The sequence below is a fragment of the Tachyglossus aculeatus genome, unplaced genomic scaffold (assembly GCF_015852505.1).
Source record: "Tachyglossus aculeatus isolate mTacAcu1 unplaced genomic scaffold, mTacAcu1.pri scaffold_116_arrow_ctg1, whole genome shotgun sequence".
In the NCBI taxonomy this organism is placed as follows: domain Eukaryota; kingdom Metazoa; phylum Chordata; class Mammalia; order Monotremata; family Tachyglossidae; genus Tachyglossus; species Tachyglossus aculeatus.
Window position 1 is genome coordinate 853,169 of NW_024044848.1, and position 144,179 is coordinate 997,347.

General features: G+C 49.5%; 3 protein-coding genes, 1 non-coding gene and 1 pseudogene across 4 annotated transcripts; 4 read left to right on the forward strand and 1 right to left on the reverse strand.

The window, feature by feature from the left end:
- The first annotated feature begins 17,944 nt into the window (after positions 1-17,944).
- LOC119922653 (olfactory receptor 14J1-like) lies at positions 17,945-23,585 on the forward strand. The gene is made up of 2 exons (XM_038742358.1): positions 17,945-18,418; positions 23,553-23,585. Exons 1-2 carry the CDS (start codon positions 17,945-17,947, stop codon positions 23,583-23,585), a joined length of 507 nt encoding a protein of 168 aa, XP_038598286.1.
- Positions 23,586-26,363: 2,778 nt separating this feature from the next.
- LOC119922654 lies at positions 26,364-53,962 on the forward strand (annotated as a pseudogene).
- A 14,947-nt stretch (positions 53,963-68,909) lies between these two features.
- On the forward strand, positions 68,910-87,427 carry LOC119922655 (olfactory receptor 14A2-like). Its single transcript, XM_038742359.1, has 5 exons — positions 68,910-69,689; positions 75,109-75,237; positions 81,473-81,568; positions 84,893-84,988; positions 87,380-87,427. The coding sequence occupies exons 1-5, from the start codon at positions 68,910-68,912 to the stop codon at positions 87,425-87,427; spliced, it is 1,149 nt and encodes a 382-aa protein (XP_038598287.1).
- Positions 87,428-101,192: 13,765 nt separating this feature from the next.
- Positions 101,193-115,497, reverse strand: LOC119922656 (olfactory receptor 14A16-like; the record flags this gene model as incomplete). The annotated part of the gene is made up of 3 exons (XM_038742361.1): positions 115,219-115,497; positions 107,696-108,302; positions 101,193-101,500 (listed from the first exon to the last, which is right to left on the reverse strand). Coding segments are annotated over exons 1-3 (1,194 nt in total), but the record flags the coding sequence as incomplete, so codon positions are not given.
- A 24,002-nt stretch (positions 115,498-139,499) lies between these two features.
- Positions 139,500-139,637, forward strand: LOC119922667. The gene has a single exon (XR_005448682.1). It is a non-coding gene; the product is annotated as a small nucleolar RNA SNORA7 (small nucleolar RNA).
- The last annotated feature ends 4,542 nt before the right edge of the window (positions 139,638-144,179 follow it).

Sequence of the window (144,179 nt, forward strand, 5' to 3'; positions counted from 1 at the left end):
ATATTCTTATGATATCCCCCTCATATCCCCCTCCCCATCTCCCCGCCCTACCTCCTTCCCCTCCCCACAGCATCTGTATATATGTTTGCACAGATTTATTACTCTATTTATTTTACTTGTACATACATATTTACTATTCTATTTTTTTTGTCAATGATGTGCTTTACTTCCATTTATTCTGATGACTTGACACCTGACCACATGTTTTGTTTTCTTGTCCGTCTCCCCCTTCTAGACTGTGAGCCCGTTGTTGGGTAGGGGCCTTCCCTATATATTGCCAAATTGGACTTCCCAAGCGCTTAGTCCAGTGCTCTGCACACAGTAAGCGCTCAATAAATACGATTGAATGAATGAATGAATGAATGAATGAATGAATGAATATTCTTCCAGTTCCTTAATTCGGTGTTCTTCACACAAGCGCTCAATAAATAGCACTGATTGATTGACAAATGCCTGCCTCTCCATGTACAGTGTAAGTTCACTGGGGCAGCGATCACGTCCACCAACTCTATTAAATTGGACTCCTCCAATCGCTCATTCAGTGCTCTGTGCACAGTGAGCGCTGGCTAACACCACTGATCTTTTGACTAATTCTAGACGGTAAGCTCGTTCATTCCTTCATTCAGTCGTATTTACTGAGCGCTTACCTTGTGCAGGGCACTGGACTAAATGCTTGGAACGTCCAATTCGGCCACAGGTAGAGACAATCCCTACCCAACAACGGGCTCACAGTCTTGAAGAGGGAGACGGACAACGAAACAAAACAAGTAGCCAGTCAGTGGGGATCCAACGTGTCTACTCACTCTGACCTAGTGTGGTCTGCCAAGCGCTTAGTGCAGTGCTCTGCACCCCGCTGATTGATGGATTCCCTCCTTAGCCCTCACAAGGTCTCAGCCACGGCACTTACGATCGCCACAACGTGCCCTAGATCTCTGATAGTTTTCCCATCTGAGCCCAGAACCGGTGGCAAATATTCCCAGAACAACGTGCCGCAGAAAAAGAGGAGCCGGTTTTATGAACTCCTGAAAAAAGTACGACTCTCATCTTCTCCCATCCCCCGGGGATCCCGCCTGCTCGCAGAAGTTAGGATTTCCAGTGGGCCCTTACCTTCAACCTCTAGAAAAATGGCAAAACTGAAGGGAGAGATTGGTCCACCTAGATTTATCCCCCTAGGTTTACAATAATTACAAATATTATCATCATTGCTGTTGCATTTGTTGAGCACTCACTAGATTATTATAATATTTAGCACTCACTCATCTATTATTATGGTATAAATTAAGCACTCACTATATTATTATTATGGTATTTGTTTAGCACTCACTCTGCTATTATTATGGTATAAATTAGGCACTCACTATATTATTATTATGGCATTTGTTAAGCACTTACTCTATTCTTATTATAGTATTGGTTAAGTCCTTACTATATTATTATTATGGCCTTTATTAAGCATGCACTATATTATTATGGCATATGTTCAGCACTTACAATATTATTATTATTGTGGTATTTGTTAAGCACTCATATTATTATTATGGCATTTGTTAAGCACTTATTACATTCTTATTATGGCATTTGTTAAGCACTTACTATATTATTATTATGGCATTTGTTAATCAATCAATCAATCAATCGTATTTATTGAGCGCTTACTGTGTGCAGAGCACTGTACTAAGCTCTTGGGAAGTACAAGTTGGCAACATATAGAGACAGTCCCTACCCAACAGTGGGCTCACAGTCTAAAAGGGGGAGACAGAGAACAAAACCGAACATGCTAACAAAATAAAATAAATAGAATAGATATGTACAAGTAAAATGAATAAATAAATAAATAGAGTAATAAATATGTACAAACATATATACATATATACAGGTGCTGTGGGGAAGAGAAGGAGGCAAAATGGAGGGGATGGAGAGGGGGACGAGGGGGAGAGGAAGGAAGGGGCTCAGTCTGGGAAGTCCTCCTGGAGGAGGTGACCTCTCAGTAGGGCCTTGAAGGGAGGAAGAGAGCTAGCTTGGCGGATTGGCAGAGGGAGGGCATTCCAGGCACGGAGGATGACGTGGGCCAGGGGTCGATGGCGGGACAGGCGAGAACGAGGTACGGTGAGAAGATAAGCGGCAGAGGAGCGGAGGGTGCGGGGTGGGCTGTAGAAGGAGAGAAGGGAGGTGAGGTAGGAGGGGGCGAGGTGATGGAGAGCCTTGAAGCCCAGGGTGAGGAGTTTCTGCCTGATGCCCGGATTGATTAGTAGCCACTGGAGATTTTTGAGGAGGGGAGTAACATGCCCAGAGCGTTTCTGGACAAAGATAATCCGGGCAGCAGCATGAAGTATGGATTGAAGTGGGGAGAGACAAGAGGATGGGAGATCAGAGAGAAGGCTGACGCAGTAGTCCAGACGGGATAGGATGAGAGCTTGAATGAGCAGGGTAGTGGTATGGATGGAGAGGAAAGGGCGGATCTTGGCAATGTTGCGAAGCTGAGACCGGCAGGTTTTGGTAACGGCTTGGATTTGAGGGGTGAATGAGAGAGCGGATTCGAGGATGACACCAAGGTTGCAGGCTTGTGAGACGGGAAGGATGGTAGTGCCGTCAACAGAGATGGGAAAGTCAGGGAGAGGGCAGGGTTTGGGAGGGAATACAAGGAGTTCAGTCTTCGACATGTTGAGCTTTAGGTGGCAGGCAGACATCCAGATGGAGATGTCCTGAAGGCAGGAGGAGTTGCGAGCCTGGAGAGAGGGGGAGAGAGCAGGGGCAGAGATGTAGATCTGGGTGTCATCAGCGTAGAGATGATAGGTGAAGCCGTGGGAGCAAATGAGGTCACCAAGGGAGTGCGTGTAGATCGAGATCAGAAGGGGACCAAGCACTGAACCTTGGGGAACCCCCACAGTAAGGGGATGGGAGGGGGAGGAGGAGCCTGCAAAAGAGACTGAGAATGAACGACCGGAGAGATAATAGTAGAACCAGGAGAAGATGGAGTCTGTGAAGCCAAGGTCAGATAGCGTGTTGAGGAGAAGGGGGTTGTCCACAGTGTCGAAGGCAGCTGAGAGGTCGAGGAGGATTAGGACAGAGTATGAGCCATTGGAGTTGGCAAGAAGGAGGACATTGGTGACCTTTGAGAGGGCAGTTTCCGTGAAATGTAGGGGACGGAAGCCAGACTGGAGGGGGTCGAGGAGAGAGTTGGTGTTGAGGAATTCGAGGCAGCGCGTGTAGACGACTCGTTCAAGGAGTTTGGAAAGGAATGGTAGGAGGGATATGGGGCGATAACTAGAAGGTGAGGTGGGGTCAAGAGAGGGTTTTTTTAGGATGGGAGAGACATGGGCATGTTTGAAGGCAGAGGGGAAGGAACCAGTGGAGAGTGAGCGGTTGAAGATGGAAGTTAAGGAGGGGAGAAGGGATGGAGCGAGAGATTTCATGAGATGAGAGGGAATGGGGTCAGAAGCACAGGTGGCCGGAGTAGCACTTGAGAGGAGGGAGGAGAACTCCTCTGAGGATACTGCTGGGAAGGATGGGAGAGTAGCAGAGAGTGTTGAGAACCGGGGGTTGGAGAAGGGGGGAAAGTGTCTTTGGGGAGGTCGGACCTGATGGATTTAATTTTGTTAATGAAGTAGGAGGCCAGATCGTTGGGGGTGAGGGAAGGAGGAGGGGGAGGAACCGGGGGCCTGAGAAGGGAGTTGAATGTACGGAAGAGCTGGAGGGGGTGATGGGCATGGGTGTCAATAAGGGAGGAGAAATAGTTTTGTCTGGCAGAAGAGAGGGCTGAGTTAAGGCAGGAAAGGATAAACTTGAAGTGAACGAGGTTGGCATGGTGTTTAGACTTTCGCCAGCAGCGTTCGGAAGCTCGAGCATAAGAGCGAAGGAGGCGGACAGTGGCAGTGATCCAGGGTTGTGGGTTAGTGGTACGAGAGCGGCGAAGGGAAAGGGGAGCGAGTGAGTCTAGCTGAGTAGAAAGGGTAGGGTTCAGAGCAGTAATCTGATCATCAAGACTGGGTAGACAGGAGAGGGCGGCGAGGTGGGGTGTGAGGCGCTCCGAAAGATGGGTGGGGTCCAGAGAGCGGAGATCTCTGTGACAGAGTAATATGGATTTACAGGGGAAAGGAGTGTGAGTGAGGAGGCAGGTGAGAAGATTATGATCAGAGAGAGGGATTTCAGAGTTGGTGAGGGTGGACACAGTGCAGCGATAGGAGATGATGAGGTCGAAGGTATGACCAAGTTGGTGAGTGGGTGAGGTGGGGTGGAGGAAGAGGTTGGCAGCGTCAAAGATAGAAGGTGGGCGGCAGAGGAGTCACCAGGGATATCCATGTGGATGTTGAAGTCTCTGAGGATTAGAGTGGGCATGGAAAAGGAGGGAAGGAAGGTGAGGAAGGGGTCAAAGTCGTTAAAGAAGTTGGAAGTGGGGCCGGGAGGGCGGTAGATGACCACTACAAGAATCTGGAGGGGGTGGTAGAGGCGAATAATGTGGGCTTCAAAGGAAGGGAAGGGAAGGGAAGGGAAGGGAAGGGAAGGGAAGGGAAGGGAAGGGGGAGGAGGGATAGTGCGAAAGCGACATTGAGGGGCGAGAAGGAAACCGACACCTCCTCCTTTTCCGGTGAGTCTGGGGGAGTGGGAGAAGAAAAGGCCTCCGCTGTAGAGAGCAGCAGAAGAGACCGTGTCGTCTGGAGACAGCCATGTTTCAGTTAGGGCGAGTAGGAGTAGAGATCTGGAAAGGAAAAGGTCCAGGATGAAAGGGATCTTACTTAAAACGGAGTGGGGGTAGGCGATGGCATCACAGGGTGTAGTTAAACAATTAATGTGCTATGGCAATAATGAAATTGGCAGAAAATGATGTCACAGAGAGCAGATCCAAACTATTATGTGCTGGAGCAGTGTGGGCCTGTTAAGGGGGTTCAGGGAGCAGAGATACCTGGGGAGAGGAGCGAACAGCCAACTAGCATGGGAGGGCTGAGTAGGTGCCAATGAGGTTTTCGTTAATGTAACTTGGTGCTAACAAGGAGCTATTTCCTGGGGTGATGGGGTGGGGGATAGTCAGTCAGGACCGGACTGGGGAGGGGGAGGGGGGGCACTTTAAGGAAGGTCGCTTAAATTGGGGGGGGGTGGAAGCAGGGGGCGTCTATGGGGGCGCTCTGAGGAGGGGAGCCTTCCGGAGCAGCTGGGGCCACGCGGTGTGATGGCGGGCGGGCGGGCTTCTCGGGGACGGAGTCCTGGGAGTCTGTGGCGGCGCGTTGATGAGAGGATCCTTCCGGGAGCAGCAAGGCCGTGCGGTGTGATGGCAGGCGGGTGGGCGGGCCTTTCGGGAACGGAGTCCCGGGCGTCTATATAATCACTTATTATATTCTTATTATGGCATTTGTTAAGTACTTACTATATTATTATTATGGTATTTGTTAAGCACTGGCTATCTTATGGTATTTGTTAAGCACTCACTATATTATTATTATTATGGGATTTGTTAAGAAATTATTATTATTATGGCATTTGTTAAGTACTTATATTATTATTATGGTATTTGTTAAGCACTCACTATATTATTATTATGGCATTTGTTAAGTATTCACTGTATTATTATTATGGTATTTGTTAAGCCCTCACTACATTATTATTATAGTATTTATTAAGCACTCACTATATTATTATTGTGGCATTTGTTAAGCATTTACTATATTATTATTATGGTATTTGTTAACCATGCATTATATTATTATTAGAGAAGCAGCGTGGCTCAGTGGAAAGAGCCCGGGATTTGGAGTCAGAGGTCATGGGTTCAAATCCCGGCTCTGCCAATTGTCAGCTGTGTGACTTTGGGCAAGTCACTTCACTTTTCTAGGCCTCAGTTACCTCATCTGTAAAATGGGTATGAAGACTGTGAGCCCCACAGTCTGATCACTTTGTAACCTCTCCAGTGCTTAGAACAGTGCTTGGCACATAGTAAGCACTTAATAAATACTATCATTATTATTATTATTATCATTATTATTATGGCATATGTTAAGCACTACTATATTCTTATTATTATTGTGGTATTTGTTAAGCACTAACTGCATTGTTATTAAGGCATTTGTTAAGCACTTACTATATTCTTATGGCATTTGTTAAGCACTCACTATATTATTATTGCGGCATTTGTCAAGCATTTACTATATTATTATTACGGTATTTGTTAAGCACGCACTATATTATTATTATGGCATATGTTAAGCCCTTACCACATTATTATTATTGTGGTATGTGTTAGGCACTCACTATATTATTATTATGACATTTGTTATATTATTATGGCATTTGTTAAGCACTTACTATATTATTATTGTGGTATGTGTTAAGCACTCACTATATTATTATTATGGCATTTGTTAAGCACTTATTATATTCTTATGGCATTTGTTAAGCAGTTACTATAGTATTATTGTGGTATTTGTTAAACACGCATTATGTTATTATTATGGTATTTGTTAAGCACTCACTATTATTATTATTATGGCAATTGTTAAGCAATTATTATTACTATGGCATTTGTTAAGAACTCACTATGCCATTACTATTGCATTTGTTAAGCACTTACTATATTCTTATTATTCTTGTTCTTATATTTTTATTATTGTTGTGAAATCTTCTTCGAGGATGAAGGACAACTATTAATCAATCAATGGTATCTACTAAGGAATTCAGTGCTTAGTACAGTGCTCTGCACACGGTAAACACTCAACAAATACCATTGATGATGATGATGATGATGCAGAGCACTGTACTAAGCGCTAGGGAACATTCGATACAACAGAGTTGGTATATGTGATGTCTGTCCACTTTTAGATTGTAATCTGCATGAGGGATAGGGACTGTGTTTAATTCCCCACCCGGGGACTTTCTCCTATCATTTATGATAATAATAATAATGATGGCATTTGTTAAGCGCTTACTATGTGCCAAGCACTGTTCTAAGCGCTGAGGGGGGATACAAGGTGATCAGGTTGTCCCCCGTGGGGCTCTCAGTCTTCCTCCTCATTTTCCAGATGAGGGAACTGAGGTCCAGAGAAGTGAGGTGACTCGCCCAAAGTCACACCGCTGACAAGTGGTGGAGGCGGGATTAGAACCCACGACCTCTGACTCCCAAGCTCGGGCTCTTTCCACTGAGCCACGCTGCTTCTCTTATCATCATCATCATCATCATCATCATCAATCGTATTTATTGAGAGCTTACTATGTGCATAGCACTGTACTAAGCGCTTGGGAAGTACAAATTGGCAACATATAGAGACAGTCCCTACCCAACAGTGGGCTCACAGTCTAAAAGGGGGAGACAGAGAACAAACCAAACATACTAAAAAATAAAATAAATAGAATAGATATGTACAAATGAAATAAATGAATAAATAAATAGAGTAATAAATATGTACAAACATATATACATATATACAGGTGCTGTGGGGAAGGGAATGAGGTAAGATGGGGGGATGGAGAGAGGGACGAGGGGGAGAGGAAGGAAGGGGCTCAGTCTGGGAAGGACTCCTGGAGGAGGTGAGCTCTCAGCAGGGCCTTGAAGGGAGGAAGAGAGCTAGCTTGGCGGATGGGCAGAGGGAGGGCATTCCAGGCGCGGGGGATGACGTGGGCCGGGGGTCGATGGCGAGACAGGCGAGAGCGAGGTACAGTGAGGAGATTAGCGGCGGAGGAGCGGAGGGTGCGGGGTGGGCTGTAGAAGGAGAGAAGGGAGGTGAGGTAGGAGGGGGCGAGGTGATGGAGAGCCTTGAAGCCCAGGGTGAGGAGTTTCTGCCTGATGCGTAGATTGATTGGTAGCCACTGGAGATTTTTGAGGAGGGGAGTAATATGCCCAGAGCGTTTCTGGACAAAGATAATCCGGACAGCAGCATGAAGTATGGATTGAAGTGGAGAGAGACACGAGGATGGGAGATCAGAGAGAAGGCTGGTGCAGTAGTCCAGACGGGATAGGATGAGAGCTTGAATGAGCAGGGTAGCGGTTGGGATGGAGAGGAAAGTGCGGATCTTTGCAATGTTGTGGAGCTGAGACCGGCAGGTTTTGGTCACGGCTCGGATGTGAGGGGTGAATGAGAGAGCGGAGTCGAGGATGACACCAAGGTTGCGGGTTTGTGAGACGGGAAGGATGGTAGTGCCGTCAACAGAGATGGGAAAGTCAGGGAGAGGGCAGGGTTTGGGAGGGAAGACAAGGAGTTCAGTTTTGGACATGTTGAGTTTTAGGTGGCAGGCAGACATCCAGATGGAGATGTCCTGAAGGCAGGAGGAGATGCGAGCCTGGAGAGAGGGGGAGAGAGCAGGGGCAGAGATGGAGATTCATTCATTCATTCAATCAATCGTATTTATTGAGTGCTTACCGTGTGCACAGCACTGTACTAAGCGCTTGGGAAGTACAAGTCTTCATTCAGTCATATTAATTAATTAATTAATTAATTCAATCGTAGTTATTGAGCAGTTACGGTGTGCCGAGCACTCTATTAAGCGCTTGGGAGAGGACAATAGAACAACAGAATATTCATTCATTCATTCATTCATTCAATTGTATTTATTGAGCATTTACTGTGTGCAGAGCACTGTACTAAGCGCTTGGGAGGTACAAGTTGGCAACATCTAGAGACGGTCCCTACCCAACAGCGGGCTCACAGTCTAGAAGGGGGAGACAGACAATAAAACAAAACATACGAACAAAATAAAATGAATAGAATAAATATGTACAAGTAAAATAAATAATAAATAAATTGAGCTCTTACTATGTGCAGAGCACTCCACTAAGCGCTTAGTACAGAGATATTCATTTGATTTGTTGTCTTTCTCCCCCTTTTAGACTGTGAGTCAGTTGTTGGGTAGGGACTGTCTCTATATGTCGCCGATTTGTACTTCCCAAGTTCTTAGTACAGTGCTGTGCAGACAGTAAGCGCTCAATAAATACGACTGATTGAATGAATGAATGAATGCTTTGCACCCAGCAAGCACTTAATTATTACAATTACGACTTCTACTATGTACCTATGAGGAGAACAGTGCTTTGCACATAGTAAGCGCTTAATAAAGGCCATCATTATTATTATTAAGTACATAGTACTTATGTACCATGCAAAGCAGCGTAGCTCAGTGGAAAGAGCCCGGGCTTGCGAGTCAGAGGTCATGGGTTCAAATCCCGGCTCTGCCAATTTTCAGCCGTGTGACTTTGGGAAGTCACTTCACTTCTCTGGACCTCAGTTCCCTCATCTGTGAAATGGGGATGAAGACTGGGAGCCCCACGTGGGACAACCTGATCACCTTGTATCCCCCCAGTGCTTCGTACATAGTAAGCACTTTACAAATGCCATTATTATTATTACTATTATTACCTGAACGTGAATTCCTGGACCATAGGTTAAGTGGATTGTCCAAACAGCGGTAGTAAGCGCTCAACAAATGCCATCAAAACAAACAAACAACAAAACACCTCGTGTGCCAGGAGATTAGCAAAGGCCTAGCAGGAAATGCAGTGTCTCAGGTGGTTTCACTGTGTCTCTGAGCCCCTCGGCCCACCTCGGTACCCCGACTAGTATGTTCTACACACAGTAAGCGCTCAATAAATGTGATTGAATGAATGAATAAAAGCGGCGCCGGGGGTGGACACGGTGATACAAAGATGCCCCGCAACAGGAGAGGGATCAAATATCCCACCCCGTCCGCGGCTCGGCTCGCTCCGGCCTCTCGTCGAAGGGAGAGGAGGTGACCATGAATCAATCAGTCAATCAATTAATCAATCATATTTATTGAGCGCTTACTGTGTGCAAAGCACTGTACTAAGCGCTTGAGAAGTACAAGTTGGCAACATATAGAGACGGTCCCTACCCAACAGTGGGTAGGGACCGTCTCCGTTCCTGAGAGGCCCGCCATCACACCGCGAGACGCCCGGGACTCCGTTCCCGAGAGGCCCGCCCGCCATCACACCGCGAGGCCTTGCTGCTCCCGGAAGGATCCTCTCCTCAGAGCGCCGCCATAGACTCCCGGGACTCCGTTCCCGAGGGGCCCGCCCGCCATCACACCGCGAGGCCTTGCTGCTCCCGGAAGGATCCTCTCCTCTGAGCGCCGCCATAGACGCCCGGGACTCCGTTCCCGAGAGGCCCGCCCGCCCGCCCACCCGCCATCACACCGCGAGACGCCCGGGACTCCGTTCCCGAGAGGCCCGCCCGCCATCACACCGCGCGGCCTTGCTGCTCCCGGAAGGTTCCTCTCCTCAAAGCGCGCCGCCATAGACGCCCGGGACTCCGTTCCCGAGAGGCCCGCCCGCCCCCATCACACCGCGCGGCCTTGCCGCTCCCGGAAGGCTCCTCTCCTCAGAGCGCCACCATTGACGCCCGGGACTCCGTTCCCGAGAGGCCCGGCCGCCCGCCCTCCCGCCATCTCAGCGCCCCCACGGACGCCCCCCCTGCTTCCACACCCCCAATTCGGAGGCCTTCCGTAAAGTGCCCCTCATCCCCCCCACCCTTCCCGGTCCGGTCCTGACTGACTCTCCCCCCGCCCCCAGGTAAAAAGCCCTTGTTAGCACCTTGTTAGCACCATGTTAGCACCATGTTACATGTTACATTAACGACAACCTCATTCACACCTCCTCAGCCCTCCCATGCTAGTTGACTGTTCGCTCCCCTCCCCAGGTATCTCTGCTCCCTGACCCCCCTTAACTGGCCCACCCTACTCCAGCTCTTAATAGTTTGTATCTGCTCTCTGTGGCATCATTGTCTGCCAATTCTATTATTGCCATAGCATATTGATTGCTCAACTACACCCTGTGATGCCATCGCCTACTTTTATCATTGCTACTGTTTTATTGCTTCTGCATCTCAATTGTTAACCCCCCGCGGTACTGTCACTTGCCCTGCTGACCTCACCATGAACTTTCAGTTCCCTTGCTCCCAACTGCCATTCCCATTCCTCACCTTCCCCTTCCCCTCTCCCACCCAGCTGTTTCCCTCCCTCTCACCCACCAAGACCGCTCCCCCTCAACCCCTACCAAGGATTCCTCTGTACCAGCGCAGGTCCTCCGCTTCTCCCTCCCGGCCCCCCTCCTCCCCTTCTCCCCGCCCCCACCCCATCCCAGTTCTCCTTTCCCATCGCCACGCCCCTTCCCACTCTCCCCGCCCAGGCCCCCGCCAACTCATCCCAATCCAAACCCTCCCCACCCCTCGCACCCTTCCCCCTCCCTCCCCTCCCTCGACAGCTGATGCCAAGTGTGGCCTCTGGAACCCCCGCTCCGTTTTAAGTAAGATCCCTTTCATCCTGGACCTTTTCCTTTCCAGTTCTCTACTCCTCCTCGCCCTAACTGAAACATGGCTGTCGCCGGACGACACGGTCTCTTCTGCTGCTCTCTGCAGTGCAGGCCTCTTCTTCTCCCACTCCCCCAGACTCACCGGAAAAGGAGGAGGTGTCGGTTTCCTTCTCGCCCCCCAATGTCGCTTTCGCACTATCCCTCCTCCCCCTTCCCTTTCCTTCCCTTCCTTTGAAGCCCACATTATTCGCCTCTACCACCCCCTCCAGATTCTTGTAGCCGTCATCTACCGCCCTCCGGGCCCCACTTCCAACTTCTTTAACGACTTTGACCCCTTCCTCACATTCCTTCTCTCCTTCTCCATGCCCACTCTGATCCTCGGAGACTTCAATATCCACATGGATATCCCTAACGACTCCTCTGCCTCCCGCCTTCTATCTCTACTTGACGCTTCCAACCTCTTCCTCCACCCCACCTCACCCACTCACCAACTTGGTCATACCCTCGACCTCATCATCTCCTACCGCTGCACTGTGTCCACCCTCACCAACTCTGTGATCCCTCTCTCTGATCATAATCTTCTCACCTGCCTCCTCACTCACACACCTTTCCCCCGTAAATCCGTATTACTCCCTCACAGAGATCTCCGCTCTCTGGACCCCACCCATCTTTCGGAGCGCCTCACACCCCACCTCGCCGCCCTCTCCTCTCTACCCAGTCTTGATGATCAGATTACTGCTCTCAACTCTACCCTTTCTACTCAGGTAGACTCGCTCGCTCCCCTTTCCCTTCGCCGCTCTCGCACCACTAACCCACAGCCCTGGATCACTGCCACTGTCCGCCTCCTTCGCTCTTATGCTCGAGCTGCCGAACGCTGCTGGCGAAAGTCTAAACACCATGCCAACCTCGTTCACTTCAAGTTTATCCTTTCCTGCCTTAACTCAGCCCTCTCTTCTGCCAGACAAAACCTATTTCTCCTCCCTTATTGACACCCATGCCCATCACCCCCGCCAGCTCTTCCGTACATTCAACTCCCTTCTCAGGCCCCCGGTTCCTCCCCCTCCTCCTTCCCTCACCCCCAACGATCTGGCCTCCTACTTCATTAACAAAATTAAATCCATCAGGTCCGACCTCCCCAAAGTCTCTTCCCCCCTTTCTCCAACCCCCCGGCTCTCAACACTCTCTGCTACTCTCCCATCCTTCCCAGCGGTATCCTCAGAGGAACTCTCCTCCCTCCACTCAAGTGCTACTCCGGCCACCTGTGCTTCTGACCCCATTCCCTCTCATCTTATGAAATCTCTCGCTCCATCCCTTCTCCCCTCCTTAACTTCCATCTTCAACCGCTCACTCTCCACTGGTTCCTTCCCCTCTGCCTTCAAACATGCCCATGTCTCTCCCATCCTAAAAAAAACCCTCTCTTGACCCCACCTCACCTTCTAGTTATCGTCCCATATCCCTCCTACCATTCCTTTCCAAACTCCTTGAACGAGTTGTCTACACGCGCTGCCTAGAATTCCTCAACAACAACTCTCTCCTCGACCCCCCTCCAGTCTGGCTTCCGTCCCCTTCATTCCACGGAAACTGCCCTCTCAAAGGTCACCAATGACCTCCTGCTTGCCAAATCCAACGGCTCATACTCTGTCCTAATCCTCCTCGACCTCTCAGCTGCCTTTGACACTGTGGACCACCCCCTTCTCCTCAGCACGTTATCTGACCTTGGCTTCACAGACTCCGTCCTCTCCTGGTTCTCCTCTTATCTCTCCGGTCGTTCTTTCTCAGTCTCTTTTGCAGGCTCCTCCTCCCCCTCCCATCCTCTTACGGTGGGGGTTCCCCAAGGTTCAGTGCTTGGTCCCCTTCTGTTCTCAATATACACTCACTCCCTTGGTGACCTCATTCGCTCCCACGGCTTCAACTATCATCTCTACGCTGATGACACCCAGATCTACATCTCTGCCCCTGCTCTCTCCCCCTCCCTCCAGGCTCGCATCTCCTCCTGCCTTCAGGAAATCTCCATCTGGATGTCCGCCCGCCACCTAAAGCTCAACATGTCGAAGACTGAGCTCCTTGTCTTCCCTCCCAAACCTTGTCCTCTCCCTGACTTTCCCATCTCTGTTGACGGCACTACCATCCTTCCCGTCTCACAAGCCCGCAACCTTGGTGTCATCCTCGACTCTGCTCTCTCATTCACCCCTCACATCCAAGCCGTCACCAAAACCTGCCGGTCTCAGCTCCGCAACATTGCCAAGATCCGCCCTTTCCTCTCCATCCAAACTGCTACCCTGCTCATTCAAGCTCTCATCCTATCCCGTCTGGACTACTGCACTAGCCTTCTCTCTGATCTCCCATCCTCGTGTCTCTCTCCACTTCAATCCATACTTCATGCTGCTGCCCGGATTATCTTTGTCCAGAAACGCTCTGGACATATTACTCCCCTCCTCAAAAACCTCCAATGGCTACCGATCAATCTGCGCATCAGGCAGAAACTCCTCACCCTGGGCTTCAAGGCTGTCCATCACCTCGCCCCCTCCTACCTCACCTCCCTTCTCTCCTTCTACTGCCCAGCCCGCACCCTCCGCTCCTCCACCACTAATCTCCTCACTGTACCTCGCTCTCGCCTGTCCCGCCATCGACCCCCGGCCCACGTCATCCCCCGGGCCTGGAATGCCCTCCCTCTGCCCATCCGCCAAGCTAGCTCTCTTCCTCCCTTCAAGGCCCTGCTGAGAGCTCACCTCCTCCAGGAGGCCTTCCCAGACTGATTCCCTTCTTTCCTCTCCCTCTCGTCCCCCTCTCCATCCCCCCGTCTTACCTCCTTCCCTTCCCCACAGCACCTGTATATATGTATATATGGTTGTACATATTTATTACTCTATTTATTTATTTATTTATTTATTTTACTTGTACATTTCTATCCTACTTATTTTATTTTGTTGGTATGTTTGGTTCTGTTCTCTGTCTCCCCCTTTTAGACTGTGAGCCCACTGTTGGGTAGGGACTGTCTCTATGTGATGCCAATTTGTACTTCCCAAGCGCTTAGTACAGTGCTCTGCACATAGTAAGCGCTCAATAAATACGATTGATTGATTGATTGATTGATTGATTGGGCTCACAGTCACAGATTTGCTCTTGGGATTCCGGCGTTCAGAGAAGAGGAGGCGGACGAGATTGGTCGACTCAATCCCTCCCTTCTCAGCACGTGACAACTCTGTGAGCCATTTTATCCGTTGTCAGGAAACGTGCTGGCTGTGGGATTTAGCGGCTGCAGCGGAGAAGCAGTGTGGCTTATCGGAAAGTGCCCGGGCCTGGGAGCTAGAAGGATCTGGGTTCTAATCCCAGCTCTGACGCTTCTCTGCTGAAGTCACTTGGCTTCTCTGGCTCAGTGGAAAGAGCCGAGGCTTTGGAGTCAGAGGTCATGGGTTCAAATCCCAGCTCCACAACTTGTCAGCTGTGTGACTTTAGGCAAGTCGCTTCACTTCTCTGGGCCTCAGTTACCACATCTGTTAAATGGGGATTAAGACTGTGAGTCCCCCCATGGGACAACCTGATCACCTTGTAACCTCCCCCAGCACTTAGTACAGAGCATTGCACATCGTAAGCACTTAATAAATGCCATCGTACATTCATTCATTCATTCAATCATATTTATTGAGCGCTTACTGTGTGCAGAGCACTGTACTAAGTGCTTGGGAAGTCCAAGTTGGCAACACATAGAGATGGTCCCTACCCAACAGTAGGCTCACAGTCTAGAAGAAGGAGACAGAGAACAAAACAAAATATATTAACAAAATAAAATAAATGGAATTAATATGTACAAATAAATAAATAAATAAATAAATAGAGTAATAATTGTTATTATTATTAGAACAGTGCTTTTCACATAGTAAGCGCTTAATAAATGTTATTATTATTGTTATTATTATTATTATTATCATTGTAGCACCTGGCACATAGTAAGTGCTAAACATATACCATAAAAAATATATTTTTCCTGAAAGGATCCAGGCAGTCTCCATGCATCTCTAGACTGCATGCTCGTCTATTTATTTATTCTTATTTATTACACACTCCCCATGTGTCAAGTACTGTTCTAAGCACTGGGGTAATAATAATAATAATAATAATAATAATAATAATAATAATAATGGCATTTATTAAGCGCTTACTATGTGCAAAGCACTGTTCTAAGTGCTGGGGAGGCTACAAGGTGATCCGGTTGTCCCACGGGGCCTCACAGTCAATCCCCGTTTTACAGATGAGGCAACTGAGGCACAGAGAAGTGACTTGCCCAAAGTCACACAGCTGAGAGCAGGTGGAGCCAGGATCTGAACCCATGACCACTGACTCCTAAGCCCGGGCTCTTTCCACTGAGCCACGCTGCTTCTTGTGGCTCTTGTGTCTTTTCATAGGTACAAGTTAATCTGTTTGGATGCAGTTCTTATTTATTTATTTATTTTATCATTTTTATTTTTTAATTATTTATTAAGCACTCCCCACGTGTCGACCACTGTTCCAAGCACTGGGGTAGATACAGGTTAATCTCTTTGGATGCAGTTCCAGTCCCACGTAGAGCTCACAGTTTAAGTAGGAGGGAAGACAAGCTCAGTAAGGTCAGGGAATGTGTCTATCAGTTCTGTTGTACTCTCCAAGTGCTTAGTATAGCACACAGTGAGCGCTCAATAAATACCACTGGATGATCGATATTGATGTGGCGATAAAGGGTGTATAATAATGGAAAGAGCAGAGGGCTGGGGGTCACTTTCTTGCTGTGTGATCTTGGACGAATCATTTAAATTCTCTATGACTCAGTTTCCTCGTCCATGAGATGGTCATTAAAATATCTGTTTTCCTTCCTCTTAGACTATGAGCCCCGTGTGGGACAGTAACTGCATCTGATCTAATAATGATAATAATAATAATGATGGCATTTGTTAAGCATTTACTATGTGCGAAGCACTGGTCTAAGCACTGGGGTAGATACAAGGTAATCAGGTTGTCCCATGTGGGGCTCCCGGTCTTAATCCCCATTTTACAGAGGAGGTAACTGAGGTGCAGAGAAATGAAGTGACTCGGCCAAAGTCACACAGCTGATTAGTGGCAGAGCCGGGATTAGAACCCACGACCTTTGACTCCCAAGCCCGGGCTATTTCCACTAAGCCACGATTGGACTTTATCCATTCCACCGCTTGGAACATAGTATGTGCTCAACAAATACCGCAAGTACTATTCAAATCCGGTGAATCGAACATATTATTATTATTCTGGTATATTTACAGTCTAATAGAAAATGGGTAACCTCAAACCAGCTATGTGTCATCAATCAATCGATCAATCAATGGTATTTATGGAGCGCTATCAATTAATCGTATTTATTGAGCCCTTACTATGTACAGAGCACTGTACTAAGCACCAGGGAGAGTACAGTATAACAGAGTTGGTTGACATGTTCCTTGTCCACAAGGAGTTTATAGTCTAGGAGGGGAAGCAGCCATTGATTAATTCGGCCATCAATCAATGACATGTATTCATTCATTCATTCAATCGTATTTATTGAGCGCTTATGTATTGAGCACTGACCATGCACAGAGAACTGTACTAAGCACTTGGGAGAGTCAAATATGTGTCCCCATGATCTTGCCCACCAGAAGAAAGTAGGAATAGTATTCTTTCATTCAACTGTATTTATTGAGCGCTTACTGTGTGTAGAGCAATGTATTAAGCGCTTAGTAGTAAATAATAATAATAACAATAGTGGCATTTATTAAGCACTTACTATGTGCCAAGCACTGTTCTAAGCGCTGGGGAGTTTACAAGGTGATCGGGTTGTCCCACGGGGGGCTCACAGTCTTAATCCCCATTTTACAGATGAGGTCACTGAGGCCCAGAGAAGTTTAGTGACTTGACCAAAGTCACCCAGCTGACAAGTGGCGGAGCCGGGTTGTGAACCCATGACTTCTGACTCCAACTTGTACTTCCCAAGAGCTTAGTATAGTGCTCTGCACACAGTAAGCGCTCAATAAATAAGATTGATTGATTGATTGACTCCAAAGCCCGGGCTTTTTCCACTGAGCCACGCTGCTTCTCATCAGTAGTAAAAGTATTCACAAAGTAAAAGTATTTACAAAGAGTTACTGTGAGATGATGTGACACATATTTTGTTTCGTCCTCTGTCTCCCCCTTCTCGACTGTGAGCCCATTGTTGGGTAGGGACCGTCTCTAGATGTTGCCGACTTGTACTTCACAAGCGCTTAGTACAGTGTTCTGCACACAGGAAGCGCGTAATAAATACGATTGAATGAGTGAATTTGTAATGGTTCAAAGCGGTCTTCTCTTCCACAGCTAGGACATCTTATCTCTGGGAAGGAAATGGCCAATGGCACGGCGGTGACGGGATTCCTCTTGCTGGGATTCACGGAGATCCGGGAGCCGCAGCTGGTCCAGGCCGCGCTGTTCCTCCTGGTCTACCTGGCGGCCCTGACTGGGAATCTCCTCATCGTCGCCGTCACCGCCCTCGACCGGCGCCTTCGCACCCCCATGTACTTCTTACTCAAGCACCTGTCCGTCCTGGATCTCTGCTACATCTCCGTCACCGTCCCCAAATCCATCCACGAATCCCTGACCGGCCGGGGAGAAATCTCTATCCCGGGTTGCATCTCTCAAGTTTTCTTAGTAATCAGCCTTGCGGGCGTCGAAGCAGCCCTGCTCACGGCGATGTCCTACGACCGCTACAACATCATCATGGACGGAGGGGCCTGCGGGAAGATGGTGGCCGCCTCCTGGCTGGGTGGTCCCATGAACGCCGCCACGCACGCGGCCGCCACCTTCTCCGTTGGCTTCGGCGGGTCCAACGTGATCCGCCACTTCTTTTGTGACGCTCCCCAGATGATGGAACCAGATCATGGCCCCAGTGGGAGCGTCCGGGAGATCGGAGTCACAATCTTCTCTGCCATCCTGAACGTCTCGTGTCTCGTCTCCATCGTTGTCTCGTACGTGCGCATCTTCCGGGCCGTGCTGAGGATGCCGTCGTCCGAGGGCCGGACCAAAGCCTTCTCCACTTGCTTGCCCCACTTCGCCGTGGTGATTTTATTCATCTCCACGGGAACTGTCGTCCACCTCGAGCCGCCCTCAGACTCCTCCTCCACGCTGGACCTGCTGGTGTCCGTGTCCTACGCCATGGTGCCCCCCGCCCTCAACCCCCTCACCTACAGCCTGAGGAACCGGGATGTGAAGGCCGCCCTGAGGAGAGTGCTGGAAGTGAGAGGATGGCTCTGAGAAACAGGGACACATAAAGTTCGTCCTGGGGACGGCTAACTTTGGGGGAAAAATCCTGTCGGAAACACGTCACCTTCTTATGTTCATATTTGTTAAGCGCTTACTATGTGCCAAGCACTGTTCTAAGCACTGGGGTAGATACAAGGTCGTCAGGTTGTCCCACGTGGGGCTTGCACTCTTATTCCCCATTTTACAGATGAGGGAATTGAGGTCCAGTGAAGTGAAGTGATTTGCCCAAAGTCACACAGGTGACATGTGGTGGATCCGGGATTAGAACCCACAACCTCGGACTCTTTTCACTAAGCCACGTTGCTTCTCTTCTCAATAATAATAATGATGGTATTTGTTAAGCACTTACTATGTGCCAAGCACTGTTCTAAGCACTGGGGTAGATACAAGGTCTTCAGGTTGTCCCACGTGGGGCTCACACTCTTCTTCCCCATTTTACAGATGAGGGAATTGAGGTCCAGCGAAGTGAAGTGACTTGCCCAAAGTCACACAGATGACAAGTGGTGGAGCCGTGATTTGAACCCATGACCTTTGACTCCAAAGCTCGGGCCCTTTCCACTGAGCCGCGCTGCTGCTTCTCTTCTTCTAGGGAAGGCTCAGGCAATCAATCACTCAATTAAACTACCATTTTTTTTTAATGGCAGTTGTTGAGCACTTACTGTGTGCCAGGCGCTGTACTAAGCGCCGGAGAAGATGCAAACTCATCAGGGTGGACACAGTCCTTGTCCCGCATGGTAATCAGTCCCAGTTCAGTAGTGGAACCCTGAAACAAGCTCTAATAATAATAATAATAATAATAATAATAATAATAATAATAATAATTTTCGTATTAAGCGCTTACTATGTGCAAAGCACTGTTCTAAGCACTGGGGAGGATACAAGGTGATCAGGTTGTCCTACGTGGGGCTCACAATCTTAATCCCCATTTTCCAGATGAGGGAACTGAGGCCTAGAGAAGTGAAGTGACTTGCCCAAAGTCACACAGCTGACAATTGGCGGAGTCGGGATTTGAACCCATGACCTCTGACTCCTAAGCCCGCGCTCTTTCCACTGAGCCACGCTGCTTGGATCAATGGTATTTAGTGAGCACTTACTGTGCAGAACACTGTACTAAACACTCGGGACACTACAACCCTGTTGGTAGGAACGTTCCCTGCCCACATCGAGTTATTAATAATAATGATAATAATAATAATAACAACAATAATAATAATGGCATTTATTAAGCACTTACTATGTGCAAAGCACTGTTCCAAGCGCTGGGAGGATACAAGGTGATAAGGTTATCCCATGGGGGGCTCACAGTCAATCCCCATTTTACAGATGAGGTAACTGAGGCACAGAGAAGTGAAGTGACTTGCACAAGGTCACCCAGCTGACAGTTGGCAGAGTCGGGATTTGAACCCATGACCGTGGACACCAAAGCCCGGCCTCTTTCACAAACCATGGAAGCAGAACTCCTGAACTAAATCACCCAGAATTGTAATTCTAGAGCAAAGCATACAAGCCTGAGTAATAATAATAATAATGATGTGATGGTATTTATCAGGCGCTTACTATGTGCAAAGCACTGTTCTAAGCTCTGGGGAGAATACAAGGTGATCAGGCTGTCCCATGGTGGGCTCACAGTTTTAATCCCCATTTTACAGCTGAGGTCACTGAGGCACAGAGAAGTGAAGTGACTTGCTCAAAGTCACACGGCTGACAGTTGGCGGAGCCGGGATTTGAACCTATGACCTCTGACTCCAAAGCCCAGGCTCTTTCTGAGTAGCAGTGTGAAGAGTGGAGAGCACGCAGGGCATGGTGTCAGAAGGCCCTGAGTTCTAAATCTGCCTCCACTGTGTGACCTTGGGCAAGTCGCTTCATTTCCCCGTGCATCAGTTACCTCATCTGAAAAATGGGGATTAAGACTGTGAACCCAACGTGGGACGGGGGCTGCGTCCAACCCGATTATTTTACTTGTACATATGCTATTTATTTATTTTATTTTGTTAATATGTTTTGCTTTGTTCTCTGTCTCCCCCTTCTAGAGTGTGAGCCCACTGTTGGGTAGGGACCGTCTCTATATGTTGCCAACTTGTACTTCCCAAGCGCTTAGTACAGTGCTCTGCACACAGTAAGCGCTCAATAAATACGATTGAATGAATGAATGAATCGACCCCAGCCCTTAGTACGACGTCTTCTAGACTGTGATAACGCTGTTGGGTAGGGACCATCTCTATATGTTGCCAACCTGGATTTTCCAAGCGCTTAGTACAGTGCTCTGCACGCAGTAAGCGCTCAATAAATACTATTGAATGAATGAATGAATGTCTGGCACATGGTAAGGGCTTAGTAACAAGAAGAAGAAGCAGAAGAAAGAATCAGAAGCAGTCCAGGGTGTGTCTGTAGACAGACTGGCCTTTGCCTCAGCAGGAACTAAAGTCCTAAATGGAAATGAGAGACTCTGAACTCATTGCCCCTAGAACAAGAAGAAGAAGCAGGAGAAAGAATCAGAAGCAGTTCAGGGTGTGTCTGTAAACAGACTGGCCTTTGTCTCAGCAGAAACTAAAGTCCTAAATGGAAATGAAAGACTCTGAACTCTACACATTGCACTGAGAACAAGAAGAAGAAGAAGCAGGAGAAAGAATCAGAAACAGTCCAGGGTGTGTCTGTAAACAGACTGGCCTTTGTTTCAACAGAAACTAAAGTCCTAAATGGAAATGAGAGACTCTGAACTCTTCACACTGCACCCAGAACTCCAAACATCCAGCACAGTTCTGCCAATGCCAGGTGAAACAAGAGCCAAGGAGGGATAGCGAGCCTGCAGCCATAAAAATTGGGATAATAATAATAATGATGGCATTTATTAAGTGCTTACTAAGCCTCAGCGCTTAGAACAGTGCTTTGCACATAGTAAATGCTTAACAAATACCATCATTATTATTATTACTATGTGCAAAGCACCGTTCTAAGCACTAATCTGGTGGGAGCAGTGAGAGGAACAATTCAGAAAGATGGAGGTCCAGCAAAAAGATGCAGATGAACAATAATAATAATAATAATTTAATAATTCTCTAGACTATGAAGAACAATTCAGAAAGATGGAGGTCCAGCAAAAAGATGCAGATGCATAATAATTATAATAATAATAATTCAATAATTCTCTAGACTATGAGCCCGTCTCTAGACTGTGAGCCCATTGTTGGGTAGGGACCGTCTCCATATGTTGCCAACTTGTACTTCCTAAGTGCTTAGTACAGTGTTCTGCACACAGTAAGCGCTCAATAAATACGATTGAATGAATGAATGAATTTTGGTATTTCTTAAGCACTTACTACGTGCCAAGCACTGTTCTAAACGCTCGGTAGATACAAGGTGATCAGGTTGTCCCACATGGGGCTCACAGTCTTTATCCCCATTTTCCAGATGAGGTAACTGAGGCCCAGAGAAGTTAAGTGGCTTGCCCAAAGTCACACAGCATACAAGTGGCGGAGGCGGGATTAGAACCCATGACCTCTGATTCCCAAACCCGGGTTCTTGCCATTGAGCCACGCTGCTTCTTTGGGTTGATCCCCCAAACATACCCGGGGGAGGGGCTTAGGATGGATTTAAGAGTAATTTCTCATTCTCTCTAGATTCGCAATCAGAGGACGTCAGAAAATACTACAGATTAAATGACCGACTGATCGTTTGAGCTAATGACCAAGATGAAGCGGAGTGGCTCAGTCGAAAGAGCCCAGGCTTTGGAGTCCGAGGTCATGGGTTCAAATCCCGGCTCCACCACTTGTCAGCTGTGGGACTTTTGGCAGGTCCCTTCACTTCTCTGCGCCTCAGTTCACTCATCTGGAAAATGCGGATTAAGACTCTGAGCCCCTCGTGGGACAACCTGATCACCTTGTAACTTCCCCAGCGCTTAGAACAGTGCTTTGCACATAGTAAGCGCTTAATAAATGCTATCATAAATGCTCCGCCACATGTCTGCTGTGTGACCTTGGGCAAGTCACTTCACTTCTCTGAGCCTCAGTTCCCTCATCTGTAAAATAGGGATTAAGACTGTGAGCCCCACGTGGGACAACCTGATCACTTTGTATCCTCCCCAGCGCTTAGAACAGTGCTTTGCACTTAGTAAGTGCTTAAAAATGCCATTATTATTATTATTATTATTATTATTATTATTATCATCATTATTATTATTATGAAACTCAGAGAAGCAGCATGGACTAGTTGATAGAGCGTGAACCCGGGAGTCACAATGACCTGGGTTCTATTCTCGCCTCTGCTATCTTTCTGCCGTGGGACCTTGGGTGAGTCTCTTCACTTCTCTGGGCTTCAGTTCCCTCATTTGGAAAATGGGGATTGAGACTGTTCTTTGGGCTTCTGTTCCCTCTGTTCTCCCTGACTGCGAGCCCCATGTGGGATAGGGACTGTGTCCAACCTGATCAGCTTGTATCGCATCCCGACACTTAGTCCAGTGCCTGGACCATAGTAAGTGCTAACAGGTACCACTGAAGAAAAAAAAAAGCTGAAGCCCCCAACTGTTGACCCAGATGGTCACTAACAGAGGGAACTGTTAGGATACCGTTGCCACGGGAACGCCATGCCATCACCAGATCCTCATCTCTGTGGGGAATCAAGGATTGTGGGGACGGGTCGCTGGGATCCGGTCCTCCGGGGACCCCCCTCGGGGCAGCGGTGGCTTTATCTAAGGGGACGGGGGCCCTGTCTGGAAAGCGTGCCTCAGTTCCCGCGGGAGAGCAGTACGGGGCTGACGGCTCCTCTCCATCCCTCCGTGGCCACTGCATCCAGGAGTCCGAGGAGAGAGGGGGGACCGGACTGGCCCACAGCGGGTCAGCGCTCCACCAGCCCCACGCTGGCCCGGTGAGAGGGTGGAGAGGGACGGGGAGGGACAAGCAGGCTAACCGCCATGAGTGTGAGGGTCACTCAGGGAAGACGTTCGTACCCGGGGACCTGGGTGGAGCTGGAACCAGGACTGCGTACGCAAGCAGAGAGAAAATATTTGCCCCTACGGTAGCCCCCTGGCCCCCTCCATCCACAGCCCAAACCCCGGCTACCGTGGCTTCCGGGCTAGAGCGTTCAAGCGCTTGGTACAGAGGAGCAGCGTGGCTCAGTGGAAAGGGCACAGCCTTTGGAGTCAGAGGTCATGGATTCAAATCCCGGCTCCGCCAATTTTCAGCTGTGTGACTTTGGGCAAGTCACTTAACTCCTCTGCGCCTCAGTTACCTCATCTGCAAAATGGGGATGAAGACTGTGAGCCGCCCGTGGGACAACCTGATCACCTTGTAACCTCCCCAGCGCTTAGACTAGTAAGCGCTTAATAAATGCCATTATTATCATTATTATTATTATCACAGTGCTCTGCACACAGTAAGCGCTCAATAAATATAATTGACTGAATGAATGGCATGCCTTCAGCCGCAGGCCGTGGTGACTTCCACCTTCCGGGCAGGGACAAGTCAGTATGACTGAGATTCTACTGGCCAGATTTTTCATCACCTATACCCCCTCACGGGTCTTCCCCCAACAAATCTTGGGCGGACGCAAGAGAGAAGCAGTGCAGCCTAGCAGATAGAGCATGGGCTGGAAGTTAGAGGCCTTGGGTTCTAATCACGGCTACCCGTCTTTTTCATTTTTTTAACGGTATTAGTGAGGCGCTTACTATGCGTCAAACATCGTTCCAAGCCCTGGGCACAGTCCCTGCATTTCCTGGGGCTCATAGACTGAGCAGGAGGGAGAACAGGAGAAGTGAGGCACAGTGAAGGTAAGTGACTTGCCCAAGGTCACATAGCAAGCAATTGGCAGAGCTGGAAATAGAGCCCAGGCGCGTGCTCTTTCCAATGGGCCAGGCTACTTCTCTTCTGGGTGATTTGGGGCAGGTAGATTCACTTCTCTGGGCCTCAGTTCCCTCATCTGTAAGATGGAGACTGAGACTGTGAGCCCTGTGTGGGACGGCGACTGTGACCCACCCAATTTTCTTGTATTCACACCAGATCTTAGTACGGTGCCCGGCACATAATGTGAGCTTAAGAAATACCATAAAAAGAGAGATAAAAGGCCTGATCCTCGCCTTCAAAGACTTCCCTGTCTAATAGGCTGGATAGGCAAAATGTCATTGACAGATGGAAGGAGAAAAGAATGGAACAGTGGATATGTGGATGACAAGCAGTGTGGCTCAGTGGAAATAGCCCGGGCTTTGGAGTCGGAGGTCGTGGGTTCAAATACCGGCCGCACCAACTGTCAGCTGTGTGACTTTGGGCAAGTCGTTTAACTTCTCTGTGCCTCAGTTACCTCACCTGTAAAATGGGGATTAAAATGTGAGCCCTCCGTGGCACAACCTGATCACCTTGTAACCTCCCCAGTGCTTAGAACAGTGCTTTGCACATAGTAAGTGCTTAACAAGTACCATCATCATTATTATTATTATTAAAGGGGGCAGGCGTGGGTGTCAGAGGTCGTGGTTGCTAAACCCGGCTCTGCCACTTGTCAGCTGTGTGACTTCGGGCCAGTCATTTAACCTCTTTGTGCCTCCGTTACCTCATCTGTAAAATGGGGATGAAGACTGTGAGCCCCACGTGGGACAATCTGATTACCTTCTATCCCCCCACAACGCTTATAACAGTGCTTGGCACATAGTAAGCGCTTAACAAACACTATCGTTATTATTCTTAGTGGTTGATAATCATATTTTTAGTGCTTAACTTGTGCAGAGCACTAAACTGAGTGCTGAAGAGCGCAACCTATAAAAGAGTTGGGAGACATGTCCCTGCCCGCAAGGAGCTCACCGTCTACGGGGGAAACATAGATTAATCAGTCATCCGATCGGAGACATTTATTGAGCGCTTACTGTGTGCAGAGCACTGTACCAAATGCTTGGAGGACCACAATATGAAAGAGTTGGTAGACATGTTTCCTCAAGGAGCTTACAGTCTAGAATAATGAACGTTACCTTCAGCATAAATATCCCGAGGGTCTGCGGATGCATTAAGTCTGGAGCTGGTCACTGACAGGTGGTTGGAAGAAGTGAATTAGCTAAATCCTCCTCGAGAAGGTGGAATTCCAGAGGGTTTTGGACGGTGGGATATCTTCGGCCTGGGGAATTGAAAAGGGTGAATTTCCAAGCCAAAGGGAGGCTGGGAGCCAGAGGTGGAAGGAGGAAGCGTTGAAAGCGAATCATGGTAAGAAGGTTCTTTTTGGAAGGTTGGTTGAAGAGAGCGGATAATGAGAAGAGTTAGAACAGGTGGATGTAACTGAAGCCAGTGAAATCAAACCAACTACAATCCGTTATTCCTCTAGACTGTATGCTCGTTGTGGGCAGGGACTGTGACTGGTTATTATTCTATTGTACTCTCCCCACCATTTAGTACAGTGCTCTGCACACAGTAAGCACTTCATAAATATTACTGAACGAATTCATTTTCCACTTTACGGGAGCTGCTGTAATCAGGTTCCCTGTGCTATAAGCGGGTGTGTGTGTGTTGTGTGTGTGTTGTGTGTTTGGGTGTGTGAATACAAAGTATTGGGGAGTGGAAGCAGCGAACAAGTTCAGGCAGCGGGGAGGATTGAAGACAAAGATAGAAAAAGATCTCTCTCCAGACTGTAAACTCGGTGTGGGTAGGGAACGTGTCTGAGGCGGGGACGATCTCAGGGATTCCCTTTAAATAATGTGAAAATCTGGATCTTTCCTTATCCCTGCTGGATATGAAACTCCAAGATCATTTTGAATTCAATAACTGCCTCCTTTCCATAGAGAATCCCCAACAAATATCTTGTCAGTTTCTTCACTCTTTAATGGACTGTGACTTTCGCTCTTCCCTCATCCACTGCAGAAAGTCCATGCTGCTTTCCAAAAATGCCCAACATCTCCACGGTGACGGAATTCCTCCTGCTGGGATTCTCGGAGGTCCGGGAGCTGCAGCTGGTCCACGCCGCGCTGTTCCTCCTGGTCTACCTGGCGGCCCTGACGGGGAATCTCCTCATCGTCGCCGTCACCGCCCTCGACCGGCGCCTCCACACCCCCATGTACTTCTTCCTCAGGAACCTGTCCGTCCTCGACCTCTGCTACATCTCCGTCACCGTCCCCAAATCCATCCACAACTCCCTCACCGACCGTAGTTCCATCTCCTTCCTGGGCTGTGCCACCCAGCTCTTCCCGGTGGTCCTGTTTGCCGCCTCAGAGGTGTTCATCCTCACGGCCATGTCCTACGACCGCTACGCCGCCATCTGCCTTCCCCTGCGCTACGAAGTCGTCATGAACGGACGGGCCTGTGGGACGATGGCGGCCGCCTCGTGACTCACTGGGGGCCTTTTGGCAGTAATGTGTTCAGCTGCGACGTTCTTCCTGTCCTTCTGTGGGTCCAACATCGTCCCGCAGTTTTTCTGTGACATCCCCTCCCTGCTGAAGATCTCCTGCTCCACGGACCATGTCGCCGTCGACGTGAGCGTCACCGTTGGGGCAGTGTTAGGCTTCCCCGGTTTCATTCTCGTCATCTTCTCGTACGTGCGCATCTTCCGGGCCGTGCTGAGGATGCCGGCCGCCGAGGGCCGGACCAAAGCCTTCTCCACCTGCCTGCCCCACCTCGCCGTCGTCACTATTTTCATCTCGGCGGCGGCATTTGTCTATCTCAAGCCGTCCTCGGAATCCTCCTCAATCGTGGATCTGCTGGTGTCCGTGTTCTGCTCCGTGGTGCCCCCCGTCCTGAATCCCCTTATCTACAGCTTGAGGAACCGGGACATGAAGGCCGCCATGGACAGGATCCTGAAAGGGTCACTCGCCCGGCCTCTGCTCTGGGACAAAATGTCTCCTTCCTTGTGCAAATCATCTCACCCCACCATTTAACCAAGGAATTGCTCTTGGACCTAGCCAGATATTTAGCTGTCCTTCAGGGTTCACAGATAACGCGGGACGTCGATGAATTGTCAAAGTCTGGGAGGGAGGCGGCTAAGACGGAAGCAGGACTGACAATCCGGTTTCGGGGAGGCACCGTGGCCGAAATGAAGGGGAGGCCCTGGAGACTGTTAGCTCACTGTGGGAAGGGAATGAGCTTAACAACTCTGGTAAACTGACCTCTCCCATGTGCTTGATACTTCCTCAGACAGTAAATCATGTTTGGGGGCGGTTCGAAGCCCTGCTCTGCCACTTGTCTTCTGGGTGACCTCGGGTCAGCCACTTCACTTCTCCGTGCCTCAGTGACCCCATCTGTAAAATGGGGATTAAGACTGTGAACCCCACGTGGGACAACCCGATGACCTCCTATCTACCCCACTGGCCTTAGAACAGCGCATGCCTCATAGCAAGTGCTTAACAAATACCATCTTTTTTTAAACTTTTATCGTGGCCTGAAGGAACGGGAATCGCTCTAGACTGTACGATCATCGTGGGCAGGGAATGTGTCTACCAACTCCGTTAATTGAACTTTTCCATGTGCTTAGTACAGCGCTGGGCCTAGAAAAAGTGCTCAATAAATATGACATTGATTGATTGAGACGAGTTCTTATTCTATCTCTGCTACTGGCTTGCTTTGTGACCTAGGGTCAGTGAAATAACATCCCTAGGATCTCTCTTCCTCTTACACTCTGAGCCCCTGTCTGAACTGATTCTTTGGTTTCTACTCCAGCAAGTGGAACAATTTAGTCACACAACGTCTGAATAAATACGATAATGATATCATTATTAGTAGTGACTATGAAAATATAGCGATATGCTCTTTAGCATGACTCTGGGGTTGGGAATGAAAGTTGGAAAATGGGAGGTGGTAAGGGAGAAGGGAAGAAAGGTTGAGTGCAGCTCCATCTGTCTTGTCAAATCCATCCTCTCTATAATAATAATGATGGCATTTATTAAGTGCTTACTATGTGCAAAGCACTGTTCTAAGCGCTGGAGAGTTTACAAGGTGATCAGGTTGTCCCACGGGGGGCTCACACTCTTAATCCCCATTTTACAGATGAGGGAACTGAGGCCCAGAGTAGTGAAGTGACTTGCCCAAAGTCACACAGTTGACAAGTGGCAGAGCCGGAATTTGAACCAATGACCTCTTACTCCAAAGCCCCAAAGCTCCAAAGCTGCTTCTCTCATCAATCCATCTTTCCTTCCTTCCATCCATCTATCCTTCCAACCATTCATCTATCCATCCATCCAGAGCACAGGCTTGGGAGTCTGAGGTCAGGGGTTCTAATCCCAGTTCTGCTACTTGTCTGCCGTGTGACCTTGGGCAAGTCTCTTCACTTCTCTGGGCCTCAGTTCCCTCGGCTGTAAAATGGGGGTTGAGACTGTGAGCCCATGTGGGACAGGGACTTGTCTGACCCAATTGGCTTGTATCCACTCCGGCACATAATAAACCCTTATCAAATACCACGGTTATTATAATTGTTATCATTATTATTAAGGATGGGGAGGGGGGCTTTTTACACAGGCCCAGACCGAGACAATTAAGCACCCTGAGACAGGGAAGTGCAAGGAAGCAGCATAGCCCAGTTGATAGAGCATGGACCTTGCCGTCAGAGGGCCTGGGTTCTAATTCCACCTCCACCGCTTGTCTGCCATGTGACCTTGGGCAAGTCATTTCAATTCTTGCCTCAACTACGTCACCTGTAAAATGGGGATTAAGACTGGAAGTTCTATGCGCGACAGGGACTGGTCCAACCTAACTCGTGGGAACTTCAGCGCTTAGAATGGTCCATGGAAAATAGTCAACACTTACCACGTACCATTATGAAAAAAACTAATCAGGGAAGGCCCCGTGGATTTTACAGAGTTTCAGGAAGGAGTGCGGAAGATGGGAAGCCCTGAGGGCTGGTGCATATGAAGGGAGAGGAAATTGCAAGCCAGGGAAAGGTGGTGAGGTAGGGGTCTGAGTCGGGGGAGTTGGGAACGAGGCACAGTGAGAGGGTGAGCTTGGGAGGAATGGAGACTGCAGATGGGAATTCAGTAGGGGAAAATAATGCACATCAATCAATAGTCATATTTACTGAGCGCTTTCTATGTGCAGACCTTGGTAGTGAAGCGCCTGGGAGAGTATGATATAATGATATAACAGGGTTGGTAGCCACATTTCCTGCCCATAATGAGCTTCCAGGCTAGAAGGGAATGTCTAAGGTGGATTGTTGCAGATTTCAGATGGTCCCAAGCCCTGGCATGGCATGAAACTCCAAACCTCATAGCTTAATCAGAATGCTATTATTAATCGCAGAAAGGGAATGATGATTAGTCTGTTGATGTCCCAGGAAAGAGTACCGGAGTGGGAAACACATGGGAATGGGCAGTTACTTAGGTCGTGGGGGCCGGGACCGCGGGGAGCCCACGATCCCGGCCTTCCGAGATTCCCGGATGGTTTGCCGTCTCAGCGGAATCCCGGGCCCATCGCCCCATGGGGAGTCACCTCAGAAAATAACCCGGCCGCCATCTGAGGGGACAGCGCAGCCAGCCGGGGAGCCGAGAGGGAGAGGGAGGATCCTGACAGCCCTCACCCCTCGCCCAGACCTTCCTGTCACTACTGCCAGGGTCCAGGACCGACGAGACGGAGTGAGCATCTCTCTCAGCAGAGTTCGACGCTCCCCAGCTCAGGACAGGCCCGGTGGGTCCGGAGAGGAGCAGGGGAAAGCTGCGGGAAATTTCAATAGGTAACTGGGATGACCAGGGTGTTGCGGAGAGGAGGGGTCCACAGTGTCGAAGGCAGCTGAGAGGTCGAGGAGGAATAGGATAGAGTAGGAGCCGTTGGATTTGGCAAGAAGGAGGTCATTGGTGACCTTTGAGAGGGCAGTTTCGGTGGAGTGGAGGGGACGGAAGCCAGATTGGAGGGGGCAAAGGAGAGAGTTGGAGTTGAGGAATTCGAGGCAGCGAGTGCTGATGACTCGCTTTGGGAGTTTGGAAAGGAAGGGTAGGAAGGAGATAGGGCGATAACTGGAAGGGGCAGTGGGGTCAAGAGAGGATCTTTTTAGGATGGGGGAGACGTGGGCATGTTGGAAGGCAGAGCGGAAGTGCTCTATCAACTTTATCACACCATAACAGACACATTCCCTGCCCCTTCTAGAAGAAAAGAAATGAATGGAAAGATGAAGATGCAATTATTGCATGTAATTCTACAGATGAGGAAGCTGAGGCCCAGAGAAGTGAAGCGACTTGCCCAAGGTCCCACAGAGGGAGGAATAGGACCCAAGTCCTCTGATTCTCACTAAGCTATGCTTGGGAGAGTACAATGGAACAGAACTGGGAGATGTTGTATGCTCCCGTCAAGGAGCTCAGAGTCAAGAACAGAACTCCTGGGCCCATTCCTTTTCCACTAAATGAGGATGGACTTGAGTTGATTCGCGCTTGAGTTAAGGGAAGTGGGTTTAGAGGGCTGGGAAATGAACTGGGGAAGCTGGTTGGAGGCGGGGGGGATTTTAACAGTAAAGAATTCAGAAAGAACAGTGCTCTCTCTGATTTTGCGCTGATAAGAGAGGGAGTTCCAGGCTAGGATGGAAACGGGAAAGTCGATCGTGAGTAAAAACAAGACTGTATGCTCACTGTGGGCAGGGACTGTGTCTGTTTATTATTCTAGTGTACTCTCCCCAGCATTCAGCACAGTGCTTTGCACACAGTAAGCGCTTAATAAATATTACTGAACGAATTCATTTTCCACTTTACGGGAGCTGCTGCCATCAGGTGCCCTGCGCTAGAGAAGGGGTGTGAGTGTGTATGTGTGCGTACACAAAGTATCGGGGAGTGAAAGCAGCAAACAAGTTCAGGCAGCGGGGAGGGTTGAAGACGAAGATAGAAAATGATCTTCCTCCAGACTGTGAACTCGATGTGGGTAGGGAACGTGTCTGCCGACGGTGTTGGGGTGGCTGAGGTGGGGGACGATCTCAGGGATTCCCTTTCAATCGACCAAAGTACTGTGAAAATCTGGATCTTTCCTTATCCCTGCTGGATATGAAACTCCAAGATCATTTTGAAGTCAATAACTTTCTCCTTTCCATAGAGAATCACCAACAAGTGTCTTGTCAGTTTCTTCACTCTTCTCATCAATGGACTGTGACTTTGGCTCTTCCCTCATCCACTGCAGAAAGTCCATGCCGCTTTCCAAAAATGCCCAACATCTCCACGATGAAGAAATTCCTCCTGCTGGAATTCTCGGAGGTCTGGGAGCTGCAACTGGTCTACGCCACGCTGTTCCTCCTGGTCTACCTGGCAGCCCTGACGGAGAACCTCCTCATCGTCGCCGTCACCACCCTCGACCGACGCCTCCACACCCCCATGTACCTCTTCCTCAGGAACCTGTCCGCCCTCGACCTCTGCCACATCTCCGTCACCGTCCCCAAATCCATCTACGACTCCCTGACCGAACGTAGATCCATCTACTTCCTGGGATGTGCCACCCAGCTCTTCTCGGTGGTCCTGTTTGGTGGTTCAGAGATGTTACTTCTCACGGGGATGTCCTACGACCGGTACACTGCCATCTGCCTCCCCCCGCGCTACGAGGTTATCATGAACGGACAGGCCTGTGGGACGATGGCGTCCTCCTCGTGGCTCACTGGGGGCCTGTTGGCAGCAATGTGTTCAGCTAGGACGTTCTCCCTGTCCTTCTGTGGGTTCAACATCGTCCCGCAGTTTTTCTGTGACATCCCCTCCATGCTGAAGATCTCCTGCTCCAAGGACCACGTCGCCGTCAACTTGAGTGCCACCACTGGGGTAGTGTTAGGCGTCCCTAGCTTCATTCCCATCATCTTCTCGTACGTGCGCATCTTCCGGGCCGTGCTGACGATGCCGGCCGCCGAGGGCCGGGCCAAAGCCTTCTCCACCTGCCTGTCCCACCTCGCCATCGTCAACATTTTCGTCTCAGCGACGCTATTTGTCTACCTCAAGCCACCTTCGGACTCCTACTCGATCACGGATCTACTGGCGTCCATGTTCTACTCCATGGTGCCCCCCGCCCTCAAACCCCTCATCTACAGCCTGAGGAACCGGGACCTGAAGGCCGCCATGGGCAGGATCCTAAAAGGGTCACTCGCCCGGCCTCCGCTCTGGGACAAAATATCTCCTTCCTTGTGCAAATCATTTCACCCCACCACTTAACCAAGGAATTGCCCTTGGACCTAGCCAGATACTTAGCTGTCTGACAGGGTTCACAGAAAAAGCTGGACGTCGATGAATTGTCAAAGTCTGGGAGGGAGGCGGCTAAGACGGACGCAAGACTGACAATCCGGTTTCAGGGAGGCATCGTGGCTGAAATGTTGGAGAGGCCCTGGAGACTGTTGGCTCACTGTGGGCAGGGAATGAATTTAACAACTCTGGTAAACTGAACTCTCCCCATATAACTATACGCTCTTTAGCATGACTCTTAGGGTGGGAATGAAAGCTGGAAAGTAGGAGGTGGTATGAGAGAAGGGAAGAAAGGTTGACTGCAGCTCCATCTGTCTTAAATCCATCCTCTCTCATCAATCCATCTTTCCTTGCTTCCGTCCATCCATCCTTCTAACCATTCATCTATCCATCCATTCATCCATCCATCCATCCCTCCATTCATCCATCCATCCATCCATCCCTCCATCCAGAGCACGGGCTTGGGAGTCGGAGGTCGCGGGTTCTAATACCAGTTCTGCTACCTGTCTGCCGTGTGACCTTGGGCAAGTTTCTTCACTTGTCTGGGCCTCAGTTCCCTCAGCGGTAAAATGGGGGTTGAGACTGTGAGTCCATGTGGGACAGGGACTTGTCTGACCCAATTTGCTTGTTTCCACTCCAGCACATAATAAATGCTTATCAAATACCACGATTATTATTATTGTTATCGTTATTATTAAGGATGGGGAGGGGGGCTTTTTACACAGGCCCAGGCCGAGACAGTTAAGCACCTGAGACAGGGAAGCACAGGGAAGCAGCATAGCCAAGTTGATAGAGCATGGACCTCGGCGTCAGAGGGCCTGGGTTCTAATTCCGCCTTCACCGCTTGTCTGCCATGTGACCTTGGGCAAGTCATTTCACTTCTTGCCTCAACTACGACACCTTTAAAATGGGGATTAAGACTGGAAGTCCTATGCGGGACAGGGACTGGTCCAACCTGACTAGCTTGAGGGGTCTTCAGCGCTTAGAACGGTCCCCGGAAAATAGGAAACACTTACCCCGTACCGTTATGAAAAAAATAATCGGGGAAGGTCCGGTGGATTTCATAGAGTTTCGGGAAGGGGTGTGGAAAATGGAAAGCCCTGAGGGATGGTGGATATGAAGGGAGAGGGAATTCCAAGCGGGGGAAAGGTGGTGAGGTAGTGGTCTGAGTCGGACGAATTGGGAACGAGGCACAGTGAGAGGGTGTGCTTGGGAGGGATGGAGGATGCAGATAGAAATTCAGTAGGGGAAGATAATGCGCATCCATCATTCGATCTTATTTACTGAGTGCTTACTATGTGCAGACCTTGGTAGTAAGCGCTTGGGAGAGTACGATAGAACAACGTAACAGGGTTGGTAGCCACATTTCCTGCCCATGATGAGCTTACAGTCTAGAGGGGAATGTCTAAGTTGGATTTCTGCAGATTTCAGATGGTCCCAAGCACTGACATGGGATGTAACTCCACAGAGCATAACCAGAAAGCTATTATTAATCTATTTACTTTATTAATGAAGTGTATATATCTATAATTCTATTTATCTATTTAGATGGCATTGACGCCTGTCTCCTTGTTTTCTTTTGTGATCTGGCTCCCCTTCTAGACCGTGAGCCCGTTGTTGTGTAGGGATTGTCCCTCTCTGTTGCCGAATTGTAATTTCCCGGCGCTTAGTACAGTGCTCTGAACACAATAAGCACTCAATAAATATGATTGAATGAATGAAAGAATGAATCACAGAAAGGGAATGATGATTAGTCTGTTGAAGGAGTCCCAGAGTGGGAACCGCACGGGAATGGGTAGTTATTTAGGTTGTGAGGGCCGGGACCACAGGGAGAGCACGATCCCGGCCTTCTGAGATTCCCGGACAGACAGCCGTCTCAGCGGAGCCCCGGGCTCCTCCTCCCACTGGGAATCTCCCAGGAAATAACCCACTGTCGTCTGAGGGGACGGCACAGCCAGCCAGAGAGCCAAGAGGGAGAGGGAGGATCCTGACAGTCCTCACCCCTCTCCCAGACCTTCCTGTCATCCCCACCCGTGACCAGGACCGACGAGATGGAGTGAGCCCCTCTCTCAGCAGAGGACGAGGTTCCCCAGCCCAGGACGGGCCCGGTGAGTCCTGAGAGGAGCGAGGTAAAGCTGAGGGAAATTTCAATAGGGAACTGGGATGACCAGGGTCAGAGTCGCAATTTCTCTAAATTAGAAGCAGTGTCGCTTAGTGGAAAGAGCACGGGCCCGGGAGTCAAGAGGACCTGGGTTCTAATTCATTCATTTCAATCGTATTTATTGAGTAGTTTCTGTGTGCAGAGCACTGTACCAAGCGATTGGAAAGTACAATTCGACAACAGATGGAGACAATCCCTACTCAAAAACGGGCTCACGGTCTAGAAGGGGGAGACAGACCACAAAACACAACAGGTAGACAGGCATCAATAACATCAAAACAGATAAATAGAATTATAGATATATATACGCATCATTAATAAAATAAATCGAGTAATAAATATGTACAAATATACACAAGTGCTATGGGGAAGGGAAGGGGGTGGAGCAGAGGGAGGGGAGGAAGGGAAGAAGAAAAGGGGGGCTCGTTTCTGCACAGAGACGATCCAGGCAGCGGCGTGAAGTATGGATTGAAGTGGGGAGAGACAGGAGGATGGGAGATCGGAGAGGAGGCCGATGCAGTAATCCAGTCGGGATAGGATGAGAGATTGAACGAACAGGGTAGCGGTTTGGATGGAGAGGAAAGGGCGGATCTTGGCAATGTTGCAGAGGTGAGACCGACAGGTTGTGGTGAGGGATTGGATGTGAGGGGTGAACCAGAGAGCGGAGTCGAGGATGACACCAAGGTTGCGGGCTCGTGAGACCGGGAGGATGTTAGTGCCATCCGCAGTGATGGGAAAGTCAGGGAGATGGCAGGGTTTGGGAGGGAAGATAAGGAGCTCAGTCTTGGACATGTTCAGTTTTAGATGGAGGGCAGACATCCAGATGGAAATGTCCTGAAGGCAGGATGAGATGCGAGCCTGAAGGGAGGGAGAGAGGGCAGGGGCAGAGATGTATATTTGGGTGTCATCAGCATAGAGATGATAGTTGAAGCCGTGGGAGTGAATGGGTTCACCGAAGGAGTGAGTGTAGACAGAGAACAAAAGGGGACCGAGAACCGACCCTTGAGGAACCACTACAGTTAGGGGATGGGATGGGGAGGAGGAGCCCGCAAAGGAGAGCGAGAATGAAGGGCCAGAGAGATAAGAGGAGAACCGGGAGAGGACGGAGTCTGTGAAGCCAAGGTCGGATAGCGTGTTGCGGAGAAGGGGCGGGGGGGGGGGGGTCCACAGTGTCGAAGGCAGCTGAGAGGTCGAGGAGGATTAGGATAGAGTAGGAGCCGTTAGATTTGGCAAGAAGGAGGTCATTGGTGACCTTTGAGAGGGCAGTTTCGGTGGAGTGGAGGGGACGGAAGCCAGATTGGAGGGGGGCCAGGAGAGATTTGGAGTTGAGGAATTCGAGGCAGCGAGTGCTGAAGACTTGCTTTGGAATTTTGGAAAGGAAGGGTAGGAGGGAGATAGGGTGATAACTGGAAGGGACAGTGGGGTCAAGAGAGGATCTTTTTGGATGGGAGAGACGTGGGCATGTTTGAAGGCAGAGGGGAAGTGTTCTGTCCACTTTATCACACCGTACCAGACACATTCTCTGCCCCTTCTAGAAGAAAAGAAATGAATGGAAAGATGAAGATGCAATTATTCCATGCCATTTTACAGATGAGGAAGCTGAGGCCCAGAGAAGTGAAGCGACATGCCCAAGGTCCCACAGCAGCAAAGGGACAGAGGGAGAATTAGGACCCAAGTCCTCTGACTCCCATTAAGCTATGCTTGGGAGAGTACAATGGAACAGAGCTGGGAGATGCGTATGCTCTCGTCAAGGAGCTCAGATTCAAGAACAGAACTCCTGGTCCCATCCTTTTTCCACTAAATGAGGATGTACTGGAGTTGATTCACGCTTGAGTTAGGTGACGTGAGTTTAGAGGGCTGGGAAATAGTTGGAGGAAGGGGAGATTTTAGCAGTAAAGAATTCAGAAAGAACTGTGCTCTCTCTGATTTTGAGCCAGAAAGGGAGGGAGGTCCAAGCTAGGATGGAAACGGGAGAGTCTGTCATGAGTGACAACAAGACTGTACGCTCGTTGTGGGCAGGGACTGTGTCTGTTTATTTTTCTAGTGTACTCTCCCCAGCATTCAGTACAGTGCTCTGCACACAGTAAGCGCTTCATAAATATTACTGAACGAATTCATTTTCCACTTTACGGGAGCTGCTGCAATCAGGTTCCCTGTGCTACAAGAGGGGTGTGAGTGTGTGTGTGTGTGCGTACACAAAGTATTGGGAAGTGAAAGCAGCGAACAAGTTCAGGCAGCGGGGAGGGTTGAATACGAAGATAGAAAAAGATTTCCCTTCAGACTGTGAACTCGATGTGGGTAGGTAACGTGTCTGCCGACTCTGTTGGGGTGGCTGGTGGGGACGATCTCAGGGATTCCCTTTCAATTGACGAAAATAATGTGAAAATCTGGACTTTTCCTTATCCCTGCTGGATATGAAACTCCAAGATCATTTTGAATTCAATAACTGTCTACTTTCCATGGAGAATCACCAACAAATGTCTTGTCAGTTTCTTCACTCTTTAATGGACTGTGACTTTGGCTTTTCCCTCATCCACTGCAGAAAGTCCATGCCGCTTTCCAAAAATGCCCAACATCTCCACGGTGAGGGAATTCCTACTGCTGTGATTCTCGGAGGTCCGCGAGCTGCAGCTGGTCCATGCCGCGCTGTTCCTCCTGGTCTACCTGGCAGCCCTGATGGGGAACCTCCTTATCGTCGCCGTCACTGCCCTCGAGTGACGCCTCCACACCCCCATGTACTTCTTCCTCAGGAACCTGTTCGTGGCCGATCTCTGCTACATCCCCCCCTCGTCCCCCTCTCCATGCCCCCCATCTTACCTCCTTCCCTTCCCCACAACACCTGTATATATGTATATATGTTTGTACATATTTATTACTCTATTTATTTATTTATTTATTTATTTTACTTGTACATATCTATTCTATTTATTTTATTTTGTTAGTATGTTTGGTTTTGTTCTCTGTCTCCCCCTTTTAGACTGTGAGCCCACTGTTCGGTAGGGACTGTCTCTATATGTTGCCAATTTGTACTTCCTAAGCGCTTAGTACAGTGCTCTGCACATAGTAAGCGCTCAATAAATACGATTGATGATGATGATCTCCGTCTCCGTCCCCCAATCCATTCACAACTCCCTGACCGACCTTAGAGAAATCTCCTTCTTATATTGTAGAGCATAGGTCTGTCTGGTGATTTTCTTTGCAGGTACAAAATATTTTATCCTCACGGCAATGTCCTACGACCTGTATGCCGCCATCTGCCTCCCCCTGAGCTACGAGGCCGTCATGAACAGAGGGGCCTATGGGAAGATGGCGGCCGTCTCGTGGCTCACCTCTGGCCTGTTTGCAGTAATGTGTTCAGCCGGGATGTGCTCCCTGTCCTTCTGCGGGTCCAACATCGTCCGTTAGTTTTTCTGTGACGTCCCCTCCGTGCTGAAGATCTCCTGCTCCAAGGACCATGTCGCCATCGACGTGACCGTCGCCGCTGGGGTAGTGTTAGGCGTCACCTGCTACATTCTCATCGTCGTCTCGTACGTGCGCATCTTCAGGGCCGTCCTGAAGATGCCGGCTGCCGAGGGCCGGGCCAAAGCCTTCTCCACCTACCTCCCCCACCTCATCGTCGTCACTGTTTTTGTCTCGGCGGCGGTATTTGCCAGCCTCAAGCCGCCCTCTTACTCCTTCTCGATCATGGATCTGCTGATGTCCGTTTTCTACTCCATGGTACCTCCCGCCCTGAATCCCCTCATCTACAATCTGAGGAACCGGGACATGAAGGCTGCCATGAGCAGGATCCTAAAAGGGTCACTCACCCGGCCTCCGCTCTGGGAGAAAATGTCTCCTTCCTTGTACAAATCATCTCACCTCACCACTTAACCCAGAAATTGCCCTTGCACCTAGCCAGATGCTTAGCTGCCCTACGGGGTTCACAGAAAACACGGGACGTCGATGAATTGTCAAAGTCTGGGAGGGAGGCGGCTAAAACAGAAGTAGGACTGACAATCCAGGTTCGGGGAGGCATTGTGGCCGAAAGGAAGGGGAGGTCCTGGAGACTGTGGGCAGGGAATGCGTTTAAAAGCTCTGGTAAACTTAACTCTCCCCATATAACGTTATGCTCTTTAGCATGACTCTGGGGGTGGGAATGAAAGTTGGCAAATGGTAGGTGGTATGGGAGAAGGGAAGAAAGGTTGACTGCAGCTCCATCTGTCTTCTTAAATCCACCCTCTCTCTTCAATCCATCTTTCCTTCCGACAATCCATCTATCCTTCCAAGCATTCATCTATCCATCCATCCATCCATTCATCCATCCATCCATCCATCCATCCATCCAGAGCACGGACCTGGGAGTCAGAGGTCACGGGTTCTAATCCCAGTTTTGCTACTTGTCTGCCGTATGACCTCGGGCAAGTCTCTCCACTTCGCTGGGCCTCAGTTCCCTCAGCGGTAAAATAGGGGTTGAGACTGTGAGCCTGTGTGGGACAAGCACTTGTCTGACCCAATTGACTTGTATTCACTCCAGCACATAATAAACGTTTATCAAATACCACGATTATGATTATTGTTATCATTATTATTAAGGATGGGGAGGGGGACTTTTTACACAGGCCCAGGCCGAGATAATTAAGCACCCTGAGACAAGGAAGCACAGGGAAACAGCATAGCCCAGTTGATACAGCATGGACCTGGGCATCAGAGGGCCTGGGTTCTAATTCTGCCTCCACCGCTTGTCTGCCATGTCACCTTGGGCAAGTCATTTTACTTCTTGCCTCACCTACCTCATCTGTAAAATGGGGATTAAGACTGGAAATCCTATGCGGGACAGGGACTGGTCCAAACTGACTAGCTTGGGGGGACGTTAGTGCTTAGAGCGGTCCCTAGAAAATAGGAAACATTTACCATGTACCATTATGAAAAAATTAATCAGGGAAGGTCCCATGGATTTCATAGAGTTTCGGGAAGGAGTGCGGAAGATGGGAAGCCCCGAGGGCTGGTGGATAGAAGGGAGAGGGAATCCCAAGCGAGGGAAAGGTGGTGAGGTAGGGGTCTGAGTCGGGGAAGTTGGGAACGAGGCACAGTGAGAGGGGGAGCTTGGGAGGGATGGAGAATGCAGATAGAAATTCAGTAGGGGAAGATAATGCACATCCTTGAATCGATCTTATTTATTGAGTGCTTACTATGTGCAGACCTTGGTAGTAAGAGCTTGGGAGAGTACGATATAACAATGTAACAGGGTTGATAGCCACATTTCCTGCCTATGATGAGCTTACAGTTTAGAGGGGAATGTCAAAGTTGGATTGCTGCAGATTTCAGATTCATTCATTCATTCAATCGTATTTATTCTTTCATTCATTCAATTGTATTTATTGAGCGATTACTGCGTGCAGAGCACTGTACTAAGAGCTTGGGAAGTACAAGTTGGCAACATAGAGAGAGGGTCCCTACCCAACGATGGGCTCACAGTCTAGAAGGGGTCCCAAGCCCTGGCGTGGGATGACACTGCAAACCTCAGAACATAACCAGAACGTTATTATTAATCTATTTACTTTATTAATGATTTGTATACATCTATAGTTCAATTTATCTATTTAGATGGTATTGATGCCTGTCCACTTGCTTTGTTTCATTGTCTAGCTCCCCCTTCTCTACTGTGAGCCCGTTGTTGTGTAGGGATTGTCTCTGTTACCGAATTGTACTCTTCCAGTGCTTAGTACAGTGCTCTGCAAACAGTAAGCATTCAATACATATAATTGAATGAATGAATCACAGAAAGGGAATGATGATTAGTCTGTTGAAGGAGTAACAGAGTGGGAACCACACGGGAATGGGTAGTTATTAAGGTTGTGAGGGCCAGCACCGCAGGGAGCCCACGATCCCGGCCTTCAGAGATTCCCGGCCGGCCGACCGTCTCAGCGGAGCTCCGGGCCCGTCCTCCCACGGGGAATCTCTCAGGAAAAAATCCGCTATCATCTGAGGGGACGGCGCAGCCAGGCAGAGAGCCGAGACGGGGAGGGAGGATCCTGCCAGCCCCCATCCCTAGCCCAGACCTTCCTGTCACCCCCATCTGCGTCCAGGACCGATGGGATGGAGGGAGCCTCTCTCTCAGCAGAGGTCGACGCTCCCCAACCCAAGACGGGCCCGGTGAGTCCGGAGAGGTGCGGGGGAAAATTGACGGAAATTTCAATAGGGAACTGGGGTGACCAGGATCAGAATCGCAATTTCTCTAAATCAGAAGCAGTGCCGCTTAGAGGAGAGAGCACTGGCCCGGGAATCAAGAGGACCTCGGTTGTAATTCATTCATTCAATCATATTTATTGAGCGCTTACTATGTGTAGAGCACTGTACTAAGGGCTTGGAAAGTACAATTCGGCAACAGATAGAGACAATCCCTATCCAACAACGGGCTCACAGTCTAGAAGGGGGAGACAGTCCACAAAAAAAAACCAGTATACAGGTGTCAGGGCTATGAACAGGGGAAGAGAGCTAGTTTGGGGAGGACGTGGGCATGTTTGAAGGAAGAGGGGAAGTGCACTATCCACTTTATCACACCACAACAGGCACATTCCCTGGCCCTCCTAGAAGAAAAAAAGTGAATGGAAAAATGAATATGCAATTATTGCATGCCATCGTACTGATGAGGAAACTGAGACCAGAGAAGTGAAGCGCCTTGCCCAAGGTCCCACAGCAGCAAAGGGACAAAGGCAGGATTAAAACCCAAGTCCTCTGACTCCCACTAAACTATGCTTGGGTGAGTACAATGGAACAGAGCTGGGAGATGTGTATGCTCCCTTCCAGGAGCTCGCGGTCAAGAAGAAAACTCCTGGGCCCATCTTTTTTCCACTAAATGAGGATGGACGTGAGTTGATTCACACTTGAGTTAAGTGAAGTGGGTTTAGAGGGCTGGGAAATGAATCGGGGAAGCTGGTTGGAGGCGGGGGGGATTTTAGCAGTAAAGAATTCAGAAAGAACTGTGCTCGCTCTGATTTTGAGCTGATAAGAGAGGGAGTTCCAGCCCAGGATGGAAACGGGAGAGCCGATTGTAACAACTAGAAAGTTGCTTTGAGAGCTTAGAAAACGAGTTGAACGATGGAAAGGGGGTGAAGTGCAGTCGTAGGGCGGAGAAACCTCAAGTCGATTAAGAGTTTATTTTCCTTGTGAAAAGACACAATTTGTCATGAGAGGAGGATGAGGAGAGGTGAAATGTAGGCTGAGTGATGCTATAGGAAAGGACTCGATGAATGATGAGGTATACTTGTGTTTGTGTGTGTACAAGTGTGAATGCAGATATGTGAGCAAATGGGATTGGTTTGGAGTACACGTGGTTTTTGTTGTTGTTGTTTGTTTGTTTTATGGTGTTTTTAAGTGCTCATTATGTGCCTGGTACTGTACCACGCACTGGGGTGGATACAAGCTGATCAGGTTGGACACAGTCCACGCCCCATAGGATGCTCACAATTGTAACGCCCATTTTTCAGATGAGGTAACCGAGGCACAGAGACGGTAAGCGACGGGCACCAGTTCACACAGCAGACAAGGAGCGAAAACAGGATTAGAATCCAGGTATTACTCTCTACCAGGCCCATTCTTTCTCCACTAAATGGATGAATTTATGTGTGAAGGCACTTCTCGTTTGACTCTTAAACCACCGAGAACAATTCACAACAGTCACGAACATATCTTTATATTCTCTGACATCTGCTATCTGCTATTCATTTCAGTTTTGGTCTCCTCAACCAAAAATAATACTCTTGATCCTCATTAAGAGCATACTACATTCCAAGTCACCTTCCCATGGCTATGCAGCAGAGAACTGGTAGAGGTGGGATTAGAACCCAGGTCCTCTGATTCCCAGGTCTGTGTTCTTCCCAATAGCCCCCTGCTTCTACACAGTTCAAAGTTTTGTGTCTCCAATGGAATGGAAGCTCCCTGGGGGCAGTGATTATATGTATTAATACCACGTTCTCTGTAGGTCCTCAATAAATAGAACTGATTGACTTAGTCCTATTCCTTCACCCCCAACATGAATGTCTCTGAATTGAAGTCTTCCCTCATCCTGTGCAGGGAGCAGACATCATTCCCCAGAAACGTTCCGTGCCTCCACCGTGAACTCAGAGATCATTTTGAATTGAATAACTCCCTCCTCTCCATGGAGAATCACCAGCGAGTGTCCTGTCAATTCCTTCACTCATCCCATCAATGAACTCTAACTTTGGCTCTTCTCTCATCACATGCAGAAAGTCAGTGCTGCCTCCCCAAAATGCCCAACGTCTCCACGGTGAAGGAATTCCTCCTGCTGGGTTTCTCGGAGGTCCGGGAGCTGCAGCTGGTCCACTCCGCGTTGTTCCTCCCGGTCTACCTGGCGGCCCTGACGGGGAATCTCCTCATCGTCACCGTCACCGCCCTCGACCGGCACCTCCGCACCCCCATGTACTTCTTCCTCAGGAACCTGTCTGTCCTCGACCTCTGCTACATCTCCGTCACCGTCCCCAAGTCTATCGTCATCTCCCTGACCGATCGTAGAGCCATCTCCCTCCTGGGCTGTGCCGCCCAGGTCTTCTTGGTGGTCCTGTTTGGTAGATCAGAGATGTTCCTCCTCACGGCGATGTCCTACGACCGCTACTCCGCCATCCGCCTCCCCCTGCGTTATGATCTCATCATGACCAACACGACCTTTGGAAAGATGGCGGCCGCCTCCTGGCTCACTGGGGTGATGGTTGCGGTCTTGTATTCAGCTTCGACTTTCTCCCTGAGCTTCTGCGAGTCCAACATCATCCAGCAGTTCTTCTGTGACATCCTCTGCGTGCTGAAGATCTCCTGCTCCGAGGACCACGTCGTCATTGACGTGAGTGTCACCAGTGGGGTAGCTTTAGTTGTCGTCTGCTTGGTTTCCATCGTAGTCTCGTACGTGCACATCTTCCGGGCCGTGCTGAGGATGCCGGCTGAAGAGAGCCGGGCCAAAGCCTTCTCCACCAGCCTGCCTCACCTCGCCGTCGTCATCATCTTCCTCTTGACCGGAACCTTCACCCAAGTCAAGCCCATGTCAGACTCCCCCTCGACCCTGGACCTCCTGTTGTCCATGTCCTACACTGTGGTGGTCCCCGCACTGAATCCCCTCATCTATAGCCTGAGGAACCGGGACATGAAGGCCGCCCTGGGGAGAGTCCTAAAGGGGAGACTCCTCCTCCCTTTTCTAAGGGACAAAACGTCTCTTTCCTTTTGCTGACTCCCGTTCCTCATAAGGGTTCCCGACCGCAAGGGTAGCCATATAAAGAGCTGTCCAAAGAGGAAGTCCAGCACCTGAGGATTTGCCAACGTCTGGGACGGAGGCTGATACGATGGGTGTGACTGTAAGCCCGGTGTTGGCAGGGATTGTCTCTCTTTATTCTGAGTGGTACTTTCCAACAAGTTAGTACGGTGCTCTGCTCGAGGTAAGCACTCCATAAATATGATTGATGAATGAATGAATGAGTGACAAGTGATTGTTTGGGCGACACCATGGTTTAGTGGAATGAGCGTGTGGATGGGCGTCATGAGATTAGAAATATCAGCCCGGTTCTGCCACGGGCCTACTGTATCACCTTGATTCATCTACGGAACCCCTCTGGGTCTCACTGTAAAATCGGCACTCAATATGCGCTCTCTCTTTGTCTTTCAGTCTGAGCCCCTGCGGGTCAGGAAACGTCTCCGATATGATTCGTTTGTTTCTACTCTGACACTTGGCAGTCTTTTTGTATGGAAATTCTTAATAAATTCAATAATGATAATGTCGATACTACTATTGATGATCACGGTGATTCTAGGAATTTTAAGATCCCTCTTGGCGGTTATGAATCAGAAAATCGGAGGGTCGCAAGGGAGAAGGGACATAGGGTCAGTGACGTAACATCCCTACGATCTCTCTTCTTCTTACACTCTGAGCCCCTGTGGGACAGAAATTGTGTCTGAACTGATTCTTTTGTTTCTACTCCAGCAAGCAGACCAATTTAGGCACACGACTTCTTAATAAATATGATAATGATATCATTATTAGTAGTGACTATGAAAATGTAACGATACGCTCTTTAGCATGACTCTGGGGGTGGGAATGAAAGTTGGAAAATGGGAGATGGCATGTGAGAAGGGACGAAAGGACGACTGCAGCTCCAACTGTCTTGTCAAATCCATCCTCTCTCAGCAGTCCATCTTTCCTTCCTTCCATCCAGCCATCCTTCCAACCATTCATCTATCCATCCATCAATCCATTCATCCATCCAGAGCCCGGGCTTGGGAGTCAGAGGTCGCAGGTTCTAATCCCAGTTCTTCTACTTGTCTGCCGTGTGACCTCGGGCAAGTCTCTTCACATCTCTGGGCCTCAGTTCCCTCGGCTGTAAAATGGGGGTTGAGACTGTGAGACCGTGTGGGACAGGGACACATCTGACCCAATTGGCTTCTATTCACTCCAGCACATAATAAACGCTTATGAAATACCATGATTATTATTATTGTTATTATTCTTATTAAGGATGGGGAGGGGGGCTTTTTACACAGGCCCAGATGGAGACAATTAAGCACCCCGAGAAAAGGAAGCACGGGGAAGCAGCATAGCCCAGTTAATAGAGCATGGACCTGGGCGTCAGAGGGCCTGGGTTCGAATTCCACCTCCACCGCTTGTCTGCCATGTGACCTTGGGCAAGTCATTTCACTTCTTACCTCAACTACCTCATCTGTAAAAGGGGGATTAAGACTGGAAGTCCTATGCGGAATGCGGACTGGTCCAACCTGACTAGCTTGTAGGGACCTTAGCGCTTAGAGCGGTCCCTAGAAAATAGGAAACATTTACCATGTACCATTATGAAAAAATTAATCGGGGAAGGTCCCGTGGATTTCATAGAGTTTCGGGAAGGAGTGAGGAAGATGGGAAGCCCCGAGGGCTGGTGGATATGAAGGGAGAAGGAATTCCAAGCGGGAGAAAGGTGGTGAGGGAGGGGTCTGAATCGGGGGAGTTGGGAACGAGGCACAGTAAGAGGGTGAGCTTGGAAGGGATGGAGAATGCAGATAGAAATTCAGTAGGGGAAGATAATGCACATCCATCAATCGATCTTATTTATTGAGTGCTTACTATGTGCAGACCTTGGTAGTAAGCGCTTGGGAGAGTACGATACAACAATGTAACAGGGTTGGTTGCCACATTTCCTGCCCATGAGGAACTTACAGTCTAGAGGGGACTGTCAAAGTTGGATTGCTGCAGATTTCAGATTCATTAATTCATTCTATCGTATTTATTCATTCAATCAATCATATTTATTGAGCGCTTACTGCGTGCAGAGCACTGTACTACTAAACGCTTGGGAAGTACAAGTTGGCAACACATAGAGGCGGTCCCGCCCAACAATGGGCTCACAGTCTAGAAGGGATCCCAAGCCCTGGCATAGGATGAAACTACAAACCTCAGAGCATAACCAGAATGCTATCATTAATCTATTTAGTTTGTTAATGATATGTATACATCTGTAATTCAATTCATCTATTTAGATGGTATTGACGCCTGTCTACTCGTTTTGTTTTGTTGTCTGGCTCCCCCTTCTACACTGTGAGCCCGTTGTTGTGTAGGGATTGTCTCTGTTGCCTAATTGTACTTTTCCAGCGCTTAGTACAGTGCTCTGCACACAGTAAGCATGCAATACATATGATTGAATGAATGAATGAATGAATGAATCACGAAAGGGAATGATGATTAGTCTGTTGAAGGAGTCACAGAGTCACAGAGTGGGAACCACATGGGAAAGCATAGTTATTTAGGTTGTGAGGGCCGGGACCGCAGGGAGAGCACAATCCCGGCCTTCTCAGATTCCCGGGCAGCCAGCCGTCTCAGCGGAGCCCCGGGTCTTTCCTCCCACGAGGAATCTCTCAGGAAATAACCCACCGTCGTCTGAGGGGACGGCGCAGCCAGCCAGAGAGCCTAGTCGGGGAGGGAGGATCCTGACAGCCCCCATCCCTCGCCCAAACCTTCCTGTCATCCCCATCCACGTCCAGGACCGACGAGATGGAGTGAGCCTCTCTCTCAGCAGAGTTCGACGCTCCACAGCCCAGGGTGGGCCCGGTGAGTCCGGAGAGGAGCAGGGGAAAGCTGAGGGAAATTTTAGTAGGGAACTGGGATGATCAGGGTCAGAGTCGTAATTTCTCTAAATTAGAAGCAATGTCACTTAATGGAAAGAGCACGGGCCCGGGAGTCAAGAGGATCTGGGTTCTAATTCATTCATTCAATTGTATTTATAGAGCACTGTACTAAGAGCTTGGAAAGTACAATTCGGCAACAGATAGAGACAATCCCTATCCAACAACGGGCTCACAGTCTAGAAGGGGGAGAGAGTCCACATAAAAAAACAAATAGACAGGTGTCAGGGCTTTGGACAGGGGAAGAGATCTAGTTTGGGGGAGACATGGGCATGTTTAAAGGCAGAGGGGAAGTGCACTATCCACTTTATCACACCACAGCAGACACAGTCCCTACCCTTCCTAGAAGAAAAAAAAATAAATGGAAAGATAAATATGCAATTTTTGCGTGCCATTTTACCGATGAGGAAACTGAGGCCTAGAGAAGTGAAGCGACTTGCCCAAGGTCCCACAGCAGCAAAGGGACAGAGGCAGGATTAGAACCCAAGTCCTCTGACTCCCACTAAGCTGTGCTTGGGTGAGTACAATGGAACAGAGCTGGGAGATGTGTATGCTCCCTTCCAGGAGCTCGCGGTCAAGAAGAAAACTCCTGGGCCCATCCTTTTTCCACTAAACGAGGATGGACTTGAGTTGATTCACACTTGAGTTAAGTGAAGTGGGTTTAGAGGGCTGGGAAATGAATCGGGGAAGCTGGTTGGAGGTGGGGGGAATTTTAACAGCAAAGAATTCAGAAAGAACTGTGCTCGCTCTGATTTTGAGCTGATAAGAGAGGGAGTTCCAGCCTAGGATGGAAACGGGAGAGTCGATCTTGAGTAACAACTAGAAAGTTGCTCTGAGAGCTGAGAAGATGAGTTGAACGATTGAAAGGGGGTGAAGTGCAGTCATAGGGCAGGGAGCCCTCAGGCCGATCGTGAGTCTTTGTTGCTTGTGAAAAGACACAATTTGTCATGAGAGGAGGATGAGGAGAGGAGAGATGTAGGCTGAGCGATGCTGTAGGAAAGGACTCGATGAATGATGAGGTACACTTGTGTTTGTGTGTGTAGAAGTGTGAATGCAGATATGTGAGCAAATGGGATCGGTTTGGAGTTATACGTGGTTTTTGTTGTTGTTGTTTGTTTGTTTTATGGTGTTTCAAAGTGCTCACTATGTGCCAGGTACTGTACTAAGCGCTGGGGTGGATACAAGCTGATCAGGTTGGACACAGTCCACACCCCATAGGGTGCTCACAGTTGTAACCCCCGTTTTTCAGATGAGGTAACCGAGGCACAGAGACTGTAATCGACAGGCCCCAGGTCACACAGCAGACAAGGAGTGAAAAGAGGATTTGAATCCAGGTACTACTCTCTACCAGGCCCATTCTTTTGCCACTAAATGGATGAATTTAGGTGTGAAGGCACTTCTCATTTGACTCTAAAACCACCGAGAACATTTCACAACAGTCATGAACATATCTTTATTTTCTCTGACCTCTGCTATCCGCTATTCATTTCAGCTTTGGTCCCCTCAACTAAAAAAAAAAAACTCCTGATCCTCATTAAGAGCGTACTACATTCCAAGTAAAGTATTAAGTGCTGGGGGAGATTCAGGATTATCTGGTAGAACACAGTCTGTGTCTCACGACGGATTCACAGACTAAGTAGGGGGGAAAACTGATATCGAATCCTCTTTTTACTATTGAGAAAACTGAGGCGTAGAGAAATTAAGCCACTTTCTCATGGCTTTGCAGCAGAGAACTGGTAGAGGTGGGATTAGAAGCCAGGTCCTCTGATTCCCAGGCCTGTGTTCTTCCCAATAGCCCCCTGCCTCTACACAGTTTGAAGCTTGGTGCCCCCAGTATAATGGAAGCTCCCTGAGGGCAGTGATTATATGTATTAATACCACATCCACTGTGGGTCCTCAATAAATAGAACCAATCGACTTAGTCCTATTCCTTCATCATCATCATCATCATCAATCGTATTTATTGAGTGCTTACTGTGTACAGAGCACTGTACTAAGCGCTTGGGAAGTACAAGTTGGCAACATATAGAGACAGTCCCTACCCAACAGTGGGCTCAGTGACAGTCATTCCCCAGAAACGTTCAGTGCCTCCACCGTGAACTCAGAGATAATTTTGAATTCAATACCTCCCTCCTCTCCATGGAGAATCACCAGCGAGTGTCCTGTCAATTCCTTCACTCATCCCATCAATGGACTCTATCTTTGGTTCTTCTCTCATCACATGCAGAAAGTCAGTGCTGCCTCCCGAGAATGCCCAACGTCTCCAGGGTGAAGGAATTCCTCCTGCTGGGTTTCTCGGAGGTCCGGGAGCTGCAGCTGGTCCACGCCGTGCTGTTCCTCCTGGCCTACCTTGTGGCGCTGACGGGCAATCTCCTCATCGTCGCCGTAACCGCCCTCGACCGGCGCCTCCGCACCCCCATGTACTTCTTCCTCAGGAACCTGTCCCTCATCGACCTCTGCTACATCTCCGTCACCGTCCCCAAGTCTGCCGTCATCTCCCTGACCGATCGTAGAGCCATCTCCCTCCTGGGTTGTGCCACCCAGGTGTTCTCGGTAGTCCTGTTTGGTGGTTCAGAGATATTACTCCTCACGGCGATGTCCTACGACCGCTACGCCGCCATCTGCCTCCCCCTGCGTTATGAGCTCATCATGACCGACACCTCCTGTGGAATGATGGTGGCCGCCTCCTGGCTCACCGGGGTGATGTTTGGGGTGTTGTATTCAGCTTCGACTTTCTCCCTGAGCTTCTGCGGGTCCAACATCATCCAGCAGTTCTTCTGTGACATCCCCACCCTGCTGAAGATCTCCTGCTCCGAGGACCACGTTGTCGTCGACGTGACCGTCACCTGTGGGGTAGCTGTAGTTGTCATCTGCTTGGTCTCCATCATCGTCTCGTACATGCACATTTTCCGGGCCGTGCTGAGAATGCCGGCCGAAGAGAGCCGGGCCAAAGCCATCTCCACCTGCGTGCCTCACCTAGCCGTCGTCATCGTCTTCCTCTTGACCGGAACTTTCACCAACGTCAAGCCCGTGTCAGACTCCCCCTCGACCCTGGACCTCTTGTTATCCATATCCTACACCGTGATGCCCCCCGCCCTGAACCCCCTCATCTACAGCCTGAGGAACCGGGACATGAAGGCCGCCCTGGGGAGAGTCCTAAAGGGGAGACTCCTCCTCCCTCTTCTAAAGGACAAAACATCTGTTTCCTTTTGCTGACTATTCCGTTCTGCATCAGGATTTTGACCGTGGGGGTAGCCATATAAAGATCTTTCCAAAGACAAAGTCCGGCGTCTGAGGATTTGACAATGTCTGGGTTGGAAGCTGACAAGCCGGGTGTGACTGTAAGCCTGATGTGGGCACGGATTGTCTCTCTTTATTCTGAATAGTACTTTCCAAATGCTTAGTACGGTGCTCTGCTCATGGTAAGCACTCGATAAATATGATTGATGAATGAATGAATGACTGTCAAGTGATTGTTTGGGCGACACCATGGTTGAGTGGAATGAGCATTTGGTGGGCGTCATGAGATTAGAACTGTCTGCCCGGTTCTGCCACGGACATGCTGTATCACCTTGGTTCAGCTCCGTAACCCCTCTGGGTCTCGCTGTAAAATCGGCATGCAATATGCGCTCTCTCTTTGTCTTTCAATCTGAGCCCCCGCAGGTCAGGAAACCTCTCCAATATGATTCATTTGTTTCTACTCTGACACTTGGCAGTCTTTTTGTAAGGAAATTCTTAATAAATTCAATAATGATAATGTCGATACTACTATTGATGATCACAGTAATTCTATGAATTTTAAGATCCCTCTTGGCGGTTATGAATCAGAAAATCGGAGGGTCACAAGGGAGAAGGGACCTAGGGTCAGTGATGTAACATCCCTACGATCTCTCTTCCTGTTACACCCTGAGCCCCTGTGGGACAGAAATTGTGTCCGTACCGATTCTTTTGTTTCTACTCCAGCAAGCGGACCGATTTAGGCACAAGACTTCTTAATAAATATGATAATGATATCATTATTAGTAATGACTATGAAAATGTAACGATACCCTCTTTAGAATGACTCTGGGGGTGGGAATGAAAGTTGGAAAATGGGAGATGGTACGGGAGAAGGGAAGAAAGGACGACTGCAGCTCCAGCTGTCTTGTCAAATCCATCCTCTCTCAGCAATCCATCTTTCCTTCCTTCCATCCATCCATCATTCCAACCATTCATCTATCCATCCATTCATCCATCCATCCATCCATCAATCCATTCATCCATCCAGAGCCCGGGCTTGGGAGTCAGAGGTCGTGGGTTCTAATCCCGGTTCTGCTACTTGTCTGCCGTGTGACCTTGGGCAAGTCTCTTCACATCTCTGGGCCTCAGTTCCCTCAGCTGTAAAATGGGGGTTGAGACTGTGTGCCCGTGTGGGACAGGGACATGTCTGACCCAATTGGCTTGTATCCACTCCAGCACATAATAAACGCTTATCAAATACCACGATTATTATTATTGTTATCATTCTTATTAAGGATGGGGTGGGGGGCTTTTTACACAGTCCCAGGCGGAGACAATTAAGCACCCTGAGACAAGGAAGCACAGGGCAGCAGCATAGCCCAGTTGATAGAGCATGGACCTGGGCATCAGAGGGCCTACGTTCTAATTCTGCTTCCACCGCTTGTCTGCCATGTGACTTTGGGCAAGTCATTTCACTTCTTACCTCAACTTCCTCATCTGTAAAAGGGGGATTAAGACTGGAAGTCCTATGCGGGATAGGGACTGGTCCACCTTGACTAGATTGTGGGGACATTAATGCTTAGAGTGGTCCCTAGAAAATGGGAAACATTTACCATGTACCATTATGAAAAAATGAATCGGGGAAGGTCCCATGGATTTCACAGCGTTTCGGGAAGGAGTGTGGAAGATGGGAAGCTCCGAGGGCTCATGGGTATGAAGGGAGAGGGAATTCCAAGCAGGGGAAATGTGGTGAGGTGGGGGTCTGAGTCGGGGAAGTTGGGAACGAGGCACAGTGAGAGGGTGAGCTTGGGAGGAATGGAGACTGCAGATGAGAATTCAGTAGGGGAAAATAATGTGCATCAATCAATCAGTCATACTTATTGAGCGCTTACTATGTGCAGACCTAAGTAGTGAAGCGCCTGGGAGAGTACGATATGACGGTACAACATCATCATCATCATCATCATCAATCGTATTTATTGAGCGCTTACTATGTGCAGAGCACTGTACTAAGCGCTTGGGAAGTACAAATTGGCAACATATAGAGACAGTCCCTACCCAACAGTGGGCTCACAGTCTAAAAGGGGGAGACAGAGAACAAAACCAAGCATACTAACAAAATAAAATAGAATAGATATGTAGAAATAAATTAAATAAATAAATAAATAGAGTAAAAAAAATATGTACAACCATATATACATATATACAGGTGCTGTGGGGAAGGGAGGGAAGTAAGATGGGGGGATGGAGAGGGGGGCGAGGGGGAGAGGAAGGAAGGGGCTCAGTCTGGGAAGGCCTCCTGGAGGAGGTGAGCTCTCAGCCGGGCCTTGTAGGGAGGAAGAGAGATAGCTTGGCGGATGGGCAGAGGGAGGGCATTCCAGGCCCGGGGGATGACGTGAGCCGGGGGTCGATGGCGGGACAGGCGAGAGCGAGGTGCGGTGAGGAGATCAGCGGTGGAGGAGCGGAGGGTGCGGACTGGGCTGTAGAAGGAGAGAAGGGAGGTGAGGTAGGAGGGGGCGAGGTGATGGAGAGCCTTGAAGCCCAGGGTGAGGAGTTTCTGCCTGATGCGCAGATTGATTGGTAGCCACTGGAGATTTTTGAGGAGGGGAGTAACATGCCCAGAGCGTTTCTGCACAAAGATGATCCGGGCAGCAGTATGAAGTATGGATTGAAGTGGAGAGAGACACGAGGATGGGAGATCAGAGAGAAGGCTGGTGCAGTAGTCCAGATGGGATAGGATGAGAGCTTGAATAAGCAGGGTAGCGGTATGGATGGAGAGGAAAGGGGGGATCTTGGCAATGTTGTAGAGCTGAGACCGGCAGGCTTTAGTCACGGCTTGGATGTGAGGGGTGAATGAGAGAGCAGAGTCGAGGATGACACCAAGGTTGCGGGCTTGTGAGACGGGAAGGATGGTAGTGCCGTCAACAGAGATGGGAAAGTCAGGGAGAGGGCAAGGTTTGGGAGGGAAGACAAGGAGTTCAGTCTTCGACATGTTGAGCTTTAGGTGGCGGGCAGACATCCAAATGGAGATGTCCTGAAGGCAGGCGAAGATGCGAGCCTGGAGAGAGGGGGAGAGAGCAGGGGCAGAGTTGTAGATCTGGGTGTCATCAGCGTAGAGATGATAGTTGAAGCCGTGGGAGCGAATGAGGTCACCAAGGGAGTGCGTGTAGATCGAGAACAGAAGGGGACCAAGCACTGAACCTTGGGGAACCCCCACAGTGAGAGAATGGGAGGGGGAGGAGGAGCCTGCAAAAGAGACTGAGAAAGAACGACCAGAGAGGTAAGAGGAGAACCAGGAGAGGACGGAGTCTGTGAAGCCAAGGTCAGATAGCGTGTTGAGAAGAAGGGGGTGGTCCAGGGTTGGTAGCCACATTTCCTGCCCATGATGAGCTTCCAGGCTAGAAGGGAATGTCTAAGTTGGATTGCTGCAGATTTCAGATGGTCCCAAGCCCTGGCATGGCATGAAGCTCCAAACCTCATAGCTTAACCAGAATGCTATTATTAATCACAGAAAGGGAATGATGATTAGTCTGTTGATGTACCAGGAAAGAGTACCAGAGTGCGAACCACATGGGAATGGGCAGTTATTTAGGTCGTGGGGGCCGGGACCGCGGGGAACCCACGATCCCGGCCTTCCGAGGTTCCTGGATGGTTTGCCGTCTCAGCGGAGTCCCGGGCCCGTCGCCCCATGGGGAATCCCCCCAGAAAATAACCCAGCCGCCGTCTGAGGGGACGGCGCAGCCAGCCGGGGAGCTGGGAGGGGGAGGGAGGATCCTGACAGCCCTCACCCCTCGCCCAGACCTTCCTGTCACTAATGCCAGGGTCCAGGACCGACGAGATGGAGTGAGCCTCTCTCTCAGCAGAGTTCGACGCTCCCCAGCCCGGGACGGGCCCGGTGAGTCCGGAGAGGAGGAGGGGAAAGCTGAGGGAAATTGCAATAGGGAACTGGGATAACCAGGGTCAGAGTCACAATTTCACTAAGTTGGAAGCAGTGTCGCTTAATGGAAAGAGAACGGACCCGGGAGTCAAGAGGACCTGGGTTCTAATTCATTCATTCAATCATATTTATTGAGTACTTACTGTGTGCAGAGCACTGTACCGAGCGATCGGAAAGTACAATTCGACAACAGATAGAGACAATCCCTACTCAAAAACGGGCTCACGGTCTAGAAGGGGGAGACAGACCACAAAACAAAACAAGTAGACAAGCATCAATAGCATCAAAAAAGATAAATAGAATTATATATATATATATATATATATATATACGCATCATTAAGAAAATAAATCGAGTAATAAATATGTACAAATATACACAAGTGCTATGGGAAAGGGAAGGGGGTAGAGCAGAGGGAGGGGAGGAGGGGCAGAGGAAAAGGGGAGACTCAGGCTGGGAAGGCCTCCTGGAGGAGGTGAGCTCTCAGTAGGTCTTTGAACAGGGGAAGAGAGCTTGTTTGGCATATGCGAGGTGTGGGGGGCTTTCCAGGTCAGAGGTAGGATGTGGGCCGGGGGTCGACGGCGGGACAGGCAAGAACGAGGTCCAGTGAGGAGGTTAGCGGCAGAGGAGCAGAGGGTGCGGGCTGGCCTGGAGAAGGAGAGAAGGGAGGTGAGGCAGGAGGGGGCGAGGTGATGGACAGCCTTGAAGCCGAGGGTGAGGAATTTCTGCCTGATGCGTAGGTTCATTGGTAGCCACTGGAGATTTTTGAGGAGGGTAGTAAGATGTCCAGAGCGTTTCTGCATAAAGATGATCCGGGCAGCGGTGTGAAGTATGGATTGAAGTGAGGAGAGTCAGGAGGATGGGAGATCGGAGAGGAGGCCGATGCAGTCATCCAGTCAGGATAGGATGAGAGACTGAACGAACAGGGTAGCAGTTTGGATGGAGAGGAAAGGGCGGATCTTGGCGATGTTGCAGAGGTGAGACCGGCAGGTTGTGGTGAGGGATTGGATGAGAGGGGTGAACGAGAGAGCAGAGTCGAGGATGACACCCAGGTTGCAGACGTGTGAGACGGGAAGGATGGTAGTGCCATGAATAGTGAAGGGAAAGTCAGGGAAAAGACAGGGATTGGGAGGGAAGATAAGGAGCTCAGTCTTGGACATGTTGAGTTTTAGATGGAGGGCAGACATCCAGATGGAGATGTCTTGAAGGCAGGAGGGAGATGCGAGCCTGAAGGGAGGGAGAGAGAGCAGGGGTGGAGATGTAGATTTGGGTAACATCTGCGTAGGGATGATAGTTGAAGCCATGGGAGCAAATGAGTTCACTGAGGGAGTGAGTATAGATGGAGAACAGAAGGGGACCGAGAACTGACCCTGGAGGAACCCCTACAGTTAGGGGGTGGGAGGGGGAGGAGGAGGAGCCCGCGAAGGAGAGTGAGAATAAATGGCCAGAGAGATAAGAGGAGAACCAGGAGAGGATGGAGTCTGTGAAGCCAAGGTCGGATAGCGTGTTGAGGAGAAGGGGGTGGGCCACAGTGTCGAAGGCAGCTGAGGGGTCGAGGAGGATTAGGAAAGAGTAGGAGCCGTTGGATATGGCAAGAAGGAGGTCATTGGTGACCTTTGAGAGGGCAGTTTCGGTGGAGTGGAGGGGACAGAAGCCAGATTGGAGGGGGCCCAGGAGAGAGTTGGAGTTGAGGAATTCGAGGCAGCGAGTGCTGATGACTCGCTTTGGGAGTTTGGAAAGGAAGGGTAGGAAGGAGATAGGGCGATAACTGGAAGGGGCAGCGGGGTCAAGAGAGGATCTTTTTAGGATGAGGGAGACGTAGGCACGTTGGAAGGCAGAGCGGAAATGCTCTATCAACTTCATCGCACCATAACAGACACATTTCCTGCCCCTTCTAGAAGAAAAGAAATGAATGGAAAGATGAAGATGCAATTATTGCATGCAATTCTACAGATGAGGAAGCTGAGGCCCAAAGAAGTGAAGCGACTTGCCCAAGGTCTCACAGAGGGAGGATTAGGGCCCAAGTCCTCTGATTCTCACTAAGCTACGCTTGGGAGAGTACAATGGAACAAAGCTGGGAGATGTGAATGCTCCCGTCAAGGAGCTCAGAGCCAAGAAGAGAACTCCTGGGCCCATCCTTTTTCCACTAAATGAAGATGGACTTGAGTCGATTCTCTCTTGAGTTAAGGGAAGTGGGTTTAGAGGGCTTGGAAATGAACTGGGGAAGCTGGTTGGAGGCGGGGGGCGGATTTTAGCAGTAAAGAATTCAGAAAGAACTGTGCTCGCTCTGATTTTGAGCTGATAAGAGAGGGAGTTCCAGGCTAGGGTGGAAACGGGAATGTTGATCGTGAGTAAAAACAAGACTGTATGCTCACTGTGGGCAGGGACTGTGTCTGTTAATTATTCTAGAGTACTCTCCCTAGCATTCAGTACAGTGCTCTGCACACAGTAAGCGCTTCATAAATATTACTGAACGCATTCATTTTCCACTTTACGGGAGTTGCCGCAATCAGGTTCCCTGCGCTAGAAGAGGGGTGTGAGTGTGTGTGTGTGCGTACACAAAGTATCGGGGAGTGTAAGCAGCAAACAAGTTCAGGCAGCGGGGAGGGTTGAAGACGAAGATAGAAAAAGATCTTCCTCCAGACTGTGAACTCGATGTGGGTAGGGAACGTGTCTGCCCACTCTGTTGGGGTGGCTGAGGTGGGGGACGATCTCAGGGATTCCCTTTCAATCGACCAAAGTACTGTGAAAATCTGGATCTTTCCTTATCCCTGCTGGATATGAAACTCCAAGATCATTTTGAATTCAATAACTGTCTCCTTTCCATAGAGAATCACCAACAAATGTCTTGTCAGTTTCTTCACTCTTCCCATCGATGGACTGTGACTTTGACTCTTCCCTCATCCACTGCAGAAAGTCCATGCCAATTTCCAAAAATGCCCAACGTCTCCACGGTGATGAGGGAATTCCTCCTGCTGGGATTCTCGGAGGTCCGGGAGCTGCAGCTGGTCCACGCCGCGCTGTTCTTCCTGGTCTACCTGGCGGCCCTGACGGGGAACCTCCTCATCGTCCTTGCCACCGCCCTCGACCGGCGCCTCCACACCCCCATGTACTTCTTCCTCGGGCACCTGTCCGTGGCTGACCTCTGCTACATCTCCGTCACCGTCCCCCAATCCATTCACGACTCCCTGACGGACCGTCGAGAAATCTCCTTCCTATGCTGTGGAGTACAGGTCTGTCTGGTGATTTTATTTGCAGGTGCGGAATATTTTATCCTCACGGCGATGTCCTACGACCGCTACGCCGCCATCTGCCTCCCCCTGAGCTACGAGGTCGTCATGAACACAGCGGCCTGTGGGAAGATGGCGGCTGCCTCCTGGCTCAGTGGGGGCCTGTTGGCAGTAATGTGTTCAGCTGGGACGTTCTCCCTGTCCTTCTGTGGGTCCAACATCGTCCCGCAGTTTTTCTGTGACATCCCCTCCCTGCTGAAGCTCTCCTGCTCCAAGGACCACGTCGCCATCGACGTGAGCATCACCACTGGGGTATCGTTAGGCATCGCCTGCTTCATTCTCATCATCGTCTCGTACGTGCGCATCTTCTGGGCTGTGCTGAGGATGCCGGCCTCCGAGGGCCAGGCCAAAGCCTTCTCCACTTGCATGCCCCACCTCATCGTCGTCACAGTTTTCATCTCGACGGCGCTATTTACCCACCTCAAACCGCCCTCGGACTCCTTCTCGATCATGGATCTGCTGGAGTCCGTGTTCTACTCCGTGGTGCCCACCGTCCTGAACCCCCTCATCTACAGCCTGAGGAACCGGGACATGAAGGCCGCCATGGGCAGGATCCTAAAAGGGTCACTCTCCCGGCCTTCTGCTCTGGGACAAAATGTCTCCTTTCTTGTACAAATCATCTCATCCCACCACTTAACCAAGGAATTGCCCTTGGACCTAGCCAGATACTTAGCTGTACGACAAGGTTCACAGAAAAAGCTGGACTTCGATGAATTGTCAAAGTCTGGGAGGGAGGCGGCTAAGATGGAAGTAGGACTGACGATGCTGTTTCGGGGAGGCATTGTGGCCGAAAGGTAGGGGAGGCCCTGGAAACTGTTAGCTCACTGTGGGCAGGGAATGCGTTTAAAAACTCTGGCAAACTGAACTCTCCCAATATAACGATACGCTCTTTAGCGTGACTCTGGTGGTGGAAGTGAAAGCTGTAATATGGGAGGTGGTAGGGGAGAAGGGAAGAAAGGTTGACTGCACCTCCATCTGTCTTGTTAAATCCATCCTCTCTCATCAATCCATCTTTCCTTCCTTCCATGCATCCACCCATCCATCCATCCAACCATCCATCCATCTATTCATCCCTCCATCCAGAGAACGGGCTTGGGAGTCGGAGGTCGTGGATTCTAATCCCAGTTCTGCTACTTGTCTGCCGTGTGACCTTGGGCAAGTCTCTTCACTTCTCTGGGCCTCAGTTCCCTCAGCTGTAAAATGGGGGTTGAGACTGTGAGCCCGTGTGGTACAGGGACTTGTCTGACCCAATTGGCTTGTATTCACTCCAACACATAATAAACGCTTATCAAATACCACGATTATGATTATTGTTATCGTTATTATTAAGGATGGGGAGGGGAGCTTTTTACAAAGGCCCAGGCCGAGACAGTTAAGCACCCTGAGACAAGGAAGCACAGGGAAGCAGCATAGCCCAGTTGATAGAGCATGGACCTGGGCGTCAGAGGGTCTGAGTTCTAATTCCGCCTCCACCACTTGTCTGCCATGTGACCTTGGGCAAGTCATTTCACTTCTTGCCTCAACTACCTCATCTGTAAAAGGGGGATTAAGACTGGAAGTCCTATGCGGGACAGGGACTGGTCCAACCTGACTAGCTTGTAGGGATTTTAGCGCTTAGAGTGGTCCCTAGAAAATAGGAAACATTTACCATGTACCATTATGAAAAAATTAATCGGGGAAGGTCCCATGGATTTCATAGAGTTTCGGGAAGGAGTGTGGAATATGGGAAGCCCCGAGGGCTGGTGGATATGAAGGGAGAGGGAATTCCAAGCAGGGGAAAGGTGGTGAGGTAGGGGTCTGAATCGGGGGAGTTGGGAACGAGGCACAGTAAGAAGGTGAGCTTGGAAGGGATGGAGAATGCAGATAGAAATTCAGTAGGGGAAGATAATGCACATCAATCAATCGATTATTTACTGAGTGCTTACTATGTGCAGACGTTGGTAGTAAGCACTTGGGAGAGTACGATAGAACAATGTAACAGGGTTGGTAGCCACATTTCCTGCCCATGATGAGCTTCCAGTCTAGAGGGGAATGTCGAAGTTGAATTGCGGCAGATTTCAGATTCATTCATTCATTCAATCGTATTTATTCATTCATTCAATCGTATTTATTGAGCGCTTACTGCGTGCAGAGCACTGTACTAAGCACCTGGGAAGTACAAGTTGGCAACACATAGAGACGGTCCCACCCAACAACGGGCTCACAGTCTAGAAGGGATCCCAAGCCCTGGCATGGGATGAAACTCCAAACCTCAGAGCATAACCAGAATGCTATTATTAATCTGTTTAGTTTATTAATGATATGTATACATCTGTAATTCCATTTATCTATTTAGATGGTATTGACGCCTGTCTACTTGTTTTGTTTTGTTGCCTGGCTCCCCCTTCTAGACCCTGAGCCTGTTGTTGTGTAGGGATTGTCTCTGTTGCCGAATTGCACTTTTCCAGCGCTTAGTAAAGTGCTCTGCACACAGTAAGCGCTCAATAAATATGATTGAATGAATGAATGAATGAATCATAAAAGGGAATGATGATTAGTCTGTTGAAGGAGTCACAGAGTGGGAACCACATGGGAATGGGTAGTTATTTAGGTTGTGAGGGCCGGGACCGCAGGGAGACCACGATCCCGGTCATCCAAGATTCCCGGATGGCCGGCCGTCTCAGCGGAAACCAGGTCCATCTTCCCATGGGGACTCTCCCAGGAAATAACCCGCCGTCATCTGAGGGGATGGCTCAGCCAGCTGGAGAGTGGAGAGGGGGAGGGAGGATCCTGTCAACCCCCATCTCTTGCCCAGACCTTCCCGTCTTCCCCATCCCCATCCAGGACCAACAAGATGGAGTGAGCCTCTCTCTCAGCAGAGTTCAACGCTCCCCAGCCCAGGACGGGCCCGGTGAGTCCGGAGAGGAGCGGGGGAAAGCTGAGGGAAATTGAAACAGCGAACTGGGATGACCAGGGTCAGAATCGCAATTTCTCCAAATAAAAAGCAGTGTCGCTTAGTGGAAAGAGCACAGACCCAGGAGTGAAGAGGACCTGGGCTCTAATTCATTCATTCAATCGTATTTATTGAGTGCTTACTGTGTGCAGAGCACTGTACTGAGTGCTTGGAAAGTACAATTCGGCAACAGATAGCGATTATGCCTATCCAACAATGGGTTCACAGTCTAGAAGGGGGAGACAGTCCACACACAAAAAATAAGCAGACGGGCGTCAGGGCTTTGAACAGGGGAAGAGAGCTAGTTTGAGGGAGACGTGGGCATGTTTGAAGGCAGAGGGGTAATGCTCTATCCACTTTATCACACCACAACAGACACATTCCCTGGCCTTACTAGAAGAAAAAAAAATGAATGGAAAGATGAATGTACAATTATTGCATGCCATTTTACCAATGAGGAAACTGAGGCCAGAGAAGTGAAGCACTTTGCCCAAGGTCCCACAGAAGCAAAGGGACAGAGGCAGGATTAGAACCCAAGTCCTCTGACTCCCACTAAACTATGCTTGGGAGAGTACAATGGAACAGAGCTGGGAGATGTGTATGCTCCTCTCCAGGAGCTCGTGGTCAAGAAGAGAACTCCTGGGCCTATCCTTTTTCCACTAAATGAGGATAGACTTGTGTTGATTCACGCTTGAGTTGGGTGAAGTGGGTTTAGAGGGCTGGGAAATGAATCGGGGAAGCTGGTTGGAGGCGGGGGGGTTTTAGCAGTAAAGAATTCAGAAAGAACTGTGCTCTCTCTGATTTTGAGCCAGAAAGGGAGGGAGCTCCAAGCTAGCATGGAAACGGGAGAGTCGATCATGAGTAACAACTAGAAAGTTGCTTTGAAAGCTGAGAAGACGAGTTGAACGATGGCAGGGGGTGAAGTGCAGTCATAGGGCGGAGAGCCTTCAAGCCGATTAAGAGTTTTTGTTCCTTGTGAAAAGGCACAATTTGTCATGAGAGGAGGATGAGGAGAAGAGAGATGTCGGCTGAGTAATGCCATAGGAAAGGACTCGATGAATGATGAGGTATGAATGAGGAGGTACACTTGTGTTTGTGAGTGTACAAGTGTGACTGCAGATATGTGAGCAAATGGGATCGGTTTGGAGTATACGTGGTTTTTTGTTGTTGTTGTTTGGTTGGTTTATGGTGTTTTTAAGTGCTCACTATGTGCCAGGTACTGTACTAAGCACTGGGGTGGATACAAGCTGATCAGGTTGGACACAGTCCACGCCCCATAGGGTGCTCACAGTTGTAACCCCCGTTTTTCAGATGAGGTAACCAAGGCACAGAGACGGTAAGTGACGGACCCCAGGTCACACAGCAGACAAGGAGCGAAAAGAGGATCAGAATCCAGGTACTACTCTCTACCAGGCCCGTTCTTTCTCCACTAAATGGAGGCATTTATGTTTGAAGGCACTTCTCATTTAACTCTGAAACCACTGAAAACGTTTCACAACAGTCACAAACATATCTTTATGTTCTCTGACCTCTAATATCTGCTATTCATTTTAGTTTAGGTCTCCTCAACCAAAAATAATACTCTTGATATTTATTAAGTGCTTACTACGTTCCAAGCAAAGTATTAAATGCTGGGTGAGATTCAGGACCATCTGGTAGAACACAGTCCGTGTCTCACAACGGATTCACAGACTAGGAGGGAAACCAGATATTGAATCCTCATTTTACTAGTGAGAAAACTGAGCTGTAGAGAAATTAAGTCACCTTCCCATGGCTATGCGGCAGAGAACTGGTAGAGGTGGGATTAGAACCCAGGTCCTCTGATTCCCAGGCCTGTGTTCTTCTCAATAGTCCCCTGCTTCTACACAGTTCGAAGCTTGGTGCCTCCAATAGAATGGAAGCTCCTTGAGGGCAGTGATTATATGTATAAATACCACGTCCTCTGTAGGTCTTCAATAAATAGAACCGATCGACTTAGTCCTATTCCTTCACCCCCAACATTAATGTCTCAGAATAGAAGGCTTCCCTCATCCTGTGCAGGGAGTCGACATCATTCCCCAGAAACGTTCCGTGCCTCCACCGTGAACTCAGAGATCATTTTGAATTCAGTAACTCCCTCCTCTCCATGGAGAATCAATCAATCAATCAATCAATCGTATTTATTGAGCGCTTACTGTGTGCACAGCACTGTACTAAGTGCTTGGGAAGTACTAGTTGGCAACATGTAGAGACAGTCCCTACCCAACAGTAGGCTCACAGTCTAGAAGGGTGAGACAGAGAACAAAACCAAACATACTAACAAAATAAAATAAATAGAATAGATATGTACAAGTAAGATAAATAAATAAATAAATAGAGTAATAAATATGTACAAACATATATACATATATACAGGTGCTGTGGGATAGGGAAGGAGGTAAGATGAGGGGATGGAGGGGGGACGAGGGGGAGAGGAAGGAAGGGGCTCAGTCTGGGAAGGCCTCCTGGAGGAGGTGAGCTCTCAGTAGGGCCCTGAAGGGAGGAAGAGAGTTAGCTTGGGGGATGGGCAGAGGGAGGGCGTTCCAGGCCCGGGGGAGGACGTGGGCCGGGGGTCGATGGCGGGACAGGCGTGAACGAGGCACGGTGAGGAGGTCAGCGTCAGAGGAGCGGAGGGTGTGGGCTGGGCTGGAGAAGGACAGAAGGGAGGTGAGGTAGGAGGGGGCGAGGTGATGGAGAGCCTTGAAGCCCAGGGTGAGGAGTTTCTGCCTGATGTGCAGATTGATTGGTAGCCACTGGAGATTTTTGAGGAGGGGAGTAACATGCCCAGAGCGTTTTTGGACAAAGACAATCCGGGCAGCAGCGTGAAGTATGGATTGAAGTGGGGAGAGACACGAGGAGGGAGATCAGAGAGAAGGCTGATGCAGTAGTCCAAACGGGAATCACCAGAGAGTGTCCTGTCTATTCCTTCACTCATCCCATCAATGGACTCTAACTTTGGCTCTTCTCTCATCACATGCAGAAAGTCAGGGCTCCCTACCGAGAATGCCCAACGTCTCCACGGTGAAGGAATTCCTCCTGCTGGGTTTCTCGGAGGTCCGGGAGCTGCAGCTGGTCCACGCCGCGCTGTTCCTCCTGGTCTACCTGGCGGCCCTGATGGGGAATCTCCTCATCGTCACCGTCACCGCCCTCGACCGGTACCTCCGCACCCCCATGTACTTCTTCCTCAGGAACCTGTCCGTCCTCGACCTCTGCTACATCTCCATCACTACCCCCAAGTCTGTTGTCATCTCCTTGACCGATCGTAGAGCCATCTCCCTCCTGGGCTGTGCCGCCCAGATCTTCTTGGTGGTCCTGTTCGGTAGTTCAGAGATGTTCCTCCTCACGGCGATGTCCTACGACCGCTACTCCGCCATCTGTCTCCCCCTGCGTTATGATCTCATCATGACCGACACGTCCTGTGGAAAGATGGCGGCCGCCTCCTGGCTCACTGGGGTGATGTTTGGGGTCTTATCTTCAGCTTCGACTTTCTCCCTGAGCTTCTGCGGGTCCAACATCATCCAGCAGTTCTTCTGTGACATCCCCTCCATGCTGAAGATCTCCTGCTCCGAGGACCATATCGTCATTTACGTGACCTTCACCTGTGGGGTAGCTGCAGTTCTCATCTGCTTCGTCTCCATCGTCGTCTCGTACGTGCACATCTTCCGGGCCGTGCTGAGGATGCCGGCCGCCGAGAGCCGGGCCAAAGCCTTCTCCACCTGCCTGCCTCACCTCGCCGCCGTCATCGTCTTCCTCTTGACCGGAACTTTCACCCAACTCAAGCCCGTGTCAGACTCCCCCTCGACCCTAGACCTGCTGTTGTCCATCTCCTACACCGTGATGACCCCGGCCATGAACCCCCTCATCTACAGCCTGAGGAACCGGGACACGAAGGCCGCACTGGGGAGAGTCCTAAAGGGGAGACTCCTCCTCCCTCTTCTAAGGGACAAAACATCTGTTTCCTTTTGCTGACCATCCCGTTCCTCATAACGTTTCCCAACCGTGGGGGTAGCCATATAAAGAACTGCCCAAAGAGCAAGTCCGGCGCCTGAGGATTTGACAATGTCTGGGACGGAAGCTGATAAGCCGGGTGTGACTGTAAGCCCGGTGTGGGCACGGATTGTCTCTCTTTATTCTGAATGGTACTTTCCAAACACTTAGTACGGTGCTCTTCTCGCTGTAAGCACTCGATAGATATGATTGATGAATGAATGACCGACTGACAAGTGATTGTTTGGGCGACACCACGGTTTAGTGAAATGAGCGTGTGGCTGGACGTCATGAGATTAGAAATGTCTGCCCGGTTCTGGTCCGGTACTGCTGTATCACCTTGGTTCAGCTACGTAAACCCCTCTGGGTCTAGCTGTAAAATCGGCATTCAATATGTGCTCTCTCTTTGTCTTTCAGTCTGAGCCCCCGCGGGTCAGGAAACGTCTCCGATATGATTAGTTTGTTTCTCCTCTGACACTTGGCAGTCTTTTTGTAAGGAAATTCTTAATAAATTCTGACCCAAGTTGCTAGTATCCACTCCAGCACATAATAAACACTTATCAAATACCACTATTCTGATTATTGTTATCATTCTTATTAAGGATGGGGAGGGGGGCTTTTTACACAGGCCCAGACCGAGACAATTAAGCACCCTGAGAGAAGGAAGCACGGGGAAGCAGCATAGCCCAGTTGATAGAGCATGGACCTGGGCATCAGAGGGCCTGGGTTCGAATTCCGCCTCCATCACTTATCTGCCATGTGACCTTGGGCAAGTCATTTCACCTCTTACCTCAACTACCTCATCTGTAAAAGGGGGATTAAGACTGGAAGTCCTATGCGGGACGGGGACTGGTCCAACCTGACTAGCTTGTAGGGACTTTAGCGCTTAGAGCGGTCCCTAGAAAATAGGAAACATTTACCATGTACCATTATGGAAAAATTAATCAGGGAGGGTCCCATGGATTTCATAGAGTTTCGGGAAGGAGTGTGGAAGATGGGAAGCCCCGAGGGCTGGTGGATATGAAGGGAGAAGGAATTCCAAGCGGGGGAAAGGTGGTGAGGGAGGGGTCTGAATCGGGGGAGTTGGGAACGAGGCACAGTAAGAGGGTGAGCTTGGAAGGGATGGAGAATGCAGATAGAAATTCAGTAGGGGAAGATAATGCGCATCCATCAATCGATCTTATTTACTGAGTGCTTACTATGTGCAGACCTTGGTAGTAAGCACTTGGGAGAGTACGAAAGAACAATGTAACAGGGTTGGTAGCCACATTTCCTGCCCATGATGAGCTTCCAGTCTAGAGGGGAATGTCAAAGTTGGATTGTTGCAGATTTCAGATTCATTCATTCATTCAATCGTATTTATTCTTTCATTCATTCAATCGTATTTATTGAGCGCTTACTGGGTGCAGAGCACTGTACTAAGCTCTTGGGAAGTACAAGTTGGCAACACATAGAGACGGTCCCACCCAACAACGGGCTCACAGTCTAGAAGGGATAACAAGTCCTGGCATGGGATGAAACCCCAAGCCTCAGAGCATAACCGGAATGCTATTATTAATCTATTTAGTTTATTAATGATGTGTCTACATCTGTAATTCCATTTATCTCTTTAGATGGTATTGATGCCTGTCTACTTGTTTTGTTTTGTTGTCTGGCTCCCCCTTCTAGACCGTGAGCCCGTTGTTGTGTAGGGATTGTCTCTGTTGCCAAATTGTACTTTTCCAGCGCTTTGTACAGTGCTCTGCACACAGTGAGCGCTCAATAAATATGATTGAATGCATGAATGAATGAATCATGAAAGGGAATGATGATTAGTCTGTTGAAGGAGTCACAGAGTTGGAACCACACGGGAATGGGTAGTGATTTAGGTTGTGAGGGCCGGGACCGCAGGGAGAGCACGATCCCGGCCTTTTGAGATTCCCAGGCAGCCAGCCGTCTCAGCGGAGCCCCGGGTCTGTCCTCCCATGGGGAATCTCCCAGGAAATAACCCGCCATCATCTGAGGCGACTGCACAGCCAACCGGAGAGCCGAGATGGGGAGGGAGGACCCTGACAGGCCCCATCCCTCGTCCAGACCTTCCGGTAACCCCCATCCATGTCCAGGACCGACAAGATAGAGTGAGCCTCTCTCTCAGCAGAGTTCGATGCTCCACAGCCCGGGACGGGCCCGGTGAGTCTGGAGAGGAGCGGGGGAAAGCTGAGGGAAATTTCAGTAGGGAACTGGGATGACTAGGGTCAGAGTCGCAATTTCTCTAAATCAGAAGCAGTGTCGCTTAGTGGAAAGAGCACAGGCCCGGGAGTCAAGAGGACCCGGGCTCTAATTCATTCATTCAATCGTATTTATTGAGTGCTTACTGTGTGCAGAGCACTGCACTGAGTGTTTGGAAAGTACAATTCGGCAACAGATAGAGACAATCCCTATCCAACAACGGGCTCACAGTCTAGAAGGGGGAGACAGTCCAAAAAAAACCCCACGTATACAGGTTTCAGGGCTTTGAACAGGGGAAGAGAGCTAGTTTGGGGGAGACGTGGGCATGTTTGAAGGCAGAGGGGAAGTGCACTATCCACTTTATCACACCGCAACAGACACATGCCCTGCCCCTCCTAGAAGAAAAAAAAATGAATGGAAAGATGAATATGCAATTATTGCCTGCCATTTTACTGATGAGGAAACTGAGGCCAGAGAAGTGAAGCACCTTGCCCAAGGTCCCCCAGCAGCAAAGGGATAGAGGCAGGATTAGATTAGAACCCAAGTCCTCTGACTCCCACTAGACTATGTTTGGGTGAGTACAATGGAAAAGAGCTGGGAGATGTGTACGCTCCCCTCAAAGAGCACACGGTCAAGAAGAGAACTCCTGGGCCCATCCTTTTTCCGCTAAATGAGGATAGACTTGAGTTGATTCACGCTTGAGTTGGGTGAAGTGGGTTTAGAGGGCTGGGAAATGAATCGTGGAAGCTGGTTGGAGGCGGGGGGGATTTTAGCAGCAAAGAATTCAGGAAGAACTGTGCTCACTGTGATTTTGAGCTGATAAGAGAGGGAGTTCCAGCCTAGGATGGAAACGGGAGAGTCGATCGTGAGTAACAACTAGAAAGTTGCTTTGAGAGCTGAGAAGACGAGTTAAACGATGGAAAGGGGGTGAAGTGCAGTCATAGGGCGGAGAGCCTTCAAGCCGATGAAGAGGTTTTTTGTTCATTGTGAAAAGACACAAATTGTCATGAGAGGAGGATGAGGAGAGGAGAGATGTAGGCTGAGCGATGCTATAGGAAAGGACTTGATGAATGATGAGGTATACTTGTGTTTGTGTGTGTACAAGTATATATTTAGCTTTAATTCTATTTGTTCTGATGACTTGACACCTGTCCACATGTTTTGTTTTGTTGTCTGTCTCCCCGTTCTAGACTTTGAGCTTGTTGTTGGGTAGAGACTGTCTCTATATGTTGCCAACTTGTACTTCCCAAGCGCTTAGTACAGTGCTCTGCACACAGTAAGCGCTCGATAAATATGATTGAACGACCGAATACGTGAGCAAATGGGATCGGTTTGGGGTATACGTGGTATTTTGTTGTTGTTGTTTGTTTGTTTTATGGTGTTTTTAAGTGCTCATTATTTGCCAGGTACTGTATTAAGCACTGGGGTGGATACAAGCTGATCAGGTTGGACACAGTCCACTCCCCATAGGGTGCTCACGGTTGTAACCCCCATTTTTCAGATGAGGTAACCGAGGTACAGAGACAGTAAGCGACGGGCCCCAGGTCACACAGCAGACAAGGAGCGAAGACAGGATTAGAGTCCAGGTATTACTCTCTACCAGGCCCATTCTTTCTCCACTAAATGGATGAATTTATGTGTGAAGGTACTTCTCGTTTGACTATAAAACCCCGAAAACATTTCACAACAGTCACCAACATATCTTTATGTTCTCTGACCTCTAATATCTGCTATTCATTTTAGTTTTGGTCTCTTCAACCAAAAATAAAACACTTGATAGTTATTAAGTGCTTACTATGTTCCAAGCAAAGTATTAAATGCTGGGGGAGATTCAGGACCATCTGGTAGAACACAGTCTGTGTCTCATGAGGGATTCACAGACTAAGTAGGAGGAAAACGGATATCGAATCCTCATTTTACTAGTGAGAAAACTGAGCTTTAGAGAAATTAAGTCAACTTCCCTTGGCTATGAAGCAGAGGACTCGTAGAGGTGGGATTAGAACCCAGGTTCTCTGATTCCCAGGCCTGTGTTCTTCCCAATAGCCCCCTGTTTCTACACAGTTTGAAGCTTGGTTCCTCCAATTGAATGGAAGCTCCCTGGGGGCAGTGATTATATGTATTAATACCACGTCCTCTGTAGGTCCTCAATAAATAGAACTGATCGACTTAGTCCTATCCCTTCACCCCCAGTATCTCTGAATTGAAGTCTTCTCTCATCCTGTGCAGGGAGTCGACATCATTCCCCAGAAAACTTCAGTGCCTCCGCCGTGAACTCAGAGATCATTTTGAATTCAATAACTCCCTCCTCTCCGTGGAGAATCACCAGCTAGTGTCCTGTCAATTCCTTCACTCATCCCATCGATGGACTCTAACTTTGGCTCTTCTCTCATCACATGCAGAAAGTCAGGGCTGCCTCCCGAGAATGCCCAACGTCTCTACGGTGAAGGAATTCCTCCTGCTGAGTTTCTCGGAGGTCCGGGAGCTGCAGCTGGTCCACGCCGTGCTGTTCCTCCTGGTCTACCTGGCGGCCCTGACGGGGAATCTCCTCATCGTCGCCGTCACCGCCTTCGACCGGTGCCTCCGCACCCCCATGTACTTCTTCCTCAGGAACCTGTCCCTCATCGACCTCTGCTACATCTCCGTCACCGTCCCCAAGTCTGCCGTCATCTCCCTGACCGATCGTAGAGCCATCTCCCTCCCGGGCTGTGCCGCCCAGGTCTTCTCGGTGGTCATGTTTGGTGGTTCAGAGATATTCCTCCTCACGGCGATGTCCTACGACCGCTACGCCGCCATCTGCCTCCCCCTGCGTTATGAGCTCATCATGACCAACACGGCCTGTGGAACGATGGCGGCCGCCTCCTGGCTCACTGGGGTGATGTTTGGGGTCTTGTATTCATCTTCGACTTTCTCCCTGAGCTTCTGCGGGTCCAACATCATCCAGCAGTTCTTCTGTGACATCCCCTCCCTGCTGAAGATCTCCTGCTCCGAGGACCACGTCATCGTCGACGTGACTGTCACCTGTGGGGTAGCTATAGTTGTCATCTGCTTGGTCTCCATCGTCGTCTCGTACGTGCACATCTTCCGGGCCGTGCTGAGGATGCCGGCCGCTGAGAGCCGGGCCAAAGCCTTCTCCACCTGCCTGCCTCACCTCGCCGTCGTCATCGTCTTCCTCTTGACCGGAACTTTCACCTACGTCAAGCCTGTGTCAGACTCCCCCTCGACCCTGGACCTGCTGTTTTCCATGTCCTACACCATGATGTCCCCCGCACTAAACCCCCTCATCTACAGCCTGAGGAACAGGGACATGCAGGCCGCCCTGGGGAGAGTCCTTAAGGGGAGACTCCTCCTCCCTCTTCTAAGGGACAGAATGTCTGTTTCCTTTTGCTGACCATCCCGTTCCTCATAACATTTCCCGACCGTGGGGGTAGCCATATAAAGAGCTTTCCAAAGACAAAGTCCGGCTCCTGAGGATTTGACAATGTCTGGGACGGAAGCTGATAAGCCGGGTGTGACTGTAAGCCCGGTGTGGGCACGGATTGTCTCTCTTTATTCTGAATGGTACTTTCCAAACGCTTAGTACGGTGCTCTGCTCGCTGTAAGCACTCGATAGGTATGATTGATGAATGAATGACTGACTGACAAGTGATTGTTTGGGCGACACCACGGTTTAGTGAAATGAGCGTGTGGCTGGGCGTCATGAGATTAGAAATGTCTGCCCGGTTCTGGTCCGGTACTGCTGTATCACCTTGGTTCAGCTACATAAACCCCTCTGGGTCTTGCTGTAAAATCGGCATTCAAGATGCGCTCTCTCTTTGTCTTTCAATCTGAGCCCCCGCGGGTCAGGAAACGTCTCCGATATGATTAGTTTGTTTCTACTCTGACACTTGGCAGTCTTTTTGTAAGGAAATTCTTAATAAATTCTGACCCAAGTTGCTAGTATCCACTCCAGCACATAATAAACACTTATCAAATACCACTATTCTGATTATTGTTACCATTCTTATTAAGGATGAGGAGGGGGGCTTGTTTCACAGGCCCAAACTGAGACAATTAAGCACCCTGAGACAAGGAAGCACGGGGAAGCAGCATAGCCCAGTTGATAGAGCATGGACCTGGGCGTCAGAGGGCCTGGGTTCGAATTCCACCTCCACCGCTTGTCTGTCATGTGACCTTGGGCAAGTCATTTCACTTCTTGCTCAACTACCTCATCTGTAAAAGGGGGATTAAGACTGGAAGTCCTATGTTGGACAGGGACTGGTCCAACCTGGCTAGCTTTCGGTGACTTTAGCGCTTAGAGCGGTCCCTAGAAAATAGGAAACATTTACCATGTACCATTATGAAAAACTTAATCGGGGAAGGTCCCGTGGATTTCATAGAGTTTCGGGAAGGAGTGTGGAAGATGGGAAGCCCCGAGGGCTGGTGGATATGAAGGGAGAGGGAATTCCCAGCGGGGGAAAGGTGGTGAGGTAGGGGTCTGAGTCGGGGGAGTTGGGAACGAGGCACAGTGAGAGGGGGAGCTTGGGAGGGATGGAGAATGCAGATTGAAATTCAGTAGAGGAAGATAATGTGTATCCATCAATCCATCTTATTTATTGAGTGCTTACTATGAGCAGACCTTGGTAGTAAGCACTTGGTAGAGTATGATACAACAATGTAACAAGGTTGGTAGCCACATTTCCTGCCCATGATGAGCTTACAGTCTAGAGGGGAATGTCAAAGTTGGATTGCTGCAGATTTCAGATTCATTTATTCATTCAGTCTTATTTATCCTTTCGTTCATTCAATCGTATTTATTGAGCGCTTACTGCGTGCAGAGCACTGTATTAAGCGCTTGGGAAGTACAAGTCGGCAACATATAGAGACGGTCCCTACCCAACAACGGGCTCACAGTCTAGGAGGGGTCCCAAGCCCAGGCGTGGGATGAAACTCCAAACCTCAGAGCATAACCAGAATGCTATTAATAATCTATTTACTTTATTAATGATATGTGTATATCTATAATTCAGTTTATCTATTTAGATTGTATTGACGCCTGTCTACTCGTATTGTTTTGTTGTCTGGCTCCCCCATCTAGACCCTGAGCCCGTTGTTGTGTAGGGACTGTCTCTGTTGCCGAATTGTACTTTTCCAGCGCTTAGTACAGTGCTCTACACACAGTAATCGCTCAGTACAAATGATTGAATGAATGAATGAATGAATGAATGACAGAAAGGGAATGATGATTAGTCTGTTGAAGGAGTCACAGAGTGGGAACCACACGGGAATGGGTAGTGGTTTAGGTTGTGAGGGCCGGGACGCAGGGAGAGCACGATCCCGGCCTTCCGAGAGTCCCGGATGGCCGGCCGTCTCAGCGGAGCCCCGGGTCCGTCCTCCCACGGGGAATCTCCCAGGAAATAACCCGCCGTCTTCTGAGGGAATGGCGCAGCCAGCCGGAGAGCAGAGAGGGGGAGGGAGGATCCTGATAGTCCCCATCCCTCGCCCAGACCTTCCTGTCATCCCCATCCACTTCCAGGACCGACAAGATGGAGTGAGCCTCTCTCTCAGCAGAGTTCGACGCTCCCCAGCCCAGGACGGGCCCGGTGAGTCCGGAGGAGCGGGGGAAAGCTGAGGGAAATTGCAATAGGGAACTGGGATGACCAGGGTCAGAATCGCAATTTCTCTAAATCAAAAGCAGTGTCGCTTAGTGGAAAGAGCACGAGCCCAGCAGTCAAGAGGATCTGGGCTCTAATTCATTCATTCAATTTTATTTATTGAGCACTTACTGTGTGCAGAGCATGTACTGAGCGCTTGGAAAGTACAATTCAGCAACAGGTAGAGACAATCCCTATCCAACAACGGGCTCACAGTCTAGAAGGGGGAGACAGTCCACAAAACAAAATAAGCAGACAGGCATCAGGGATTTGTACAGGGGAAGAGAGCTAGTCTGGGGGTGACGTGGGCATGTTTGAAGGCAGAGGGGGAATGCTCTATCCACTTTATCACACCACAACAGACACATTCCCTGGCCCTCCTAGAAGAAAGAAAAAATGAATGGAAAGATGAATATACAATTTTTGCATGCCATTTTACCGATGAGGAACCTGAGGCCAGAGAAGTGGAGCACTTTGCCCAAGGTCCCACAGCAGCAAAGTGACAGAGGCAGGATTAGAACCCAAGTCCTCTGACTCCCACTAAACTATGCTTGGGAGAGTACAGTGGAACAGAGCTGGGAGATGTGTACGCTCCCCTCAAGGAGCTCACGGTCAAGAAGAGAACTCCTGGGCCCATCCTTTTTCCGCTGAATAAGAATGGACTTGAGTTGATTCACGTTTGAGTTAGGTGAAGTGGGTTTAGAGGGCTGGGAAATAAATCGGGGAAGTTGGTTGGAGGCGGGGGGGATTTTAGCAGTAAAGAATTCAGATAGAACTGTGCCCGCTCTGATGTTGAGCTGATAAGAGAGGGAGTTCCAGCCTAGGATGGAAACGGGAGAGTCGATCGTGAGTAACAACTAGAAAGTTGCTCTGAGAGCTGAGAAGACGAGTTGAATGATGGAAAGGGGGTGAAGTGCAGTCGTAGGGCGGAGAGTCTTCAAGCCGATTTAGAGTTTTTGTTCCATGTGAGAAGACACAATTTGTCATGAGAGGAGGATGAGGAGAGGAGAGATGTAGGCTGAGCGATGCTATAGGAAAGGACTCGATGAATGATGAGGTATACTTGTGTTTGTGTGTGTACAAGTGTGAATGCAGATATGTGAGCAAATGGGATCGGTTTGGAGTATACATGGTGGTTTTTTTGTTGTTTGTTTGTTTTATGGTGGTTTTAAGTGCTTATTATGTGCCTGGTACTGTACTAAGCACTAGGGTGGATACAAGCTGATCAGGTTGGACATAGTCCATGCCCCATAGGGTGCTCACAGTTGTAACCCCCGTTTTTCAGATGAGGGAACCGAGGCACAGAGACAGTAAGTGACGGGCTCCAGGTCACAGAGCAGACAAGGAGCGAAAACAGGATTAGAATCCAGGTACTACTCTCTACCGGGCCCATTCTTTCTCCACTAAATGGATGAATTTATGTGTGAAGGCACTTCTCGTTTGACTCTAAAACCATCGAGAACATTTCACAACAGTCATGAACATATCTTTATATTCTCTGACCTCTGCTATCCACTATTCATTTCAGCTTCGGTCTCCTCAACCAAAAATAACACTCCTGATCCTCATTAAGAGCGTACTACATTCCAAGTAAAGTATTAAGAGCTGAGGGAGATTCAGGACCATCTGGTAGAACACAGTCCGTGTCTCACGAGGGATTCACGGACAAAGTAAGGGGGAAAACAGATATCAGATCCTCTTTTCATTATAGAGAAAACTGAGGCATAGAGAAATTAAGTCACTTTCTCATGGCTTTGCAGCAGAGAACTGGTAGAGGTGGGATTAGAACCCAGGTCCTCTGATTCCCAGGCCTGTGTTCTTCCCAATAGCCCCCTGCTTCTACACAGTTTGAAGCTTGGTGCCTCCAATAGAATGGAAGCTCCCTGGGGGCAGTGATTATATGTATTAATACCACGTCCTCTGTAGGTCCTCAATAAATGGAACCGATCGACTTAGTCCTATTCCTTCACCCCCAACACTAATGTCTCTGAATTGAAGTCTTCCCTCATCCCGTGCAGGGAGCCGACATCATTCCCCAGAAACGTTCAGTGCCTCCACCGTGAACTCAGAGATCATTTTGAATTCAATAACTCCCTCCTCTCCATGGAGAATAACCAGCGAGTGTCCTATCAATTCCTTCACTCATCCCATCGATGGACTCTAACTTTGCCTCTTCTCTCATCACATGCAGAAAGTCAGTGCTGCCTCCCCAAAATGCCCAACGTCTCCACGGTGAAGGAATTCCTCCTGCTGGGTTTCTCGGAGGTCCGGGAGCTGCAGCTGGTCCACGCCGCGCTGTTCCTCCTGGTCTACCTGGCGGCCCTGACGGGGAATCTCCTCATCGTCGCCGTCACCGCCCTCGACCGGTGCCTCCGCACCCCCATGTACTTCTTCCTCAGGAACCTGTCCCTCATCGACCTCTGCTACATCTCCGTCACCGTCCCCAAGTCTGTTGTCATCTCCCTGACCGATCGTAGAGCCATCTCCCTCCTGGGCTGTGCCGCCCAGGTCTTCTTGGTGATCCTGTTTGGTTGTTCAGAGATGTTCCTCCTCACGGCGATGTCCTACGACCGCTACGCCGCCATCTGCCTCCCCCTGCGCTACGAGCTCATCATGACCGACACGACCTGTGGAAAAATGGCGGCCACCTCCTGGCTTCTCGGGGTGATTTTTGGGGTGTTGTATTCAGCTTTGACTCTCTCCCTGAGCTTCTGCGGGTCCAACATCATCCAGCAGTTCTTCTGTGACATCCCCTCCCTGCTGAAGATCTCCTGCTCCGAGGATCACGTCGTCAGTGACGTGAGCATCACCGGTGGGGTAGCTATAGTTGACGTCTGCCTGGTCTCCATCGTCGTCTCGTACGTGCGCATCTTCCGGGCCGTGCTGAGGATGCCGGCCAAAGAGAGCCGGGCCAAAGCCTTCTCCACCTGCCTGCCTCACCTCGCCGTCGTCACTGTCTTCCTCTTGACCGGAACTTTCAAACACGTCAAGCCCGTGTCAGACTCCCCCTCAACCCTGGACCTCCTGTTGTCCATATCCTACACCGTGATGCCCCCCGCCCTGAACCCCCTCATCTACAGCCTGAGGAACCGGGACATGAAGGCCGCCCTGGGGAGAGTCCTAAAGGGGAGACTCCTCCTCCCTCTTCTAAGGGACAAAACGGCTCTTTCCTTTTGCTGACTATCCCCTTCCTCATCAGGATTCCGACCGTGGGGGTAGCCATATCAATCAATCGTATTTATTGAGCGCTTACTGTGTGCAGAGCACTGTACTAAGCGCTTGGGAAGTACAAGTTGGCAACATATAGAGACAGTCCCTACCCAACAGTGGGCTCACAGTCTAGCTTTCCAAAGACAAAGTCCGGCGTCTGAGGATTTGACAATGTCTGGGATGGAAGCTGATAAGCCGGGTGCGACTGTAAACCCGGTGTGGACACGGATTGTCTCTCTTTATTCTGAATGGTACTTTCCAAACGCTTAGTACGGTGCTCTGCTCGCGGTAAGCACTCGATAAATATGACTGATGAATGAATGAATGACTGACAAGTGATTGTTTGGGCGACACCATGGTTTAGTGGAATGAGCGTGTGGCTGGGCGTCATGAGATTAGGAAGGTCTGCCCGGTTCTGCCACGGGCCTGCCGTATCACCTTGGTTCAGCTACGTAACCCCTCTGGGTCTCGCTGTAAAATCGGCATGCAATATGCGCTCTCTCTTTGTCTTTCAATCTGAGCCCCCGCGGATCAGGAAACGTCTCCGATATGATTCGTTTGTTTCTACTCTGACACTTGGCAGTCTTTTTGTAAGTAAATTCTTAATAAATTCAATAATGATAATGTCGATACTACTATTGATGATCACGGTAATTCTATGAATTTTAAGATCCCTCTTGGCGATTATGAATCAGAAAATCAGAGGGTCACAAGGGAGAAGGGACCTAGGGTCAGTGATGTAACATCCCTACGATCTCTCTTCCTCTTACACCCTGAGTCCCTGTGGGACAGAAATTGTGTCCGAACCGATTCTTTTGTTTCTACTCCAGCAAGCGGACCGATTTAGGCACACGACGTCTTAATAAATATGATAATGATATCATTATTAGTAATGACTATGAAAATGTAACGATACGCTCTTTAGCATGACTCTGGGGGTGGGAATGAAAGTTGGAAAATGGGAAATGGTATGTGAGAAGGGACGAAAGGACGACTGCAGCTCCAACTGTCTTACCAAATCCATCCTCTCTCAGCAGTCCATCTTTCCTTCCTTCCATCCATCCATCCTTCCAACCATTCATCTATCCATCCATCCATCAATCCATTCATCCCCGGGCTTGGGAGTCAGAGGTCGTGGGTTCTAATCCCGGTTCTGCTACTTGTCTGCCGTGTGACCTCGGGCAAGTCTCTTCACATCTCTGGGCCTCAGTTCCCTCGGCTGTAAAATGGGGGTTGAGACTGTGAGCCAGTGTGGGACAGGGACACGTCTGACCCAGTTGGCTTCTATTCACTCCAGCACATAATAAACGCTTATCAAATACCATGATTATTATTATTGTTATCATTCTTATTAAGGATAGGGAGGGGGGCTTTTTACACAGGCCCAGACTGAGACAATTAAGCACCCTGAGACAAGGAAGCACGGGGAAGCAGCATAGCCCAGTTGATAGAGCATCGACCTGGGCGTCAGAGGGCCTGGGTTCTAATTCCACCTCCACCGCTTGTCTGCCATGTGACCTTGGGCAAGTCATTTCACTTCTTACCTCAACTACCTCATCTGTAAAAGGGGGATTAAGACTGGAAGTCCTATGCGGGACGGGGACTGGTCCAACCTGACTAGCTTGTAGGGACTTTAGCGCTTAGAGCGGTCCCTAGAAAATAGGAAACATTTACCGTGTACCATTAAGAAAAAAATGAATCGGGGAAGGTCCCGTGGATTTCATAGGGTTTCGGGATGAAGTGAGGAAGATGGGAAGCCCTGAGAGCTGGTGGATATGAAGGGAGAGGGAATTCCAAACGGGGGAAAGGTGGTGAGGTAGGGGTCTGAGTCAGGGAAGTTGGGAACGAGGCACGGTGAAAGGGGGAGCTTGGGAGGGATGGAGAATGCAGATAGAAATTCATTAGGGGAAGATAATCATCATCATCATCATCATCAATCGTATTTATTGAGCGCTTACTATGTGCAGAGATAATGCGCATCCATCAGCCGATCTTATTTATTGAGTGCTTACTATGTGCAGACCTTGGTAGTAAGCACTTGGGAGAGTACGATACAACAATGTAACAGGGTTGGTAGCCACATTTCCTGCCCATGATGAGCTTACAGTCTAGAGGGGAATGTCAAAGTTGGATTGCTGCAGATTTCAGATTAATTCACTCATTCAATCGTATTTATTCATTCATTCAATCGTATTTATTGAGCTCTTACTGCATGCAGAACCCTGTACTAAGCACTTGGGAAGTACAAGTTGGCAACACATAGACATGGTCCCACCCAACAACGGGCTCACAGCCTAGAAGGGATCCCAAGCCCTGGTGTGGGATGAAACTCCAAACCTCAGAGCATAACCAGAATGCTGTTATTAATCTTTTTAGTATATTAATGATATGTATGCATCTGTAATTCCATTTATCTATTTAGATGGTATTGATGCCTGTCTACTTGTTTTGTTTTGTTGTCTGGCTCCCCCTTCTAGACCGTGAGCCCGTGGTTGTGTAGGGATTGTCTCTGCTGCCGAATTGTGCTTTACCAGCGCTTAGAACAGTGCTCTGCAAACAGTGAGCGGTCAATAAATATGATTGAATGAATGAATGAATGAATGAATGAATGACGAAAGGGAATGATGATTAGCCTGTTGAAGGAGTCACAGAGTGGGAACCACACGGGAATGGGTTGTTATTTAGGTTGTGAGGGCCGGGACCGCAGGGAGAGCACGATCCTGGCCTTCCGAGATTCCCGGATGGCCGGCCGTCTCAGCGGAGCCCCGGGTCCGTCCTCCCACGGGGAATCTCCCAGGAAATAACCCGCCATCATCTGAGGGGATGGCGCAGCCAGCCGGAGAGCGGAGAAGGGGAGGGAGGATCCTGCCAGCCCCCATCCCTCGCCCAGCCCTTCCTGTCATCCCCATCCACCTCCAGGACCGACGAGATGGAGTGAGCCTCTCTCTCAGCAGAGTTCGACGCTCCCCAGCCCAGGATGGGCCCGGTGAGTCCGGAGAGGAGCGGGGGAAAGCTGAGGGAAATTGCAATAAGGAAATGGGATGACCAGGGTCAGAATCGCCATTTCTCTAAATCAGAAGCAGTGTCGCTTAGTGGAAAGAGCATGGGCCCGGGAGTCAAGAGGACCTGGGCTCTAATTCATTCATTCAATCGTATTTATTGAGCGCTCACTGTGTGCAGAGCACTGTACTGAGCGCTTGGAAGGTACAATTCGGCAACAGATAGAGACAATCCCTATCCAACAATGGGCTCACAGTCTAGAAGGGGCAGACAGTCCACAAAACAAAATAAGCAGACAGGCGTCAGGGCTTTGTACAGGGGAAGAGAGCTAGTTTGGGGGAGACGTGGGCATGTTTGAAGGTAGAGGGGGAATGCTCTATCCACTTTATCACATCACAACAGACACATTCCCTGGCCCTCCTAGAAGAAAAAAAAATGAATGGAAAGATGAACGTACAATTATTGCATGCCATTTTACCGATGAGGAAACTTAGGCCTATAGAAGTGAAGCACTTTGCCCAAGATCCCACAGCAGCAAAGGGACAGAGGCAGGATTAGAACCCAAGTCCTCTGACTCCCACTAAACTATGCTTGGGAGAGTACAATGGAACAGAGCTGGGAGATGTGTATGCTTCCCTCAAGGAGCTCAAGGTCAAGAAGAGAACTCCTGGGCCCATCCTTTTTCCGCTAAATGAGGATGGACTTGAGTTGATTCACGCTTGAGTTGGGTGAAGTGGGTTTAGAGGGCTGGGAAATGAATCGGGGAAGTTGGTTGGAGGCGGGGGGATTTTAGCAGTAAAGAATTCAGAAAGAACTGTGCTCGCTCTGATGTTGAGCTGATAAGAGAGGGAGTTCCAGCCTAGGATGGAAACGAGAGAGTCGATCGTGAGTAACAACTGGAAAGTTGCTCTGAGAGCTGGGAAGACGAGTTGAATGATTGTAAGGGGGTGAAGTGCAGTCGTAGGGCGGAGAGCCTTCAAACCGATTAAGAGTTTTTGTTCCTTGTGAAAAGACACAATTTATCATGAGAGGACGATGAGGAGAGGAGAGATGTAGGCTGAGCGATGCTATAGGAAAGGACTCGATGAATGATGAGGTACGCTTGTGTTTGTGTGTGTAGAAGTGTGAATGCAGATATGTGAGCAAATGGGATCGGTTTGGAGTTACACGTGGTTTTTTGTTGCTGTTGTTTGGTTAGTTTATGGTGCTTTTAAGTGCTCATTATGTGCCAGGTACTGTACTAAGCACTGGGGTAGATACAAGGTGATCAGGTTGGACACAGTCCACGCCCCATAGGGTGCTCACAGTTGTAACCCCCTTTTTTCAGATGAGGTAACCGAGGCACAGAGACGGTAAGCGACGGGCCCCAGGTCACACAGCAGACAAGGAGCGAAGACAGGATTAGAATCCAGGCCCTACTCTCTACCAGGCCCATAATTTCTCCACTAAGTGGATGAATTTATTCATTCATTCATTCAATCGTATTCATTGAGCGCTTACTATGTGCAGAGCACTGTACTAAGCACTTGGGAAGCACAAGTTGGCAGCATATAGAGACGGTCCCTACCCAAAAGCAGGCTCACAGTCCAGAAGGGGGAGACAGGGAACAAAACAAAACATATTAGCAAAATAAAATAAGTAGAATAAATATGTCCAAATAAAATAGAGTAATAAATATGTACAAATATATACGTATATACAGGTGCTGTGGGGAGGGGAAGGAGGTAAGGCAGGGGGGTGGGGAGGAGGGGGAGAGGAAGAAGGGGGCTCAGTCTGGGAGGAGGGGGCTCACACAATTTATGTGTGAAGGCACTTCTCGTTTGACTCTAAAACCACCGAAAACATTTCACAACAGTCACGAACATATCTTTATGCTCTCAGACCTCTGCTATCTGCTATTCGTTTTAGTTTCGGTCTCCTCAACCGAAATAATACACTTGATATTTATTAAGCGCTTACTACGTTCCAAGCAAAGTATTAAGTGCTGGGGGAGATTCAGGACCATCCGGTAGAACACAGTCCGTGTCTCACGACAGATTCACAGACTAAGTAGGAGGGAAACTAGATATCGAATCCTCATTTTACTAGTGAGAAAACTGAGCGGTAGAGAAATTAAGTCACCTTCCCGTGGCTATGCAGCAGAGAACTGGTAGAGGTGGGATTAGAACCCAGGTCCTCTGATTCCCAGGCCTGTGTTCTTCCCAATAGCCCCCTGCTTCTACACAGTTCGAAGCGTGGTGCCTCCAATAGAATGGAAGCTCCCTGGGGACAGTGATTATATGTATTAATATCACGTCCTCTGTAGGTCCTCTATACATAGAACCGATCGACTTAGTCCTATTCCTTCACCCCCAACATGAATGTCTCTGAATTGAAGTCTTCCCTCATCCTGTGCAGGGAGTCGACATCATTCCCCAGAAACGTTCCGTGCCTCCACCGTGAACTCAGAGATCATTTTGAATTCAGTAACTCCCTCCTCTCCATGGAGAATCACCAGCGAGTGTCCTGTCAATTCCTTCACTCATCCCATCGATGGACTCTAACTTTGGCTCTTCTCTCATCACATGCAGAAAGTCAGTGCTGCCTCCCGAAAATGCCCAACGTTTCCACGGTGAAGGAATTCCTCCTGCTGAGGTTCTCGGAGGTCCGGGAGCTGCAGCTGGTCCACGCCGCGCTGTTCCTCCTGGTCTACCTGGCGGCCCTGACGGGGAATCTCCTCATCATCACCGTCACCGCCTTCGACCGGCGCCTCCGCACCCCCATGTACTTCTTCCTCAGGAACCTGTCCGTCATCGACCTCTGCTACATCTCCGTCACCGTCCCCAAGTCTGCCGTCATCTCCCTGACCGATCGTAGAGCCATCTCCCTCCTGGGCTGTGCCGCCCAGGTCTTCTCGGTGGTCATGTTTGGTGGTTCAGAGGTGTTCCTCCTCACGGCGATGTCCTACGACCGCTACGCCGCCATCTGCCTCCCCCTGCGGTATGAGCTCATCATGACCAACACGGCCTGTGGAATGATGGCGGCCGCCTCCTGGCTCACTGGGGTGATGTTTGGGGTCTTGTATTCATCTTCGACTTTCTCCCTGAGCTTCTGAGGGTCCAACATCATCCAGCAGTTCTTCTGTGACATCCCCTCCCTGCTGAAGATCTCCTGCTCCGAGGATCACGTCGTCAGTGACGTGAGCATCACCGGTGGGGTAGCTATAGTTGACGTCTGCCTGGTCTCCATCGTCGTCTCGTACGTGCGCATCTTCCGGGCCGTGCTGAGGATGCCGGCCAAAGAGAGCCGGGCCAAAGCCATCTCCACCTGCCTGCCTCACCTCGCCGTCGTCACCATCTTCCTCGTGACCGGAATTTTCACCTACGTCAAGCCCGTGTCAGACTCCCCCTCGAGCTTGGACCTCCTGTTGTCCGTATCCTACACCGTGATGCCCCCCGCCCTGAACCCCCTCATCTACAGCCTGAGGAACCGGGACATGAAGGCCGCCCTGGGGAGAGCCCTAAAGGGGAGACTCCTCCTCCCTCTTCTAAAGGACAAAACGTCTGTTTCCTTTTGCTGACTATCCCGTTCCTCATCAGGATTCCAATGGGGTAGCCATATAAAGAGCTGTCCAAAGAGAAAGTCCGGCATCTGAGGACTTGTCAACATCTGGGACTGAGTCTGATAAGCCGGATGTGACTGTAAACCCGGTATGGGCAGGGATTGTCTCACTTTGTTCTGAATGCTACTTTCCGAGCGCTTAGTACGGTGCTCTGCTCGCGGTAAGCACTCAATAAATGTGACTGAATGAATGAATGACTGACAAGTGATTGTTTGGGCGACACCACGGTTCAGTGGAATGAGCGTGTGGCTGGGTGTCATGAGATTAGAAATGTCTGCCCAGTTCTGCCACGGGCCTGCAGTATCACCTTGGTTCAGCTCCGTAACCCCTCTTGGTCTCGCTGTAAAATCGGGGTTAAATATATGCTCTCTCTTTCTCTTACAATCTGAGCCCCCGTGGGTCAGGAAACGTGTCCGATCTGATTAATTCATTTCTACTCCGCCACTTGGCAGTCTTTTGCAAATCAGTTCTTCATAAATTCAATAATGATAATGTGGATACTACTACTGAGAACAACAGTAATTCTATGAATTTTCAGGTCACTCTTGATGGTGATGAAAAGCAGAAAATCGGAGGGTGACAAGGGAGAAGGGACGCGATCGTGGAAACCTTTCCAAACATTTGACTGCCTGTTTACTTGTTTTGATGCCTGTCTCCCCGCTTCTAGACTGTGAATCTGTAGACAGATACAGATCCCATCCAACCGCTCAGATCCATCTCCTCTCATCCAACCATCTATAATAATAATGATGGTGGCATTTATTAAGCGCTTACTATGTGCAAAGCACTGTTCTAAGCGCTATATGTTGCCAACTTGTACTTCCCAAGCACTTAGTACAGTGCTCTGCACACAGTAAGCGCTCAATAAAAACGATTGAATGAATGAGGAGGTTACAAAGTGATTAGATTGTCCCACAGGGGGTTCAAAGTCTTCATCCCCATTATACAGATGAGGTAACTGAGGCACAGAGAAGTTAAGTGACTTGCCCAAAGTCACACAGCTGACAAGTGGCAGAGCCGGGATTTGCACCCATGACGTCTGACTCCAAAGCCCAGGCTCCTTCCACTGAGCCACGCTACTTCTCTGAATCTATCCATTCATCCATCCAGTAGTCCATCACCGCAATTTATCGAGCACATCTTGTGCGCCAGGTTCAGTGGCCTGCTTTTTGGGGACTTTGTGACCTTCCCCACCCAGAAGACGAAGGGGAGTTGGAGGTCGGGGCCCCTTAGACTCACTCTGCCCCAGTGAGGGGGACTTTGGTGGAGGGACCGGGAAAGACGAGGAGGCGGATGGAAGAGTCGGATTTTGGTGGAGGGACCGGGAAAGAAAAGGAGGCGGATGGAAGAGTGGGAGCCAGTCTGGGGAGACGCTCCCACACGGGAACTATGTCGGGGTTCAGAACAGGGCCACGTCCCGCGACCGAGCAGGGGGCTTGTCCACTGCAGTGACCCCAAACATCACAAGCCCCTCCATCCTGATTGGCTTGTATCCACCCCAGTGCTCAGTGCAGTGCCGGGCTCATAGTAAGAGAATAACAAACACCATTATTATTATTATTATTATTATTATCCACTGCCCAACCATGACTACCGGGCAGCCGCCTGCTGGGTTTTGGCACTGTGGCCCAGCCTTGGCAGTTTGGATAATGATAATAATGATGATAATAATAATAATAATAATAATGATAATAATAATAATAATAATAAGGGCAGTTGTTAAGTGCTTACTATGTGCAAAGCACTGTTCTAAACGCTGGAGGGGTTTATTTTACTTGTACATATCTATTCTATTTATTTTATTTTGTTAGTATGTTTGGTTTTGTTCTCTGTCTCCCCCTTTTAGACTGTGAGCCCACTGCTGGGTAGGGACTGTCTCTATATGTTGCCAACTTGTACTTCCCAAGCGCTTAATACAGTGCTCTGCACACAGTAAGCGCTCAATAAATACGATTGATTGATTGATTGATAGAGGTGGAATTAGAACCCAGGTCTTCTGATTCCCAGGCCTGTGTCCTTCCCAATAGCCCCCTGCTTCTATGCAGTTTGAAGCTTGCTGCCCCCAGTAGAATGGAAGATCCCCGGGGGCAGTAATTATATGTATTAATACCACGTCCTCTGTAGGTCCTCAATAAATGAAACCGATCGACTTAGTCCTATTCCTTCACCCCCAACACTAATGTCTCTGAATTGAAGTCTTCCCTCATCCTGTGCAGGGAGTCGACATCAGCCCCCAGAAACGTTCCGTGCCTCCACCGTGAACTCAGAGATCATTTTGAATTGAATAACTCCCTCCTCTCCATGGAGAATCACCAGCGAGTGTCCTATCAATTCCTTCACTCATCCCATCAATGGACTCTAACTTTGGCTCTTCTCTCATCACATGCAGAAAGTCAGGGCTGCCTCCCCAGAATGCCCAACGTCTCCACGGTGAAGGAATACCTCCTGCTGGGTTTCTCGGAGTTCTGGGAGCTGCAGCTGGTCCACGCCGCGCTGTTCCTCCTGGTCTACCTGGCGGCCCTGACAGGGAATCTCCTCATCGTCGCCGTCACCACCCTCGACCGGTGCCTCCGCACCCCCATGTACTTGTTCCTCAGGAACCTGTTCGTCGTCGACCTCTGCTACATCTCCGTCACCGTCCCCATGCCTGCCGTCATCTTCCTGACCGATTGTAGAGGCATCTCCCTCCTGGGCTGTACCATCCAGGTCTTCTCGGTGGTCCTGTTTGGTGGTTTAGAGATGCACCTCCTCACGGCGATGACCTACCACCGCTATGCCGCCATCTGCCTCCCCCTGCGCTACGAGCTCATCATGACCGACACGGCCTGTGGAGAGATGGCGGCCGCCTCCTGCCTCACCGGGGTGATGCTTGTGTTCTTATCTTCAGCTTCGACTTTCTCCCTGAGCTTCTGCGGGTCCAACATCAACCAGCAGTTCTTCTGTGACATCCCCTCCCTGCTGAAGATCTCCTGCTCCGAGGATCACGTCGTCAGCGACGTGAGCATCACCGGTGGGGCAGTTTTAGTTGTCGTCTGCCTGGTCTTCATCGTCGTCTCATACGTGCGCATCTTCCGGGCCGTGCTGAGGATGCCGGCCAAAGAGAGCCGGGCCAAAGCCTTCTCCACCTGCCTGCCTCACTTCGCTGTCGTCATCGTCTTCCTCTTGACCGGAATTTTCACCAACATCAAGCCCGTGTCAGACTCCCCCTCGACCCTGGACCTCCTGTTGTCCATATCCTACACCGTGATGCCCCCCACCCTGAACCCCCTCATCTACAGCCTGAGGAACCGGGACATAAAGGCTGCCCTGGGGAGAGTCCTAAAGGGGAGACTCCTCCTCCCTCTTTTAAGGGACCAAACGTCTCTTTCCTTTTGCTGACTATCCCGTTCCTCATCAGGATTCCGACCGTGGGGGTAGCCTTATAAAGAGCTTTCCAAAGACAAAGTCTGGCGTCTGAGAATTTGTCAATGTCTGCGATGGAAGCTGATAGGCCGGGTGTGACTTTAAGCCCGGTGTGGGCACGGATTGTCTCTCTTTATTCTGAATGGTACTTTCCAAACGCTTAGTAGGGTGCTCTGCTCGCGGTAAGCACTCGATAAATATGAGTGATGAATGAATGAATGAATGACAAGTGATTGTTTGGGCGACACCACGGTGTAGTGGAATGAGCGTGTGGCTGGGCGTCATGAGCTTAGAAATGTCTGCCCGGTTCTGCCACAGGCCTGCTGTATCAACTTGGTTCAGCTACGTAACCCCTCTGGGTCTCGCTGTAAAATCGGCATTCAATATGCGCTCTCTCTTTGTCTTTCAATCTGAGGCCCCGCGAGTCAGGAAACGTCTCCGATATGATTAGTTTGTTTCTACTCTGACACTTGGCAGTCTTTTTATAAGGAAATTCTTAATAAATTCTGACCCAGTTTGCTAGTATCCACTCCAGCACATAATAAACACTTATCAAATACCACTATACTGATTATTGTTATCATTATTATTAAGGATGGGGAGGGGAGCTTTTTACACAGGCCCAGACCGAGACAATTAAGCACCCTGAGAAAAGGAAGCATGGGGACGCAGCATAGCCCAGTTGATAGAGCATGGACCTGGGCGTCAGAGGGCCTGGCTTCGAATTCCGCCTCCACCGCTTGTCTGCCATGTGACCTTGGGCCAGTCGTTTCACTTCTTGCCTCAGCTACCTAATCTGTAAAAAGGGGATTAAGACTGGAAGTCCTATGCCGGACAGGGACTGGTGCAACCTGACTTTAGTGCTCAGAGCGGTCTCTAGAAAATGGGAAACATTTACCATGTACCATTATGAAAAAATTAATCGGGGAAGGTCCCGTGGATTTCACAGAGTTTCGGGAAGGAGTGTGGAAGATGGGAAGCTCTGAGGGCTCGTGGATATGAAGAGAGAGGGAATTCCAAGCGGGGGAAAGGTGGTGAGGTAGGGGTCTGAGTCGGGGGAGTTGGGAACGGGCACAGTGAGAGGGTGAGCTTGGGAGGGATGGAGATTGCAGATAGAAATTCAGTAGGGGAAGATAATGCGCATCCATCAATCGATCTTATTTACTGAGTGCTTACTATGTGCAGACCTTGGTAGTAAGTGCTTGGGAGAGTACGATATAACAATGTAACAGGGTTGGTAGCCACATTTCCTACCCATGATGAGCTTACAGTCTAGGGGGGAATGTCAAAGTTGGATTGCTGCAGATTTCAGATTCATTCATTCATTCAATAGTATTTATTCATTCATTCAATCGTATTTATTGAGCGCTTACTGCATGCAGAGCACTGTACTAAGCACTTGGGAAGTACAAGTTGGCAACACATAGAGACGGTTCCACCCAAAACGGGCTAACAGTCCAGAAGGGATCCGCAGCCCTGGCGTGGGATGAAACTCCAATCCTCAGAGCATAACCGGAATGCTATTATTAATCTATTTAGTTTATTAATGATGTGTATACAGCTGTAATTCCATTTATCTATTTAGATGGTATAGACGGCTGTCTACTTGTTTTGTTTTGTTGTCTGGCTCCCGCTTCTAGACCGTGAGCCCGTTGTTGTGTAGGGATTGTCTCTGTTGCCGAATAGTACTTTTCCAGCGCTTAGTAAAGTGCTCTGCACACAGTGAGCGCTCAATGAATATGATTGAATGAATGAATGAATGAATGAATCACGAAAGGGAATGATGATTAGTCTGTTGAAGGAGTCACAGAGTCGGAACCACACGGGAATGGGTAGTTATTTAGGTTGTGAGGGCCGGGACCGCAGGGAGAGCACGATCCCGGCCTTCTGAGATTCCCGGACAGCCAGCCGTCTCAGCGGAGCCCCGGGTCTGTCCTCCCGTGAGGAATCTCCCAGGAAATAACCCGCCATCGTCTGAGGGGACGGTGCAGCCAGCCAGAGAGCCGAGTCGGGGAGGGAGGATCCTGACAGCCCCCATCCCTCGCCCAGACCTTCCTGTCATCCCCATCCACATCCAGGACTGACGAGATGGAGTGAGCCTCTCTCCCAGCAGAGTTCGACGCTCCACAGCCCAGGGCGGGCCCGGTGAGTCCGGAGAGGAGCAGGGGAAAGCTGAGTGAAATTTTAGTAGGGAACTGGGATGACCAGGGTCAGAGTCGTAATTTCTCTAAATTAGAAGCAGTGTCACTTAATAGAAAGAGCACGGGCCCGGGAGTCAAGAGGATCTGGGTTCTAATTCATTCATTCAATTGTATTTATAGAGCACTGTACTAAGAGCTTGGAAAGTACAATTCGGCAACAGATAGAGACAATCCCTATCCAACAACGGGCTCACAGTCTAGAAGGGGGAGACAGTCCACATAAAAAAACCCAAATAGACAGGTGTCAGGGCTTTGAACAGGGGAAGAGATATAGTTTGGGGGAGACATGGGCATGTTTGAAGGCAGAGGGGAAGTGCACTATCCACTTTATCACACCACAACAGACACATTCCCGGCCCCTCCTAGAAGAAAAAAAAATGAATGGAAAGATGAATATGCAATTATTGCATGCCATTTTACCGATAAGGAAACTGAGGCCTAGAGAAGTGAAGCAACTTGCCCAAGGTCCCACAGCAGCAAAGGGACAGAGGCAGGATTAGAACCCAAGTCCTCTGACTCCCACTAAACTATGCTTGGGTGAGTACAATGGAACAGAGCTGGGAGATGTGTATGCTACCGTCCAGGAGCTCACGGTCAAGAAGAGAACTCCTGGGCCCATCCTTTTTCCACTAAATAAGGATGGACTTGAGTTGATTCACGCTTGAGTTAGATGAAGTGGGTTTAGAGGGCTGGGAAATAAATCGGGGAAGTTGGTTGGAGGCGGGGGGGATTTTAGCAGTAAAGAATTCAGATAGAACTGTGCTCACTCTGATGTTGAGCTGATAAGAGAGGGAGTTCCAGCCTAGGATGGAAACGGGAGAGTCGATCGTGAGTAACAACTAGAGAGTTGCTCTGAGAGCTGAGAAGACGAGTTGAACGATGGAAAAGGGGTGAAGTGCAGTCGTAGGGCGGAGAGTCTTCAAGCCGATTTAGAGTTTTTGTTCCATGTGAGAAGACACAATTTGTCATGAGAGGAGGATGAGGAGAGGAGAGATGTAGGCTGAGCGATGCTATAGAAAAGGACTCGATGAATGATGAGGTATACTTGTGTTTGTGTGTGTAAAAGTGTGAATGCAGATATGTGAGCAAATGGGATTGGTTACGAGTTACACGTGTTTTTTTGTTGTTTGTTTTATGGTGTTTTTAAGTGCTCATTATGTGCCTGGTACTGTACTAAGCACTAGGGTGGATACAAGCTGATCAGGTTGGACACAGTCCATGCCCCATAGGGTGCTCACAGTTGTAACCCCCGTTTTTAAGATGAGGTAACCGAGGCACAGAGACGGTAAGCCACGGGCCCCAGGTCACACAGCAGACAAGGAGCGAAAACACTTTTAGAATCCAGGTACTATTCTCTACCGGGCCCATTCTTTCTCCACTAAATGGATGAATTTATGTATGAAGGCACTTCTCGTTTGACTCTAAAATCACCGAGAACATTTCCCAGCAGTCATGAACATATCTTTATATTCTCTGACCTCTGCTATCTGCTATTCACTTTAGCTTTGTTCTTCTCAACCAAAAACAATACTCTTGATCCTCATTAAGAGCATACTACATTCCAAGTAAAGTATTGAGTGCTGGGGGAGATTCAGCACCATCTGGTAGAACACAGTCCGTGTCTCACGAGGGATTCACAGACAAAGTAGGAGGGAAACCAGATACTGAATCCTCGTTTTACTAGTGAGTAAACTGAGCTGTAAAGAAATTAAGTCACCTTCCCATGGCTATGCAGCAGAGAACTGGTAGAGGTGGGATTAGAACCCAGGTCCTCTGATTCCCAGGCCTGTGTTCCTCCCAAAAGCTCCCCGTTTCTACACAGTTTGAAGCTTGGTGCCTCCAATAGAATGGAAGCTCCCTGGAGGCAGTGATTATATGTATTAATACCACGTCCTCTGTAGGTCCTCAATAAATGGAACCGATCGACTTAGTCCTATTCCTTCACCCCCAACATTAATGTCTCTGAATTGAAGTCTTCCCTCATCCCGTGCAGGGAGCCGACATCATTCCCCAGAAACGTTCAGTGCCTCCACCGTGAACTCAGAGATCATTTTGAATTCAATAACTCCCTCCTTTCCATGGAGAATCACCAGCGAGTGTCCTATCAATTCCTTCACTCATCCCATCGATGGACTCTAACTTTGGCTCTTCTCTCATCACATGCAGAAAGTCAGTGCTGCCTCCTGAGAATGCCCAACGTCTCCACGGTGAAGGAATTCCTCCTGCTGAGTTTCTCGGAGTTCCGGGAGCTGCAGCTGGTCCACGCCGCGCTGTTCCTCCTGGTCTACCTGGCGGCCCTGACGGGGAACCTCCTCATCATCGCCATCACCGCCCTCGACCGGCGCCTCCGCACCCCCATGTACTTCTTCCTCAGGAACCTGTCCGTCGTCGACCTCTGCTACATCTCCATCACCGTCCCAAAGTCTGCCGTCATCTCCTTGACCGATCGTAGAGCCATCTCCCTCCTGGGCTGTGCCGCCCAGGTCTTCTCGGTGGTCCTGTTTGGTAGTTCAGAAATGTTCCTCCTCACGGCGATGTCCTACGACCGCTACGCTGCCATCTGCCTCCCCCTGCGCTACGAGCTCATCATGACCGACACGGCCTGTGGAAAGATGGCGGCCGCCTCCTGGCTCATCGGGGTGATTTTTGGGGTGTTGTATTCAGCTTCGACTTTTTCCCTGAGCTTCTGAGGGTCCAACATCATCCAGCAGTTCTTCTGTGACATCCCCTCCCTGCTGAAGATCTCCTGCTCCGAGGACCACGTTGTCATCGACGTGACCGTCACCTGTGGGGTAGCTGTAGTTGTCATCTGCTTGGTCTCCATCATCGTCTCGTACGTGCACATCTTCCGGGCCGTGCTGAGGATGCCGGCCGAAAGGAGCCGGTCCAAAGCCATCTCCACCTGCGTGCCTCACCTAGCCGTCGTCATCGTCTTCCTCTTGACCGGAACTTCCACCAACGTCAAGCCCGTGTCAGACTCCCCCTCGACCCTGGACCTCTTGTTATCCATATCCTACACCATGATGCCCCCAGCCCTGAACCCCCTCATCTACAGCCTGAGGAACGGGGACATGAAGGCCGGCCTGGGGAGAGTCCTAAAGGGATGACTCCTCCTCTCTCTTCTAAGGGATAAAACATCTCTTTCCCTTTGCTGACTATTCCGTTCCTCATCAGGATTCCGACCGTGGGGGTAACCATATAAAGAGCTTTCCAAAGACAAAGTCTGGCGTCTGAGGATTTGACAATGTCTGGGATGGAAGCTGACAAGCCGGGTGTGACTGTAAGCCCGATGTGGGCACGGATTGTCTCTTTTTATTCTGAATGGTACTTTCCAAACGCTTAGTACGGTGCTCTGCTCGCGGTAAGCACTTGATAAATATGATTGATGAATGAATGAATGAATGACAAGTGATTGTTTGGGCGACACCATGGTTTAGTGGAATGAGCGTGTGGCTGGGCGTCATGAGATTAGGAAGGTCTGCCCGGTTCTGCCACGGGCCTGCCGTATCACCTTGGTTCAGCTACGTAACCCCTCTGGGTCTCGCTTTAAAATCGGCATTCAATATGCGCTCTCTCTTTGTCTTTCAATCTGAGCCCCCGCGGGTCAGGAAACGTCTCTGATATGATTCATTTGTTTCTACTCTGACAGTTGGCAGTCTTTTTGTAAGTAAATTCTTAATAAATTCAGTAATAATAATGTCGATACTACTATTGATGATCACAGTAATTCTATGAATTTTAAGATCCCTCTTGGCGGTTATGAATCAGAAAATCGGAGGGTCACAAGGGAGAAGGGACCTAGGGTCAGTGACGTAACATCCCTACGATCTCTCTTCCTCTTACACCCTGAGCCCCTGTGGGACACAAATTGTGTCCGAACCGATTCTTTTGTTTCTACTCCAGCAAGCGGACCGATTTAGGCACACGACTTCTTAATAAATATGATAATGATATCATTATTAGTAATGACTATGAAAATGTAACGATACGCTCTTTAGCATGACTCTGGGGGTGGGAATGAAAGTTGGAAAATGGGGGATGGTATGGGAGAAGGGAAGAAAGGACGACTGCAGCTCCAGCTGTCTTTTCAAATCCATGCTCTCTCAGCAATCCATCTTTCCTTCCTTCCATCCATCCATCCTTCCAACCATTCATCTATCCATCCATCCATCCATCAATCCATTCATCCATCCAGAGCCCGGGCTTGGGAGTCAGAGGTCGTGGGTTCTAATCCCGGTTCTGCTACTTGTCTGCCGTGTGACCTCGGGCAAGTCTCTTCACATCTCTGGGCCTCAGTTCCCTCGACTGTAAAATGGGGGTTGAGACTGTGAGCCCGTGTGGGACAGGGACACGTCTGACCCAATTGGCTTCTATTCACTCCAGCACATAATAAACGCTTATCAAATACCATGATTATTATTATTGTTATCATTCTTATTAAGGATGGGGAGGGGGGCTTTTTACACAGGCCCAGACCGAGACAATTAAGCACCCTGAGACAAGGAAGCATGGGGAAGCAGCATAGCCCAGTTGATAGAGCATGGACCTGGGAGTCAGAGGGCCTGGGTTCGAATTCCGCCTCCACCGCTTGTCTGCCATGTGACCTTGGGCAAGTCATTTCACTTCTTACCTCAACTACCTCATCTGTAAAAGGGGGATTAAGACTGGAAGTCCTGTGCGGGACGGGGACTGGTCCAACCTGACTAGCATGTAGGGACTTTAGCGCTTAGAGCGGTCCCTAGAAAATAGGAAACATTTACCATGTACCATTATGAAAAAATTAATCGGGGAAGGTCCCGTGGATTTCATAGAGTTTCGGGAAGGAGTGAGGAAGATGGGAAGACCCGAGGGCTGGTGGATATGAAGGGAAAGGGAATTCCAAGAGGGGGAAAGGTGGTGAGGTAGGGGTCTGAATCGGGGGAGTTGGGAACGAGGCACAGTAAGAGGGTGAGCTTGGGAGGGATGGAGAATGCAGATAGAAATTCAGTAGGGGAAGATAATGTGCATCCTTGAATCGATCTTATTTATTGAGTGCTTACTATGTGCAGACCTTGGTAGTAAGCACTTGGGAGAGTACGATAGAACAATGTAACAGGGTTGATAGCCACATTCCCTGCCCATGATGAGCTTACAGTCTACAGGGGAATGTCAAAGTTGGATTGCTGCAGATTTCAGATTCATTAATTCAATCGTATTTATTCATTCATTCAATCGTATTTATTGAGCGCTTATTACGTGCAGAGCACTGTATTAAGCACTTGGGAAGAACAAGTTGGCAACATAGAGAGACGGTCCCTACCCATCGATGGGCTCACAGTCTAGAAGGGGTCCCAAGACCTGGCGTGGGAGGAAACTCCAATCCTCAGAGCATACCAGAACGCTATTAATAATCTATTTACTTTATTAATAATATGTATATATCTATAATTCAGTTTATCTATTTAGATGGTATTGATGCCTATCTACTTGTTTTGTTTCATTGTCTGGCTGCCCCTTCTAGACCGTGAGCCCGTTGTTGTGTAGGGATTGTCTCTGTTGCTGAATTGTACTTTTCCAGCAGTTAGTACAGTGCTCTACACACAGTAAGTGTTCAATACATATGATTTAATGAATGAATGGATGAATGACAGAAAGGGAATGATGATTAGTCTGTTGAAGGAGTCACGGAGTGGGAACCACAAGGGAATGTGTAGTTATTTAGGTTGTGAGGGCCGGGACCACAGGGAGAGCACGATCCTGGCCTTCCGAGAGTCCCGGATGGCCGGCCGTCTCAGCGGAGCCCCGGGTCCGTCCTCCCACGGGGAATCTCCCAGGAAATAACCCGCCGTCTTCTGAGGGGACGGCGCAGCCAGCTGGAGAGCGGAGAAGGGTGAGGGAGGATCCTGCCAGCCCCCATCCCTCGCCCAGCCCTTCCTGTCATCCCCATACACCTCCAGGACCGACGAGATGGAGTGAGCCTCTCTCTCAGCAGAGTTCGACGCTCCCCAGCCCAGGACGGGCCCGGTGAGTCCGGAGAGGAGCGGGGGAAAGCTGAGGGAAATTGCAATAAGGAACTGGGATGACCAGGGTCAGAATCGCAATTTCTATAAATCAGAAGCAGTGTCGCTTAGTGGAAAGAGCACGGGCCCGGGAGTCAAGAGGACTTGGGCTCTAATTCATTCATTCAATCATATTTATTGAGCGCTCACTGTGTGCAGAGCACTGTACTGAGTGCTTGGAAAGTACAATTCGGCAACAGACAGAGACAATCCCTATCCAACAACGTGCTCACGGTCTAGAAGGGGGAGACAGTCTACAAAAACAAAATAAGCAGACAGGCATCAGGGCTTTGAACAGGGGAAGAGAGCTAGTTTGGGGGAGACGTGGGCATGTTTGAAGGTAGAGGGGGAATGCTCTATCCACTTTATCACACCACAACAGACACATTCCCTGGCCCTCCTAGAAGAAAAAAAAATGAATGGAAAGATGAAAGTACAATTATTGCATGCCATTTTACCGATGAGGAAACTGAGGCCTAGAGAAGTGAAGCACTTTGCCCAAGATCCCACAGCAGCAAAGGGACAGAGGCAGGATTAGAACCCAAGTCCTCTGACTCCCACTAAACTATGCTTGGGAGAGTACAATGGAACAGAGCTGGGAGATCATCATCATCAATCGTATTTATTGAGCGCTTACTGTGTGCAGAGCACTGTACTAAGCGCTTGGAAAGTACAAGTTGGCAACATATAGAGACAGTCCCTACCCAACAGTGGGCTCACAGTCTAAAAGGGGGAGACAGAGAGCAGAACCAAACATACTAACAAAATAAAATAAATAGAATAGATATGTACAAGTAAAATAAATAAATAAAGAAATAGAGTAATAAATATGTACAAACATATATACATATATACAGGTGCTGTGGGGAAGGGAAGGAGGTAGGATGGGGGGATGGAGAGGGGGAAGAGGGGAAGAGGAAGGAAGGGGCTCAGTCTGGGAAGGCCTCCTGGAGGAGGTGAGCTCTCAGTAGGGCCTTGAAGGGAGGAAGAGAGCTAGCTTGGCGGATGGGCAGAGGGAGGGCATTCCAGGCCCGGGGGATGACGTGGGCCGGGGGTCGATGGCGGGACAGGCGAGAACGAGGTACGGTGAGGAGATTAGAGGCAGAGGAGTGGAGGGTGCGGGCTGGGCTGGAGAAGGAGAGAAGGGAGGTGAGGTAGGAGGGGGCGAGGTGATGGACAGCCTTGAAGCCGAGGGTGAGGAGTTTCTGCCTGATGCGTAGATTGATTGGTAGCCACTGGAGATTGTTCAGGACGGGAGTAACATGCCCAGAGCATTTCTGGACAAAGACAACCCGGGCAGCAGCATGAAGTATGGATTTAAGTGGAGAGAGACACGAGGATGGGAGATCAGAGAGAAGGCTGATGCAGTAGTCCAGACGGGATATGATGAGAGCTTGAATGAGTCGGGTAGTGGTTTGGATGGAGAGGAAAGGGCGGATCTTGGCGATGTTGCGGAGCTGAGACCGGCAGGTTTTGGTGACGGCTTGGATGTGAGTGGTGAATGAGAGAGCGGAGTCGAGGATGACACCAAGGTTGCGGGCTCGTGAGACGGGCGGGATGGTAGTGCCGTCAACAGTGATGGGAAAGTCAGGGAGAGGGCAGGGTTTGGGAGGGAAGACAAGGAGTTCAGTCTTGGACGTGTTGAGTTTTAGGTGGCGGGCAGACATCCAGATGGAGATGTCCTGAAGGCAGGAGGAGATGCGAACCTGGAGGGAGGGGGAGAGAGCAGGGGCAGAGATGTAGATCTGGGTGTCATCAGCGTAGAGACGATATTTGCAGCCGTGGGAGCGAATGAGGTCACCAAGGGAGTGAGTTCTCTGCTATGCAACAGAGAACTGGTAGAGGTGGGATTAGGATCCAGGTCTTCTGATTTCTAGGCCTGTGTTCTTTCCAATAGCCCCCTGCTTCTACACAGTTCGAAGCCTGGTGCCTCTAATAGAATGGATGCTCCCTGAGGACAGTGATTATATGTATTAATACCACGTCCTTTGTAGGTCCTCAATAAATAGAACCGATCGACTTAGTCCTATTCCTTCACCCCCAACATGAATGTCTCTGAATTGAAGTCTTCCCTCATCCTGTGCAGGGAGTCGACATCATTCCCCAGAAACGTTCCGTGCCTCCACCACGAACTCAGAGATCATTTTGAATTCAATAACTCCCTCCTCTCCATGTAGAATCACCAGCGAGTGTCCTGTCAATTCCTTCACTCCTCCCATCGTTGGACTCTAACTTTGGCTCTTCTCCCATCACATTCAGAAAGTCAGGGCTGCCTCCCAAGAATGCCCAACGTCTCCACGGTGAAGGAATTCCTCCTGCTGAGTTTCCTGGAGGTCCGGGAGCTGCAGCTGGTCCACGCCGCGTTGTTCCTCCTGGTCTACCTGGCGGCCCTGACGGGGAATCTCCTCTTCGTCGCCGTCACCGCCTTCGACCGGTGCCTCCGCACCCCCATGTACTTCTTCCTCAGGAGCCTGTCCCTCATCGACCTCTGCTACATCTCCGTCACCGTCCTCAAGTCTGCCGTCTTCTCCCTGACCGATCGTAGAGCCATCTCGCTCCTGGGCTCTGCCGCCCAGGTCTTCTCGTTGGTCATGTTTGGTGGTTCAGAGATGTTCCTCCTCACGGAGATGTCCTACGACCGCTACGCCGCCATCTGCCTCCCTCTGCGTTATGAGCTCATCATGACCAACACGGCCTGTGGAAAGATGGCGGCCGCCTCCTGGCTCACTGGGGTGATGTTTGGGGTCTTGTATTCATCTTCGACTTTCTCCCTGAGCTTCTGCGGGTCCAAAATCTTCCAGCAGTTCTTCTGTGACAACTCCTCCCTGCTGAAGATCTCCTGCTCCAAGGACCACGGCGTCGTTGACGTGACCGTCTCCTGTGGGGTAGCTGTAGTTGTCATCTGCTTGGTCTCCATCATCGTCTTGTACGTGCACATCTTCCGGGCCGTGCTGAGGATGCCGGCCAAAGAGAGCCGGGCCAAAGCCATCTCCACCTGTCTGCCTCACCTCGCCGTCGTCACTATCTTCCTCGTGACCGGAACTTTCACCTACGTCAAGCCCGTGTCAGACTCCCCCTCGAGCCTGGACCTCCTGTTGTCCGTATCCTACACCGTGGTGCCCCCCGCCCTGAACCCCCTCATCTACATCCTGAGGAACCGGGACATGAAGGCTGCCCTGGGGAGAGCCCTAAAGGGGAGACTCCTCCACCCTCTTCTAAGGGACAAAACCTCTGTTTCCTTTTGCTGACTATCCCGTTCCTCATCAGGATTCCAATGGGGTAGACATATAAAGAGCTGTCCAAAGAGGAAGTCCGGCTTCTGAGGACTTGTCAATGTCTGGGACTGAGTCTGATAAGCCGGGTGTGACTGTAAGCCCGGTATGGGCAGGGATTGTCTCACTTTGTTCTGAATGCTACTTTCCGAGCGCTTAGTACGGTGCTCTGCTCGCGGTAAGCACTCAATAAATATGATTGAATGAATGAATGACTGACAAGTGATTGTTTGGGCGACACCATGGTTTAGGGGAATGAGCGTGTGGCTGGGCGTCATGAGATTAGAAATGTCTGCCCGGTTCTGCCACGGGCCTGCAGTATCACCTTGGTTCAGCTCCGTAAGCCCTCTGGGTCTCGCTGTAAAATCGGGGTTAAATATATGCTCTCTCTTTCTCTTACAATCTGAGCCCCCGTGGGTCAGGAAACGTGTCCGATCTGATTAATTCATTTCTACTCTGGCACTTGGTGGTCTTTTGCAAATCAATTCTTCATAAATTCAATAATGATAATGTTGATACTACTACTGAGAACAACAGTAATTCTATGAATTTTCAGGTCACTCTTGGTGGTGATGAAAAGCAGAAAATCGGAGGGTGACAAGGGAGAAGGGAGGCAATCGTGGAAACCTTTCCGCACATTTGACTGCCTGTTTACTTGTTTTGATGCCTGTCTCCCCGCTTCTAGACTGTGAATCTGTAGACAGACACAGATCCCATCGAACTGCTCAGATCCATCTCCTCTCATCCAACCATCTATAAATAATAATGATGATGGCATTTATTAAGCGCTTACTATGTGCAAAGCACTATTCTAAGCGCTATATGTTGCCAACTTGTACTTCCCAAGCGCTTAATACAGTGCTCTGCACACAGTAAGTGCTCAATAAATACGATTGAATGAATGAATGAATGGGGAGGTTACAAAGTGATTAGGTTGTCCCACAGGGGCATCCTGGGGTCTTCATCCCCATTTTACAGATGAGGTAACTGAGGCACAGAGAAGTTAAGTGACTAACCCAAAGTCACACAGCTGACAAGTGGCAGAGCCGGGATTTGAACCCATGACCTCTGACTCCAAAGCCCAGGCTCTTTCCACTGAGCCACGCTGCTTCTCTGAATCTATCCATTCATCCATCCAGTAGTTCATCACCGCAATTTATCGAGCGCATCTTGTGCACCAAGTGCGGTGGCCTGCTTTTTGGGGACTTCGTGACCTTTCCCACCCAGAAGGTGAAGGTGAGATGGAGGCCGGGGCCCCTCAGACCCACGCTGCCCCAGTGAGAGGGACTTTGGTGGAGGGACCGGGAAAGACGAGGAGGCGGATGGAAGAGTCGGACTTTGGTGGAGGGCCCGGGAAAAACAAGGAGGCGGATGGAATAGTCGGAGCCAGTCTGGGGAGATGCTCACACACGTTAACTATGTCGGGGTTCAGAACAGGGCCACGTCCCGCGACCGAGCAGGGGGCTTGTCCACTGCAGTGACCCCAAACATCACAATCCCCTCCATCCTGATTGGCTTGTATCCACCCCAGTGCTCAGTACAGTGCCGGGCTCATAGTAAGAGAATAACAAATACCATTATTATTATTATTATTACCCACTGCCCAACCATGACTACCGGGCAGCCGCCTGCTGGGTTTTGGCACTGTGGCCCAGCCTTGGCAGTTTGGATAATAATAATAATAATAATAGTAATAATAATAATAATAATAATAATAATAATGGCAGTTGTTAAGTGCTTACTATGTGAAAAGCACTGTTCTAAACGCTGGAGGGGTTTATTTTACTTGTACATATCTATTCTATTTATTTTATTTTGTTAGTATGTTTGGTTTTGTTCTCTGTCTCCCCCTTTTAGACTGTGAGCCCACTGCTGGGTAGGGACTGTCTCTATATGTTACCAACTTGTACTTCCCAAGCGCTTAGTACAGTGCTCTGCATACAGTAAGCGCTCAATAAATACGATTGATGATGATGGAGGGGGATACAAGGTGATTAGCTTGTCCCACGGGGGGCTCACAGTCTTAAACCCCATTTTACAGATGAGGCTCAGAGAAGTGAAGTGACTATCAATCAATCAATCGTATTTCTTGAGCGCTTACTGTGTGCAGAGGACTGTACTAAGCGCTTGGGAAGTACAAGTTGGCAACATATAGAGACAGTCCCTACCCAACAGTGGGCTCACAGTCTAAAAGGGGAAGACAGAGAACAAAACCAAACATACTAACAAAATAAAATAGACTAGATATGTACAAGTAAAATAAATAAATGGAGTAATAAATATGTACAAACATATATACTATCCCAAGGTCACCCAGCAGACACGTGGCCGAGCCGGGATTAGAACCCATGACCTCTGTCGCCCAAGCCCGGGCTCTTTCCACTGAGCCACACTGCTTCCCAAGCGCTCTGAGGGTGCCCTGTACATAGTAAGCGCTCACTCAAACGATTGATTGAATGAATGAATGGCTCTTAGGCCCATGCTGTTTTCACTGGACTTCACAAGTCACAGCGCTGATAACACGTTCACTCTCAGAAAGGAAAAATAGCAAGTCGGACAGATAAACTTTATTCCGTAGCAGACATCGATACTAAGGAATGCGACACAAGGAGGGAATTTTTCCACATCCCGTGAGACTGATAGATTTTGGAGAGTTTCAGTGGTCTGGGAAGGAAAAAATACTTTTGTTAATTGTGAAGGTTAAATGACTTACCCAAGGGAAGCAGCATGGCTCAGTGGAAAGAGCCCGGGCTTTGGAGTCAGAGGTCACGGGTTCAAATCCCGGCTCCGCCCATTGTCAGCTGTGTGACTTTGGGCAAGTCACTTAACTTCTCTGGGCCTTAGTTACCTCATCTGGAAAATGGGGATTAAGACTGTGAGCCCCACGTGGGACAACCTGATCACCTTGTAATCTCCCCAGCGCTTAGAACAGTGCTTTGCACATAGTAAGCACTTAATAAATGCCATAAAAAAGTCACTTCATTTCTCTATGGTTTCAGTTCCCTCTTTTGTAAAATGGGGATGAAGATTGAGTCCCTCGTGGGATATAAACTTGGTCCAACCTGGTGGATTGTATCGACCCCAGCACAATGCTCTCTGAGGCGGGATTGTCCATCCCACATAGATCTTATCAGACGTCCCTCCGGAACCTGAGAAAGCCTCCTTTCAGCCGGAAAAGACAACTGTTCACGTGCACTCCTCTGTAGGGTGTCTTAGTCTTAGAGTGTCTATTATTATGGATGGATGGATGGGTGAATGGATTGATGGATGGATGGATGGGTGGATGGGTGGATGGATGGATGGATGGATGAATGGACAGACAGATGGGTAAACTGACAGACGGATGGATGGATGGTTGAACGGATGGATGGATGGATGAACACAGTAAGTGCTCAATAAATGCGATTGAATGAATGAATGAATGAATGAATGAATGGATTCGAGGCGAGGATTTGATCGGTCAAATTCATTCATTCATTGGTTCCATCGCATTTATTGAGTGCTTATGGTGTGCAAAGCACTTTCTAAATGCTTGGAAAGTACAATTCAGCCACAAATAGAGATAATCCCTGCCCACAGCAGGCTCCCAGTCTAGAAGAGGGGAGACAGACATCAAAACAAGTAAACAGGCAGTCAAATGCGGGGAAAAGTTTCCATGATTGTGTCCCTTCTCCCTTGTCACCCTCCGATTTTCTGATTTTCGTAACCACCAAGAGCGATCTTAAAATTCATAGAATTACTGTTATTCTCAGTAGTAGTATCGACATTATTATTATTGAATTTATGAAGAATTTATTTGCACAACACTGCCAAGTGCGGGAGTAGACAAAAGCTAATCAGATCGGACACGTTTCCTGACCCACGGGGGCTCAGATTGTAAGAGAAAGAGAGAGCATATATTTAACCCTGATTTTACAGCGAGACCCGGAGGGGTTACGTAGCTGATCCAAGGTGATACAGCCGGCCGGTGGCGGAATCGGGCAGACCTTTCAAATCTCATGACTCCCAGCCACATGCTCATTCCACTAAGCCACGATGCCGCTCAAATATTCACTTGTCAGTCATTCATTCCATCATATTTATTGAGTGCTCACCGAGTGCAGAGCACCGTACTAAGCGCTTGGAAAGTACCATTCAGGATAAAGAGAGACAATCCCTCACCACGCCGGGCTTACAGTCACACGCGGCTTATCAGCCTCCATCCCAGACATTGAGAAATCCTCAGACGCTGGACTTTCTCTTTGGACACCTCTTTATATGGCTACCCCCAAAGTCAGAACCCTGATGAGGAATGAGATAGTCAGAAAAAGGAAACAGACACTTTGTCCCTTAGAAGAGGGAGGAGGAATCTCCCCTTTAGGACTCTCCCCAGGGCGGCCTTCATGTCCCGGTTCCTCAGGCTGTAGATGAGGGGGTTAAGGGCGGGAGGCACCACGGTATAGAAAACGGACACCAGCAGGTCCAGGGTCGAAGGAGAGTCTGACACAGGCTTAACGTAATCAACCGCCGCAGCCGAGAGGAAGACCGTGACAACGGCGAGGTGAGGCAGGCAGGTGGAGAAGGCTTTGGCTCGGCTCTCGGCGGCCGGCATCCTCAGCACGGCCCGGAAGATGCGCACGTACGAGACGATGATGAGAATGAAGCAGACGACACCAAAAGCTACCCCACCGGTGACGCTCACGTCGATGGCGATGTGCTCCTCGGAGCAGGAGATCTTCAGCAGGGAGGGGATGTCACAGAAGAACTGCTGGACGAGGTTGGACCCACAGAAGTTCAGGGAGAGAGTCAAAGCTGAATACAAGACTCCGAACATCACCCCGGTGAGCCAGGAGGCGGCTGCCATCTTTCCACAGGCCGTGTTGGTCATGATGAGCTCGTAGCGCAGGGGGAGGCAGATGGCCGCGTAGCGGTCGTGGGACATCGCCATGAGAAGGAACAGCTCGGATCCGGCAAACAGAATCACCGAGAAGAGCTGGGTGGCACAGCCCAGGAAGGAGATGGATCTCTTGTCGGTCAGGGAGTCGTGGATGGATTTGGGAACGGTGACGGAGATGAGGCAGAGGTCAAGGATGGACAGGTTCCTTAGGAAAAAGTACATGGGGGTGTGGAGGCGCCGGTCTAGGACGGTGACGGCGACGATGAGGAGATTCCCCATCAGGGCCGCCAGGTAGACCAGGAGGAACAGCGCGGCGTGGACCAGCTGCAGCTCCCGGACCTCCGAGAAACCCAGCAGGAGAAATTCCTTCACCGTGGAGACGTTGGGCATTTTGGGGAGGCAGCATTGACTTTCTGCAGTGTATGAGGGAAGAGCCATAATTAGAGTCCATTGAGGGGATGAGTGAAGGAATTGATAGGACACTTGCTGGTGATTCTCTATGGAGAGGAGGGAGTTATTGAATTCAAAATGATCTCTGAGTTCACGGTGGAGGCACTGAACGTTTCTGGGGAATGATGCTGACTCCCTGCACAGGACGAGGGAAGACTTCAATTCAGAGGCATTGATGGTGGGGGTGAAGGAATAGGACTAAGTCGATCGGTTCTATTTATTGTGGACCTACAGAGGACGTGGTATTAATACATATAATCACTCCCCCCGGGAAACTTCCATTCTATTGGAGGCACCAAGCTTCCAACTGTGTCGAAGCAGGGGTTATTGGGAAGAACACAGGCCTGAGAGTCCGAGGACCTGGGTTCTAATCCCACCTCTACCAGTTCTCTGCTGCAAAGCCATGAGAAAGTGACTTAATTTCTCTATGCCTCAGTTTTCTCAACAGTAAAAAGAGGATTCGATATCTGTTTTCCCTCCTACTTAGTCTGTGAATCCCTCGTGAGACACAGACTGTGTTCTACCACAGGGTCCTGAATCTTCCCCAGCACTTAATACTATGCTTGGAATGCAGTAAGCACTTAATAAATATCAAGAGTATTATTTTCGGTTGAGGAGACCGAAACTAAAATGAATAGCGGATAGGAGAGGTCAGAGAATGTAAAGATATCAACATGGACTGTAGTGAAATTTTTTTGATGGTTTTAGAGTCAAACAAGAAGGGCCTTTCTACATAAATTCACCCATTTAGTGGTGAGAGAATGAGCCTGGTAGACAGAAGGCCCTGGATTCTAACCCTGTCTCCGCCTCTTGTCCGCTGTATGGCCTGGGGCCAGTCGCTTACCTTCTCTGTGCCTCAGTAGTTACCTCATCTGTAAATTGGGGATTTTAACTGAAAGCACCATGTGGGGCATGGACTGTGTCCAACTGGATGAGCTTGTATCCACCCTAGTGTTTAGTACAGTACCTGGCATATAATAAGCACTTAATGATATCGTATAACAAACAACAAAAATAAAACCCACATATACACCAAGCTGATTCCATTTGACGACATATCTGCATTCCCACACGTACACACACAAACACAAGCATAGCTCATCAAGTCCTTTCCTAAAGCATCGCTCAGCCTACATCTGCCCTCTCCTCAACCTCCCCTCAGGACAAGTTGTGTCTTTTCACAAGCAACAAAAACTCACGATCGGCTTGAAGGCTCCCTGCCATTCCTTTCCATCGTTCAACACGTCTCCTCAGCTCTCAGAGCAACTTTGTAGTAGTTACTCGCGATCGACCCTCCCGTTCCCATCCTAGCCTGGAACTCCCTCTCTTATCGGCTCAAAATCAGAGAGGGCACAGTTCTTTCCGAATTCTGAGCACCGCTAAAATCCCCGCCTCTTCCAAACAGCTTCCTCGATTCATTTCCCAGCCCTCTAATCCCACTTGACCTAACTCAAGTGCGAATCAACTCATTTCCATCCACATTTAGTGGAAAAAGCACTGGCCCAGGAGTTCTCTTGACTGTGAGCTCCTTGAGCGGAGCATACACACCTCCCAGCTCTGTTCTATTGGACTCTCCCAAACATAGCTCAGTGGGAGTCAGCGGACTTGGGTTCTAATCCTGCCTCTGTCCCTTTGCTGCTGTGGGACCTTGGACAAGTCGTTCACTTCTCTGGGCCACAGTTTCCTCATCTGTAAAATGGCGCCCAATAATTGCATATTCATCTTTCCTTCTAGGAGGGGCAGGAAATGTGTCTGTAATGGTGCTCTAAAGCGGATAGAGCAGGGCTTGGGAGTCAGAAGGACCTGGGTTCTAATTCCGGCTCCACCTCATGTCTGCTGTGTGACCATGGCTAAGCCATTTCACTTCTCTGAACCTCAGTTACCTCATCTGTAAAATGGGGGTTAAGACTATGAGCCCCATGTGGAACAAGAACCGTATCCAATCTGCTTAACGTGTATCTACCCCAGCGCTTAGGACAGTGCTTGGGACAGAGTAAGAGCTTAACAAGTACTACCCTCATAATTATTACTCTCCACGTGCTTAGTGCACACAATAAGCCCTCAATCAATACGATTCAAGATTAACCGATCGATAATAAATTATACCGTGTCAACCTAGCCCAGTTGGCTGGAAAGTTCTTGAGGGCAGGGATTCCAGCCTTTCCCACTATTTGTCTTCTCCCAACATTTGGGAAGAACTCTTACAGGGAGGAATTGCTGATAGTGCAGTGGTTGTCCAAGGCTGTCCACGCTCTCTCAGCTCTGCCTGTCATTGACCCTCTGCAAGGGATTCTGGGACCCACTGAAGGCCAAAGCGACTGTCGACAGCGCTAACGTTGTCATGGAGCACTGCAGCCCGGCAGATAGTTGGCATGGTAACAAGGTTTGAGGAAGAAGGAAGAGAGGGGTGTGACGGTTGGTGGTTACTGAACTGGAAAACCCCTCCCCTCCTGCTAACACCCCTGCCCCGTTGGGGTCCGCAGCCCTGGTCCGAACCCCAACTTCGGCCCCAGACTGGCTCCATCTCTTCCATCCCCATCCTCATCTCCTCCGCCCCTCCATCCCACTCACTCCCGGCCACTGTCACCGGGGCAGCGTGGGGCTGGGGGTCGCCGACCTCTTCAGGACTGGTCTGGTCCCTTCTTTCCCATCAGACTCCTGGGTTCGGTCAGCCAGGAAGGAGCAGAGAGGAGCCCTCTATCCCTCTCTGCTCTGCCTCAGACCCTGACAAGCTCTCCAGACGGGCCCTCGTCACTGTAGATAAAGCAGGAGCTTTATCCCTGGAGGATGGCTCGGGGCCCTGCCGGGGGAACCTCGTGACGTGAACGAGCCAAACACCCTCTGGTCATTTGGTTCTTGAAGCTTCTGGGAGACGGGAGCCCAGTCCCTGCACCGTCAGTGATGGTGCCGGCCCTCGGGGTTCCTACGGAGACAGTGGCATCACCATCCCAGCGTCCCAACAGTTCTTGTTTTCAATGACCGTTTTAGCCACTGTGAATTGTTTTACCTTTGTCTAATTCCCAACCTGAGACACTCAATCTGTCAATCAGCCCACTGTAATTTTTCTTCTGGCCTTTTTCAAGCGCTTACTGTATGTCAGGCACTATGCTAAGTGCTGGAGTAGTTATACGCTAATCAGATTGGACACAGTCCGTGTCCCCAGTGGGGCTCACATCTCAATCCCCGTTTTACAGATGAGGGAACCGAGGCACGGAGAAGCTAAGCGACCCTGCCCAAGGTCACACAGCAGACACGTGGTGGAGCCGGGATCAGAACCCATGTCCGTTTGAATCCCAGGCCCGCACTCTACCCACTAGTCCACATTACTTCTTCTGACTTGTCCCGATTGCTGAAGCTCTGTTCATACTGACAATATAAACTATATTCCTGATTCAAGCGTTCATCCTCTTTCTCATCTTTCCCTTCTCTATTTCCTCCTCTACGTAATTTCTTCTGTGTCTAGCTCCCCCATTAGATCATAATCTCCCGGAGAGCAGGAACAAGGCAATTTTATCTCTTTTCAACTCTCCTGAGAGTTTACTACAGTGCTCCGCACCCAGGATGTGGTCAATAAATACCATTGATATTAATAATAGTAATAATTATGGTCTTTGTTAAGCACTTACTATGTGCCAAGCACTGTTCTGAGTTCTGGAGTAAATACAAGGTAATCAGGTTGGACACAGTCCCCATCGCACATGGGGCTCACAGTCTCAATCCCCATTTTATGAATGAGGGAACTGAGGCCCAGAGAAGTGAAGTTACTTGCCCAAGGTCACATGGCAGACAAGTGGCAGAACCAGGATTAGAACCCGCAACCTCCGACTCCCAAGCCCGTGCTCTGGATGGATGGATGGATAGATGAATGGATGGATGGCTGAGAGAGGATGGATTTGACAAGACAGATGGAGCTGCAGTCAACCTTTCTTCCCTTCTCCCATACCACCTCCCATTTTCCAACTTTCGTTCCCACCCCCAGAGTCATGCTAAAGAGCGTATTGTTATATTTTCATAGTCATTACTAATAATGATATCATTATCGTATTTATTAAAAAGTCGTCTGCCTAAATCGTTTCACTTGCTGGAGTAGAAACCAAAGAATCAGTTCGGACACAATTTCTGTCCCACAGGGGCTCAGAGTATGAGAGGAAGAGAGATCCTAGGGATGTTAAGTCACTGCCCTTAGGCCACAAAGCAAGCCAGTAGCAGGGTGGGCATCAGAACTCAAGCCTCAATCAATCAATCAATCAATCCTATTTATTGAGCACTTACTCTGGACCCAGCACTGTACTAAGCAATTGGAAAACTTCAATATAACAGAGTTAGTAGCCACGTTCCCCGCCCAAAATGAGTTCACAGCTAGAGCAATTCCTATTCCTTTAGGCCATGATAAGATTTTTAAAAAAAATATGGTATCTGTTCATTCGTTCATTCATTCAATCGTATTTATTGAACGCTTACTGTGTGCAGAGCACGGTATTAAGCGCTTGGGAAGTACAAGTTGGCAACATAGAGAGACGGTCCCTACCCAACAGCGGGCTCACGGTCTAGAAGTCTAGAATCTGTTAAACACTTGCCATGTACCAAGCACTGTTCTAGGCACTGAGGTAGATACAAGATAATCGAGTCGTCCCACGTGGGGCTCACGGTCTTATTCCCCATTTTACAGATGAGATAACTGAGTCCCTTCTAAACTGTGAGCCCGTTGTTGGGTAGGGACCGTCTCTATACGTTGCCAACTTGTACTTCCCAAGCGCTTAGTACAGGGCTCTGCACAGAGTAAGCGCTCAATAAATACGATTGAATGAATGAACTGAGGCACGAAGAAGTTAAGAGACTCACCCAAGGTCACACAGAAGATAAGTGGCAGAGCAGGGATTAGAACCGCCCCTAAACTGGTTTTACTATACTAAGCGCTTGGGAGAATTCGGTACAACAGAGTTGTTAAATGCATTCCCTGCCCACAGTGAGCTAACAGTCTACAGGGCCTCCCCTTCCTTTAGGCCACGATGCCTTCCCGAAACCGGATTGTCAGTCCTACTTCCGTTTTAGCCGCCTCCCTCCTAGACTTTGACAATTCATCGACGTCCCGCATTTTCTGTGAACCCTGTAGGACAGCTAAGCATCTGGCTAGGTCCAAGGGCAATTCCTTGGTTAAGTGGTGGGGTGAGAGGATTTGCACAAGGAAGGAGACATTTTGTCCCAGAGCGGAGGCCGGGTGAGTGACCCGTTTAGGATCCTCCCCATGGCGGCCTTCATGTCCCGGTTCCTCAGGCTGTAGATGAGGGGATTCAGGGCGGGGGGCACCACCGTGTAGAACACGGACACCAGCAGATCCACGATCGGGGACAAGCCTGAGGGCGGCTTGATGTAGACAAATACCCCCGCGGAGAGGAAAACAGAGACGACACTGAGGTGAGGCAGACAGGTGGAGAAGGCTTTGGACCGGCCCTCGGTGGCCGGCATCCTCAGGACGGCCCGGAAGATGCGGACGTTCGAGACGGCGATGGAGATGAAGCAGATGAAACCTAAGGCTGCCCCAAGAATCACAGTCGCGTCGCTGGCGATGTGCTTCTCGGAGCAGGTGATCTTCAGCAGAGGGGGGACGTCACAGAAGAACTGGGGGATGGTGTTGGACCCGCAGAAGGAGAGGGAGAACGTCCCGGCTGAACACATTACTGCAAATAGGCACCCGCTGAGCCAGGAGCCCGCTGCCATCTTCCCACAGGCCTCTCGAGCCATGATGACCTCATAGTTCAGGGGGAGGCAGATGGCCACGTAGCGGTCGTATGACATCACCGTGAGGATGGACATCTCTGAGCCGGCAAACCAGGACACGGAGAAGACCTGGACAGCACAGCCCACCAGGGAGATGGATCTCTTGTCGGTCAGGGAGTTGTGGATGGAGTTGGGGACGGTGACGGAGATGTAGCAGAGGTCGACGACGGCCAGGTTCCTGAGGAAGAAGTACATGGGGGTGCGGAGGCGCCGGTCGAGGGTGGTGATGACGACGATGAGGAGATTCCCCGTCAGGGCCCCCAGGTAGACCAGGAGGAACAGCGCGGCGTGGACCAGCTGCAGCTCCCGCACCTCCGAGAATCCCAGGAGCAGGAATTCTGTCTTCACGGTGACGTTGGTAATTTTCTGGGAATTGACGTTGACTGCCTAAGGACATTTCGAAAAGATAGGGAAGAGAATAATATTCCAGAGAAAAGTGTACAGGAGAGGAGAAAATCTTTTGGTTGGAGGGAATCTCGGGTGGCTTTTAGGGTAATTTGTCACGCTCACCATGTGCCAGACACTGTACTAAAACACTGGAGTGGATAGAACTCCTCACTCTCGGCTTCAAGGCTCTCCATCACCTCGCCCCCTCCTACATCATCTCCCTTCTCTCTTTCTACAGCCCAGCCTGCACCCTCCGCTCCTCGGCCGCTAATCTCCTCACCGTGCCTCGTTCTCGCCTGTCCCGCCGTCGACCCCCGGCCCACGTCATCCCCCTGGCCTGGAATGCCCTCCCTCTGCCCATCCGCCAAACTAGCTCTCTTCCTCCCTTCAAGGCCCTACTGAGAGCTCACCTCCTCCAGGAGTCCTTCCCACACTGAGCCCCCTTTTTCCTCTCCTCCTCCCCATGCCCCCGCTCTGCCCTACCTCCTTCCCCTCCCCACAGCACTGGTATATATTTGTACAGATTTGTTACCCTATTCATTTTACATATTTAATATTCTATTTATTTTGTTAATGACGTGCCTATAGCTATAATTCTATTTCTTCTGACGATTTTGACACCTGTATACATGGTTCGTTTTGCTGTCCGTCTCCCCCTTCTAGACTGTGAGCCCGTCGTCTGGTAGGGACCGTCTCTAGACGTTGCCGACTTGTACTTCCCAAGCGCTTAGTCCAGTGCTCTGCACACTGTAAGCGCTCAATAAATACGACTGAATGAGTGAATCATCATCATCATCAATCGTATTTATTGAGCGCTTACTATGTGCAGAGCACTGTACTAAGCGCTTGGGAAGTACAAATTGGCAACATATAGAGACAGTCCCTACCCAACAGTGGGCTCACAGTCTAAAAGGGGGAGACAGAGAACAAAACCAAACATACTAACAAAATAAAATAAATAGAATAGATATGTACAAATAAATAAATAAATAAATAGAGTAAAAAACTATGTACAAACATATATACATATATACAGGTGCTGTGGGGAAGGGAAGGAGGTAAGATAGGGGGGATGGAGAGGGGGACGAGGGGGAGAGGAAGGAAGGGGCTCAGTCTGGGAAGGCCTGAAAATGACTTGCCCAAAGTCTCACAGCTGACAAGCTGTTATCGATAATAATAATGAAATAGGAGAATGAATAAATGAACGAAGCGATGGATGCACCTCAACGCTTCAGTCGTCTCCCTTTTCCCTTCTTTCCAGTTTGTCGTGGTTTGAAATCGAGAGAAGCCGAGGTAATTTCGGGCACAACCCGATATTATAGTTATTCTATAATCAGAGTGAGACCCAGGAGGTCGAAAGAAGTGTGCATTTCCTGCTTCTTCAGATCTATCCCTCCCTCCGCACATCCTCCAAGCTAGCTCTCTTCCTCCCTTCCAAACCCTACTGAGAGCTCACCTCCTCCAAGAGGCCTTCCCAGACTGAGCCCCATTTTACCTCTCCTCCTCCACATCCCCTCCGCCCTACCTCTCTCCCCTCCACACAGCACCTGTATATATGTTAGTACAGATTTATCACTCCATTTATTTTACTTGTACACATTTACTATTCGATTTATTTTGTTACCGATGTGCATAAAGCTTTCATTCTATTTGTTCCGACGATTTTGACACCTGTCCCCATATTTCGTTTCATTGTCCGTCTCCCCCTTCTAGACTGTGAGCCCGTCGTTGGGTAGGGACCGTCTCTATCTGTTGCCGACTTGGACGTCCCAAGCGCTTTGTGCAGTGCTCTGCACACAGTAAGCGCTCAATGAATACGATTGAATGAATGAGTAGTAGCTAATCAGGTTGTTCATCTCCTCCAATCAACATGCCCTGGTTCGGGACGGCACTGAAACCATTCCTGACTCCTAGAATCAATCAATCAATCAATCAATCAATCAATCATATTTATTGAGCGCTTACTATGTGCAGAGCACTGTACTAAGCGCTTGGGAAGTACAAATTGGCAACATATAGAGACAGTCCCTACCCAACATTGGGCTCACAGTCTAAAAGGGGGAGACAGAGAACAAAACCAAACATACTAACAAAATAAAATAAATAGAATAGATATGTGCAAGTAAAATAAATAAATAAATAAATAGAGTAATAAATATGTACAAACATATATACATATATACAGGTGCTGTGGGGAAGGGAAGGAGGTAAGATGGGGGGATGGAGAGGGTGACGAGGGGGAGAGGAAGGAAGGGGCTCAGTCTGGGAAGGCCTCCTGGAGGAGGTGAGCTCTCAGCAGGGCCTTGAAGGGAGGAAGAGAGCTAGTTTGGCGGATGGGCAGAGGGAGGGCATTCCAGGACCGGGGGATGACGTGGGCCGGGGGTCGATGGCGGGACAGGCGAGAACGAGGTACGGTGAGGAGATTAGCGGCGGAGGAGCGGAGGGTGCGGGCTGGGCTGTAGAAGGAGAGAAGGGAGGTGAGGTAGGAGGGGGCGAGGTGATGGAGAGCCTTGAAGCCCAAGGTAAGGAGTTTCTGCCTGATGCGCAGATTGATTGGTAGCCACTGGAGATTTTTGAGGAGGGGAGTAATATGCCCAGAGCGTTTCTGGACAAAGATAATCAGGGCAGCAGCATGAAGTATGGATTGAAGTGGAGAGAGACACGAGGATGGGAGATCAGAGAGAAGGCTGATGCAGTAGTCCAGACGGGATAGGATGAGAGTTTGAATGAGCAGGGTAGCGGTGTGGATGGAGAGGAAAGGGCGGATCTTGGCAATGTTGTGGAGCTGAGACCGGCAGGTTTTGGTGACGGCTTGGATGTGAGGGGTGAATGAGAGAGCGGAGTCGAGGATGACACCAAGGTTGCGGGCTTGTGAGACGGGAAGGATGGTAGTGCCGTCAACAGAGATGGGAAAGTCAGGGAGAGGGCAAGGTTTGGGAGGGAAGACAAGGAGTTCAGTCTTCAATATGTTGAGCTTTAGGTGGCGGGCAGACATCCAGATGGAGATGTCCTGAAGGCAGGAGGAGATGCGAGCCTGGAGGGAGGGGGAGAGAGCAGGGGCAGAAATGTAGATCTGGGTGTCATCAGCGTAGAGATGATAGTGGAAGCCGTGGGAGCGAATGAGGTTACCAAGGGAGTGCGTGTAGATTGAGAACAGAAGGGGACCAAGTACTGAACCTTGGGGAACCCCCACAGTAAGAGGATGGGAGAAGCCCATTTCATTGGCAAATATCTGCAAGGATTGTGGTCACATAATTCTAAATAATTGGAGAAGCAGCACAGATAAGTGGAAAGAGGATGGTCCTGGCAGATAAGGGGATCTTGGTCTGATTCCCCGTTCCACCACTTACCTGCTGGGCGACCTCGGGCAAGTCACTTAACTTTTCTGTTCCTCGGTTCCCTCATCCGTAAAATGGGGTTTAAGACGATGAGTTTCCCTACGTAGGATGGGGAAACTGTCCGATCCGATTATATTGTATCTACTCCAGCACCGAGTATGGTGTTTGGCATATGGTAAGCACTTAACAATCACCACAGCTATTATTATTAAGAAAGAACAGGAAAATTCCTGTTGTTTCCTGGGCCGATATTGACATTTCCCTTCCCTGCCTCTCACCTTTCCCCTGCTTCTTTCCGGAGTCACCGGGCCCGTCCTGGGCTGGAGAGCATCGAACTCTGCTGAGAGAGAGGCTCACTCCATCTCGTTGTTTCTGGACACTGGTGGGAGTGACAGGAAGGTCTAGGGGCTGTCAGGATCCTCCCTCCCCATCTCGGCTCTCCGGCTGGCTGCGCCGTCCCCTCAGGCGACGGCCGGGTTATTTCCCGGGGGATTCCCCGTGGGAGGACGGGCCCGGGGCTCCGCTGAGACGGCAGACCATCTGGGAATCTCGGAAGGATGGGATCGTGGTCTCCCTGCGGTCCCGGCCCTCACAACCTAAATAACTGCCCATTCCCATGTGGTTCCCACTCTGGGACTCCTTCAAAGAATGATGTCAACGAGCTAATGATCACTCCACAGGTGGACCTGAATGGAAACTCATAATAATAATAATATTAATGCTGATGGTATTTGTTAAGCACTTACTAAGTGCCAGGCACTGTTCTAAGCGCTGGGGTAGATACAAGGTGATCGGGTTGTCCCACGTGGGGCTCCCAGTCTTCATCCCCCTTTTACAGATGAAGTAACTGAGGCCCAAAGAAGTTGAGTTGCCCAAAGTCACACAGCTGACGAGTGGCGGAGCCGGGATTAGAACCCACGACCTCTGACTCCCAAGCCCGGGCTCTTTCCACTAAGCCACGCTGCTTCTATTTTAATTTCTATTCATTCCGATGGATTGACACCTGTCCCCATGTTTTGTTTTGCTGTCTGTCTCCCCCTCCTAGACTGTGAGCCCGTGGTTGAGAGGAGAAACAGCGTGGCTCAGTGGAAAGAGCCCGGGCTTTGGAGTCAGAGGTCAGGGGTTCAAATCCCAGCTCCGCCAATTGTCAGCTGTGTGACTTTGGGCAAGTCACTTCACTTCTCTGTGCCTCAGTTACCTCAACTGTAAAATGGGGATTAAGACTGTGAGCCCCCCGTGGGACAACCTGATCGCCTTGTAACCTCCCCAGCGCTTAGAACAGTGCTTTGCACATAGTAAGCGCTTAATAAATGCCATCATCATCATTATTATTATTTTTGTTAGGGACCGTCTCTATATGTTGCAAACTTGTACTTCCCAAGTGCTTAGTACAGTGCTCTGCACACAATAAGTGCTCAATAAATACGACTGAATGAAGGAATGAGGAGAACAATGAGCCTCGGGTCCCAGGCTTACCTGCCACACCCTGCCAAAGCTGTTTGCTTGGGAGTCAGAGGTCATGGGTTCTAATCGCGACTCCGCTACTCATCAGCTGTGTGACTTCGGGCAAGTCACTTAACGTCTCTGGGCCTCAGTTACCACATCTGTAAAATGTGGATGAAGACTGTGAGCCCGGGCTCAGTGCAAAGAGCCCGAGCTTTGGAGTCAGAGGTCAGGGGTTCAAATCCCGGCTCCACCAATTGTCAGCTGTGTGACTTTGGGCAAGTCGCTTCACTTCTCTGGCCCTCAGTTACCTCAACTGTAAAATGGGGATTAAGACTGTGAGCCCCCCGTGGGACAACCTGATCACCTTGTATTCCCCCTCAGTGCTTAGAACAGTGTTTGGCAAACAGTAAGCGTTTAATAAATGCCATTATTATTCTTATTATTATTAGGAAAGTGGATAAGAATCCTCAGTCCTCCACCAGTTTTCCAACTTTGCTGGCTGGGTCCTCCTCGGCTTCCCATCCTGTAATCCTGGGAGTCCCTCAAGGTTCAGTTTTGGGTCCCCATCTTCATTGACTGGTTGATTGATTTCCTCCCAATCTCTCCCTCTCTCTTTCTCTCTCCCCTCCCAATTCTTCCCCCACAGCATCTCCACAATCAGCCCTTCCTTCTCCATCCAAACTGGCTTTATGCTGGTGCGAACGCCGGTCGTGTCCCCTCTCGACTACTGCGTCAGCCTCCTCGCCTAACTCCCCGCTACCGGTTTCTCCCCTCTCCGGTTCATACGAAGCCCTGCTGTTTGGATCATTGTTTCTAAAACATCGGACTGCACATCTCTCTCTCCACAACTGTGAAATTCTCACTGGCTGTCCCTTCCCATCCGCAGGAACTTCCGATCATCGGTTCTTTCTCCACAGTTCATCCTCTGCCTCCCCCACTATATCCCAACAACCCCCTTTACTACTCTCAATTTAATCTGGTCACGGTGACTTATTCTCACCTCTTTCATTACCTGTTGTTGTTTTCCCACACACTCCCTTTTTCCTGTCCCTCCGCTACACCCAATTACATCAGTACTTCCCTGTCACCCTAAGCGCTTGGATACCGACAATCTCCCTCGTAGTTCTTATAAACATATCATTACACTGTTTTGCTTTTCCCCACCTGCATTTTATTTTAGTGTGTAAGTCCACCAATCAATCAATCAATCGTATTTATTGAGCGCTTACTGTGCGCAGAGCACTGTACTAAGCGCTTGGGAAGTCCAAGTTGGCAACATATAGAGACAGTCCCTACCCAACAGTGGGCTCACAGTCTAAAAGGGGGAGACAGAGAACAAAACCAAACATCCTAAAAAAATAAAATAAATAGAATAGATAGGTACAACCACTAGATTATAAACTCTCTGAGAGCAGGGCTCACGCCTACCACCTCTATCATACTTTTCCACGAGCTTAGTAGAGTGCTCCGCACAGAGTAACCACTCAATAAATATTCCTGATCGGCTGATTGAGATTCAGACTAGTGGTGTTCATTTTTAAGCATTTGAGGGGACCGTCATGGGCGGGTGGTTGCTAGGAAACGAGGGGATCGGGAAGAAGTAATCATTCATTCAGTCAATCCGTCGTATTTATTGAGACTTATTGGGTACCTTGCATTTCTCCCATGCAAATCTAACAGGGATCGAGGGAAGATCCCTAAATCCTGATCGTGAAGAAGGGCCTTCTCAGTCACAGCAACACGCATCGGAAAACCTTCCCCGTCAGGTCTCCATCTTTAGAGCTGGACAAATCCATGGACAGTCCCGGTGACGACGGAAGGGATCATTGGCACGACGTTTTATGCCAGAGAGGGAGCTGGGAGAGCAAACCCTTTAGGACCCTCCCCAGGGCAGACTTCACATCTTTATTCCTCAGGCTGTGGATGAGGGGGTTGAGGGTGGGGGGCACCATGGTGTAGAACGTGGACAGCAGCAGATCCAGCGTCGAGGGGGAGTCCGATGGCGGTTGGAGGTAGGCGGAAGACCCGGTAGAGAAAAAAGCAATGACGACGGCGAGATGGGGCAGGCAGGTGGAGAAGGATTTGGCCCGGCCCTCGGCGGCCGGCATCCTCAGCACGGCCAAGAAGATGCGGACGTATGAGATGACGATGACCACGAAGAAGACGACGGCAACCACCACCCCTATGGCCATGCTCACGTCCACGGCGATGTGTTCCTCGGAGCAGGAGACCTTCAGCAGAGCGAGGACGTCACAGAAGAACTGGGGGATGACGTATCTGCAGAAGGACACGGAGAAGGTCGAAGCAGAAAACAAGGCCCCAAGCAGCCCTCCGCCGAGCCAGGAGGCGGCGGCCATCTTCCCGCAGACCCCTCGATCCATGATGAGCTTGTAGCGCAGGGGCGGCAGATGGCCGCGTAGCGGTCGTAGGACATCGCCGTGAGGACGAAATACTCAGAAACCGCAAACGACATCCACAGAAAGAGCTGAGCAATGCAACCTAGGAAGGAGAAGGAGTTATTGTTGGTCAAGGAGTTGTGGATGGACTTGGGGATGATGACGGAGATGAGGGCCAGGTTCCTGAGGAAGACGTACATGGGGGTGTGGAGGCACTGGTCGAGGGTGGTGACGGCGACGATGAGGAGGTTCTCCATCAGGGCCGCCAGGTAGACCAGAAGGAACAGCGTGGTGTAGACCAGCTGCAGCTCCCGGACCTCTGAGAATCCCAGAAGCAGGAATTCCGTCACCTTGGTGACATTGAACATTTTCTGGGAATTGACACTGACTGCCTAAGGACATTTAGAAAAGGGAAGTAGATTGAAATGGGGACGAGAAAGATCCAGAGAAAAGTGTACAGAGGAGGAGAAAATCTTTGGGTTGGAGGGAAATCTCAGATTTTGGGGGTTTTCATGGTATCTGTTAAGTTCTTACTACGTACCAAGCACTGCGTTAGGCGCTGGGGTAGCTAGAAGCTAATCACGCTGTTCATCTCCCTCAGTTTACCTGCCTCTGATCAGGCCAGCACAGAAACCCATTCCTGACTCTTAGGTGTCTATTCCACTTGCAAGTATCTGCATGGATCACATAATTCCACATCATTTGAGAAGCAGCACAGCCTGGAGGAAAGAGCTCAGACCTGGGAAGCGGAGGATCCGGCTTTTAATCCCTGCTCTGCCATTTACCTTGGGCCAGTCAATTCACTTCTCTGGGCCTCAGTTCCCACATTTGCAAAATAATAATAATAATAATAACATTTATTAAGCGCTTACTATGTTCTAAGCGCTGGGGAGGTTCCAAGGTGATCAGGTTGTCCCACAGGGGGCTCACAGTCTTCATCCCCATTTTACAGATGAGGTAACTGAGGTCCAAAGAAGTTGCCCAAAGTCACCCAGTTGACAATTGGCAGAGCCGGGATTCGAACCCATAACCCATGACCTCTGACTCCAAAGCCCGCGCTCTTTTCCACTGAGCCACACTGCTTCTCTAAGAAAAATGGCGATAACTTGTATCTACCCCAGCACTTGGTACAGCGCTTACCACGTAGTACGTGCTTAAGAAATACCATTATTATTATATTATTATGATGATGAACTAGTCAAATCTCTTCCTATCCCTTCATTCCTATTCAAGAGCTCCTTTACCTTTCACATCTATTCACCTCACTTTCTATTCCCTAATATATTCTTTTCATTCTTTCCCTTCTAGACTGTGAGCCCGTTGTTGGGTAAGGACCGTCTCTATCTGTTGCCGACTTGTACTTCCCAAGCGTTTAGTACAGTGCCCTGCACACAGTAAGCACTCGATAAATATGACTGACTGAATGAATAATTCATCCCTAGCTAGCTTGGCCTCACTCTCACTACCTCCACGTTTCTCCCTGTTTTCGGGCGGTTCCCCCATCTTAGAACTCCCACCCCTTCAAGTAATAATTATGGTACATGCTAAGTGCTTACCGTGTGCGATTCGCTGTATTAAGCGCTGGGGCGGATACTGGCTCTCACGCGGGGCTCACAGTCTCAACCTCCATTTTCCAGATGAGGTCACTGAGGCCCAGGGAAGCGACTTGCCCAAGATCACACAGCAGACGAGTAGCGGAGCCGGGATTAGAACCTGGTTTATCCACTCCATCATGCTGCTATTCCTGACAGACCAATCAATCAATCAATCGTATTTATTGAGCGCTTCCTGTGTGCAGAGACCACACTCCTCCCACGTTCCAATTCCCCGCACAAAAGCCCTTCTCCTCCAGTGAGCTTTTCCCAGTTAACTCTCAGGCCGACAAACCCATCCACCATCTCCACCAGCGCTTCGAACAGTGCTTTGCACATAGTAAGCGCTTAATAAATGCCATCATTATTATTATTATTATCATGGACCGACTGGTACTCCTCCTTGGCATGTTTATTGTTTTACTTCTATTGCACAGCCAGCTCTCTAGATTGCTCTGCTGTAAATACTTCTATGTCTATCTCCCCTTTCCTTTATTTTTATTAATTTCTGCCTGCCCCATTTGACTGTAAGCTTATGAGCAGGTAAAATGTATAAAGCTCTGCTCTATTATATTCTCCCAAGTGTTTAGAACAGTGCTCTGTACCCAAACAGCCCTCAATAAATGCCATTGATTGATTGATTGATCGATTGATTGATCGGTCTCAGCTCTTTGTGGGCAGGGAATGTGCCAATACCGGTCTTACAGCGTGGCTCAGTGGAAAGAGAGCAGGCTTGGGAATCAGAGGTCGCGGGTTCTAATCCCGCCTCCGCCACTTAGCCGCTGTGTGACTTTGGGCAAGTCATTGAACTTCTCCGTGCCTCCGTTCCCTCATCTGGAAAATGGGGATTAAGACTGTGAGCCCCATGTGGGACAACCTGATTACCTTGTATCTCCCCCAGCGCTTAGAACAGTAAGCGCTTAACAAATACCAAAATTATTACAGGGGAAGCAGCGTGGCTCAGTGGAAAGAGCGTGGGCTTGGGAGTCAGAGGTCATGGGTTCGAATCCCGACTCTGCCACTTGTCAGCTGTGTGACCTTGGGCAAGCCACTTAACTTCTCTGTGCCTCAGTTACCTCATCTGTAAAATGGGGATAAGACTGTGAGCCCAAGTGCGACAACCTGATCACCTTGTATCCTCCCCAGCGTTTAGAACGGTGCTTTGCACATAGTAACAGCTTAACAAATACCACCATTATTATTATTTATTATTATTTATGCTTCCCACGGGCCAACACTTAATTATGACTTCTTCCTTATCCCTCAACCAGTCTTAAACAGGGTTGGCAGACAACTTCCCTGCCCACAATCAGTGGTGTCTATTAAGCGCTTCCTGTGGGCAGAGCACTGAACTAAGCGTCTGGGAGAATACAACGGAGTTGCTAGACACATTCTCTGCCCACATTTGATCGATTGATAGTATTGATTGAGTGCTTACTGTGTGCTGAGCACTGTACTGAGCGCTTGGGAGAGGACAATGCAACAGAAATGGTAGACGTTTTCCCTACCTGCAATGAGCTCTCAGTCTAGAGACCAGTTTATTTCTATCCCTCACCCTAGGCTCAAACCTGCCCCTTTTCCCTACTTTACAATTTGCAAATCGGTACGGTACCTAGAGTATTTTATAAGCACTATAATAAGAATATATATTACTATATGGTATAGATAATATAATATAATATATAATATATGATAAGATAATACAATAATAAATAATGGCATTTGTTAAGCGCATACTATGTGTCAATCAATCAATCAATTAATCATATTTATTAAGAGCTTACTGTGTGCAGAGCACTGTACTAAGTGCTTGGGAAGTACAAGTTGGCAACATATAGAGACGGTCCCTACCCAACAGTGGGCTCACAGTCTAGAAGGGGGAGACAGAGAACAAAACCAAACATATTAACAAAATCAAATAAATAGAATAGATATGTACAAGTAAAATAAACAAATAAATAGAGTAATGTAGTGCCAAGCATTATACTAAATCCTGGGGTAGACACAAGAAAATCAGGTCTCCTTTAGGGCCCCCAGTCTCAGTATGAGGGAGAACTGATGTTGAATTTCCATTTTCCTCTTACTGTATGCCAAGCATGGGATAGGTACGTTGGACACAGTATCTGGTCTGCCTGAGGCTTACAGTCTACGAGAGAGGAGGAGCAAGAATGATATCCTTGCCTTGGAGGAGTTTACAATATAACGGATTGTTGGATCTCTGGCCACGGTGTATGAATCAATCGACGATATCTGGTGAGCACTTACCGGGTATCAGACACTGTACTAAGCACCTGGCAGATAAGGAAACTGGAGCACAGAGAGATTAAGCGCCTTGCCCGAGGTCACACAGCAGGCCAGTGGCAGAGATGGGGGGCTTCTGAGCCTCAGAACTTGGCTCTTTCCATTGACAACTGACTGGTGGCTGAGTTCATTCGTTCATTCATTCAATCGTATTTATTGAGCGCTTACTGGACTAAGTGCTTGGGAAGTACAAGTTGGCAGCATCTAGAGACGGTCCCTACCCAGCAGTGGGCTCAGTCTAAAAGGGGGAGACAGAGAACAAAACATATTAACAAAAGAAAATAAATAGAATAAATATGTACAAGTAAAATAAATAGAGTAATAGAGCTCCTCTGACTCACAAAGATTCCCTGCCCCCTCATCTGGCCCTGGTGGGGGTACTAGCTGGAATGGTTCATCTCTCCTCAGGGAAGGAACGTGAAAGAATAGGAGGAATTCTAACTTTTTTCCTCTTATTCTAGGCTTACGTTGAAATTTCCCTTCCGTGGCCTTCACCTTTCCCCTGCTCCTCTCCGGAGTCACCGGGCCCGTCCTCGGCTGGGGAGCACCGACCTCTGCTGAGGCTCGCTCCATCTTGTCAGTCCTGGACACTGGTGGGGGTGATGGGAAAGTCTGGGGGCTGTCAGGATCCTCCCTCCCCGTCTCAACCCTCCGGCTGGCTGCGCCGTCCCCTCAGATGACGGCCGGGTTTTTTTCCTGCGGAGATTCCCATGGGAGGACGGGCCTGGGGCTCCGCTGAGACGGCCGACCGTCCGGGAATCCCGGAAGGCCGGGATCTTGGGTTCTCTGCAGTCCCGGGCCCCGCAACCTAAATAACCGCCCAGTCCCACGTGGATCCCACTCTGGGACTCCTCCCTAGAAGAACCTCAACGGACTCATCGTTCTCTTTCCATGATTAATAATATCTTTCCATTTCAACCCAGGGGATTGGAGAGATATCGTGGTAGGATACTAGTCACCCTAGCCCATTTGGCTAGTCATGGTCGAATCCAATATTCAGATCGGCTGGGCAGAAACAAAAGGAAAAGGACCCCAAGATCTCATTCCAGTTTTGCCCCTGAATGGCTGGAGGTCGCAGGCACCTGTAATGTTTTTGCAAAACGTAAGCTCCTTGTGTGCAAAGAATGCATCTTGGCCTTCCGTTGTACTTCACTTAGATTGATTGAATTAATACTTAGATATTGAAGTATATTATACAATAAATAACATGAGTAGCAACAGTAAGAGTAGGAGGAGAAATCATTAGGGTTTTTATCGTGTGACACCTGAGGGCATTAAGTGGTTGGAAAAATTCAACCCCTTCTCCTGCTCCTGGCTTCTGGGGCAGATTTGAGGGTCAGAATTAAGTCTAAATAATAATAATTATTATTATTTTGGTATTTGTTAAGTGCTTACTATGTGCCAAGAACTGTTTTAAGCGCTGGGACAGATACAAGGTGATCAGGTTGTCCCACGTGGGGCTCACAGTCTTCATCCCCCCCGTCTTACCTCCTTCCCTTCCCCACAGCAACTGTACATATGTATATATGTTTGTAAATATTTATTACTCTATTTATTTATTTATTTTACTTGTACATATCTATTCTATTTATTTTATTTTGTTAATATGTTTGGTTTTGTTCTCTGTCTCCCCCTTCTAGACTGTGAGCCCACTGTTGCGTAGGGACTGTCTCTATATGTTGCCAACTTGGACTTCCCAAGCGCTTAGTACAGTGCTCTGCACACAGTAAGCGCTCAATAAATACGATTGATTGATTGATTGATTGATCCCCATTTGACATATGAGGGAACTGAGGGCTCAGAGAAGTTAAGTGACTTGCCCAACGTCACACAGCAGACATGTGGCGGGTCGGGACTCGAACCCATGACCTCTGACTCCCAAGCCCGAGCTCTTTCCAAGGAGCCACGCTGCTTTGCCAAAGTCTAAAACACCCTTCGGCAGCTACCTCTTCAACTTTCTTTACTGGTATTTGTTAAGCACTTACTATGTACCAGGCACTGTATTAGCCACTGGGGTAGATACAAGCTAATCAGGTTGGACACAGTCTGTGTCCCACGTGGGGCCCACAGTCTTCATCCCCATTTTACAGATGAGGGAACTGAGGCTCAGAGATGCGAGGTGACTTGCCCAAGGTCACACAACAGACAAGTGGCAGAGCCAGGAATAGAACCCAGATCTTTCAGATTCCCAGATACTCTGCTGGTGATAATATAATAATAGTAAGAATGGCATTTATTAAGCGCTTACTATGTGCAAAGCACTGTTCTAAGCGCTGGGGAGGTTACGCGGTGATCAGGTTGTCCCACGTGAGGCTCACAGTCTTAATCCCCATTTTCCAGATGAGGCAACTGAGGCACAGAGAAGTGAAGTGACTTGCCCAAAGTCACACAGCTGACAATTGGTGGAGCCGCGGTTTGAACCCATGACCTCTGACTCCAAAGACCGGGCTCTTTTCCACTGAGCCATGCTGCTTCTCTTGATGATTAAGGGCGGGGGGTGAATCCAAGTGCAGGGATCCGTCCCCAGGCACGGGAATTAGATTTAAATACCAGTCAAGGACATCTGGATAAAAACTCTTCTACCAAACGAGTCAAAGCCATTGATAATAGGCAGCCAGGAAAAGTCTCTGACGACAAATATCTCAGCTCTTCGCAGGCCGCCCAAGTCTGTATAGAGTCAATCCACGTAAGTGCTCAATAAATACGATTGATTGAATGACTGAATGAATGAGAGAGATAACAGGGTCAGGGCGTGAAGTGAAATTTTCTGTCTCTGGAGAAAAGACTCCCAACAAGGACCATCCCCATCGCCATCTTCACGTCCCTGTTCCTCAGGCTGTAGATGAGGGGGTTGAGGGCGGGAGGCACCACCGTGTAGAACACGGACACCAGCAGGTCCAGAGCTGAGGAGGAGGCTGAGGGTGGACGTAAGGTACCGAAGGAAGCCGAGGTGAAAAACAAGGTCGTGACGACGAGGTGAGGCAGGCAGGTGGAGAAGGCTTTGGCCCGGCCCTCGGAGGCCGGCATCCTCAGCACGGCCCGGAAGATGCGCGCGTACGAGAAAACGATGGAGACGAAGGAGGAGAAGCCCAAAAGGGCCCCGGTGACGACGATCACATCAACGACAAGGTGTGTTTCAGAGCAGGAGAGTCGGACCACGGAGGAGATATCACAGAAGAACTGTGGGATCAGGACGGACCCACAGAAGGGTAGGGAGAACGTCCCAGAGGAGATCATCAGTGCAAACAGCCCCCCGCCGAACCAGGAGGCGGCCGCCATCTTCCCACAGGCCCCTCGGTCCATGATGACCTCGTAGCTCAGGGGGAGGCAGATGGCCACGTAGCGGTCGTAGGCCATCACCGTGAGGGGGAACACCTCTGAACCACCAAACAGAATCACCAAGAAGAACTGGGAGGCACAGCCCAGGAAGGAGATGGATGTACGGTCAGTCAGGGAGTCGTGGATGGATTTTGGGACAGCGACAGAGATGTAGTAGAGGTCGATGACGGACAGGTTCCTGAGGAAGAAGTACATGGGGGTGTGGAGGCGCCGGTCGAGGACGGTGACGGCGACGATGAGGAGATTCCCCATCAGGGCCGCCAGGAAGACCAGGAGGAACAGCGCGGCGTGGACCAGCCGCAGCTCCCGGACCTCTGAGAATCCCAGCAGGAGGAATTCCCTCATCACCGTGAGGTTCACCATTTCCCAATGATTGCTGAGACCCCCTACAGAAACAATGAAGAGGAAGCTATTTCAGAACCTCAACAATGACAGTCAAATCAATCCATCAATGGTATTTATGGAGCACTTACTTTATGCAGAGTACTATACTAAGTGATTGGGAGAGTGTAACAGAGCAGAGTTGGCAGGCATATTTGCCGCCTGTGAGGAGCTTATGGACTAGAGGGGGAGACACACATTGAAACGAATTTCAAATATGTACATACGTGCTGTGGGGATGAGAGTGGGGAGGATAAGGGGTGAAAATCCATGGGGAAGGGCAAGACAGAACCGAGAGGAAGTCGGGAAAATGACGACTGAGTCGGGGAAGGGTTCTTGGAGGAGATGTGATTTTCGGAAGTCTCTGAAAGTGGGGAGAGCTATGGGCTGTCAGAGTAGACAGCGAGGCCTAGTGGAAAGAGCGAGGGCCTGAGGGTCGGAAGGACCTGAGTTCCAGTCTTGGCTCTGCCACGTGCCTGCCGTGTGACCTTGGGCAAGTCGCTTCACTTCTCTGTGCCTCAGTTCCTTCATCTGTAAAATGGGGATTAAGACTGTGACCCCCCCGTGGGACAATCAATCAATTAATCAATCAATCAATCGTATGCTTACTACTGCTTACTATGTGCAGAGCACTGTACTAAGCGCTTGGGAAGCACAAATTGGCAACATATAGAGACAGTCCCTACCCAACAGTGGGCTCACAGTCTAAAAGGGGGAGACAGAGAACAAAACCAAACATACTAACAAAATAAAATAAATAGAATAGATACGTACAAATAAAATAAATAAATAAATAGAGTAATAAATATGTACAAACATATATACATATATACAGGTGCTGTGGGGAAGGGAAGGAGGTAAGAAGGGGGGGATGGAGAGGGGGACGAGGGGGAGAGGAAGGAAGGGGCTCAGTCTGGGAAGGCCTTTTGGAGGAGGTGAGCTCTCAGCAGGGCCTTGAAGGGAGGAAGAGAGCTAGCTTGGCGGATGGGCAGAGGGAGGGCATTCCAGGCCCGGGGAATGACGTGGGCCGGGGGTCGATGGCAGGACAGGCGAGAACGAGGCACGGTGAGAGGATTAGCGGCAGAGGAGCGGAGGATGCGGGCTGGGCTGGAGAAGGAGAGAAGGGAGGTGAGGTAGGAGGGGGCGAGGTGATGGAGAGCCTTGAAGCCCAGGGTGAGGAGTTTCTGCCTGATGCGCAGATTGATTGGTAGCCACTGGAGATTTTTGAGGAGGGGAGTAATATGCCCAGTGCGTTTCTGGACAAAGATAATCCGGGCAGCAGCATGAAGTATGGATTGAAGTGGAGAGAGACACGAGGATGGGAGATCAGAGAGAAGGCTGATGCAGTAGTCCAGACGGGATAGGATGAGACAACCTGATCACCTTGTAAGCCCATGAGCCCCATGTGGAGCAGGGACTGTGTCCAACCTGATAACCTTGGATCTATCCCAATACTTAGAACAGTGGTGTCAAATACGATCATTATTATTATTACATGAAGAGGGAGGGAGTTCGAGGCCAATGGAAAGGCCTGGGCATCAGTTGCGGGATAGATGAGACCAAAATCCAGGGAGTAGGTTGGTTTTAGACGAGCCAAATGTTTGGAATGGGTGACCCTGAGAAGCTCCCTCTCTTAACCTTCGATCTTCAGGCAGAAGGAAACCAATATCAATCAATCGATCCCATATCTTGAACACTTACTATGTGTAGAGCGCTGTGCTGAGCACAACCAAATAAATGATCTCTCCCCAGGTGTGGTCTCCTGTTTCATGGCTAATCTGGGGTAGAAGAGCCTTTTCTCTCCAACGTGAGCTTAGCCCTCACCTAGTTGTCAGTGACGGCCCACCCACAGGACCGCGTCTAATGCAGCCACTGTCGTTCTCTCCCTCAGAACTGAGCACGGTGCTCTTCCGATAGTAGGTGCTTAGTAAACACCACTGAGACGGCCGACGTTACCAGCTCTTACCGTGTTTCCCAACTCCTCAAGAACATCCAGTGGTTGTCCGTCCACCTCTGCGTCATACAGAAACTCCTTATCATCATCTTTAAAGCTCTCAATCCCCTCACCCCTCCTATCTCACCTCGCTACTCTCCCACTACAAGCCAGCCCGCACACTTCGCTCCTCTACTGCCAACCTATTCGCCGTACCTCCATCTTGTCTCTCCCTCCGATGACCTCTCATCCACATCCCGTCTCTTCCCTGGAATGTCCTCCCTCTTTGTAGCCGATGGACGTTCACTCTCCCCACCTTCAAAGCCTTATTCAAATCACATCACCTCCAAGAGGCCTTCCCCGACTGATTCCTGATTTCCTCTTCTCACACTCCCTTCCGTGTCGCCCTTCACTTCAATCTGCCCCCTTCTTCACCGCCCTCTCGATCCCAAGACCCTTATATATAGATCCATAATCTATGTATTTCTATTAAGGTTTGTCTCCCCTTTTAGACAGTAAGCTCCTTACAAGCAGGGAGTACGTCTGCCTATCTTATATTTTACTCTCCCCCGCACTTAGCACGGTGCTCTCCACATGGTAAGTGCTCGATAAATATGATCGATGGGCCACCGGATCGTTTGTCCCTGATCCATCCCCATCCATCCCCGCCGCCCACCCAGTCGATCCAGGAGATGGAGAGCCATGGAGACGCCTCGGGGAGAGATCTGTTTTATGCACGGAGGCGTGAGGAGATTCTAGTTCTCCGTCTCCTCCGGCTTCCCTGTAAGATCCCCCTACCCACCCGTGTTCTCAACGGCCCAGACTCACCAGTCGGCCGGGAGCGAGCGGGCTCTGGTCTCTGTCGTCCTTCAACCGTCCCCCGCCTCCTCAGCTCCCGAAGTCGGCCACGGGAGGATCTCCAGGAAGCATGCAGGGTCCCGGCTCTTCTGGCTTCCTGCTTGGAGCGCGTTGGGCCCACAGCGAAGCCGGGCCTTTCAGGAAAAGCTCCCTGTGGGACTCCCCACCAGGGACGGGTCACACGTTGGGCTGAGAGGACTCATTATGTCCTGTTCGGGCCCGGCTCCCTGGGGGCCCGGCGCCGCTGGGGACCTTGGGGACCTCGGGTGGGGTAGTTGCCCTGCCCCCTGTGACAACCCCACTGGGAACCCTGTGATCCATGGCACGGGCGTATGTCTAACGGGGAGAACCCCCAGAGGAACTGCAGAAATGACAGCGAGGTGTCCATCTTGGTTTTTTGTCAGTAACCCACCCGGCATCAGTCACTTCACGGCTGTGGGGCGACCATTCTAAAATGCTTTGGATGTACTAGTCCTCCCTCCTCCAGAACTCACTTCAACCCACCCACTCCTGATCCCACTCACGACCCTCCCTGCCCTCTCTAAGACTACGCTCCTTGTGTCAACGTCTGTCGGTATTCCATTCTCACCCTCACTGTATGTCTTCAACTCCACATAGGATGCACTGCTACACTGAAGGCACCTCTCCTCCAAGAGGCCTTCCTTGGTCAAGCTCTCAATTCCTTGTCTCCCCTCTCTTTCTGCATCACTCTGATTTGCTTCCTTTTTTCAACCGCCCAGTCCCAGAACACATATGTACATATCTGGAATGTATTTATTGATATTAACGTCTGTCTCCCCGTCTAGACTGTAATAACCCTTTGGGAGGGAATGTGTCTGATATAGCGTTCTATTATACTCTCCCAAGTGCTTAGTACAGTACTAAGGACACAGAAAGTGTTGAATAAATACAGTTCATTGATCGATCAATTCATTCAATAATATTTATTGAGCGCTCACCGTGTGCAGAACACCACTAAGCGCTTAGTATAATCGATCCTGCCCGGAGGGCTGAGAGAAGAAAAATGACCAGGCACAAAAGGGCACCCTGAAAGGTGGAGGTAATAATAATAATAATCACATTTGTTAAGAGCTTACTATATGCCATGGACTGTACTAAGTGCTGGGGTAGAAACAGGATAAAGGAGTTGGAAACAATCCGTGTCCCAGTTACCGTCTAATTAGGAAGGAGTAGGATTTAATCCCCATTTTACAGTTGGAGAAACTGAAGCCCAGAGAAGTTAAGTGACTTGCCCAAGGTCTCCCAGTGGTCAGGTGGCAGAGCCGGCATTCGAACCCGGGTCCTCCGACTCCCAGGCTCGGGCTCTTTCCACTGGGAAACGCTGATTCTCTAGTTGGATGAGTCTTGCTCAGAGTCAATCCAAGGAGAGAGAAAGCGAAGGATTAAGTCATCATTAGGAACTTTCTATCCTGGGGGAAAGGACTCCAACTTAGGACCCTCCCCAAGGCGGCCTTCACGTCCCGGTTCCTCAGGCTGTAGATGAGGGGGTTGAGGGCGGGGGGCAACACGGTGTAGAACACGGACACCAGCCGGTCCAGAGCTGAGGAGGAGTCTGAGGGTGGACGTAAGGTATCGAAGGCAGCCGAGGTGAAAAACACCGTCGTGACGGCGAGGTGGGGCAAGCATGTGGAAAAGGCTTTGGCCCGGCCCTCAGTGACCGGCATCCTCAGCACGGCCTGGAAGATATGCACGTACGAGGTGAACATGTAGAAGAAGCAGGAGAAGCCCAAAAGGGCCCCGTTGACTAAGAGCACATCGACGACGAGGTGCGTTTCGGAGCAGGAGTAGTCGGACCATGGAGGCGATATCACAGAAGAACTGTGGGATCAGGATGGATCCGCAGAAGGGGAGGGAGAACGTCCCAGAGGACAACATCAGTGCAAACAGCCCCCCGCCGAGCCAGGAGGCGGCGGCCATCTTCACACAGGCCCCTCGGTCCATGATGACCTCGTAGCGCAGGGGGAGGCAGATGGCCGCGTAGCGGTCATAGGACATGGTCGTGAGGAGGAACATCTCTGAGGCGGCACACAGGACCACTGAGAAGAACTGGGCAGCACAGCCCAGGAAGGAGATGGATCTACGTTTGATCAGGGAGTCGTGGATGGATTTAGGGACGGTGATGGAGATGTAGCAGAGGTCGAGGACGGACAGGTTCCTGAGGAAGAAGTACATGGGGGTGTGGAGGCGCCGGTCCAGGATGGTGACGGTGACGATGAGGAGATTCCCCGTCAGGGCCGCCAGGTAGACCAGGAGGAACAGCGCGGCCTGGACCTGCTGCAGCTCCGGGACCTCCGAGAATCACAGCAGGAGGAATTCCCTCATCACCGTGAGGTTGACCATTTCCCAGAGGTTGCCGAGACCACCTACAGAAACAATGAAGAGGAAGCTATTTCAGAACCTCAACAGACAATGCCAGTCAAATCAATCCATCAGTTGTATTTATGGAGCACTTACTTTGTGCAGAGCACTATACTAAGCGATTGGGAGAGTGTAACATAACAGAGTTGGCTGACATATTTGCTGCCCACCAGGAACTTACGGGCTAGAGGGGGAGACATACATTGAAATGAATTTCAAATATGTACATAAGTGCTGTGGGGATGAGAGTGGGGAGAATAAGGAGGGCAAATCCAAGGACAAGGGCAAGGCAGAACCGAGAGGAAGTAGAGAAAATGAGGACTTAGTCGAGGAAGGGCTCTTGGAGGAGATGCGATTTTAAGAAGTCTCTGAAAGTGGGGAGAGTGATGGGCTGTCAGAGTTGACAGCGAGGCCTAGGGGAAAGACCGAGGGCCTGAGAGTCGGAAGCACCTGGCTTCCAGTCCTGGCTCTGCCACTTCCCTGCCGTGTGATCGTGGGCAGGTCACTTCACTTCTCTGTGCCTCAGTTCCTTCACCTGTAAAATGGGGATTAAGGCCATGAGCCCCATGTGGAGCAGGGACTGTGTCCAACCTGATAACCTTGGATCTACCCCAGTGCTTAGAACAGTGCTGTCGAATACGATTACTATTATTATTATATGAAGAGGGAGGGAGTTCAAGGCCAGTGGAAAGGCCTGGGCATCAGTAGCCGGATAGATGGGACCAAAATCCAGTGAGTAGGTTGGTTTTAGACCAACCAAATGTTTGGACTGGGTGACTCTGAGAAGCTCCCTCTCTTAACCTTCGATCTTCAGGCAGAATGAAACCAATATCAATCAATCGATCCCATATCTTGACCACTTACTATGTGTAGAGCGCTGTGCCGAGCACAATCAATTAAATGATCTCTCCCCAGATGTGATCTCCTGTTTCATGGCAAATCTGGGGTAGGAGAGCCTTTTTTCTCCCACGTGAGCTTACCCCCCATTTAGTTGTCAGTGACGGCCCTCTCAGAGGACCATGTCTAATGTAGCCCCCGACGTTCTCTCCCTCAGACCTGAGCGCGGTGCTCTCCCGATAGTATGTGCTTAGTAAACACCACCAAGACGGACGACGTTACCAGCTCCGACCATGTTTCCCCACTCCTCAAGAACCTCCAGTGGTTGTCCGTCCACCTCTGCGTCATATAGAAACTCCTCGCCATCATCTTTAAAGCTCTCAATTCCTTCGCCCCCTCCTATCTCACCTCGCTGCTCTCCCACTAAAAGCCAGCCCTCACACTTTGCTCCTCTCATGCCAACCTGTTCGCCGTACCTCCATCTCATCTCTCCGGCCAACGACATCCCGTCCACGTCTCGTGTCTTGCCTGGAATTTCCTCGCTCCTCGTAGCTGACAGAGGTTCACTCCCCTCACCTTCAAAGCCTTATTAAAATCACAGCTCCTCCAAGAGGCCTTCCCCGACTGATTCCTGATTTCCTCTTCTCACACTCCCTTCCGTGTCGCCCTTCACTTGAATTTGCCCCCTTTCTTCACGACTCTCTGGATCCCATGACCGTAATATATAGATCCATAATCTATATATTTCTCTTAATGTTTGCCTTCCCTTTTAGATTGTAAACTCCTTACGAACAGGGAATACGTCTGCCGATCTTATATTTTACCCTACCCAGCACTTAACACGGTTCTCTCCACACGGTAAGTGCTCGATAAATATGATTGTTGGGCCACCCAGATCGTTTGTCCCCGATCCATCCCCGTCCATCCCCGCCACCCACCCAGTTGATCCAGGGGATGGGGAGCCATGGAGACGCCGCGGGGAGAGATCTGTTTTACGCATGGAGGCGTGAGGAGATTCTAGTTCTCCGTCTCCTCCAGCTCCCCTGTAAGACCCCCTACCCACCTGTGCTCTCAACCGTCCAGACTCACGGGTCAGCCGGGAGCGAGGGGGCTCTGGTCTCCGTCGTCCTTCAACCATCCCCCACATCTCCCAGACATCAGCCGTGGGAGGATCCCCGGGAGGTGTGCGGAGTCCCAGCTCTTCTGGCTTCCTGCTTGGAGTGCGTCGGGCCCTCGGCGAAGCTGGGCCTTTCAGGAAAAGCTCCCCGCGGGACTCCCCCCAGGGATGGATCACAGGTTGGGCCGAGTGGCCTCATTATGTCCTGTTCGGACCAGGCGCCGCCGGGGACCTTGGGGACCTTGGGTGGGGTAGTTGCCCTCCCCCACGTGACAACCCCACTGGGGACCCTGTGATCCGTCACACGGACATGCGTCTCAAGGGGAGAACCTTCAGAGGAACTGCAGGAATGACAACGAGATGTCCATCTTGGTTTTTCTGCAGTAACCCGCTGGTTTCATGCGCTTCACCCGCTTCACGGCTGTGGGGCGGCCCTTTCAAAATGCTTTCGATGTACTAGTCCTCCCTCCTCCAGACCTCACTTTAACCCTCCCGCTCCTGATCCCACTCGCTACCCTCCCTGCCCTCTCTAAGACTACGCTCCTTGTGTCAACGTCTGTCGGTATTCCATTCTCACCCTCACTGTATGTCTTCAACTCCACATAGGATGCACTGCTACACCGAAGGCACAACTCCTCCAAGAGGCCTTCCCCGGCTAAGCCCTCAATTCCTTGTCTCCCCCCTCTTTCTGCGTCCCCCTGATTTGCTCCCTTTTTCAACCGCCCAGCCACAGGACGCATATGTACATATCTGTAATTATTTATTGATATTAATGTCTGTCTCCATGTCTAGAGTGTAATAACCCTTTGGAAGGTAATGTGTCTGTTATAGCGTTCTATTATACTCTTCCAAGTGCTTAGTACGGTACTCAGGACACAGTGAGTGCTCAATAAATACAGTTCATCGATCAATCAATTCATTGAAACATATTTATTGAGCACTCACTGTGTGCAGAACACCAGTAGGCGCTTAGTATAATCTATCCTGCCCAGAGGGCTGATAGAAGAAAAATGACCAAGCACAAAAGGGCACCCTGAAAGGTGGAGGTAATAATAATAATAGCATTTGTTAAGAGCTTACGATGTAACATGGGCTGTACTAAGTGCTGGGGAAGAAACAGGATAAAGGAGTTGGAAACCATCCCTGTCCCAGTTACCGTCTAAGTAGGAAGGAGTAGGATTTAATCCCCATTTCACAGATGGAGAAACTGAAGCCCAGAGAAGTTAAGTGACTTGCCCAAGGTCTCCCAGTGGTCAGGTGGCAGAGCCGGCATTCGAACCCGGTCCTCCGACTCCCAGGCTCGGGCTCTTTCCACTGGGAAATGCTGCTTCTCTAGTAGGATGAGTCTTGCTCAGAGTCAATCCAAGGAGAGAGAAAGCAAAAGATCAAGACATCATTAGGAACTTTCTATCCTGGGGGAAAGGACTCCAACTTAGGACACTCCCCAAGGCGGCCTTCCCGTCGCGGTTCCTCAGGCTGTAGATGAGGGGGTTTAGGGTGGGAGGCACCACCGTGTAGAACACGGACACCAGCCGGTCCAGAGCTGAGGAGGAGTCTGAGGGTGGATGTAAGGTACCGAAGGAAGCCGAGGTGAAAAACACGGTCGTGACGATGAGGTGGGGCAAGCAGGTGGAGAAGGCTTTGGCCCGGCCCTCAGTGACCGGCATCCTCAGCACGGCCCGGAAGATGCGCACGTATGAGACCACGATGGAGACGAAGCAGGTGAAGGCCAAAAGGGCCCCGATGACTACGATCACATCGATGACGAGGTGCGTTTCAGAGCAGGAGAATCGGACCATGGAGGAGATATCGCAGAAGAACTGTCGGATCAGGACGGACCCGCAGAAGGGTAGGGAGAGCGTCCCAGAGGAGATCATCAGTGCAAACAGTCCCCCGCCGAGCCAGGAGGCGGCCGCCATCTTCCCACAGGCCCTTCGGTCCATGATGACCTCGTAGCACAGGGGGAGGCAGATGGCCGCGTAGCGGTCGTAGGCCATCACCGTGAGGAGGAACACCTCTGAACCACTAAAAAGAATCACCGAGAAGAGCTGGGAGGCACAGCCCAGGAAGGAGATGGATCTACGTTTGGTCAGGGAGTCGAGGATGGATTTGGGGATGGTGACGGAGATGTAGCAGAGGTCCAGAACGGACAGGGTCCTGAGGAAGAAGTACATGGGGGTGTGGAGGCGCCGGTCGAGGACGGTGACGGCGACGATGAGGAGCTTCCCCGTCAGGGCTGCCAGGTAGACCAGGAGGAACAGCGCAGAGTAGACCAGCTGCAGCTCCCGGACCTCCGAGAATCCCAGCAGGAGGAATTCCCTCATCACCGTGAGGTTGGCCATTTCCCAGAGATTGCCGAGACCACCTACAGAAACAATGAAGAGGAAGCTATTTCAGAACCTCAACAGACAATGCCAGTCAAATCAATCCATCAGTTGTATTTATTTAGCACTTAGTGGAAAGCACTATACTAAGCAATTGGGAGAGTGTAACATAGCAGAGTTGGCTGACATATGTGCTGCCCACGAGGAGCTTACGGGCTAGAGGGGGAGACATACATTGAAAGAAATTTCAAATATGTACATACGTGCAGTGAGGATGAGAGTAGGGAGAATAAGGAGGGCAAATCCAAGTGAAAGGGTGCAGCAGAAAGGAGAGGAAGTCGGGAAAATGAGGGCTTCGTCGGGGAAGGCCTCTTGGAGGAGATTTGATTTTCAGAAGTCTCTGAAAGTGGGGAGAGTGATGGGCTGTCAGAGGAGACAGTGAGGCCTAGTGGAAAGAGGGAGGACCTGAGAGTCAGAAGCACCTGGGTTCCAGTCCTGGCCCTGCCACTTGCAAGTCACTTCACTTCTCTTTGCCTCAGTTCCTTCATCTGTAAAATGGGGATTAGGCCCATGAGCCCCTTGTGGAGCAAGAACTGTGTCCAACCTGATGACCTTGGATCTACCCCAATGCTTAGAACAGTGCTGTCAGATACAATCATTATTATTATGAATAATGATAATAATAATCCCTCCTCAGAAATCTCCAGTGGCTACCAATCAATCTGCGCATCATGCAGAAACTCCTCACCCTGGGATTCAAGGCTGTCCATCCCCTCGCCCCCTCCTACCTCACCTCCCTTCTGTCTTTCTCCAGCCCTGCCCGCACCCTCCGCTCCTCTGCCGCTAATCTCCTCACCGTGCCTCGTTCTCGCCTGTCCCACCATCGACCCCTGGCCCACGTCATCCCCTGGGCCTGGAATGCCCTCCCTCTGCCCATCCGCCAAGCTAGCTCTCTTCTTCCCTTCAAGGCCCTACTGAGAGCTCACCTCCTCCAGGAGGCCTTCCCACACTGAGCCCCTTCCCTCCTCTCCCCCTTGTCCCCCTCTCCATCCCCCTCATCTTACCTCCTTCCCTTCCCCACAGCAACTGTATATATGTATATATGTTTGTACATATTTATTGCTCTATTTATTCATTTATTTTACTTGTACATATCTATTCTATTTATTTTATTTTGTTAGTATGTTTGGTTTTGTTCTCTGTCTCCCCCTTTTAGACTTTAAGCCGACTGTTGGGTAGGGACTGTCTCTATATGTTGCCAACTTGTACTTCCCAAGCGCTTAGTACAGTGCTCTGCACACAGTAAGCGCTCAATGAATACGATTGAATGAATGAATGACTGAAGTGCACCCTCTTGACCTGAGATCCAGGCCAAGCCACTGTTGTTTTGTGGCTTTTTTTTTTTAAGAAAAGGTGTTTGTTAAGCACGTTTTATGCACCAGGCACTATGCTAAGTGCTGGAGTAGATACAAGCTAATCAAGTTGGATACAGTTCATGTCCCACATGGGGCTAACAGTCTTAATCTGCATTTTACAGATGGGGAAACTGAAGCCCAGGGAGATTAAGTGCTCTGCACACAGTAAGCATTCAATAAATACCGTTGAATGAATTAAGTGACTTGTCCAAGGTCACACAGCAAACAAGTGGGAGAGCCGGGATTAGAACCCAGGTCCTTCTGATTCCCAGACACGTGCTCTAGCCACTGTTTATGTGCTGCTCTGGTTTCAGAAGTGGTCATACAACAGCCTCATTCCTCAAGCACGGATTGAAGAAGAGATGGAAAATCCTAAAGGCAACACCTGTTGGTTAGTGCTAACTACATCAGTTAGTTGGACAGTGAACAACAATGATCCTGAAATGGTCTCAGAGTTCGGCTTTGTGATAACTAATGCTTATCTAAACTGCCCAATCTTGATCAATGGTAGTCCGGTCGCTAACATTGCCAGTTCCCCAGTGATTGTCAAGTTCCAAACCAAATTTTCCTTTACATAATAACCTTGAAAAAATGAGCATTTTCCATTGACACCTGTCCACATGTTTTGTTTTGTTATCTGCCTCCCCCTTGGGTAGGAACCGTCTCTTTATGTTGACAACTTGTACTTCCCAAGCGATTAGTACAGTGCTCTGCACACCGTAAGCACTCAATAAATATGATTGAATGAATGAATGAAATCAGATCTCTCGGATTCCTCTTCCTCTGCCTCTGGCCTGGAATGAAGACAAGCACTCAAACCGATTTATTCTCCCGGGAACGTTCCCTCTTCTTAACGGTTTTTGAGGATTGAGATGCTGCAACTGCTCTTATTTATCTAGTCACACTAGCCTATCTGCCCTGGAAGCCCTCTCCCTTCATGTCTGGCAGACCCCCACTCTCCTCTCCCCAATAAACACGAAGTGGCAGGGTGACTAAAAGACAGGCAGATGCAAAGAAACAGAGACAGGGAGACAGAAGCATAGAGCCCAAACAAAATTCAAGGAGATACCTAGACCAGGAGACAGCGTTTTAATTCTAGCTCTGCCACTAGCTTGCAGTGTGACCTGCTGTGAGACCTTGGGCCAGTCACATAACTCCTCTGGCCTCAGTTCCTTCATTTGCAAGTAGTGATTAATGACTTTTTCTCTCTGCTCTGTAAACTGCGAGCCCCATGTTGGAGAGGGTCTATTAGAGAAGCAGTGTTGCTTAGTGGAAAGAGCCCAGGGTTGGGAGTCAGAGGTCGTGGGTTCTAATCCTGCCTCCTCCATTTGTCTGCTGTGTGACCTTGGGAAAGCCACTTCACTTCTCTGTGCCTCAGTTCCCTCATCTGTAAAATGGGGATTAAGACTGTGAGCCCCACATGGGACAACCTGATTACCTTGTATCTACCCCAGTGTTTAGAACAGGGCTTGACATATAGTAAGCGCTTAACAAATACCATTATTATTATTATTTTCATATATCTCCCCCAGCGCTTAGAACAGTACTAGGCATGTACTAAGTGCTTAACAGGTATCAAGAAAAAAAATAGCGGGTTTCCACTTTACTTAGAGTGTGATCTCCTTGTGGGACACGGGCTATTTCCAATCTTCTGTCAACTCCAACACTTAGAACAATTCAGCGTTCAGTAAAGTTCCTGGCACATAATAAGCACAAAATCAATACCATAATTATTATTATTGTTATGATTATTACAAAGCACTCACTAAGTGCTTATCAGTACCTCTAACAAATACCTATTCTCCCTCCAATTTAGCCTGGGAGCCCCTTGTGGGACACGGAGTCTGTCCAATCTTGTATCTAGCCCAGGGCCTAGCCCTGTGCTTGGAATATAGTAAGCACTTATCAAGCTAGAGGAAGACAAGGATCAGGCTCGAACTCACACGAATAATGAAGCAGCTGAAGGTCACTGAAATGGATTTTCGGACGCATGTTGGCACTTACCAACGGATGGAAACAGGCGATTTCTCGTCACATTTATCCCAGACTTAAAAAAGCCTCCCTTTTCTGCTGTTCAGCCCCTCCATCTCTGACGTTGTGGTCAGGGATCTTGTCTTACAACTCTGTTATATTGTACTATATAGTACAGAGCTCTGCCTACGGGAAGCGTTCAGTAAATACTACTGATGGATTAATTAAAATCCATCTCCCCCTCTAGAATGTATGCTCCTTGTGGCCAGGGAACGTATCTCCCAACTCTGTTATATTGTACTCTCCTGAACGCTTAGTTCAGTGCCCTGCACACAGTAAGCACTCAGTAAATCCCAGGGACTGATTGCTGGTTGCACCCGGGAGGAGACATCACTCTCTTGTTGAGGAGTTCCCGATGGTGTCTTTCACATTCTGCGCTCCGCTCTAGCGGCAATTTATAATCCTTCCCACGTGGCCTCTCTTTTCCCTCTGGAGAAAGCAGGATTCCCCTTTTGTTCTGAGGGACTTCTTGACTGAAAGCCCCCAGAAACTACTGTGATTGAAAGAATGAATGAATGAATCATCCCGGCTTTGCCATGAGGATAATCAAGCTACTCTTCACCCCACAGCGCTTCATATTTATAAATTATGACGTATATCGTAAATTATTTATTTAGATTAATGCCTGTCTCCGTCTCTCGACTTTTCAGTTCTTGTGGGTAGGGAAGGTGTCTACCACCTCTGTTATACTGCAGTGAAAGCAATAATAAAAATAATGGCATTGGTTAAGCACATACTATGTGCCAAGTACTGTACTAAGCGCTGGGGTGATTACTAGCAAATTGGGTTGGACGCAGTCCCTGCCCCGCGTGGGACTCACAGTCTTCATCCCCATTTTACGGAGGAGGGAACTGAGGCACAGAGAAGTGAAGTGACTTGCTCAAGGTTACACAGCAGACAGGTGACAGAGTCAGGATTAGAACCCATGACCCCAGGCCCATGCTCTATCCACTATGCTTAAAGAAGCAGCGTGGCTCAGTAGAAAGAGTATGGGCTTTGGAGTCAGTGATGGTGTGTTCAAATCCCAGCTCCACCAATTGTCAGCAGTGTGATTTTGGGCAAGTCACGTAATTTATCTGTGCCTCAGTTACCTCATCTGTAAAATGAGAAGAGAGGGTAGAGTTGAGAGTATCAATCTGGTCATCAAAAGTGGGTAGAGTGGATAGGGAGGCAAGGTGGAGTGTGATGTCCTGAGAGAGATGGATGGGGTCGAGAGAGCAGAGGTCACTGTGGGGGAGTAATAGAGTTATACGCGGGGAGGAGTGTGAGAGAGGAGGCAGGTGAGGAGGCTACGGTCAGAGAGAGGGATTTCAGAATTGGTGAGGATGGAGATAGTCCAGCGGTAAGAGATGATGAGAACGAAGGTGTGACCAAGTTGGTGAGTGGACAAGGTGGGGTGAAGCAGGAGGTTCATGGAGTCGAGGAGTGTTAGAAGGTGGGCGGCGGAGGAGTCACCGGGCATATCCATGTGGATGTTGAAGTCTCCGAGGATCAGAGTGGGCATGGAAAAAGAGGAAGGAAAAGAAGGAAGGTGAGAAAAGGGTGAAAATGGTTAAAGAAGTTGGAGCTGGGATCAGGGGGCGGTAGATTACGGCTACAAAAATCTGGAGGGGGTGGTAGAAGCAGAGAATATAGGCTTCAAAGGAGGGGAAGGAAAGGGAAAGGGGAGGGGGCATGGTGCAAAAGCTGCATTCGGGTGCATTAAGGAAGCCGACACCTCCTTCTTTACCGGTGAGTCTGAGGGAGTGGGAGGAGAAGAGACCTCCGCTGGAGAGAGCAGCAGAATACACCGTGTCATCCGGGGTAATGCGGGTTTTCAGTGAGGGCGAGGAGGAGGAGAGAGCGGGAAAAGAACAGGTCAAGGATGAAAGGGAGCTTACCTGTAATGGAGCGGGGGTTCCATTGGCTACATTAGCAGCAGCTGTGGAGGGAGGGGAGAGAGGGGGAAGGGTGCGGGGGGTAGAGAGGGTGTGGATGGGAATGAGTTGGCGGGGCGCTTGGCAGGGAGAGGAGGATGAGGGGTAGGGTTGAGACAGGAGAACAGGGATGGGATGGGGCGGGGGGGAGGGAAGGGGTTGAAAGGGAGGGGTTTGGAGGGGAACTGCGCAAGACGAGTGGGATGAGTGTTGGCGCTGGTGCAGAGGGATTCTACGGAGGGGGCGGGGAGGAGGGGTGGGGACGGAGCAAAGGGAGGGAAAGAGCTGGGTGGGAGAGGGGAAGGTGAGGATTGGGAAGGACAGATGGGAGCAGGGGAATTGAAAGGTCATGGTGAATTCAGTGAGGTAAATGACAGCACTGAGAGTAGTTAACAATTAACATGCAATAGTAACAATAACATAAGCGGGTGTTGCCCTGAGTAGAAGGTTGAATTTTCCATGGGTCAGTCAAATCAAGAAGGCCAATGGCAAGAAGAGCCCAGGGGCTCATGGCTGAATTGTCTCTGAGGTAGTGGAGGAGGGAGTCCTGTGAATGACAGTTCTGGAGAAGGGTGAAACTGTTATAGGGGACGTGGGAGAGGAAAAGCCTGAGGAGAGGAGTAAATAATCCAATAACCTTGGTGGGCTGAGTGCGAATGCAGGTAGTTCATTCATTCATTCATTCATTCATTCATTCAATCGTATTTATTGAGTGCTTACTGTGTGCAGAGCACTGTACTAAGCGATTGGGAAGTACAAATCGGCAACATATAGAGGTGGTCCCTACGCAACAACTGGCTCAAAGTTTAGAAGGGGGAGAAAGACAACAAACCAAAACAAGTAGACAGGTGTCAATACCATCAGAATAAATAGAATTATAGTTATATGCACATCATTAATAAAATAGAGTAATAAATATGTACAGATAAAGTAAATAGAGTAATAAATATGTACAAATATATAAAAGTGCTGTGGGGAGGGGAAGAGGTTAGGGCAGATGGAGGGAGGAGGGTTGATGGGGAGGGGAGGGGAGGAGGAGGACCGGAAAAGGGAGGGGCACAGTCTACGAAGACCCTCTGGAGGAGGTGAGCTCTCAGTAGGGCTTTGAAGGGAGGAAGAGAGGTAGTTTGGCGGATGTGTGTAAGGAGGTCATTCGAGGCCAGAGGGACTCTTCCCCCATATTCTCCCAGGGATAAAGTGTGTCTGGGCCCAGGGAGAGGCAAAGAGTAGTGGTAGTAGTAAGGAAACCTGGGTTCTAATCCTGACTCTGCTATTAATTAATTAATTCAATCGTATTTATTGAGTGCTTATCGTGTGCAGATAACTGTACTAAGCACTTGGAAAGTACAATTCGGCAACAGATAGAGACAATCCCTACCCAAAAACGAGCTCGAGGATCTGGGTTCTAATTGTGGCTCTGCCCCTTGTCTGCTGGGTGACGATGGGCAAGGCACTTTGCTTCTCTGTGCCTCAAATAATGCATCTGTAAAATGGGAATTAAGACTGAGCCCTATGTGCTCGGTAAATGCCATTGCTTGATTAATTGATGGGTACATACCCCTGCCCCCTCTCAGGATCCCACCTGGAGAGTTTCCAGTACTCTACCAGTCTCAGCCAAGGGACGGAGAGTCAAGCAGAGGGATACCTATTCCATTCTTAGCTTGGGCAGTGGCAAGCGAGTGGAAGGCAATCTGCTACAAGTTAAAACGTACCTGGCAGCAGTGGCAGAGGAGAGAGTCGAGGGTGGAGACACAAATTTACTGAGTGGAAGAAGGCAATGGTAAACCACTTCTCTATTTTTACTAAGAAAAATCTATGGATACAGTCCCAGAATGCTTGCAGATGGAGGTGGGGCATTCTGGGAGAGATGCGTCCATGAAGTCGCTATAGGTTTGGGGCGAATCGACAGCATGTCAATACATGCCAGATCACTGCACATATTAGTACTATTGAACACTACAGGTGACAAATAAATACAACGGATTGATTCAATAATAATGATGATGGTATTTGTTAAGCACTCACTATGTGTGAAGCACTGTTTTAAGCGCTGGCAAACTCCAAAGGAATTAGTGTTGATTAATTCATCGATGCTATCAACCCATCGTATTTATTAAGCATTTATGGTATGCAGAGTCTACCCACTAGACTGTCACCTCCTGGAGGGCGGGAAAATATTTGCCAAGTCCATTGCATTGAACTCTCCAAAGCACTTAGTACTGTGCTCTGCACACGGTGAATATTTAGTAAATACCATTGAGCTACTGATTGATGTGTTCATACCCCTACATGTATCAATACTATTGAACTCTATAGGTGTTCAATGAATATAACTGCTTTATTTATTTCAATGAGAATCAATCATATTTATTGATCACTTACAATGTGTAGAGCACTGTACTAAGTGCTTGAGTACAACATGATATAATTTTTAGAAGTGTTACCTGCCCAAAGGGAATTTACAGTCTTGAGGGAATGCCAATGTTTCTAAATTTAAGTTCCCCTCTTCCCTTCCAGGGAGTCAACATCATCTCCCAGAAATGACCAACATCTCCACGGTGGCTGAATTCTTCCTCCTGGGGTTCTCTGACATCCGGGAGCTGCAGCTGGTCTATGGCACGCTGTTCCTCTTTGTCTACCTAGTGGCCCTTCTGGGGAATCTCCTCATTGTTGCTGTCACCACTCTCGACCAGCATCTCCACACTCCCATGTACTTCTTTCTCAAGAACTTGTCCTTCATAGACCTCTGCTACATTTCTACAACGGTACCCAAATCCATTGTCAACTCCTTGACCTGTGACAGCCCTATCTCCTTTCTGGGTTGTGTCTCACAGCTCTTCCTAGTGGTGTTGTTTGCCGCTTCAGAGGTTTTTGTCCTCACTGCAATGTCTTATGAACGCTATGCCACCATCTGCTCCCCCCTGCGTTATGAGCTCATCATGAACAAAACAGCCTTTATGTGCCTGACAGCAGGGTCATGGCTCAGTGAGGGTCTGTTTGTACTTTTGCTTTTGCTGTACCTTTGCAGCTTCCACCTTCTCACTGACTTTTTGCGTGTCCAATATTGTCCAGCAGTTCCTCTGTGATGTCCCCCCTATGCTGAATATCTCCTACTCTGAAGTCCACATTTCCATTGATGTGAGTGTGGCTGGTGGGTTCGTCTTAGATGCTGTATGCTTCATTTACATCACCCTCTCCTACGTCTTCATCTTCTCAGCCGTGCTGAGGATGCCATCCTCTGAGGGACGAACCAAAGCTTTCTTCACCTGCCTGCCCCATCTCAGTGAAATCATCATTTTTCCCTTTACGGGAGCATTTGCCTATCTCAAACCACCTTCCGACTAGCCCTCGTCTCTGAATCTGCTGGTTTCTATGTTCTACATTGTGGTTCCCCCCATTGTGAACCCCCTTATCTACAGCCTGAGGATTAGGGACCTGAAGGCTGTCCTGGGCAGGGTCCTAAGGGGGACATTCCCCCAGCATCCATTCTGGGACATAATTTCCGTGTCCACGTACCAATAATCCCCTACCTACCCTTAAAAAAGGAATTGCCATTAGACATATCCATATATATACCACTGAACCAGAGACCCAAAGAATAAGCCTGGATATTCAAGATTTGTCAAGGTCTGGGAGGTTGGCTGATAAGACTAGGTCATGAGTGACAGTGCATTCCCTAGGAGGCTTCATGGCTAAATGGCATGTGAATGGGTGTCACATGACCTGAGTTCTAATACCAGCTCGGCCACTGGCCTGCTATGTGACCTGGCGTTAGTGTCATTACCATTCCTGGGCTCTCACTTCCTCTTACACTCTGAGCCCTTGTGGGACAGGAAACGTGTCTGATTGGATTGTAATTTCATTTTTGGGATGTAAGACCATTGTAGGCACGGATTGAATCTACCAACTCCGTTGTATTGTACTCTTCAAAGTGCTTATTACAATTTTCTGCACACAGTAAACACACAACAAATACCATCAATCTATTGAATTATTTTGTTTCTGCTTCATCAAGTGGCACAGACGTGGACACAGAAATTGCTAACACCAAATAATAAAAGTGATAATAATCAAAATAATGGTGTTTAAAAGGGGGCAGAGACATTCACTGATGGAACTCTTGTTTCCAGAACCCAGGTTAGTAAATCATCACAACAGGAGGAGCCATTTCCATCCTAGTCTTCTTCAAGCCAGGGATTTCTCCTTCCAATCATCCCATTCTCAAAACCTCAGTCCCCTGCCCCACCACATTTGGCCTGGGGCAGAATCATAGGATGGATTCAGAGGATTGTCTTGCTCTCTCTAGCCTTGCAATCAGAAGGTGTCAGAAACGAAATCGTTCAATTGACTGATTGAATGAGAAGCTCATTGTCTAAGGTTGTATATCTGATGAAGCTGAAACCACCCACAGTTGTTGTAGATTGTCAGTAACATTAGAAACAGTTGGGATGTTGGGATGCAGATGCTGTTGTTTCCATGAAAACCCTGGGGTGCAGCATCATGACTGAAGCTTTAGGGACTGGGCCTTTATCTGCAGAGGCAGAACCTCAGGTACCTCACAGGCAGAGGTTTTTGGCATCGGCCAGGGCACGAGGTCCCACCTGAGTTGATCCTCCAGGGGCTCCCCACGGTGCAGTGGAAATTTACCTTTGGGGATGGGGGACTCACTGGAGGACATCTCCCTGCCCAGAGGAGATCAGAGAGGGCCTAAGGGTGCCATGTTGTCCCTTCCTTCATAGCCAGCTGCAACCAATACCTGGAGTGGAGAGAGGACCATCGCAAGCCAGCAGAGGTCAGAGCCCTCCAGCCCGACGCTGCCCCAGTGAGTTTGACCGGGGGATGGTGGAGCGGGAGGGGGAAACCATGATGGGGGTGCAGGAGATGGAGCCATTCTGGGGACGTGCTTACCCACGGAGCCATTTTCGGACTTTGGGGCTGGGCTACATCCCCAGAGGGGCAGGTGGGCTTTCAGGAGAGTAGGCATTTGAGAGTACAGTGGCCCCAACTATCACTCATCTCCCCTTCCTCATCCACCTCCATCCAGCTAACATGGAAGCCGCTTCCTAGCTGGGGCCCTGCAGCACAGCCTCAGCATTATGCTGTGGTCACTTTGGCCAGGAGTGGGTATTGGACCTCAGAAAAGGTTTCTGGTGAGAAATTACAGAAAGGGAATGAGAGAGTGTGATTGGTTCTATACCATGAGCATTATCATCAACTCCTCCACAATAATAATAATAATAATAATAATAATAATAATAATAATGGCATTAATTAAGCGCTTACTATGTGCAAATCACTGTTATAAGCGCTGGGAAGGTTACAAGGTAATCAGGTTGTACCACGGGGGGCTCACATTCATGAGCCAGGGGAGGCTCCGTGCAGGAATGTTGGGTGAACACCATGGAGATTTAATCCCTTTCCTCCTGGATTTATCAGTCTGCTGGGCTAGACTGATCCAAAAGAATTTACAGCTAAGGGAAAATAAGAATGGAAAGGTGGATACACAGCTTAATACGTGCTTAATAATGTGAATCTATAGGTAGGGAAGTGCAGTGAGCAGTTGTGAATGTGTAAATGCAGAGGTGGTATCTGGCCTGATTCAGCATGGGGAGAAGAAACATCAATCTGTGCAAATTTGAAGGGAGAGGTTGATTCAGGAAGAAAGAAGGATTTAAGCCATGTGTTGGAGAAGGGAATGTCCTTTTTCATTCATTCATTCAATCGTATTTATTGAGCACTTACTGTATAGAAAGCAGTGTACTAAGCGCTTGGGAAATGCAAATCAGCAAAATATAGAGAAGGTCCCTACCCAATAACGGGCTCACAGTCTAGAAGGGGGAGACAGACAACAAGACAAAACACGTAGACAGCTGACAATACCATCGGAATAAATAGAATTATAGTTATATACACATCATTAATAAAATAGAGTAATAAATATCTATAAGTGCTGTGGGGAGGGGAAGGGGGAAGGGCAGAGCCCCCACCCCCCGCCCCCTGCCTGCATGAGGATGGGGAGGGGAGGAGGAGGAGAGGAAAAGGAAAAGATCTATTTCCAAGGTCTGGAGGGTAGTTGGTAAAGAGGGAAAGGGAAACGAGGAGAACACCGGTCAAAAGCCTCGAAGCTAGTGACAAGGAGTTGATTGGAGTCAATCAGACTTCATTCTGCTTCATTTTCCTCTTAGAACCAGAATCAGATTTGTTGTTTCAGCGGCTGTGTTCGTATCCAAGGTGGGGCTGTGGA

Excerpts from the sequence above, each read along its gene's own strand:
- LOC119922655 (XM_038742359.1), top strand. The coding sequence starts at position 68,910 with ATGCCCAACGTCTCTACGGTGAAGGAATTCCTCCTGCTGAGTTTCTCG. Across the intron at positions 69,690-75,108 it reads CTTTCACCTACGTCAAGCCT|CCCGTGTCAGACTCCCCCTC; the intron begins GTGTCAGACTCC and ends AAACACGTCAAG. Across the intron at positions 84,989-87,379 it reads TCTTCATCGTCGTCTCATAC|ACCTTCCTGTCATCCCCATC; the intron begins GTGCGCATCTTC and ends TCCCTCGCCCAG.
- LOC119922653 (XM_038742358.1), top strand. The coding sequence starts at position 17,945 with ATGTCCTACGACCGCTACAACATCATCATGGACGGAGGGGCCTGCGGG. Across the intron at positions 18,419-23,552 it reads CCTACGCCATGGTGCCCCCC|CCCAAACCCCGGCTACCGTG; the intron begins GCCCTCAACCCC and ends CTCCATCCACAG.